The sequence below is a fragment of the Mesoplodon bidens genome (genome assembly GCF_964165515.1).
Source record: "Mesoplodon bidens genome assembly, chromosome: 2".
NCBI lineage: Eukaryota > Metazoa > Chordata > Mammalia > Artiodactyla > Ziphiidae > Mesoplodon > Mesoplodon bidens.
In genome coordinates, this window is record NC_138177.1 from 150,043,182 (window position 1) to 150,184,128 (window position 140,947).

At 49.9% G+C, this 140,947-nt stretch overlaps 3 protein-coding genes and 1 long non-coding RNA gene across 14 annotated transcripts; 2 read left to right on the forward strand and 2 right to left on the reverse strand.

The window, feature by feature from the left end:
- Positions 1–30,622: 30,622 nt before the first annotated feature.
- On the reverse strand, positions 30,623–62,712 carry ARMH1 (armadillo like helical domain containing 1). 2 transcript variants are annotated; one of them, XM_081226337.1, is made up of 8 exons: positions 62,630–62,712; positions 49,003–49,115; positions 47,759–47,986; positions 40,513–40,581; positions 39,402–39,568; positions 38,238–38,434; positions 35,104–35,188; positions 30,623–31,312 (listed from the first exon to the last, which is right to left on the reverse strand). In XM_081226337.1, exons 3-8 carry the CDS (start codon positions 47,962–47,964, stop codon positions 31,107–31,109), a joined length of 930 nt encoding a protein of 309 aa, XP_081082463.1. In that variant the 5' UTR covers positions 47,965–47,986; positions 49,003–49,115; positions 62,630–62,712; the 3' UTR covers positions 30,623–31,106. The 2 variants fall into 2 exon arrangements, with proteins under 2 accessions (XP_081082463.1, XP_081082464.1); XM_081226338.1 differs by lacking the exon at positions 30,623–31,312 and adding an exon at positions 31,316–31,614.
- A 356-nt stretch (positions 62,713–63,068) lies between these two features.
- TMEM53 (transmembrane protein 53) lies at positions 63,069–81,391 on the forward strand. Of its 5 annotated transcripts, XM_081224751.1 has the most exons (4): positions 72,640–72,818; positions 75,146–75,267; positions 75,713–75,813; positions 79,822–81,391. In XM_081224751.1, the coding sequence occupies exons 3-4, from the start codon at positions 75,721–75,723 to the stop codon at positions 80,473–80,475; spliced, it is 747 nt and encodes a 248-aa protein (XP_081080877.1). In that variant the 5' UTR covers positions 72,640–72,818; positions 75,146–75,267; positions 75,713–75,720; the 3' UTR covers positions 80,476–81,391. The 5 variants fall into 5 exon arrangements, with proteins under 5 accessions (XP_081080876.1, XP_081080877.1, XP_081080880.1 ...); XM_081224750.1 differs by lacking the exons at positions 72,640–72,818; positions 75,713–75,813 and adding an exon at positions 63,069–63,263; XM_081224752.1 differs by lacking the exons at positions 72,640–72,818; positions 75,146–75,267 and adding an exon at positions 75,917–76,074 and having other exon boundaries at positions 75,726–75,813.
- A 1,503-nt stretch (positions 81,392–82,894) lies between these two features.
- RNF220 (ring finger protein 220) lies at positions 82,895–114,013 on the reverse strand. 6 transcript variants are annotated; one of them, XM_081220431.1, is made up of 13 exons: positions 113,901–114,013; positions 110,975–111,020; positions 107,340–107,441; positions 102,653–102,695; positions 98,829–98,950; positions 98,331–98,463; positions 89,841–89,937; positions 89,552–89,638; positions 89,357–89,412; positions 89,162–89,240; positions 84,925–85,033; positions 84,703–84,777; positions 82,895–83,951 (listed from the first exon to the last, which is right to left on the reverse strand). In XM_081220431.1, the coding sequence occupies exons 2-13, from the start codon at positions 110,993–110,995 to the stop codon at positions 83,880–83,882; spliced, it is 996 nt and encodes a 331-aa protein (XP_081076557.1). In that variant the 5' UTR covers positions 110,996–111,020; positions 113,901–114,013; the 3' UTR covers positions 82,895–83,879. The 6 variants fall into 6 exon arrangements, with proteins under 6 accessions (XP_081076557.1, XP_081076553.1, XP_081076554.1 ...); XM_081220427.1 differs by having other exon boundaries at positions 98,907–98,950; positions 113,901–113,984; XM_081220428.1 differs by lacking the exons at positions 107,340–107,441; positions 110,975–111,020; positions 113,901–114,013 and adding an exon at positions 102,828–103,025 and having other exon boundaries at positions 98,907–98,950.
- On the forward strand, positions 103,213–109,376 carry LOC308607979. Its single transcript, XR_014014069.1, has 3 exons — positions 103,213–103,621; positions 106,983–107,143; positions 108,190–109,376. It is a non-coding gene; the product is annotated as an uncharacterized lncRNA (long non-coding RNA).
- Positions 114,014–140,947: the final 26,934 nt, after the last annotated feature.

The following is a 140,947-nucleotide window of genomic DNA, read 5'->3' on the forward strand; positions in this document are numbered from 1 at the left end:
TCTGGCGCTCTAGGAGTTAAGGCTCCATGCTTCCACTGGAGAGGGCGCGGGTTCTATCCCTGGTTGGGGAACTGAAACCCAGCAGGCCGTGCGGTGTGGCCCCCCCCCCCAAAAAAAAAAGAAGAGGAAACATGCTCAAGATCATCTGAAGTTTCCAGTTTCTAATGTGGATCAAGACAGCAAGTAATTGCTATAAATTTTAACTTTAGAAGTAAGCTTAGAGCTTTCCTGGTGGTGCAGGGGTTAAGAGTCCGCCTGCCATGGCAGGGGACACGGATTCAAGCGCTGGTCCCGGAAGCTCCCCCATGCCATGGAGCAACTAAGCCCGGGTACCACAACTACTGAGCCTGTATTCTAGAGCCTGCGTGCCACAACTACTGAGCCCGAGTGACACAAGCACTGAAGCCCACGTGCCTAGAGCCCGTGCTCGGCAACAAGAGAAGCCACCGCAGTGAGAAGCCCGCACACCGCAACGAAGAGCAGCCCCCGCTCCACGCAACTAGAGAAAGCCGGCGCGCAGCAACGAAGAGCCAACACAGCCCAAAATAAGTACAATACATAAGTTAGACAGACAAAAAAGCTTATACTGCATGACAATCCTATGCAATACACAAACCTTAACTGGATCCCGAACAAACACCCCAGAACACACCAAGAAAAGGAAGGCAGGAAGAAAGGAGAAGGTACACTTTTGGTACCCTTGTGGAAATTTTAGTATGTACTCTATTTCACGTGACGCTATTCAGTTAATAACTGTATTTGTTTTCTTGCTGCTGTAACAAATTATCACACGCTTAGTGACTTAAAACAACTTCTGGAGGCCAGGAGTGAAGAATTAAGGTGTTGACAGGGCTGCATTCTTTCTAGAGGCTTCAAGGGAGAATCTGTTCCCTTGCCTTTAGAAAGCTGGCTTCATTCCTTGGCCTGTGACGCCTTCCTTGCGCTCCAAATCTCTTGCTCCTGTCGTGTCATCTCCTAACTCTGGATCCTCCTGCCGTAAAAAGACCCTTGTAATTACCTGGGGCCCACCTAGATAATCCAGGAGAATCTCCCCATCTCGAGATCCTTCATCACACCTGCAAAATCCCTTGTACCATGTGAAGTAACATATCTACAGGTTCCTGGGATTAGGATGTGGATGTATGTGGAGGCGATGACTCACACTACCACAATAATGATATAGTAATTATGGAGGAGAACGGCCTTATTCTTAGTAGACACGTAATGTGAAATATTTAGTAGTGAAATGTCATGATATCTGAAACTTTCAAATAGCCCAGTAAAGAGAGAGAGAGAAAGAAAATGGGTCATAGGGACTCACTCTTTCAACTTTTTGTAGTTTTGAACTTTTGGAAATAAAAAGTTGGGGGAAAATATATGTATAGTAATAAATTTCATGTAACGTATATTTCTTTTGGATATTTGTATTATACTTAAGATTTCATTTTTATTTATTTATTTTGAGAAGTATTTATTTGGCTGAGCCAGGTCTTAACTGCGGCATGCATGATCTTTAGCTACGGCATGAGAACACTTAGTTGCAGCATGTGGGATCTAGGTCCCTGACCAGGGATCGAACCTGGACCCCCTGCATTGGGAGCGTGGAGTCTTAGCCCCTGGACCACCAGGGAAGTCCCCTAAGATTTCATGTTTTAAAGTTCCATTGTTATTAAAGTGTTATCGTCTTAGACCAGTGGTTTCCAGATTTTTGGATTTTCCAATTATTAAAATTTCCAAAAAATTTCTGGGGTACTGGATGTTAAAATCATGATTGTACAAAAAGGCCATTCCAAGACTAAAAACAGTAAGAGTGACTTGACACCAAAGGACAGGACACGTCTTTCAAACAGGAAATCCATTTGGCTTTATGGAAAACATACCGATATTTCGTTAGCTTTTCTCTCCTCCCTCTGCCCAAATAGAGGAAAGCTGAGGCTCAAAAATCCCAGTTTGGGGTAAGTTAGGCTGCCTTTGACCAACAAGATCAGGGCCGGTGATGCCCTCTTGTGGCACCCTAGAGAATTACTGCCATCTGACTTCATGGCCTCTGACTTTGAGGGACAGTTCTCTCCCAGTAACTCGGTCGTTCATTCATATGTGCCAGGCATTGTTCTCAGCATTTGGGACATATCAGTAATGAAAACAAATATCCCTGCCCTACTGGAGCTTACATTCAGGTGGGGAGACAGACAATAAATAAATAACACACAAATAAGTGCTATGGACAAAACAGCAGTGGTAGGCGTTGGGGGTCAGAGTATAGGGGTTGGTAGTGTGTGATGTGACTTTAAAAAGGGTAACCGTCCCTGAGAAGATAACTTTGTTTTTTTAAACAATTATTTATTTATTTGGTTGCACCGGGTCTTAGTTGCGGCAGGCGGGCTCCTTAGTTGTGGCTCGCCAGTTCCTTAGTTGTGGCGTGCACGTGGGATCTAGTTCCCTGACCAGGGATCGAACCCTGGCGCCCTGTATTGGGAGCATGGTTTCTTACCCACTGCACCACCAGGTAAGTCCTGAGAAGATACCTTTTGTGTAAAGAGTTGAAAGGAGGTCAAGGAGTGAGCCATGCAGACACCTGGGGTGAGGGTTCTAGGAATAGAACCTCTCTCCCGTGTTCAGCGGAAAAGTCTGCACAAAAGCCCTAAAGCAGGAGCTTGTTTTGTCACCTTCAAGAACCACACAGCCAATGTGTCTGGAGCCCAGTGAAGAAGAGAGAGAGAGAAGTAGGAGAGAGTTCAGAAGTCATGGGAGACTAGATCACCCTGGAGGCCATAACAGTAAGGGCTTGGGCTTTACTCAGTGAAATGGAGAGCCCTGCAAGGTTCTGAGCAGAGTGACAGAATCTGAAGTTTACAAGGAGCACTCTGGCTGCTGCGTTGACAAAGAGAATGGGGCAGAAAGCGGAGTCATCTAGAGGAGAGATGATGGTGGCTTGGACCTGAGTATCAGCAATGGAGGTAGTGAGACATAGTTGGATTCTGGATATATTTGGAAGGTAGAGTCAACAGACAGGATGGATCCAGAGGTTAAAGAGAGACATCAAGGAGAACACCACGATTTTGTTCTGAGAAGCAGGAAGGATGAGTTGCCATCAGTTGAGTTGGGGAAGATGGCACAGGACTGGGAGGTCAGTTTTGGACACTGATGAAATATAAATCCATATTCTAAAGCGAGTCAAAGAAAATTTGAACATAAAAGTTTTTCTCTGCCCTTTGGCCTCCTCTCCTCCCTCTACTGTGCATTGCGTATCTGCACCATGCATCGACCAACCTCCCCATCGGCAGAAATACCTGCTCAACTCTAAAAAGCAACATTCTCTTAGTATCAACGAGATAACTCCTTAGGAGATAACCTTCCTTCTTGATCTTGTAAGGGGCCCTGATGACCCATGACCCATTACTTGCTTTGTAGGTGTCGATCTGGATTGTGTGAATGTCACTGTGTACGTCATTTAAGGTACAAAGCCCTGGATAACTGTGCTTTGACCTCTCACAGGCGGAACAGTTCTTGGAGCTTTCTGAGAGGCTGTTCCCGGCTTATACGCCACAATTTGGCTCAAATAAAATTTTCCTCTGCTTTCTTAGATCAACTGATTAAATTATTTGTCGACCACACAATGAGGTAGAAATGTTTATCTGGAAATAGAAATGTGGGAGTCGTTGCACAGAAGTGGTATTTAAGGCAATGGAATCACCAGGGTGTAAACGTAGGGATGAGGCTCCAGGTCAGAGTCCTGCCTCACTCCACCTTGAAGGAAGCTGGGTTGAAGAGGAGGAACGAGCAAAAGAGAATGAAAGGAAGCAACCGGAGAGGCAGGAGAAAAACCAGGTGGGTGTGGTGTCCTGGATGGGAGAGCGCAGGGGCCAGCAGGGAGCTGAGGTAAGGCCCGCTCCTCAGGCTGTGCCCTTGAATCTTCTACGACGTTGGTGGTCCTTCCCCTCAGACCAGCTTTTATCCTTGGTGAGCAGAGGCACCCCGACCATTCGTCATGACTCTCACTAGATCTCCCTCTGCCCTCCACACACGGACACCAGATAGGTAGCAAGACCGTTTGTTTACTGAACCCTTCCCAGCCAGCTCTCCTTTTCCCCTTCTGGCGGGCAGAACGCCAGCCTCCCACCAAGGGCCAAGAGGAGTCAACCGGAGCTTGGCCCTGGCTCCTTCCTTCTGCCAGGCTTCCCTGCCACACAGCCTCGGCTTCCTGGCTTGCCTTGGAGGCTCTGTTAGTCCTTTGCTTCCACAGCCTCTTTCTGGAAGTGTGTGATGTAGGCCACCTGACCCTGATTACAATGGCCACAGTAAAAGCTCATGGTGCTGTCGGAGAGGCCACTGAGATACAGCTCTGGGGACAGGGAGATGAGCCTGAGTCTGGGTGCCGCCCGCACCTCTGCCCCAGGCCCCCTCACACCCCACTCACCTTTGGTGACATTGACTTTTTTGGTCGCCAAGATGTCCGCCTGAATGCTGTCTATTTTCACCTCTAAGTCCTCGGCGTTGCCCTGAGGACAGGAGCACGGGGAACTGGCCTGGATGCCAGGGCAGCCTGGACTTGGAGTTGGGCGTGGGCAGATGGAGGCTGCAGGCTGCGGTCAGGCTCTGAGGCTGACTGGAAGGGCAGGAAAGGGGACGGAAGGGTGCCAGGTGGAGAAGCCCAAGCCAGGGCAGTCCCTCCCGCCGGCGGCGCCCAGGCCGATCTGTGTGTGGGGTGTACCAGGGGAGGGGCCGAGGTGACAAGTGCTATAAAAGGGGTCGGTGGGCTGTGGGAGAGCCTGGGAAGATGGCAGAGGACTGAATATTTTTGTAAAGAGAAAGGAACCCCAGACAGGCAGAGCTGGAAGCGGGCAGGTAATGTGGTGTGATAGGACAGCGGGTGAACACAAGTGCTTGCTGCATGGAAGACAGGGCTTAGAGATGAGCTGTCCCCCCAGCTGCAGAGTCAAGTGCTTTTGGCCCCTCCACTTCTAGCTCATCTGCATACCAGAATGCAGTGTAGACTACGTGAGAAATATTAACAGTATTATCTGTTTGATAAACAAAAATTAATGTTTTATTTTCTTTAAAAGAAATTTTGAAAAAATCTATTTATTTATTTATGGCCGCGTTGAGTCTTTGTGAGCGTGCACGGGTACTGTTCTCGAGTCGTGGCGAGCAGGGGGGCTACTCTTTGTTGCAGTGCACGGGCTTCCCCTCGCGGTGGTTTCTCTTGTTGTGGCGCACCGGCTCTGGGCGCGGGGGCTTCAGTAGTTGTGGCATTCGGGCTCAGTAATTGTGGCGCACGGGCTTAGTTGCTCGGTGACATGTGGGATCTTCCCGGACCAGGGCTCGAGCCCGTGTCCCCTGCGTTGGCAGGTGGATTCTTAGCCACTACGCCACCAGGGAAGTCCCACCTTTTATTTTCTTGTCAGGAGATTTTACCCAGTAAGAACATGTTTAGGGGTAATTCTCTACAATGGAAGACAGGTTTTTGTTGGTAGGTACAAAGGCACCACAAACGTTGGGGGACCAACGAGTATATGGGAGGATGGGCATGCATGGTACACACATATGCATTTCTCCCCAGTTTAACGAAATCTTTTTTGTCTTGGCAAAGACTTTCGTGGAGACAAACACTTGAGAATTGGTAGTGGAATCTTTGGAGGTTTTACTTTAAATAAGGGTAAGGATGTGGGTTTTCAAAGACAAATGGCTGATGTGTAGAACTATAAAGCGGTTCGTAGTTAAGAAATAGAAGATACAGCCAACTTGTTGTTTTAGAAAACGGTTCCAAGTTTAAGTTGTAGGCTGGGAACTGCGTTCTCTGATTCCCTGCCCCAGTCTGTAAGTGAGGCTCTAGAGAAGTTATATAGCCATCTTACTCGTGAACATAGATGCAAAAATTCTACACAAAATATTGGCAAATTGAGTCTAGCGGTATGTAAAAGGAATAAGGTACCATCTAGCAATGCACATATATAATCTTAATAGAAAGAAAGTTTGAAAAAATTGAATCTCAGTGTGGTAAGAGCTATCTACAAAAGACTATAGCAAAGGTCATACCTAATAGATGAAACCTTGGAAACATTCCCTCTTAGATGAGAAGGCAACCTCCCACACATTCCTCTCCACAAAATCTTTAGTAAAAGGTAAAAGACAAGCGATCTGGGACTTCCCTGGTGGCACAGTGGTTAAGAATCCGCCTGCCAATGTAGGGGACACGGGTTCAAGCCCTGGCCTGGGAAGATCATACATGCCGCGGAGCAACTAACCCGTGCGCCACAACTACTGAGCCTGCGTTCTAGAGCCCGCAAGCCACAACTAGTGAGCCCGCGTGCCTCAACTACTGAGCCAGCGCTGCACAACAAGAGAAGCCACTGCAACGAGAAGCCTGCGCACCACAACGAAGACCCGATGGCAGCCGAAAAGAAAAAAAAAGAACAAGTGATGTGAAGAGAGACCAGAGTCCACTTAGCTACATTTGCCACTCTCTCCTTAACTGACGGTAACTCTCCAAGACTGGTGTCTATTCCTGTGCTATGGCCGCTCCTCCAGAAAACCTGTGAAAGGGATTTTTTGGAAAGATGTACTATCTTTTTCTAATCTCTGGAAGAGTTTAAGACTATAATTTTTTCTTGAATGTTTGATAGAATTCTCTGAAGCTTCTGATCTTATGGAAAAAATTAATTACTGATTCATTTTCTTTAATGGTTAGAGGACAGTGTGGGTTTTCTACTTCTCGAGTATGTTTTGGTAAGCTATAGTTTCTTGCTCTTTTCATCTAAATTTTCAAATATATTGCAAGAAGTTTTCATAATGTCATTAAAAATCATTTTAATGAAGGTACCATGTATAATGATGTCTCCTTTTATAGTCTTCCTATTGATTATATGGGTTTTCTCTTTTTGCATCAGTTCCCTTTTCCCCCAAGTCAAATGGGAGTAACACAGGTGAATGCCTGCTTATGCAATGGATTTTATTACAGAGAGGAACCCTGATTTCAGAGAACCTGAATGTTATATAGCAGTCAGTAAGCATGCCTGCCTTTTGCTCTAAAGGGGAAACTGTCCTTCTTTTCTTGTCTTTTTTTTTTAATTTATGGACCTTTAGTTAGTTAGTTAATTAATTAATTAATTAATTTATTTATGGCTGCATGGGGTCTTCGTTGCTGCTCGCGGGCTTTCTCTAGTTGCGGTGAGCGGGGGCTACTCTTCGTTGCGGTGCACGGGCTTCTCATCGTGGTGGCTTCTCTTGTTGCAGAGCACGGGCTCTAGGCGTGCGGGCTTCAGTAGTGGTGACACGCAGGCTCAGTAGTTGTGGCTCGCAGGCTTTACAGCGCAGGCTCAGCAGTTGTGGCACACAGGCTTAATTGCTCCGTGTCATGTGGGATCTTCCCGGACCAGGGATCAAACCTGTGTCCCCTGCTTTGGCAGTCAGATTCTTAACCACTGCGCCACCAGGGAAGTCCAGAAACTATCTTTATTTTCCAAAGCTGCTTGCTAAACAAACATCCTTGAAAAGATAGTCTGGAAGAAAGAACAGTAAGTATTTCATTTACAAGTTATGCAGAAACGTGAAAGACCTGTAGAGAATTGTCTCCTAGGACTGTTTTTCTTTTGCTAGAAGTAATCCTGTGGCAGACACAGTGGCTCTGTTCCTGAATTTAGGGGGAAAGCATTCAGTCTTTCGTTATTAAGTATAATGTTAGCTGTAGATGTTTTTTTCTGTAGATGTTTTTCATCAAGCTGGGGAAGTTCTTCTCTCAGCCTTTCTTTTTCTCCTTCTTCCCCCCAACCCCCCCACCCCCGTGCCCCTGGCGTGCCACATGGCTTGTGGGATCATAGTTCCCCAACCAGGAATTGAACCCGGGCCCTTGGCAGTGAAAGCGTGGAGTCCTAGCCACTGAAGCACCAGGGAATTCCCAGGGAAGCTCTTCTCTAGTACTGTTTTTCTGAGAATTTTAAAGTACGAATGAGTTTTGAATTTTGTCACATGCATTTTCTGCAATGATTGATATACAATAATGTGATTTTCCTTCTTTAGTCTGCTAATTTGGTAGATAAAATTGGTTGACTTTGGGGTGTTGAACCAGCCTTGCATTCCTGGAATGAACCCCGGTTGGCCTCAGCCTGTTCTTCCCAATCACAGAATCAAAGAGTTACTCTCCCACGAGGAAAATCCTCAAGGATGTGTGGTGCCACCTCTTCCAGTGCTTGGTACTCTGGGGGCAGGCCTCGGACAGCCCCTTTCCTCTGTGGGCCAACCTGAATCAGAAACAGCTGGCCACTGCTTCGGCACTTTCTCTTTCATCCAGGTCTCCTGGGGTAGCCCTCATAATCCCAACTACACCCTACCCCAACCTCTTATTGCTCAGATATGGTTCTAATCTGGAATCACAGAGCCAGCAACCCCGTGGAGGGAAAGGGACCAGGACACTGAGCCTCCCCGTCTTCACGCAAACGCTCTCCCACCTGGATAAAAATGCAGCCTGGGATGCCTCTGGCCACTTGGCAGCTATAGCCTGGTGCCTGCAATCCCCAAGTCTTTCTCCCTTGTTCTTTTATTGTTTGGTTGTGAAACCTTTTCTTCCTTTTTTTTGAATTCGTGCTGCTTGGTTTTGGGGTGTGAGTGGTTGGCTCCTCCTCATATCTGACTATAGGGGCCTGGTCAGATGCAGCACAGCTCTCAGTAGTAGCTGGGCTCTTCCCAGGCACAAGCTGGTGGCACCTTAGTGCCAGGATGCCCTGGAAAAAATGCCAGCCTGTGCCTCAGATAGCTTTTCCTGCAGCAAGAAGTGGCTAGGTGAACATTCAGGGTAAAAATGAATGGATGAGGATATTTTAATGAAATTTCCCTGAGCACCAATGGCATTCTCTGCCCACATGGGACCAAGCTCTCCAGGAGACATCTACCTGGTTCTGCGTCTTCACTTGGCACTAAATGCTTGAGCCTTCACTGATTATGTATCTGCTCCTTGATTATGTATGGGGATCCTTGGTAAAAATGAAGATTTATTCACTGAATCACTTTTGTTTTTTTGGCCGTGCCAGTCGGCTTGTGGGATCTTAGCTCCCCGACCAGGGATCGAACCTGGGCCGCGGCAGTGAAAGCACCGAGTCCTAACTGCTGGACCGCCAGGGAATCCCCCACTAAATCACTTTAAAATAAATAAATAATTTTATGTATTTCCTTTTATTTTTGGCAGCGTTGGGTCTTTGTTGCTGCGCGCGGGCTTTTCTCTAGTTGCGGCGAGCGGGGGCCACTCTTCGTTGAAGTGCGCGCGCTTCTCATTGGGTGGCTTCTTCTGTTGCAGAGCACGGGCTCTAGGCACGCGGGCTTCAGGAGTTGTGGTACTCGGGCTCAGTAGTTGTGGCACACGGGCTGAGTTGCTCCTTGGCATGTGGGAACTTCCCGGGCCAGGGCTCGAACCCGTGTCCCCTGCATTGGCAGGTGGATTCTTAACCACTGTGCCACCAGGGACATCCCGAACCTATGACTCTTTAACACTATGTGAATTACATCCTGCACTGCCTTGTAGCAAATCACCCCCTGTAGCATTTGCATTTCAGAAAAATGGTCGCAGCAGGCCAACAGCCCCGAGACAAACCGACCCAGTTACCGGGCTGCCTGATGCCAGCAGTCACTGTTTAGAAATAATGCAGGAAGAAGACGAACGCAAGACCTTCACTATTTTGATCCTTATCATATATGCCAGACTGCGAGCCCCACATATAATATCTTTTCCGATTCCCGAAGGAGATGGGAGCACAGTTCTTCAGGCGCTAGCCTGCTGTGTGTTCCCTTCTGCCTGGCAGAAAAATAAAGCCATCTCTCTCTTCCTCCAAAATCTCTGTCTCCGTATTTCTGTTCGGCAGTGGTGCACAGGGAAGACTGCTGATATTTCGGCAACACCATCATCCATCTGCTCTTGCTCTTAAGGCCAGTTGAAGATGGTCCCTTGCGGTTTCCCAAGTTAGGTTAGTGATGTGAAATTCTCCTGCCCCTGGCCCTACCTCCTTCCCTGTCCCTAGCCGCGCAGAAGGCAGTTTGCTGGTTGTCTTCCCCGATTCTTCTCCAAGTAGGTTATGTTTACTCCCCAAATCCCTGAGCCAGAGGCGGGGGTGCCTACACTCCCAAACCCTGAGTGTCCACCTTCCCCTGCTGTCTGTAGTCTCTTGTGCTGTGCCTACAGTGGCACCTGGGCTGGGGAGGACGCTGCCCTTGTCTAGGTTTTTCTAAGTGTGTTACTCAAGTTCCAACCTCCAGCTTGTGAACCAACTGTGTCTCTTTTTTGACTTGTAAGCAAATATTAAGCTTTGGGGTTGGGGGATGTAATGTGAAACAACTTTTTGGCTTCCCTCCCCCCACATTGTTGTAAATACCTGTTTTTTGGTTGCTTTTTTTTTTTTTGCGGTACCCGGGCCTCTCACTGCTGTGGCCTCTCCCGTTGCGGAGCACAGGCTCCGGACGCACAGCCTCAGCGGCCATGGCTCACGGGCCCAGCCGCTCCGCGGCATGTGGGATCTTCCCGGACCGGGGCACAAACCCGTGTCCCCTGCATCGGCAGGCGGACTCCCAACTACGGCGCCACCAGGGAAGCCCTGTTGTAAATAACTGTTTCCGGCCAAACCCCAGATTTGTACTTTTTTTTAATCTATGCTAAAACCATTTTTTTCCTCCTGGTCTTACTGTTATTTGGAAAAGGAATAAATGTCGTCCCTTAAAAAAAAAAAGCAAAATAAAACAGATTTTCTGGTTGGGCTCGGCGACTGTATTCCTATCTGGCTTCTGCTCCGCCCCCTGGTGGTGGCTCTAGACCGAGCAGGAAAACTAATAAAGCAAGGCATTTGCCGAAGCGCGAGGTTGGTGACCCTCCTTCATTTACATACCCACAGTGCATGGCATTCGGGATCTGGCCTACTTTCAAAAGGCTCTAGCCTTGTATTTGTTTTGAGTCCCGCCCCCGCTCGAAATCAGGAGATTTTCACAGAATTGTGTGAAATCATTGCAGAACTCACTCGTTGTTTTCGGGTAAATAGTTACCATTGGTGCCTTGGGGCTTCCAGTTAGCCGAGGACTGTGTGAGAGGTTATGATGCTATCTGGTTTCTTTTCAAAACGCATAAATCTTTCGCCTTTTACTAAAGATTTCCGTGGAGATGAAACAATTCCGAGTTTCTACGCAATTTTTTGAGGCCTTGTATTTACAAGGCTAATAAGTTTGTGCAAAACAAAGAATACTTTGCGTTTCGATGTGTTTTTGGTGATAGTGTTCTACACGCTGGAAAAAGTGGCAATGCTGTTTTGAGTTAGTTGTAGATCGTTTTTCTGATGGTGTCTCCGGGTTTGTTTTTTGGTTTGTCGTGTCTCCACGTTGATGGTTGTTGACGGTGTTCTCGCGATGAGAAGCGTGATGTCCGTGTGATTTCGGACGCCTGGTAAGCGCCTGGATTAAAACTGGTTGGCGGAGCGCTGTAATACAGTTGCGAGCCGTGCTTTCGGTTTCTGTTATTCGTAAACAACTGCACTTCTCGATGGGAGTAACGTGTTGTCTCATGTTTCTGTGAGGTTGTTTTTAGGCGGGCTTAGTGTAGATGGCGCAGCTGGTGCTCCCGGAGTCCGTGTGGTGTTCTGGGGTGGCGGTATGGATACTGTTTTGAGGAAGGCGGCGCCGGGAAGAAAAAGAAAAAGGCGCGAGAGAAGCGCCCCGTTTTCTTCGCGCGAGCGGACCCACAGTTTTAAAGAATTGAAATACTTACAGAACTTGAGAACGTACTTTGTTCTTAGGGCTTCGGGTCTGACTTCGCACGTTGGAGACCACCAAGGACAATAAACTCGATCTGCTTATTTTGCCCGGCACGCGGCCTGGCACAGAGCAGGCAGCCGTCCAGTAGCCGGTTGCTCGCTGTAGACTATTCGCTTAACCTAGCTTTGGTTAGGTCTTGAATTCAAGTTCAGACTTGGGCACATCTGTATGCAAAAGTTTTTTCCAGGCAGTATGTGCACACCTCCGGCGAGGCTCGCCTCTGTGGGAGTGTGGTTCTAACTGCTGCACTTGTATAACTTGGCTTTTCCAAAAACTTCAAAAAAATTCAAGTATAGTTGGTTGATTTTTGTATGATATATATTTTATATATACTACTTTATGATGAGGTAGCTTAGCCTTAAAACTAGAACTGTTAAAAATAAGAAATCGTAGGAATTCCCTGGCGGTCCAGTGGTTAGGGCTCCACGTTTCCATGGCAGAGGGCGCAGGTTCCATCCCTGCTTGGGGAACTGAAACCCAGCAGGCCACGCGTCGCGGCCAAAAAAAAAAAAAGAAAAGGAAATGCTCAAGATCATCTGTAGTTTCCAGTTTCTAATGTGCATCAAGACCGCAAATAATTGCTATAAATTTTAATTTTAGAAGTAAGCTTAGGGCTTCCCTGGTGGTACACAGGTTAGGAATCTGCCTCTCACTGCAGGGGACACGGGTTCAAGCCGTGGTCCCGGAAGATCCCCCATGCCGTGAAGCAACTAAGCTCGGGCACCACAACTAATGAGCCCGAGTGCCACAAGCATTGAAGCCCGCGCACCTAGAGCCCGTGCTCCGCAACAAGAGAAGCCACCGCAGTGATAAGCCCGCGCACCGCAACGAAGAGCAGACCCGGCTCCACACAACTAGAGAAAACCCGCGCGCAGCAATGAAGACCTAACACAGCCCCAAATAAGTACAATACATAAGTTAGACAAAATAAAAGCTTATACTGCATGACAATCAAATGCAATATACAAACCTTAACTGGATCCTGAACAAAACGCCATAACAAACCAAGAAAAGGAAGGCAGGAAGAAAGCAGAAGGTACACTTTTGGTACCTTTGTGGAAATTTTAGTATGTACTCTATTTCACATGACATTATCCAATTAATAACCGTATTTGTTTTCTTGTTGCTGTAACAAATTATCACATACTTAGTGACTTAAAACTACTTCTGGAAGTCAGGAGTGAAGAATTAAGGTGTTGACAGGGCTGCATTCTTTCTAGAGGCTTCAAGGGAGAATCTGTTCCCTTGCCTTTAGAAAGCTGGCTTTATTCCTTGGCCTGTGACCCCTTCCTTGCACTCCAAATCTCTTGCTTCTGTCGTGTCATCTCCTAACTAACTCTGGATCCTCCTGCCGTATAAAGAGCCTCGTAATTACCTGGGGCCCACCTAGATAATCCAGGAGAACCTCTCCATCTCAAGATCCATGATCGCACGTGCAAAATCGCTTTTACCATGTGAAGTAACATATCTACAGGTTCCTGGGATTAGGATGTGGATGTATTTGGAAGCTATGACTCACACTATCACAATAATGATATAGTAATTATGCAGGAGAACAGCCTTATTTTTAGTAGACGCATAATGTGAAATATTTAGTAGTGAAATGTCATGATATCTGAAACTTTCAAATAGCCCAGTAAACAGAGAAAAAGAAAATGTGTCATAGGTACTCATTCTTTCAACTTTTTGTAGTTTTGAACTTTTGGAAATAAAAAGTTGGGGGAAAATAAATGTATAGTAATAAATTTCATGTAACGTATATTTTGGATATTTGTATTATACTTAAGATTTCATTTTTATTTATTTTGAAAAATATTTATTTATTTGGCCGAGCCAGATCCTAATTGCGGCACGCATGATCTTTAGCTACAGCATGAGGGATCTAGGTCCCTGACCAGGGATCAAACCTGGGCCCCCTGCATTGGGAGCATGGAGTCTTAGGCCCTGGACCACCAGGGAAGTCCCTTAAGATTTCTCTTTTTTTAAATTTTTTTTGTGGTACGCGGGCCTCTCAATGTTGTGGCCTCTCCTGTTGCGGAACACAGGCTCTGGACCCGCAGGCTCAGCGGCCATGGCTCACGGGACCAGCCGCTCCACAGCATGTGGGATCTTCCCGGACCAGGGCACGAACCCGTGTCCCCTGCATCGGCAGGGGGACTCTCAACGACTGCGCCACCGGAGAAGCCCAAGATTTCATTTTCAAAAGTTTCATTGTTATTAAAGTATTATTGTCTTAGATCAGTGGTTTCCAGAGTTTTGGATTTTCCAATTATTAAAATTTCCAAAAAATTTCTGGGGTACTGGATGTTAAAATCATGATTCTACAAAAAGGCCATTCCAAGACTAAAAACAGTAAGAGTAACTTGACATCAAAGGACAGGGCACGTCTTTCAAACAGGAAATCCATTTAGTTTTATGAAAAACATACCGATATTTCGTTAACTTTTCTCTCCTCCCTCTGCCCAAATAGAGGAAAGCTGAGGCTCAAAATCCCAGTTTGGGGTAAGTTAGGCTGCCTTTGACCAACAAGATCAGGGCCGGTGATGCCCTCTTGTGGCACCCTGGAGAATTACTGCCATCTGACTTCCTAGCCTATGACTTGATGTCCTCTGACTTTGAGGGACAATTCCCTCCCAGTAACTCGGTCGTTCATTCATATGTGCCAGGCATTGTTCTCAGCATTTGGGACATATCAGTAATGAAAACAAATATCATTGCCCTGCTGGAGCTTTCATTCAGGTCGGGAGACAGACAATAAATAAAACCCACATAAGTAAGTGCTATGGAAAAAACAGCAGTGGTAGGCGTTGGGGGTCAGAGTATAGGGGTTGGTAGTGTGGGATGTGACTTAAAAAAGGGTAACCGTCCCTGAGAAGATAACTTTGTTTTTTTAAACAATTATTTATTTATTTGGTTGCACAGGGTCTTAGTTGCGGCAGGCGGGCTCATTAGTGGTGGCTCGCCAGTTCCTTAGTTGTGGCATGCACATGGGATCTAGTTCCCTAACCAGGGTTCGAACCCTGGCCCCCTGTATTGGGAGCACGGAGTCTTATCCACTGCACCACCAAGTAAGTCCTGAGAAGATACCTTTTGTGTAAAGAGTTGAAAGGAGGTCATGGAGTTAGCCATGCAGACACCTGGGGTGAGGGTTCTAGGAATAGAACCTCTCTCACGTGTTCAGCAGAAAAGTCTGCACAAAAGCCCTAAAGCAGGAGCCTGTTTTGTCACCTTCAAGAACCACACAGCCAATGTGTCTGGAGCCCAGTGAAGAAGAGAGAGAGAGAAGTAGGAGAGAGTTCAGAAGTCATGGGAGACTAGATCACCCTGGAGGCCGTAACAGTAAGGGCTTGGGCTTTACTCAGTGAAATGGAGAGCCCTGCAAGATTCTGAGCAGAGTGACAGAATCTGAAGTTTACAAGGACCACTCTGGCTGCTGTGTTGACAAAGAGAATAGAAAGCAGAGTCATCTAGAGGAGAGATGATGGTGGCTTGGACCCGAGTATTAGCAATGGAGTTAGTGAGACACAGCTGGATTCTGGATATATTTGGAAGGTAGAGTCAACAGACAGGATGGATCCAGAGGTTAAAGAGAGACATCAAGGAGAACACCACGATTTTGTTCTGAGAAGCAGGAAGGATGAGTTGCCATCAGTTGAGTTGGGGAAGATGGCGCAGGACTGGGAGTTCAGTTTTGGACACTGATGAAATATAAATCCATATTCTAAAGCGAGTCAAGGAAAATTTGAACATAAAAGTTTTTCTCTGCCCTTTGGCCTCCTCTCCTCCCTCTACTGTGCATTGCGTATCTGCACCATGCATCGACCAACCTCCCCATCGGCAGAAATACCTGCTCAACTCTAAAAAGCAACATTCTCTTAGTATCAACGAGATAACTCCTTAGGAGATAACCTTCCTTCTTGATCTTGTAAGGGGCCCTGATGACCCGTGACCCATTACTTGCTTTGTAGGTGTCCATCTGGATTGTGTGAATGTCACTGTGTACGTCATTTAAGGTACAAAGCCCTGGATAACTGTGCTTTGACCTCTCACAGGCGGAACAGTTCTTGGAGCTTTCTGAGAGGCTGTTCCCGGCTTATACGCCACAATTTGGCTCAAATAAAATTTTCCACTGCTTTCTTAGATCAACTGATTAAATTATTTGTCGACCACACAATGAGGTAGAAATGTTTATCTGGAAATAGAAATGTGGGAGTCGTTGCACAGAAGTGGTATTTAAGGCAATGGAATCACCAGGGTGTAAACGTAGGGATGAGGCTCCAGGTCAGAGTCCTGCCTCACTCCACCTTGAAGGAAGCTGGGTTGAAGAGGAGGAACGAGCAAAAGAGAATGAAAGGAAGCAACCGGAGAGGCAGGAGAAAAACCAGGTGGGTGTGGTGTCCTGGATGGGAGAGCGCAGGGGCCAGCAGGGAGCTGAGGTAAGGCCCGCTCCTCAGGCTGTGCCCTTGAATCTTCTACGACGTTGGTGGTCCTTCCCCTCAGACCAGCTTTTATCCTTGGTGAGCAGAGGCACCCCGACCATTCGTCATGACTCTCACTAGATCTCCCTCTGCCCTCCACACATGGACACCAGATAGGTAGCAAGACCGTTTGTTTACTGAACCCTTCCCAGCCAGCTCTCCTTTTCCCCTTCTGGCGGGCAGAACGCCAGCCTCCCACCAAGGGCCAAGAGGAGTCAACCGGAGCTTGGCCCTGGCTCCTTCCTTCTGCCAGGCTTCCCTGCCACACAGCCTCGGCTTCCTGGCTTGCCTTGGAGGCTCTGTTAGTCCTTTGCTTCCACAGCCTCCTTCTGGAAGTGTGTGATGTAGGCCACCTGACCCTGATTACAATGGCCACAGTAAAAGCTCATGGTGCTGTCGGAGAGGCCACTGAGATACAGCTCTGGGGACAGGGAGATGAGCCTGAGTCTGGGTGCCGCCCGCACCTCTGCCCCAGGCCCCCTCACACCCCACTCACCTTTGGTGACATTGACTTCTTTGGTCGCCAAGACGTCCGCCTGAATGCTGTCTATTTTCACCTCTAAGTCCTCGGCGTTGCCCTGAGGACAGGAGCACGGGGAACTGGCCTGGATGCCAGGGCAGCCCGGACTTGGAGTTGGGCGTGGGCAGATGGAGGCTGCAGGCTGCGGTCAGGCTCTGAGGCTGACTGGAAGGGCAGGAAAGGGGACGGAAGGGTGCCAGGTGGAGAAGCCCAAGCCAGGGCAGTCCCTCCCGCCGGCGGCGCCCAGGCCGATCTGTGTGTGGGGTGTACCAGGGGAGGGGCCGAGGTGACAAGTGCTATAAAAGGGGTCGGTGGGCTGTGGGAGAGCCTGGGAAGATGGCAGAGGACTGAATATTTTTGTAAAGAGAAAGGAACCCCAGACAGGCAGAGCTGGAAGCGGGCAGGTAATGTGGTGTGATAGGACAGCGGGTGAACACAAGTGCTTGCTGCATGGAAGACAGGGCTTAGAGATGAGCTGTCCCCCCAGCTGCAGAGTCAAGTGCTTTTGGCCCCTCCACTTCTAGCTCATCTGCATACCAGAATGCAGTGTAGACTACGTGAGAAATATTAACAGTATTACCTGTTTGAAAAACAAAAATTAATGTTTTATTTACTTAAAAAAATTTTTTTTAATCTATTGATTTATTTATGGCTGCGTTGGGTCTTTGTTACTGTGCACGGGCCTTCTCGAGTTGTGGCGAGCAGGGGGCTACTCTTTGTTGCATTTGTTGCAGTGCGCGGGCTTCTCCTTGCAGTGGCTTATCTTGTTGTGGTGCACCAGCTCTAGGCGCAAGGGCTTCAGTAGTTGTGGCATTCGGGCTCAGTAGTTGTGGCGCACGGGCTTAGTTGCTCGGTGACATGTGGTATCTTCCCGGACCAGCGCTCGATCCCGTGTCCCCTGCGTTGGCAGGTGGATTCTTAACCACTACGCCACTAGGGAAGTTGCACCTTTTATTTTCTTGTCAGGAGCTTTTACCCAGTAAGAACATGTTTAGGGGTAATTCTCTACAATGGAAGAAAGGCTTTTGTTTGTACGTAGAAAGGCACCGCAAATGTTGGGGGACCAACGAGTATATGGGAGGATGGGCATGCATGGTACACACATACACATTTCTCCCCAATTTAATGAAATATTTTGTGTCTTGGCAAAGACTTTCGTGGAGAGAAACACTTGAGAATTGGTAGTGGAATCTTTGGAGGTTTTACTTTAAATAAGGGTAAGGATGTGGGTTCTCAAAGACAAATGGCTGATGTGTAGAAATAAAAAGAGGTTCCTAGTTAAGAAATAGAAGATACAGCCAACTTGTTGTTTTAGAAAGCAGTTCCAAGTTTAAGTTGTAGGCTGGGAACTACGTTCTCTGATTCCCTGCCCCCAGCTGTAAGTGAGGCTCTATTGAAGTTATATAGCAATCTTACTCGTGAATATAGATGCAAAAATTCTACACAAAATATTAGCAAATTGAGTCTAGCAGTATGTGAAAGGAATAATGTGCCGTCTAAAAATGCACATATATAATCTTAATAGAAAGAAAGTTTGAAAAAATTGAATCTCAGTGTGGTAAGAGCTATCTACAAAAAACTATAGCAAAGGTCATACCTAATAGATGAAACCTTGGAAACTTTCCCTCTTAGATGAGACGGCAACCTCCCACACATTCCTCTCCACAAAATCTTTAGTAAAAGGTAAAAGACAAGCAATCTGGGACTTCCCTGGTGGCACAGTGGTTAAGAATCTGCCTGCCAATGTAGGGGACACAGCTTCGAACCCTGGCCTGGGAAGATCCCACATGCCGCGGAGCAACTAAGGCCGTGTGCCACAACTACTGAGCCTGCGTTCTAGAGCCTGCAAGCCACAACTAGTGAGCCCGCGTGCCTCAACTACTGAGCCAGCGCTCCACAAAAAGAGAAGCCACTGCAACGAGAAGCCCGTGCACCACAACGAAGACCCAACGGCAGCCGGAAAAAAAAAAAAAAGAACAAGTGATGTGAAGAGAGACCAGAGTCCACTTAGCTACATTTGCCACTCTCTCCTTAACTGACTGTAACTCTCCAAGACTGGTGTCTATTCCTGTGCTATGGCCGCTCCTCCAGAAAACCTGTGAAAGGGATTTTTGGAAAGGATGTACTATGTTTTTCTAATCTCTGGAAGAGTTTAAGACTAGAATTTTTTCTTGAATGTTTGATAGAATTCTCTGAAGCTCCTGATCTTATGGAAAAAATTAATTACTGATTCATTTTCTTTAATGGTTAGAGGACAGTGTGGGTTTTCTACTTCTCAAGTATGTTTTGGTAAATTATATTTTCTCGCTGTTTTCATCTAAATATTCAAACATATTGCAAGAAGTTTTCATTATGTCATTAAAAAATCATTTTAATGAATGTACCATCTATAATGATGTCTCCTTTTATAGTCTTCCTATTGATTATATGGGTTTTCTCTTTTTGCATCAGTTCCCTTTTCCCCCAAGTCAAATGGGAGTAACACAGGTGAATGCCTGCTTATGCAATGGATTTTATTACAGAGAGGAACCCTGATTTCAGAGAACCTGAATGTTATATAGCAGTCAGTAAGCATGCCTGCCTTTTGCTCTAAAGGGGAAACTGTCTTTCTTTTCTTGTCTTTTTTTTTTAAATTTATGGACCTTTAGTTAATTAATTAATTAATTAATTAATGGCTGCATGGGGTCTTCGTTGCTCATTGCAGTGCACGGGCTTCTCATAGTGGTGGCTTCTCTTGTTGCGGAGAACGGGCTCTAGGTGCGTGGGCTTCAGTAGCTGTAGCACGCATGCTCAACAGTTGTGGCACAGAGGCTTAGTTGCTCTGTGGCATGTGGGATCTTCCTGGACCAGGGATCCAACCTGCGTCTCCTGCATTGGCAGGCAGATTCTTAACCACTGCGCCACCAGGGAAGTCCCAAAACATCTTTATTCTCCAAAGCTGTTTGCTAAACAAACATCCTTGAAAAGATAGTCTGGAAGAAAGAACAGTAAGCATTTCATTTACAAGTTATGCAGAAACGTGAAAGAGCTGTAGAGAATTGTCTCCTAGGATTATTTTTCTTTTGCTAGAAGTAATCCTTTAGCAGACACCATGGCTCTGTTCCTGAACTTAGGGGGGAGGCATTCAGTCTTTCGTTATTAAGTATAATGTTAGCTGTAGAGTTTTCTTTTTGTAGATGCTTTTTATCAAGCTGTGGAAGGTCTTCTCTCAACCTTTCTTTTTTCCTTCTTTTTATTATTTTTTCCCCCCGGCGTGCCGCATGCCTTGTGGGATAGTAGCTCCCCAACCAGGAATTGAACCCGGGCCCTTGGCAGTGAAAGTGTGGAGTCCTAACCACTGAAGTGCCAGGGAATTTCTGGGGAAGCTCTTCTCTAGCCCTATTTTTCTGAGAATTTTAAATTACCAATGAGTTTTGAATTTTGTCACATGCATTTTCTGCAATGATTGATATACAATAATGTGATTTTCCTTCTTTAGTCTGTTAATCTGGTAGATAAAATTGGTTGACTTTGGGGTATTGAACCAGCCTTGCATTCCTGGAATGAACCCCAGTTGGTCTCAGCCTGTTCTTCCCAATCACAGAATCAAAGAGTTACTCACCCACGAGGAAGATCCTCAAGGATGTTTGGTGCCACCCCTTCCAGTGCCTGGTACTCTGGGGGCAGGCCTCTGGGACAGCCCCTTTCCTCTGTGGGCCAACCTGATTCAGAAACAGCTGGCCACTGCTTTGGCACTTTCTTACATCCAGGTCTCCTGGGGTAGCCCTCATAATCCCAACTACACCCTACCCCAACCTCTTATTGCTCAGATATGGTTCTAATCTGGAATCACAGAGCCAGCAACCCTGTGGAGGGAAAGGGACCAGGACACTGAGCCTCCCCGTCTTCACGCAAACGCTCTCCCACCTGGATAAAAATGCAGCCTGGGATGCCTCTGGCCACTTGGCAGCTATAGCCTGGTGCCTGCAATCCCCAAGTCTTTCTCCCTTGTTCTTTTATTGTTTGGTTGTGAAACCTTTTCTTCCTTTTTTTTGAATTCGTGCTGCTTGGTTTTGGGGTGTGAGTGGTTGGCTCCTCCTCATATCTGACTATAGGGGCCTGGTCAGCTGCAGCACAGCTCTCAGTAGTAGCTGGGTTCTTCCCAGGCACAAGCTGGTGGCACCTTAGTGCCAGGATGCCCTGGAAAAAATGCCAGCCTGTGCCTCAGATAGCTTTTCCTGCAGCAAGAAGTGGCTAGGTGAACATTCAGGGTTAAAATGAGTGGATGAGGATATTTTAATGAAATTTCCCTGAGCACCAATGGCATTCTCTGCCCACATGGGACCAAGCTCTCCAAGAGACAACTACCTGGTTCTGCGTCTTCACTTGGCACTAAATGCTTGAGCCTTCACTGATTATGTATCTGCTCCTTGATTATATATGGGGATCCTTGGCAAAATGAAGAGTTATTCACTGAATCATTGTTGGGTTTTTTTTGTTTTTTTGGCTGTGCCAGTCGGCTTGTGGGATCTTAGTTCCCCAACCAGGGATCAAACCCGGGCCGCGGCAGTGAAATCACCGAGTCCTAACTGCTGGACCGCTAGGGAACTCCCAGATGAATCACTTTTTTAAAAAAAAATAAACTTATTTATTTACTTTTATTTTTGGATGTGTTGTGTCTTTGTTTCTGCACATGGGCTTTTCTCTAGTTGTGGTGAGTGGGTGCCATTCTTCGTTGCGGTGCGCGGGTTCCTCATTGGGTGGCTTCTCTTGTTGCAGAGCACGGGCTGTAGGCAGTGGGCTTCAGGAGTTGTGGCCCTCGGGCTCAGTAGTTGTGGCTCACGTGCTCTAGAGCATAGGCTCAGTGGTTGTGGTGCACGGGCTTAGTTGCTCCACGGCATGTGGGATCTTCCCGGACCAGAGATTGAACCTGTGTCCCCTGCATTGGGAGGCAGATTCTTTTTTTTTTTTTTTCTTTTTGCGGTATGCGGGCCTCTCACTGCTGTGGCCTCTCCCGTTGCGGAGCACAGGCTCCGGACGCGCAGGCCCAGCGGCCATGGCTCACGGGCCCAGCCGCTCCGTGGCATATGGGATCCTCCCAGACCGGGGCACGAACCCGTATCCCCTGCATTGGCAGGCGGACTCTCAACCACTGCGCCACCAGGGAGGCCCGGCAGGCAGATTCTTAAACACTGCGCCACCAGGGAAGCCCCCACTGAATCACTTTTGATTGAGTTTTAAATTTCACAGGTGCCACTGTTTACACCCAAAGTGGAAGTGCTAGTCCCTCCCCAGATATCTCCACAAGAACCACAGCCAGTTACAACTCTATACACTGTGCAAATTACTCAGCATAGCGGAGTCATTCAGAAAGCAAAGGGAACAGGAGACTGCTGCCATTGGCAGCTTTGCCTGAAGCCTGTGGTGCTGACAACACCCAACTGTTCTAAATTGAAGCAGCCCCTGATTTATTCATTGGCTGATTCATTCATCTCACAAAATGATTATTGAGCATCTTCTCTGTTCAGGATCCCTGGGCTATGAGGAGGACTAACATACAATCACTGCCCTCAGGGATGACACAGTCCATTGCAGACTACCAGTAAAGAAATTGGCATTTATGATTCGGTGTTAAAAGAGCCATGGGAACACAAAGGAAGCCAGGCTGGTGTGAGGGCCTGTTGAGGTCGTGGGGGATAGAGAATCAGAAGACTTCCCTGGAGAAGGTGGCACATGAACTGGCAAGGCCATGGGGAGAAGAGAAGGACTGGGAGGGAGAATGTGGCAAGTGCCATGTTGGATAGTGTGTGCCACTCTGGTAGCCAGGCAAACAGGGAGGTCTGGCTGGGACACAGCATCGTGGGTCATGGAGTGAGAGCTAAGGCTGTGTAGGCAGGCCAGCCCCAGCTTCTGGAGGCTTTGCATGTGCCAACTACCCTGTAGAGGAGATGTTTTCTCATCTTTCATTTCAGGGAAGACTAAGACTCAGAAAGATTGACAAGCTTGCCCAAGGTCAAACAGCTAATGAGTAGTGAGATAACTCTGTTGGATTCCAAACCTCATATTCTTCACCGTTAAACTAAGCTCCACTGCAACCTCTCTGGTGGGGGACCAGGAAAATAGACTGTGCAGGTACCATGCTGGAGAGATGGAGATCAGTGTAGATGTGAGAAATACAAAGACCTGAATTATAGCAGTGGAGACAGAATGGAGAAGGCAGAACAGATCTGAATGATATTAAGGAATTGGAGTTGACTGGTCTTGTTAGAAGTTGGTTGAAGGTGGGAAGCAGGAAGAGATGACAATTACCCACATGTCTAATCTGGGTGATTGGATGCTTTTTGCTGAGATTGGGACCTCGGAGAATGAAAGGTTTGGAGCAGAAATACCAGGAGTCTAATTTTTTTTAACATCTTTACTGGAGTATAATTGCTTTACAATGTTGTGTTAATTTCTGCTGTATAACAAAGTGAATCAGCTATATGCATACATATATCCCCATATCCCCTCCCTCTTGCGTCTCCCTCCCACCCTCCCTATCCTACCCCTCTAGGTGGTCACAAAGCACCGAGCTGATCTCCCTGTGCTATGAGGCAGCTTCCCACTAGCTATCTATTTTACGTTTGGTAGTGTATATATGTCCATGCCACTCTCTCACTTCGTCCCAGCTTACCCTTCCCCCACCCCGTGTCCTCAAGTCCATTATGTACATCTGCGTCTTTATTCCTGTCCTGCCCCTAGGTTCATCAGAACCTTTTTTTTTTTTACATTCCGTATATATGTATTAGCATACGGTATTTGTTTTTCTCTTTCTGACTTACTTCACTCTGTATGACAGCAGGAGTCTAATTCTGAACATGGTCAGTGACATCCAAGGGGAGATGTCCAGAAGTAAGTGGATATGAGGGTCAGGCTCTCGGGCTCAGGAGAGAGGTCTGAGCTGCACAGTGGTCACTCAGCCACTCTGCACTTCATCCATAAAATAGGAATAACAGTGATATCTGCCTCATCAGCTTGTTGTGAGGACTAAATGAGTAATGAGCTAGAGCAGTACTCAGTATATAGTCAATACTCTATAAAAGTGAGCTATTATTGTTTCTATCATTATAGGTGGTAATTAAAACCATGGGAGTGGATGAGGTACCACAGAATCAAAAGGAAGAGAAGAGAAGAAGACCTGGGATTGATTCCTAGGAGAAAAAGAAACCAACACTTAAGGGACTGGTGGAGGAAAAGGGATGTATGAAGGGCTGAGAAATAGTTTCCTGAGAGATAGGAGGAAGACAGGAAAGTATGGGGTCTGGGGAGGAAGGGATCAGAGTCCTCAGGGAGGAGGGTAAGATCAGGAGCGTTTGTAGTTTGAGAGTTCATGCCCAGTGAGGTTGAGAAGCAGGTCTGCAGGACCTGTGCCCATTCATTGGACAAATAACAGATTGGGTATGTGTCAGCTACATGCAAGGAGCATGCCACCGACACTCGATGGAAACTGGAGTGCAAGGGGAAGGATTCCTCCAATCCAAAGAGGAACCACGGAGCCCACAGCCTGTCAGCGCCAGAAGAAAGCTCTGTGATCACCTGTCTGATAGATTCAGAAACCCAGAACAAAGACTTGCCCAGGGAATTGCAGTGAATGGGAGACAGAGCTGTAGCAGCAGGCTTCGTATTCATGTGGCAGACGTGCCTCAGAAATGGCATGGCACCTGGGAATTGTGGCTCTGTCAGGCAACCGTTGCCAAGGCACTCAGCACTGATGAGGTTGGTTTTACAATTCTTTGCTCCTAGAGCCTGGGAAAACCAGTGCCCCCGTTCTTTGTCCTCACATCCAGACAAGACTGCCACCTGCTGGCCACACTAAAGAAGTGCACCTCAGTGCTATCCATATACAGCTTTGCTGCCTTTTCCAGCAGAGTTGAGGTTATGAATAAGTTGGGCAAATTGCACTGTTGTAAGGAAAAGACCCGTGCCAGGCATCTTCCTGACCAATTACATCCTGTCTTTGATCTCTTTACATTCCGCCACCTCTTTTACCAAATCCTGTTCAAAGCCCAAAGTTGAAACATTAAAAATATATTTTATGCAGTATTTTGTTTTAAAAAGCCAGGCAAGGGACTTCCCTGGTGGCGCAGTGCTTAAGACTCCGCCTGCCAATGCAGGAGACGTGGGATCGAGCCCTGGTCCGGGAAGATCCCACATGCCGCAGAGCAACAAAGCCCGTGTGCCACAACTACTGAGCCTGTGCTCTAGAGCCAGCCAGCCACAACTACGGAGCCCATGTGCCACAACTACTGAAGCCCACGCGCCTAGAGCCCATGCTCCGCAACAAAGAGAAGCCACCGCAGTGAGAAGCCCGCGCACCGCATCGAAGAGTAGCCCCCGCTCGCCGCAACTAGAGAAAGCCCGGGAGCAGCAACGAAGACCCAACGCAACCAAAATAAATAAATAAATAAATAAATAAATAAATAAATAAATAAATAAGGAAAAAAAGCCAAGCAACAAGGTAATTAGTGTTACGTGCTATGGTGGTATACCTGTTGCTGAATCAATAATTACCAAGGTGTGTCTCCCATTGGTATCTGCCCTTCTGGGCCGGTCTCGCCAAGCCCAACCAGCCTGTGTGCTGGTGCTTAGAAGCATCCCTGTCACCCAAGCGGCACACCCCACACCAGGTGCAGGGTGGGGTGAGGGGAGACAGTATCAGGCCCTGGCGGAAACAGTGTTTAGGGCCAGGCCAACTGGGCAATTAGAAACAAGTTTTTCCCAAGGACTCTCTATTTTTTTTAAAATTTTATTTATTTATATATATATATATTTATTTATTTATTTATGGCTGTGTTGGGTCTTTGTTTCTGTGCGTGGGCTTTCTCCAGTTGCGGCGAGCGGGGGCCACTCTTCATCGCGGTGCGCGGGCCTCTCACTATCGTGGCCTCTCCCGTTGCGGAGCACAAGCTCCAGACGCGCAGGCTCAGTAGTTGTGGCTCACGGGCTCTAGAGCTCAGGCTCAGTAGTTGTGGTGCATGGGCCTAGTTGCTCCACGGCATGTGGGATCCTCCCAGACCAGGACTCGAACCCGTGTCCCCTGCATTGGCAGGCAGACTCTCAGTCACTGAGCCACCAGGGAAGCCCAGGACTTTCTATTTTTAAAAAACTCTGGAAGACTGTATAATAAAACTTATAAATGCTAAGTAAAGTGTCACAGTTGAAGGGCTCATGTAATTTTGGAGAAATAATGTATCTTTTAAAAACATTCAGTAGGTTTTTATGTGAAACTGTCCTTTAGTGTCAGAGCCTTGTGACTGTTGTTCATTGAAGTTACACAAGACCTGTGCCTCTTACACAGCAGGAAAGGCTGACACTACTCCCCGTGTCAACTCAGAGGAGGAAACAAAGGCACAAGGTTCTACGGGGCAAAAGCTGTAGTTTTCAAAATGAAATCTTTGGGGCTTCCTTGGTGGCGCAGTGGTTGGGAGTCTGCCTGCCGATGCAGGGGACCCGGGTTTGTGCCCCGGTCCAGGAGGATCCCACATGCCGCAGAGCGGCTGGGCCCGTGAGCCATGGCCGCTGGGCCTGCGCGTCCGGAGCCTGTGCTCCGCAACGGGAGAGGCCACAACAGTGAGAGGCCCGCGTACCGCAAAAAAAAAAAGAAAAAAAAGAAATCTTTTAGTATTTGCTTGACCTTGTGAAGGGCATGAAGCTGAGACACATAATTTTTAAAAATATGTTTTATTGTAATAATAATGATGTTGTCTATCCTCAGGTTTTGTGTGCTGCTCGAAACTGGTAAAAACAAAGAAGAAAGTCTTGTTCTCATAACACTGGGGAGACAAGAGAGTGTGGTGGTGAGGAGATGGGTGCAGGAGTCAGACTGTCTGGGTGTGACCCACAGCTTTCCTGCTTAACATCTTTGAGACTTTGGACAGGCTATTTAATTGCTCTGTGCCTCAGTTTCCTCACCTGTAAACCGGGGATGATAGTACTACGTACTCCTCAGAATTATCCTGAGCGCCACTGGAGATGATGAAAGAGCTAGAACAGTGCCTGGCACATAGTCATCCTCAGTCACTGGTAGTGATCACCAGTTATTATTACTATGATTATTGCTTCTGTAACAAAGTTCTAGGACAGCAGGGACTTTGTTTCATTTGTCACTATATACACAGTGCCCAGCCCAGTGCCTGCTCTTGTTGAATAAGTACATTATTTAAAAGTAAACCAACAAAGTACATTATCAAAAAAGTGAAAAGATAACAACAGAATGGGAGAAACCATTCTAGTATCCAGAATATATAAAGAACTCTTACAATTCAACAGCAAAAAGACAACCCAAGTTTTAAAATGGGCATAGGACTTGAATAGATAGTTCTTCAAGGAAGAAACATAAACATCAACAAGCACACGAAAAGATGTTCAACATCTTTAGTCATTAAGTAAATGCAAATCAAAACTGCAATGAGGTTCCACCACTCCACATCCACTAGGATAGCTATATATATATATTTGGACAATAACAAGTGTGGGCAAGGATATGGAGAAATTGGAACACTCAAACATTGCTGGTGGGAATGTAAAATGGTTCAGTTGCTGTGGAAAACAGTTTGACGGTTCCTCAAAAGGTTAAATGGAATTACCATATGACCTGGCAAATCCACTCCTAGGTGTATACCCAAAAGAACTGCAAGCAGGCGCTCAAACAAATACATGTGCATGTATGTTCATAGAAGCTCTATTCACAATAGCCAAAAGGTGGAAACAGCCCAAATGTCCATCAGCAGATGAATGGAGAGACAAATTGTGGTATATCCATACAATGGAATATTATTCAGCCATAATAAAGAACAAAGTACTGGGATTCCCTGGTGGTCCAGTGGTTAGGACTCAGTGCTTTCACTGTGGTGGCCTGGGTTCAATCCCTGGTCGGGGAACTAAGATCCTGCAAGCCACGCAGTGCAACCGAAAAAGAAAAGAAAAGTACTGATACATGCTACCACATAGATGAACCTCGAAAACAGTATGCTAAGCAAAAGGAGCCTGATAAAAAGTTCATATATTGTATGATTCCACTTTTATGAAATATCTGGAATAGGTGAATCCATAGAGACAAGATTGATGGTTTCCAGGGGGTGAGGGGAGGGGTGGTGGTCAGGGTAGGTCCCTGACTAGGAATCAAAGCCCGGCCCTCTGCATTGGGAGTGTGGAGTCTTAGCCACTGGACCGCCAGGGAAGTCCCAATCATACTTCTTAGTATTAGGAATCTACATAACTTCACAGAACAAAGAACCTCAGGAAAATTAACAATGATGTTCTTGCCCATCGCCAGTCTCTCCAGGTCTCTGGAGGACAGGGGAAGAGATGTTACACATTTGAAGACTTGTCTGTGTCTGTCCTGTTTGGTCACTTAGGGCCACTGTTTCCCTGCACTAGCATTTCTAGAGGAGTCCACTGTGTCAGTGAATGCAGTTTGCTTAGCCATGAATCCTGCTGTTGTACTTTGTGGATGATAAGCCACACTTCCAACTTCACTATAGGAAACAGGATCATTTTATGAGCATGTCAAGTTAATCGTAGGTTGTAGGTCAATTAGAAAAAAAAATTATTCTCCAAATGACCATTTTTGCAAATTTGCAAACATTTCCATTTTACCATAAACTTGTTTCTTATAGCTATTTGTTAAATTTTCAGCAATTTTTATCAGATGGTACAGTGGTTTTAAAATATGTCCACAAAGTTTTTAGTATGTTTCCTTTCAAGAGGTGGAGCCCAATTCTTCTCCCCTTGAGTGTGGGCTCAACTTAGTGACTGGCTTCCAATGAATAGAGTGAAACAGAAGTGACATGTGCAACTTCTGAGATTAGATTATGAAAGATATTGGGGCTTCCTCTTTGCTCTCTCTTGGATCACTCGCTCTGGGAGAAGCCAGCTGACATGTCAGGACACTCAAGCAGCCCTATAGCGAGGTCCACATGGTGAAGAACGGAGGCTTCCTGCCAACAACCAGCACTAACTTGCCAGGCGTGTAAGTGAGCCACCCTGGAAGCCTGTCCTCCAGACCTGATCATGCCTTCGGATGACTACAGCCCCAGCTGACCGCCTGACTGCAGTCTCATGACACACCCTGAGCCACAATCATTCATTTAAGCTGCTCCCAGATTCCTGACTCACAAAAACTGTGGGAGAAAATAAATGTTTATTTTTTTTACTCACTGGGTTTTAGGGTAATTTGTTATATAGCAATAGGTAATGAATATAGATGGACTGATTTAACAGCTTTTGCGGCTTTCTGCAAAGTTTGAATATAATGCCTTTCATGTGGCCTTCATAGCAGCATTTTAAGGAATCTTCATTTGTCTCTGCCCAAGCTCTCTGTAGCTGCAGTGGCAGGGAGTAGGGGCAAGGAGGGGGAACCTGGTGAGGAAACTTGCTGGAGGTCACCATGCTACATGGCCTAGACTGCCCATCCTTGGGAGAAGAGGGGATGGGGAGGGGGTGGGGCAGAGAAAGGGAGGGCAAGGGTCAGAGAAGGGGACCAACCAAGGGCAGAAAGTGGTACTGAGGGGCAGAGAGAGGCTTAGACCCCTGAGAACTCAGAAGTTCCGGCTTCTCCAAGCTCTCTTAGGCCCTACCAATATAACCAAGAGGAACTGCTATACACTTTAAATATTTTAAACATTTAAAGTAAACATTTTCAGTAAATTGGTAATTTGGTGAATTGGGGACTCAGCAAATTGGTCATCTGGCCAGTTGATTTTTGGGTAAGCATACACTTGGCAAATTAATTTACAATGAGTTGTCTGTTTCTAATTAAGTCATACATAGTAATTTTTATGTTCCTAAGGTAATAATTTATTTTTAACAGATACTAATGTATGTACACACACAAATATATATTTCAAATTCCCAACAGAATTAATTTCTCCTTCCAAAAAATTTTGTGACTTTGACATTCCTCTTCTCCAGGGAGGGAGACCAGTGAGTGAATACTTCTGTGGCTTTAGACTGCTCATCATGATTAAGTCCCTGCCTGCCACTAATTCCTGGAATAGCAACCCTCCTTGGAAGGAAACTGCCATTTTTCACTTCACAGCCATTATAAATGGAGATAAATTCCAGGCAGGACCACTTTGGAGAAGTCCTCCCTTAATTTTAATTTTGACTCTTTTAGACTGAAGGGGATCATCATTAAAAGAAATTCTGAAGTCTTAATTCTGTGAAAAAAAACCAAAAACAAACCATCCTCAGAAATTAGCAGATGTAAGTGTCAGAACCCTTTCCCTGGTTATTTCTACTTCAAAGTGAAGAACAGACAAGAATGGGCAATCAGAATCTGCTGCAGTGGGGACCAGAAAGCCATTACTTGGTCCCAGGTTTCCTCTTCCACTCTTTTGTAGGAACCTGGAAGGGCAGGGCTTTCCCTACGACCTTCAACATGGGGCTCCCTGACCCACCCCTCCTCCAGGGGCCCCTGCATGGGTATGCAGGAGATGTAACGTTACAAAACCCAGCTTGGCCAGACAAACATATTTCAGGAAACTGCATGAAAATATGGAGAAAGGGGAGAAAAAGGAAGAAAGAGAAGCTTATCCCACCTAGACAGACATGGAGCCACCACAACATATGTGCCCCAGCTGCCACGCGGCCCACTGCAGTGGTTTTAAAACTTGGCCACAAAATCATTTGACCCCCCCTCCCATCAAGATGTGGGATCTACTTGCTTCCTTTGAATCTGGCCGGGAAATGATGCTATGTGACTTAAGAAGCTAGGTTGGGCTTCCCTGGTGGCACAGTGGTTAAGAATCCGCCTGCCCATGCAGGGGACACAGGTTCGATCCCTGGTCCAGGAAGATCCCACATGCCGCGGAATAACTAAGCCCCTGCACCACAACTACTGAGCCTGCGCTCTAGAGCCCACGAGCCACAACTACTGAGCCCGCGTGCCTAGAGCCTGTGCTCCGCAACAAGAGAAGCCACTGCAATGAGAAGCCTGCACACCGCAACGAAGAGTAGCCCCCGCTCGCTGCAACTAGAGGAAGCCTGCACACAGCGACGAGGACCTAACACAGCCAAAAATAAAATAAATAAATTTATTTTTTTAAAAAAGCTAGGTCAGGAAAGGCTATGCAGCTTCGGTCTGGAATATCTTGGAAGCTCACTCAGGATTCCTCTTAGAATCCGGCCACCAAGCTGAGAGAAGCCTAAGCTACGGGGAGAGGCCACATGTAGGTGCTGCAGTGCACAGTCCCAGCTCTGAGTCCCACCTTCAAGACCCAGAAGATCCCAGCCTCCTTGTGCTGCTCAAGGCTTGGTCTTGGGTGAGGCAAGTGAAGCATTTGCCTCTGATGCAAAATTTAAGGGAGAGATCAAAATCCAGTAATCAAGGGCTTCCCTGGTGGCGCAGTGGTTGAGAGTCCGCCTGCCAATGCGGGGGAAACGGGTTCGTGCCCCGGTCCGGGAAGATCCCACATGCCGCGGAGTGGCTGGGCCTGTGAGCCATGGCCACTGGGCCTGCGTGTCTGGAGCCTGTGCTCCGCAATGGGAGAGGCCACAGAGGTGAGAGGCCTGTGTACTGCAAAAAAAAAAAAAAAAAAAAAAAAATCCAGTAATCAAGATAGATACTTTTTAATGCAATTAAAAAAATCAATGCAAAAAAATGAATGAAGAACGACCTATCAAAATGTTAAATAAAAACAGTAAGAGTGCCACATGGAGCCATATTGGAGCCCAAGACAAAAGGAAAAATCAGTAAGAGTGATCCTCATCAGCCTCACTCGAGTTCCTGCTGTGGTCCCAGCTGTCTTCCAACTGAGGCCCCGGGAATCATGGAGCAAAGATAATCCATCTCTGCTGTGTCATGTTCAAATTCCTGACCTACATAATATGTGAGAATAAAATAGTGATAGTTTTACAACACTAAAACTGGGGTGACTTGTTATAAGAAATAGGTAGCCAGAATACCCCCCCACCTCTGCTCAAGAGCCTTATCATCTCCTACCTTCCTTCTCCTTTTCCTCCTCCGAACCTTGTGCCTTGGCCCTAAGAACTCTCAGAAAGTAAAGAGTCACTTAAGACGCACAGCTTCCACTTAGCCATCTGGGCTGAAAAAACTAGGTATTTCAAATTTTATTCCCAACATGATGGAAGAAAATGGAAAAATGAGGAGCTGGAGGGGAACTTGGGGTCAAGGAGGTGGCCTGTGACGGGAGTAGGGACACTCTGTTGTAATGGGAAAGAGAGTAGAGGAGGTGGGTGACAGGCCAGTAAGGTTGGTAGGTTTGGAGCGGGGAAGGTCTCAGTGGAAAAGGAGGTGGGGTCGTCTCCTGGCTCCTCCATCACAGACGCCCACTGCGAGAGAAAGGGTCACCAGGCCCACCGAACCTCTCCACCTCCTGTTTTCACGGGACTCCCCCTGAGAATCCACTTTCCCTGGAGCCTTCTCAGGGAAGGATGTCGTCCCCCGCCCCATGCAGCACACAGGGTAGAGAGCACGGCCTCGGTAACTTCCTCCTTCCAAACCATTCCTTTTTCTCCTCAAATACAAACAAACACAGACAAAACCCTAGTACTTGGCATAGCACTTGGCACACCACAGATGTTCAATTAATACTTGTTTTTAGAAAACAAGCCCTTATAAAGCTTAGTCCCTTCAGCTATATCACTGGCTCCCCCTGATGTTGCCACCATCCTGGGGGGGCTCCACCTTGGTCTTGCAATTTGGTGTCCTCAAACTCAGAGAAATTCATCTCTGATCCCCTCCGGTCATCAATGTTAGGCCCCACCTAAGACCTGTCAGACTTTCCCTCTCCTGCCTTTGGAGGAGTTGCCGTGAAAACTGAGAACCATATTTTTGCCCTTAACTTCCACTCCACCAATCGTGTGAAATAGTTCCCCCTGGTGGACGATCAATGCACATGCATGCTCTATATTCCCAGGGACACGAAGGCTATTTTGAAGTGCCCGGTAAAAAAGAATAATTCTTTCATTCAACAGACATTTCTTGTACCCCTGTTACGAGTCTGGCTTATCCGAAATTATTTTGAGGTGCACAGTTTCACACCAGCAGACATCAAACCAAAAAGGCAGTGACAATTCATGCTCCAGAGTCAGTTGTTACGTAATAAACGCAGCAGGACTCTAGATTGGGCCTGATATGGGAAGAAGCTGGGCCAGTTCAACTCTGGAGGACTTCATCAGCGAAACTGAAGCAAAGCCATTTTTTCATAAATTTATTCAACAAACTTCTACTGCACACCACCCTTTATATGCCAGGCCCTGAGCTGGAAAAAGAGATGAATCAGACCCTGTCCCTGCCCTGAAGCTGCTCAGAGGGGAAGGCATTTAGGCAAGTAGTCACTAATACAGTGTGCATGTGCAGGACTCCCTCCCTCCCTCATGCACTCAACAAACACCTACTGAGGACCTAACATACGCTGGGGACTGTGCTGGGGGTATAAGGACAAAAACTATGAGAGCTGCACGGAAACTGTGCACAGTCTATGTAAAGGGCAGTTACCATTCTGGAGATAACTGCTTCAATGGAGGCAGGTGCTGGTGGGGAGGAGGGAGCAAGATGGTAAAAAGGAAGGAGGCTGACATTTGGGCAGGGGTGAAGGCAGGTCAGGGAAGCCCTCAGAGAAGAAATGCTTAAGGGGGGAAGTGGCGGAATGGTCACTTTGCCATGTGGAAGTTGGGTGAGGGGAGGGAGGTCACAGCGCCATCCAATCTAGTCTCCTCGGGGTTGTTTGATTAAGCCTCCTGACATGATTCCACCGCCAGCTCACCCCCTTGCTCCAATGCCAGCAACAACTCTCTGCTGCTGGGCCTGACCTTGACTTAGGTGCCTCTACCACTCCACCTGGCAACTCCTCCCCAGCTAAGAGGCTCTGCTCCAGCTGGTAACCAATTCCAACATAGCATTACTTCCCAACACAGGAGTCCATGCACCCCCACAGGGGTCAAACAAATACAAAGTTGACAGTGCTGCTGAAGGAAAGATAAGGTGGGCATTCAATCTCAACACTGCCTCCAGAAAACAATCTAGGCTGGGAGTAAGCGCCAGGCCTTTGCTGATCCCCAGGGTCTCACTTGTATACCTTAACCCTGGTACCGGCCTCCTCCCTCTGACCCTCCTAGGCTTCCTGGACCTGGGGCTCAGCCTGTCATCCTGGGCACAGAAGTCCTGATATGTAGTGCCACCCAGACCCTTCCTGCCTTATGGGTCTCCTTGCCCTGGCCTCCTCGGCTAGGCCCATTCCCCCTTCATGTGCCATCCCACTCTCCACACCCAGGCGCTCCCCAGTCCTGTCCTTCCTCTCTCTTCCTGGGGCCTCTCTATCCTGCTAGATCAGCACATTCCATTTTGTTGTCTGAACAACTCCAGCCTAAAGTCTCCCTGTGGCTCTGGCCTGCTATTCCATCTGACATTCAAGGTGCTCCATGATCTGGTCCTGGCCTACCTTCCTAGGTCTTCCTAGACCGAGACTGCTACCAAACCTCCACCAAATGATCTCCATACCACTCCCCAGACACATCTTGTACTTCCCTGTGTCTGGGCCTTCCTTTGCACCATTCCCCTTTCCAGAATGCCCTTCTCTGCTTTCTACCTTCCCATTTTTCAAGGCTCAGCTCAAATACCACCTTCCCAGAGAACGCTTCCTTGATCTCTCCTGTTGAAAACAGAATCTCCCTTCTCTGAACCATCGTAAGAGCAGGGAAGGAAATAACATCCTGGAAACACCTGCCATGTGCTGCATGTTAAAAGCATAGGCTTTGCAGTCAGACAGATCTGGTTTGAATCTGGTCAGCTGTGTAACTTTGGGAAGCATACTTAATCTCTCTGTGCTTCAGTGCTTTAGCTTGAAAAACATAAAAATGCCAACCCCCACCATTCATTCATTTGAACATTTGAATATCTAATATGTACCAGAATCTATACTCTTGTGGTTATTTTGAGAATTAAATGGAGCAATGCATGGAAAGTGGCTGGCACATAGGCATACTCAATAAATGAAAACGTATTAATACTACCATTACCCAATCTAGTTTCTTAGAAGAACAGTCCTCAGGGTGATTTTTGTTTGGAGGGGAAGTGCCACATAAGTCTGGGAACCAGAGCCAGCTCTGGACCCAGGCACATTCTGACAACTGCTAGAGCACATGGCTGATTCCAGGCACAGAATGTGACTGTCGTTTTCTGAATAACTTGCCCATCGTCACAGAGCCAGCACCTTCCGTCTGCCGAGGCTGTCTAGGACACTCAATAAGGCTCTTTGTGAATAGGAGAAAACGTCTCAGAGCAAAGCTGCCTAGTTCTCATGGCGACCCTGTGCCATCTGGAGCAGACCCGGCCGCCTCCCCTACCTTCATACTGGACTTCCAGGTGCATAGTGCGCAGCACGCTCAGCACGCAGTCCACAATGCCAGGGTGTGTCGTCCCGATGATCGACTGGCAAGAAAGACAGCAGGACAAGGTGGTTACTCTTTCCTTTCCGTCTAGTCCACCTGGGAGAAGTGAAAAGCTGACTTCAAACAGCCGGGCAGCCTTAGCTGAATGGGGAGAGGGGGGCAGCAGTGAGTCACTGGGCCCTGGCCCTGCACCCGAGAGGTTAATTTCTTTTTTTTTTTTTAACATTATACTCAATTTTTTGCATACTAGTAAGGAGGGAGAGCTCTCTCTCTCTTTTTAAAAATTAATTAATTAATTATTTTGCCTGTGTTGGGTCTTCGTTGCTGCACGTGGGCCCTCTCTAGTTGTGGTGAGCGGGGGCCACTCCTCGCCGTGGTGCGCGGGCCTGCCACCGCGGTGGCCTCCCCAGCTACGGAGCACGGGCTCCAGGCGCACAGGCCCAGCAGTTGTGGCACGCGGGATCCTCCAGGACCAGGGATCGAACCCGTGTCCCCTGCATTTGGCAGGCGGATTCCCAACCACTGCGCCAGCAGGGAAGTCCGAAGTTAATTTCTTCTGGAGAGGAGGGGCGGAGATGGGCAGCCAGGAATCTCCAGAGACTCTGCCGAGGTTGCCACTGAACCCTCTGGCTCAGGAGGCACTCAGTGGAGGCTAGCTGGCCACTGCTAGAGGTGCAGGGACAAGTCGGCTATCTTGGCTGCAGGAAAGACAGGCACAGGCTGGAGAGAGTGGAACTCATCCAAAATCCTAAATCTTCTCTCTCTCAGGATCTCACCTAATCAGGCAACCCTCCTGTCTGTGTCTTCTACCCGTGCACTGGCTCCTGTCTTTTGGCATTAAACATTCTCAAGATCACCCAGATTGAAAGCAACTGTCCTTCAACTCTGTCTCCTCTTGCTACTGCTCTTTCCCCCTTTACACCTAAGCTTCCCAGGGGAAGCTACTTCTTCATCCTCCATGCATCCTTTGACAGGTGGCTGTAATTTAATTTTTCCTGCCATTGGACAGTCCCCTAATTCACCAAAACTTTTCCTGCTGAGCTCAGCTTTCTGTTCTACCTGCACTGAATCTCTCTGCTGTATTTGAGCCAACTGATCATGTCCTTCTTCTTTTATTTTTTCAAAATTAATTAATTAATTAATTTTTGGCTGTGTTGGGTCTTCGTTGCTGTGCATGGGCTTTCTCAAGTGGTGGAGAGCGGGGCCTACTCATTGTGGTGGCTTCTCTTGTTGGGGAGCACAGGCTCTAGGTGCCAGGGCTTCAGTAGTTGTGGTGCAAGGGCTTAGTTGCTCCTCGGCATGTGGGATCTTCCCGGACCAGGGATCGAACCCGTGTTCCCTGCATTGGCAGGTGGATTCTTAACCACTGCATCACCAGGGAAGTCCATGTCCTTCTTCTTGAAACTCTTTTCCCTTATTTTTCACAGCCCTGTGTTTTCCTCTTCTTCTTTTATGGCTTATCATTCTTTTTCTTTTTTAATGTTTATTTTTTATTTACTTACTTTTTCTTATTAGTCATCCATTTTATACACATCAGTGTATACATGTCAATCCCAATCTCCCAGTTCATCCCACCCCCACGCCCACCCCCCGCCATCATTCTTTTTCAAGGAGGCAGAGTGGTATATGGAAAGAATAAGGACTTTGGAGTTAGAGTTGGATTTTAATGTTCACTTGGTATATATCTTCTACTTAGTGTGTGGCCTTGAATAAGTCACCGAACACCCTCCTAAGGCTCGTTAGCATCACTTTTAAAATGGGGATGATAATACCTGTCTCCATCAGCCACTGTGAAGACTAAAAGAAACAGTGTAAGCAAGCCCTGAGCACAGTGCCTGGCATGTAGGAGGCACTTAATAAATGGAAACTGGAAACAATAATGATAATCAGATGTTTTGCTGATCTTCTTCCTCAGCTCATCTCTTAAATGTTGGCAGTGTTCCTTCTCTTTGTACTTGGTGTATTCTACCTGGGGGATCTTATTGACTTCTACTCTTTTGGATATCACTTCTCTGTTCATGAACTCCAAACTGCCATCTTCATCTCGGATCTCTCTCTGGAGCCTCAGACTTTTATTTTCTACTGTCCTGTGGGCATCTCTACTAGATGTCCCGAGCAGTGATTCCTCAATTGAGCTAGGAATCAGAATTGCCTGGGGGAACTTAAAGGCCACCCAAATCTGTCAGATTCTACAGGAGGGGAGCTCAGTGTTCAGTATTTTTTGCACAAGTCATCCATCTACATCTTCTGCAACCAGCTTGGCCTTCTCCTGAGATGGGCACTTGGGAGCCACCAAGGCTCATCAAGTTTATTGGGTCAAAACCTAAATCAGATACGTTTTTCCTGTTCTCTTCGTGGCACACAACTCACCCCGTGGTCTAAGTCCAAAGCTGGTGTCTTCTTGACTCCTTTTCTTTTACTGCCCCAAGTCCCATACACTCTGCCTCCCAAATGTCTGTCCAACCTGGTCACCTCGATTCCTCCTGCCATGGTTCAGGCCGTATCATCTCTTTGGTCTCTTAACTGCCTCCCTGCCTCCAGCCCTTCCTGGAGCTGTACTACTGAGAGCTTTTGATGGTTCATCTCAAAACCTCTCTTGGAGCCTCTGTTCCCTCCTTACATGGTGTCTTCGTGTGGTCGCCATGCCCCAAAGCTGACTTTGCTGCAGTCTAGGGCACCGAGAGGAAGGCAGAAGACAATGAGAGAAATGGAGCTTTCCCAAGCACCGGAGATCTGGCTTCTTTCTTCACTTAAATGCTGCCTACAAATGCACCATGATTCTTTCCCTACCAAACTGACTCCGTTAATCTTTTCTACGGTCCTTTCATCATCCTTGCTGCTTGTCTCAACCACTTTTAAGTCTGCCAACATCTTTCTGATCCTTAAGTAAACAGGACAAATCACTCTGCTTGGAGACACGAACTCTCTGCCCTGCCCCGGCCTTCTGGAAGTAACGCTGATGGAACAGCAGACATGCAGTGGGAGGTTGAGCTCTGTTTCTCATGCCTGCATGGAGTGCAACTGTGGAAGGTAATTGTCAGATTACTGAGTTGGAATCAGAACCACCAGAGCATGCAGCCTGGGCTCACCTGGGCAGTCCTGAGAGTCTGCAGGGACAGCTGCTGAGCTTTCGGGGACGCACAGGGCAGCAAAGCTATTAGACCTTTGTACACTTGATTCTGGTACTTGGGATTACTGTGGATCAAAGAATCCAACAGAACATGCACTTCTTCCTGGGTCTCTTCTGACTTAGACTTTGCCAAAAATTCTGCTATGGATCGTACACCTGAGCAAAGGAGAGAGGAAATGCTAAATTGGAAGGGGTTTATGAAAATAATCCTTACTCAAGGTTACATAATATGAAGTAATAGGATTAAGATGTATTTAACAAGGCCTGTCCAGTCAAAGCAAAATCGAGGCTCTGTTCTCATGTTGCATCGCTACTGTTTTCACCTCGTGCCTAGGTGGCTGGGGGATTTTGTTTCAACACAGGCATGTTAACTTGTCAAAATCTGTTTTAAAATTTAAAATGGCTCTGCAAAATGCACAAATAAAACTTGCACTTTTGATTGCTGTATGATAACTAACACATAGATAGCGCTCAGCACTAAATGTTTTTTGACAAATAGTGCCTTATTTAGCCCTGGAAACTACACTGAAAGGGAGGTGTTGGTCCCTTTTTAGGATAAATACACCAAGGCTCAGAGAGGCCATGGGGGAGAAATGAGGAAAGAGCAGTGAGGGAAGTGCTTTAAAGAGGGATGCGTGGGGGATGGCATCTCCTGTGCACACCTCAAGCAGACCACTTGGTGGGACATACTGAAATTACCGGGTTATTTCCTTTTCTCATGGCACTGTAAGCTCTTTGAGGACGAGGACTGTATTTTATTCATCTTTGTGTTCCCAGCACCTTAGCATATACCTAGCACACATATTCAACGATTTTAGGTCAATCTTATTTCTAGAATTATTCATAAATGGCTCAACAAATCTTTGTTGAATGGATGCACAAAAGAGGATATATTTGAAATGAAGTATTTCCAAAACCACCATGGAAAGATTTGAGCAAATGATAAATCAAGAAAATCGTAACTCTGGGTCTGCCGGTGGTGATCCGGACAGGAGCTAAGTGAGTCCACTCTACAGAATGCTTCCTGTGCAACCAGGTCCGTGATGCGTTTTCCTCTAGCAGTGCTGGGGGCGGCCCCCAGGGAGACAGGAGAAGTGACACCCTTGTTCTACACGGTACCCACCATAGCTTTCACAGATGAGCTCCTTGTACTTCCTGCCAGAGTTTGCGATAACCTGAAGTAGCTTGATGGATTCCTTCTTGTCCTCCTCCTCGATCTTCTTCAGTGCAAGTATTTCCAAGAGTGTTAGGGCCCCTCCGACCTCAAGAAATTCTGTAAGATATCGATTACTGTCCAGAGGGATAGAAAAGTAGAAATAAGACATTGTCAAGTTCCTTGACACTAACCTTTCTAAGGGATCTCAAGGACCTTTCTTCATATGCTCCTCCTACCCAGGAAGTGTTCGTGGGTAAAGTGACATAATAGTTTGGAAATTCTTCCTTCCAGAAGGAAATGCAGAAGTTAAATACAACGGCCATTTCCTGTGCTTGGATTTCCAGCATCTGTGTCTCTTCTTCTTGAAAGGGCACCTCAGCTGTCCCATGGGAGATCACCCCTCCACCACTCATGAGCCATGTGGTTTTGGGAGGGTGAGAAGGTGAAGGTGTGTCATCCTTCTGGCTGCAGTAATTGGTTTGGGGCCAGGCATGTGACCTAAGTTGGTCCAGTGAGGCTCAAAACCTGGGACTTTCTTGGGAACGCTTGGGAAAGACGTGTTCTCTTTTTGGTGTGACTGAGCTAGAAGGATGCATGTCTGGAGTACTGAGGACCTCAACACATGGAGGCCTATGAATATAGAGGAAAACAGAGCTGAGAAATGGAGAAAAAGCGGTATAGACCAAATACTGAGAAATGGAAAAAAAGAGGGAGAGACCAAGTACTGATGACATTTTTTGAGCCCCTGGATATAGTCAGGCCTGAAATATGGATTTCCACTCTCTGGACATTTCAGTTAAGTAGTCTAATAATTTCTACTTTTTCCTGGTCCAGTATGAGTCGATTTTCTGTAATTCACAACCAAGAGGGTGCTGACTAGCAAAGTATCAATGGAGAACATGGGATGGAGGAGCAACTAGACCAGGACCACAGCTGCCACCACCTCTGGGTCCATCCTGAGGGCTACTAGGTACCCACTGATAACTAGAAGCTAAGGTCCCATGTGGTGTGAATGTCAAGGATACCACAAGCCCGGTAGGCAACTGAGACCCCAGAATTTCTCTAGAACAGAACTCACCTGCTTACAGCTGATAAGAAGATGCCGATGGACCTGAGCAGCTTATCTAAACGTGAGCCAGTCATGTAGCTGTATGACAAGTTAAAGAGTGAATTTCAGGGTGGTTTTCCATCCCGTGTCTGATCCCTGATACCACCTATGGCCCAGGATGAACAACAGCTGAATTGTATCCTTTATCTGAGAGGGGCCACTAGGTTGAAGGGGTAGGGGCATGGGGGGTAGTGGCAGGCAGGTTCATGGTTCTCCAGGAAACTCTTCTGGGGTAGTTCAGCCACTTTGGCTCTGACATGCTCTCTAGAGAGTAAGAGGCGCTGATGAATGCAGGGTGCATGCAGAAAGCTGGGGGTCAATTTCCAAAGCTTCTCTGTGCCATGACCATTGCACCCTTGGGCTTAGCCCAGTTCATTACTTTATGCCTCATTCTTGGACTTCTCTAAAAATAATCAGCTTCATCATTAATTCTCAATTTTGTACTTGCTCAAAGCTTTATAATGGAGGTCACTATCTTTATGAAGAATTGTGTGTCTTCCTAATAAGAACAACAGGAGATGGTAGAAAAATTAAACTCTGATTTAAAACAACCCCAGTACTTAATGTTATTTTTTAATGTGAGCTTTTGCAAAAAGCTTCGTTGTAATAAAGCACCCAGAGCACGCATCAGCTCGGATACAAGGTATGAAATCAAGCCACAACAGAAAAGGAACCAATCAACAATTACTAGGCTTATAACACATCCCAGGCTCTTAGAACACTTAAGAAATTAGCTGAAATTATTGCAGCTCATGGAGGATGACTGAGAGCTTCCAAGACTGATAAAGGCTAATGTAATGGGTTGGAGGTAATGGTGCTTTGTTGGGGAGGGAGGGTGCATGAGGCAAATTATCTCAGCTGCACCCTGGTTCCCAGGATGCCAATAGAAGTAGAGATAGATTGGCTCATTAGAAAAGGCTCTTTACTGCAAAAACAGTGTTTGCTCTGGAGCCAGGCTCCTCTGCCTGTTGCCATTTTAGCTGGGGGCCAGGCTATCAGCCCACCACCCAGCTCCTCTGAAACCCCAGCCCCCATTTCTGCCTCCATGCCTTCTCAGTGCCTCTTTTCTTCAGCTAGCAGTGAGGCTGACCGACTTTCGTCACCTTCTTTTTCCTCTGTCCCAGGCTAGCCTTATTTTCATAACCACTTCATTATACATATTTCTGGCCCATTATTTCCAGCAATTAGTTCCAGAAGTTTGCCACGATATCAGCAGTAGTTAACAAGTACTAAGCATTTATTGTGTGCCAGGCACTGTGCTAACTGCTTCGCTGGCATTGTCTCATTTAATCCTCAGCGCACCCTGCAGTGGGTGCTATCAGTATTTCCACTTCCTTCATGAGGAAACAATCTCAGACAGTTTAAGGACCTGATCATGGTCCCAAAGTTAACTGATGGAACTGGGATTTGAACCTAGGCAGCCTAACTCAGAGTCCGGGTTCTTACTGTCAGCCCTTCCTGCCTATAGACAAACAGAGGGAGGGAGTGGGCTATTGACACAGATGGTGTTGTAGGTGGGACTGTGGCAGGGATACACTGAAGTCGCCTGGATGGTGTATGGGCTTTGGAGCCAGACCACCCATTTTAATCCTTATCTCTGCCACCTGCTAGTAAATTATTCAACCTTTTCAAGGCTCATCTTTCTAACCTATAAAATGGGATCATACTGAATTCCCTGGTGGTCCAGTGGTTGGGAGTCCGTGCTTCCACTGCAGGGGCCGCAGGTTCGATCCTTGGTCAGGGAACTAAGATCCCACATGCCTCGCGGTGAGGCCAAAAAAAAAAAAAAGTGGTGGTTGGGGGAATGATACCAATACCTATTAGGCTTGGTGTTAGGCCCAAATGAGATATTTGTGCGGTACACAGAGTTCAGTGCCTAGAGCATAAAAAGACTCAATACATGGTAACTAATAATTTTTGTTATTATAATATATAAATCTTTAGTTTTACTGATTGGTTCTAGAAGTTCAAGTTTAAAAAAGGGGTTTGAAGCTAATGTGGGATTAGGTGGCAGTCAATTTTACAAAACATAATGATGCTATATTGATTTGTTTTCCTTCAAAATCCACCGCAACTGGAGGAGTGGGGAGAAGTGGGGGGGGGGGCACTGATTCAAAATGCTATGTCTCTTCAGCCAGTCTCTTTTCTCTCCGGTATGATAAGGTCACAAAAAGTTAGGAAATTATGAATAATTCCAGGTGTAGAAACTGAATATACAGCTGTATATTAAAAGCGTGGTTTGGGAGTTCTCTAGTGGCCTAATGGTTAGGATTCTGGGCTTTCACTGCTGTGGCCTGGGTTCAATTTCTGGTCGGGAACTGAGATCCCACGAGCTGCGCAGCGTGGCCAAAAAAAAAAAAAGCGTGGTTTATTTAATAAACATTGGCTGAGTGTCCACTAAATGTTGGGTGCTCTGATTAGCACTTAGGACATGGAGGAGAATGATACAATGCCTCGGTTAACAAGTGCAATAATTGAGTAAGAAAAGAAGAGGGCTTGGGCTTCCCTGGTAGTGCAGTGGTTACGAATCCGCCTGCCAATGCAGGGGACACGGGTTCGAGCCCTGGTCCGGGAAGATCCCACGTGCCGCAGAGCAACTAAGCCCGTGCGCCACAACTACTGAGCCCTCGTGCCCTAGAGCCTGTGCTCCGCAACGAGAGAAGCCACTGCAGTGAGAAGCCCTCACACCGCAACGAAGAGTAGCCCCCAGCTCACCGCAACTAGAGAAAGCCTGCGCACAGCAACGAAGACCCAATGCAGCCAAAAATAAATAAATAAATAAAATTAAAAAAAACAAAGAAGAGGGCTGAACACAGAATTCTTAGAAACACTAATATTTAAGGGGTGGTAGGAAAGACCCTGCAACAGTGACTGAGAAACGGTGATGGGAGAAGGGAGAGAAGAAGAGAGCTTTATTTATTATTTTTAAATTAATTAATTTTTTTTGGCTGCGCTGGGTCTTAGTTGCGGCACATGGGATCTTTGTTGCGGCGTGTGGGATCTTTAGTTGCTGCACGTGGGATCTTTTTAGTTGTGGCGTGTGGACTTCTTGGTTGTGGCAGGCGGACTCTTAGTTGCAGCATGGATACAGGATCTAGTTCCCAGACCAGGGGTCAAACCTGGGCCCCCTGCATTGGAAGTGTGGAGTCTCAACCAATGGACCACCAGGAAAGTCCAGAGAGGAGAGCTTTAGAAAGGGCAGTGGTCAAGCAGGGCTGGGACTAGGGTGTGAGGCGAGTGACTCACTTGTTTCAGGTATGAAATTTTTTTTTTTTTGGTTGCGTAGCTTGTGGGATCTCAGTTCCCTGACCTGGGATTGAACCCGGGTCCTTGGCAGTGAAAGCGAGGAGTCCTAACCACTGGACTGTCAGGGAATTCCCTCAGGTATGAAATTAAAGGGGGCATCAAAATCTCAGTAACTGGGCTTCCTTGGTGGTGAGGTGGTTGAGAGTCCGCCTGCCGACGCAGGGGACACGGGTTTGTGCCCTGGTCTGGGAAGATCCCACATGCCACAGAGAGGCTGGGCCCGTGAGCCATGGCCACTGAGCCTGCGCATCCGGAGCCTGTGCTCTGCAACGGGAGAGGTCACAACAGTGAGAGGCCCGCATACCCAAAAAAACAAAACAAAACAAAACAAAAAACTCAGTAACTAAATAATATTTCCTGCATTATTAAAAAAAGAAAAAAATATATAAAAATACATGATGAATAAAATATCTAAGTTTTAAATAAAGCTAGGATCTGACACTGCCTCACTCACATCACCCTTTGGTTGAGTGGAAAATGTTGTCAAGTTAGTGACAACATTTTGGTGAGGTTAGCGTCATGAGTTACGGGGACAAAGCCAGATTGTAGATCCTGATGTTTTTCAAAGCACCATTTGTAGACCACTGGCATCAGAGTCAACCCAGGGCTCTTTTGAAAACTAAAGAGTCCTGACATACAGATGGCCAAGAGGCACATGAAAAGATACTCAACATCACTAATTATTAGAGAAATGCAAATCAAAACTACAATGAGGTATCACCTCACACTGGTCAGAATGGCCATCATCAAAATCTACAAACAATAAATGCTGGAGAGGGTGTGGAGAAAAGGGAATCCTTTTGCACTGTTGGTGGGAATCTATATTGATACAGCCACTATGGAGAACAGTATGGACGTTCCTTAAAAAACTAAAAATAGAACTACCATATGATCCAGCAATCCCACTACTGGGTGTATATATACCCTGAGAAAACCATAATTCAAAAGGACACATGTACCCCAATGTTCATTGCAGCACTATTTACAATAGCCAGGACATGGAAACAACCTAAGTGTCCAATGATAGATGAATGGATAAAGAAGATGTGGTACATATATACAATGGAATATTACTCAGCCATAAAAAGGAACAAGATTGGGTCATTTGTAGAGATGTGGATGGACCTAGAGTCTGTCATACAGAGTGAAGTAAGTCAGAAAGAGAAAAACAAATACCGTATATTAACGCATATATGTGGAATTTGGAAAAATGGTACAGATGAACCTATTTGTAGGGCAGGAGGAGAGACATAGATATAGAGAACGGATATGCGGACACAGAGGTGGGAGGGGAGGGTGGGACGAATAGGAAGATTAGGTTTGACATCAATACACTACCATGTGTAAAACAGATAGCTAGGGCTTCCCTGGTGGCACAGTGGTTAAGAATCCGCCTGCCAATGCATGGGACATGGGTTCGAGCCCTGGTCTGAGAAGATCCCACATGCTGTGGAGCAACTAAGCCAGTGTGCCACAATTACTGAGCCTGCACTCTAGAGCCTATGAGCCACAACTACTGAGCCTGCGTGCCGCAACTACTGAGCCCGCACGCCTAGAGCCTGTGCTCCGCAGCAGGAGAAGCCACCGCAAGAAGTCTGCACACCGCAATGAAGAGTAGCCCTGCTCGCCGCAACTAGAGAAAGCCCGTGCGCAGCAACGAAGACCCAATGCAGCCAAAACAAAACAAACAAAAGCCCAGATAGCTAGTGGGAACCTGCTGTACAGCACAGGGAGCTCAGCTCAGTGCTCTGTGATGACCTAGATGGGTGGGATGGGGGGGGCTTGGGAGGGAGGTCCAAGAGAGAGGGGATATAGCTATACATATAGCTGATTCACTTCATTGTTCAGCAGAAACTAACACAACATTGTAAAGCAATTTTATTCCAATAAAAAAACAATAAAATAAATAAATTAATTTAAAAAAAAGAAAAGAAAAATAAAAGAGTCCAGGGACCCACCCTTAATCTACTAAATCAAAACCTGGTGGTGGGGTGGGGAGGCAGGCTGGTTATCTGCATTTTAAACCTCTTTTATGCACACTAATGTCTAAGAATATTGGGGTTAATGTAGAGATGTATTCAGTGGATTCCCATCAGACTGTGTCCAAGGCCTGAGTCTAATTAATAATTTTATCAATGATTAACTATAAGAAGAGAGAGCTGTGTTTACCTAAGCCTTTCGTTCTGCTTAGCTTCAGAGTCTCTGGTTCATTCATTCCCTTGTTCAACAAACATGTATGAAGTACCCATTATGTGCCAGGCACGTGTTAGGTGTTAGAAATACAGAGAGGAGTAGAACAGGTGTAATTCCTGCCCTTGTAGAGCTTACAGTCCAGTGGGGGAAGAGAGATATTAAGCAGGTAATAACAAGATGTTATGACTATTAAAACAGAGGAAGTGCCATGAGTATATTTAACAGGGGAACCTAAACTAGTCTGGGGCTCTGAAAAGGGCTTCCTGAGAAAGTGATGCTTGGATTGAGACCTGAATAATGGAGTAGAAATTAGTTAAATAAAGAGGAGGTTTAGGGAAGGGGAGAGGGTTCAGACAACGAGAAAAATACATAAGGGTCTGAGATGAATCCATGGAGTGCTACGGGCATATGGAGCAGGAATATCCTGAAATCCACCCACGACTCAAACTATCACCATCATGGGGACCAAATCTGTCTTCAGCCCCAAGTCTGCTTCTGGGGCTCCTGAGCACAGGCATCTCAAACACAACATGTCCCAAATCAAACTTATCTACCCCCAGACTCACTCCTTTCCTTGTATTCTCTTCCCACGTAATGATGTCCCATTCGCCTAGTTTCCCAAGCCAGAAACGTGAGAGTCTGTGGGAGACAAGTGGAGGTGGCAGCTGGGTTAACAGGTATGGAACTCAGATTCCAGAGAAATGTGGGCAGGGTACACATCTGAGAGTCCTCAAACTGAGGTGGTGTTGACATCCTGACAGTGGCTAGATCACTTAGGGAGAAGCTGAGAGCAAGCAGAAAAGAGGGCTGTGGCTGGAGTCTGGCAAACACCAACATTTAAGGCATGGCTGAAGAGGAGTAGGATGGACAGAAAGAAAGGAGAAAACCAAGAGAGCTGCTATCAGAAACCACAGGAAGTGTGTGAGAGTGTGTGTGTGTGTGAGTGTGTGTGTGTGTGTGTGGTGATATGGTCTATATGTGCTTCTTTTTGCTTTCCTTCTCTCTCTCTTTTTTTTATTGAGGTAAAATTGACATAAACATTACATTAGTTTCAGGGAAGAATGTTTTGAGAAGTGGGAATGGTTGGCTGACAAATGCCACTGAGAGGTCCTGTATAAGGTCTGAGGATGTGGTCACTGGGCTTCACAATTAGAAAAGCATTGGTAACCTTGGCAAGACCTGCGTCAGTGGAGTGGAGGGGACAGAAGTCAGGCTGCAGTGGGTGTAGGAGAAAGGGAGGCGGGGAAGGTCAACAGCCTTTTCAACAGGCTTCCGCACGAAGGGCAGAAGCAAGGTGGAATATAGGTTCCAGACAAGGACTGAATTAAAATTTTAAGGTGGAAGAGATTTGAGCATACATACATGCTGATGAAAAAGCTAGTAATGAGGCCAAAGTGTAGGCTGTAGGAGAGAACGAATAAAGTCCTTGGGGAGATGGGAGGGGATTCAAGCGCAACACAGAGTATTAGTCCTAGACAAGGAACACCCACTTCAGCTCTGATGGGAGCAAGAGAGGTTAGCAGTGAGAATGAGGATATATTTATAGATTGGGAAGACAGGATGTTGAGGGAGTTCTTGACTTCAGGGATGGTATTTTGATCACAGATGTCCTGTTCTAAAATCTGAGAGAGAATCAGGAGAAGAGCTCCCTCGACTATCTTTGTTCCTTTTCTCTTTTGAAGGTTGCCTATTTGTTTTCCTGTTCAGCAAAGGATACGTGAGTCTAAGCCAGGTGGTCAAGCGGACCAGGAACAAGCTGGCTCCCTGGGAAAACTCCTGTTCCAGCTCAGGGGCAGTCTTGCCTTGGTTGGTTTCAATGAAATTGTTGAGGATGTGACTCTTTGCGACTTTGCCAGCATTGTCCCAATCCTGTAAAAAACTCAAGAGCCGGCTAATTGCTGCCTGCTGCTTTACAGAAGTCATGATCAGTGAGTCCTCAAGTTGGCTACAGAGGAGGGAAAACAGACAGGTTACCAAAGTATTCAGAACCATGCAAGGCCTGTAGTTACCCTGTGAGTTTTGCTTTTCCAGCAATCATCTGGAGGCAGGGTGAGCCTCTGTCACCCTCATGGATGTAGTGATGTTCAAAATACACCTCTAGGGCTGGTCATCTGCTACTTGAACAGGGAGGATCCAGCTGTGTTGTCATGGAATTAAGAATATACAATATAAATCTTTAGCTCTTTGGCTTCTCTGCTGGTGCCCACAACTAAAAGGACCACAGGCTCCAGGTGATATGCAGATGCTGCCTAAAACCATGGCCTCTCTCAGTCCTCACCTCACACAACATCAGAGACTGGGCCTTTAGAGACCCAGGCCCCTCTTACGCCAATCAGCCAAGGTAAAATGCTCCTTAATCTTGTACCTGTGGCCTTTAGAATAACTCTTAAAAACAACTTTTAAACAAAGTGGGAAGAAAAAGTTCTCATTCCATAGTTAAATTAATGGGCTGTGGTTTGTAGGAGTCTGTGTCCTTGGGAGAGTGTTTTCAGTGGGGGAGGGAAGGTTTAAAATAAACCAGCTTTCCAAAAATAGTTGTGATTGAAAGTGTTATTATCCATAACAAATGTTAGTGTTGATGGGAGAGAGGCATGTGTGATTCTTTTGTCTAACAGACAAGTGAAAGTCATATTTCGCATTATCATGGGGTTTTCTGTGCTTTACGGAATATTTGTGAAACATTATTTGCAGGGCCATAATTGATATGGAGAAAACAGCTTGTGTGTAGGGGAGATGTGTATTTCACGAAGACTGTTCAACATGAAATTTACAGTCCCATAAAGTGCTTCTACATCTTCACCAGAGATATAGTTAAAAGGACTTTACAGTCTGAAACATCTTAAAATTGATTCTAAATTAACGTTTCCTCACATGTATTTGAGATACTGATGGGGCCCAACTCTCAGAATTTTATCAGGAAGCAATTGAGGCATGCTAAGACAGACAGACATACACACCAACCTCCACTGCTCCCCAGAGGACACCGGGTATGTGCTCCTGGGAAGGGCATCCACATAGCCTCAGGGATGGAGCCAACTACAATGTCCTGTCAGCCTTAACAGCCAGGTGAATAACTGTGGATCAACCGAAACATAAAAATGACCAAAACCCCTCATGGGATCAGGTATCAATCATTGTGAATGACGTTACAGCCCTAAGTCTGAGAATAACTTACAGGGGCCATGGCCACTTTTAACAGCCAAACTGGACTCAAGAAAATGGGGATGAGTGGCTGTTCTAGACCCCAGGAAGGAGGGGTTGATACACCACCAACAGCAGGAAAGCAGCCTGTGCCCCTCCCCTGCCGTGGATGGACCGTTTCTAGGATCAAAACTCAAAGTGCTATCAGAGATGCACCCAACGATTCTAGAACACCAAGGGTGGGAAACTTTCAGCTGGATGCTCCATATTATGGCCCCTCGAGGTTTCCTTGGATCTGTCTTCCCCATCAGCATTTTTTTTTAAACAAGAAAAGAAAACTGACAAATGGCAGCTTTAAAGTCATAGTGATACAGCTGTAAGTCATACATATGTAGTAAAGCACTGTGCAAGGTGCTGAGGGAGGTGTGAAGAGGCGCACCGCACTGCCCTGGCCTGGAGGAGCTCCAAATCTCGTAGTAGTGGGGAAGAACATGAGATTTAGAGTCAGGCTGGGTTCAAGGCCCCACTGCCCACCTGACAAAGTAAAAGAGTAATAGTGTCTGCTTCCCCCTTTTCCATCCTCCAGTCTCACTCCAGAGGCAACCACTTTCAACTCTTTTGGCTATTTCTTCTGGTGTTACTTCTATTTGTCCAAATAATGAGTTTATACTACTTGCTATGGGCTGAATTCAACAAATCCATATGTTCAAGCCCTAATCCCCAGGGCCTCAGAATGTGACTCTATTTAGAGATAGGGTCTTTAAAGAGGTAATTAAGTTAAAATGAAGTCATCAGGGTGGGCCCTAATCCAACATAACTGGTATCCTTATAAATGGAGATTAGGACACAGACACATAAAGAGGGAAGGCCATCTGAAGACACCAGAAGGCAGCCATCTGCAAGCAAAGGAGAGAGGCCTCAGAAGAAACCAATCCTGTGACACCTTGATCTTGGACACATTTATCAGAGGTACAGAATGGTGAGATAATAAATTTCTGTTGTTTAAGCCATCTGGTCTGTGCCACTTTGTCATGGCAGCCCTAGCAAACTAATACGTTACTATTATTTGATTTGTCAATTTTAGGCACTGTTTATTTCTAATTCTGAGGAATTAGCTCTCTTGCACCCTCTAACCCCCATTTTTCTCCCCTCATTCTCACAATATAGTTTTCCACAATTTATAGTTAAATCAATAGTTAGTGTTTACATTATTGACCAAGTAAATAAACACTGTTCATTCAAGCTGTAAACTACTATTACATTTTCCTTCTCTTACAAGTTGGTTTTACCTGGAGTTAATAATTGTTTCTTTTTTCAATTGTTTAATTTTCTAAGTACTAGAGCTGTTTTCTTCCAAATATTCCAAACACATAGCAATGATCTTTCTGAATGTTCAACCCCTAACTGATCAGTCCCATCTTCTCCCTGGAGAACTCTGTCCCAAGGACCTCTATCTTTCTGCTCCAGTTTGGACTGGCTGCTTGCTAAGCTTGGCGTACAAATGTTGTCCTGGGATTTCCTTTTGCCTGTCTTAGCTGTTGCCCTATTTCTTGGATCCACCTCGTCTTCCTTGGTTTACTCTCTCATTTTGTTGAAGCACGTTCTCCAGTAGCTTCCTAAGAAATGAATTTTTTTCTGTGTCCTTGAAAATCTGAAAGTATTCTGACCTCATGTCAGATTGGTTGGGTGTGTAATTCCAGGTTAGAACAAGCTTCCCTCGATTGAGCATCCCAGGGTTGCTGTTGAGAAATCTGACATCATTCTGATTTCTGTGCCTTTGTCTGTGGCTTGTTTATTCACTCTTGATGCTTTGAAAACCTTTTCTGAAATTGTATGATGATATGCCTTGGTGCAGGTCTTTTTCAGTTATTATACTAAGCCTTCCATGCTGTGTCCTTCAGTTTTTGAAAATTTCTTTAACAGGCAACAACTAGACTTTTCATTGAGAAACTCACAAATGTCAGTCAGTGGAGGTTTTTTGTTTTTCTTTTTTCCCCACCTGGGGTTCTCAGGGCCTCTGGAGAAGAGTTTTCTACTTTCCCAGGGAGGATGAGAGGGTAGGGGTGCTAAGTGCCTGGCTGCTGGCATCCTGGGGGTGGGGTGGGGGAGGGACGAGGGCTGCCACCATGTAGTGTGTAAATCTTCCCTCCATCCCTCGGTTTTCCACCCTGTATCTCATCCCTGCCCTTCAAACCCTGCCTGAAGTCCCTGAGTATGGAGGCCTCCAGAGTTCCTCCTTATGCAGCAGGAGAGTTTAGAGTCGTCGTTTGGCTTTTGAGAGCGGAGCTCTGGGGCCGCAGCAAAGTGCTCTGCACACAGACTCCAGCCACGCCCCCATGTTTAGCCCTGTACCTCATGGCTGACCTTCTGGAGTAACTCATGCTTCCAAGGCATTAAGCGTCTTGGAGATTAAACTGGGTGAGCTGATTTGCTTCTTGTTGGTAATCCCCCCTGGTTGGCAGCTGGTTTGTAACTTCTTAGGATGTTTCAAGCCAGGTAACACTCCCCCCACCTGCCTTCTACTTCCATATATCTGTTGACTTTCATCTGCTGTTGCTTCCTTCTCTGAGCTTTTGTAACTTAATACCTTTTATATTTCTTTAGTGTTAAGTCAGCAAGGTTTTGAGAGGTAGGGGGAAATACAGGGGCGTGGCCATGTTTAATCAAGAGACTACAGCCACATATTTATTTTAATCTCAACTTTTCTTCAAAATAAGATTTGATGATGATTGGGAAAAAAAAAAAACCCTAAAACCGAATAAGTACAGTTTTAAAAAGAATTAAAGAAAGAAAACTGGGAAAGGGGAGAAACGTAGCACTTTCAAGAGTTCATATTACATTTGTAGGCTTTATGACTCCCAAATCCATATTTTCAGCCTGGACCTCCCTCCCAGGCTGAGAATATGATTAAATGGCCACAGACATCTTCCTTGGTAGGTTTCACACACTCTTCAAATCCATAAGTCCCAAACTGAACTCATCAAGCCCTCACCCCTGCTCCTTTCCCTATGTTGGTCCTATTTCAGTCAACGTTGCCACTCTCCTAGTCACTCAAGAGCTATGTTGATGTATTCCTCTCCCTTGCCCTCCTCATCCAATCTGCTGCCAGGTTCTGCCAATTACACCACCTAAATCTCCCTCAGATCAGTCTACTTAGCTTCATCTTCACTGCCACTGTTGTAGTTTACCCCCATCCCTCACGTGGATCGCTGCAACAGCCTCCTAACTGATCTTCGGGTTTACCCCAACCTAATCTCCACAGTGATACGACAGTCTTCTTTTTATATCATTAAAATAAAATGCGCTTTATTTTCTATACGATTTTTAAAGGATACACTCCATTTACAGTTCTTACAAAATATTGGCTATATTCTCCAGGTAGTGATGTGAGATTCTTTAAAAAATGCAAATCGTGCATATTTCCCAGCTTAAAACTCTCCAGTTGTTCCCCATTACCCTTCTTCATTCAGGCCGAAGAACGTCTTCCATCAAAGTTGTGCCGCACCTTAAATATGAGTCTGTCCCCCCTACCCAGCCCCCCATGTCACTGCTTCCAGTAGGAACTAAGGGGAGGCTGCCAGCTTCCCCATGCTTCACACACCATTCTCTAAAGTTCTCATACCGCTGGGACTTCCCTGGTGGCGCAGTGGTTAAGAATCCGCCTACCAATGCCGGGGACACGGATTCGAGCCCTGGTCCGGGAAGATCCCACGTGTCACGGAGCAACTAAGCCCGTGCGCCACAACTACTGAGCCTGTGCTCTAGAGCCCTCGAGCCACAACTACTGAAGCCCGCGCACCTAGAGTCCGTGCTCTACAACAAGAGAAGCCACCACAATGAGAAGCCCGTGCACCTCAACGAAGAGTAGCCCCTGCTCGCCACAACTAGAGAAAGCCCGCGCACAGCAACAAAGACTCAACACAGCCAAAAATAAATAAATTCATAAAAAATAATAAAGGCCTCATACTGTTTCTCAATCATTTCTTTTCCTCTGAGGTCAGGCGTCCTGTCCTTCCCTGTCTCCCTTGCCCCAGTGCTGATTTACTTGCCATACCCTCTTGCACCCAAGTCCTCCTGTTTACCCATGAGCTGCTAGGCAATTTCAGCATCAACCTGTTCCATCTTCGTAATTTTGGCCAGCATCGTCCCTGGCACATCATGGATATTCAACAAGTGTTATTTAAATTGACATCCAACACACTGCGCTCATAATGAGCATTTTAATTTCCTTAACCCCACACAGTAATTAATTAAACAGATGTCCTGGGTGCCACTCCTAGCCAAGCACTGGGACTGGCATTGGTCAATATAACAAACATATTTTTTGCCCTCAAGGTGCTTACAACCCTGAAAAAACCATAATTCAAAAAGAGTCATGTAGCACAATGTTCATTGCAGCTCTATTTACAATAGCCAGGACATGGAAGCAACCTAAGTGTCCATCGACAGATGACAGAATAAAGAAGATGTGGCACATATATACTCAGCTGTAAAAAGAAACGAGTTATTTGTAGTGAGGTGGATGGACCTAGAGACTGTCACACAGAGTGAAGTAAGTCAGAAAGAGAAAAACAAATACCATATGCTAACACATATATATGAAATCTAAAGGAAAAAAATGGTTATGAAGAACCCAGGGGCAGGACAGGAATAATGACACATACATAGAGAATGGACTTGAGGACACAGGGAGGGGGAATGGTAAGCAGGGATGAAGTGAGAGAGTGGCATGGACATGTATACACTACCAAACGTAAAATAGATAGCTAGTGGGAATCAGCCACATAGCACAGGGAGATCAGCTCGGTGCTTTGTGTCCACCTAGAGGGGTGGGATAGGGAGGGTGGGAGGGAAACGCAAGAGGGAGGAGATATGGGAACATATGTATATGTATAGCTGATTCACTTTGTTATAAAGCAGAAACTAACACACCATTGTAAAGCAATTATACTCCAATAAAGATGTTTAAAAAAAAAAGGTGCTTACAAACTGGTGGGGTAGAGAGAAAGGGAACCAGATGATTTTACTGAAGAGTGTAAGTGCTCTCATGGGGGTAAATCCCAGGGTCTGCTGGGGCTTGTAGGAGAGGCACGAAATCTGGACTCTGGTGACCTCCATCCAATCCAGCATCCACACTCATGGTCCACAGCCTAAACTTTGTGAATAGCCTGGGAAGTCTATAATTCCAAGCTCCTTACCCTCCCACCTCTTCCACCTGTTCTCAGGAGATCTACTCTTGGGCTTCACAAAAAAGTTATAGGCCATTAGGCAAAAACGTCCTCACAGTCTCTTCATTCTTCCCATGTTATGGTATCCATGCCCATCCTTCTCTTTTCCTTCTTTACCCCTTTACCAGAGCTCTACACTCACCCATCCTGCCTCTTTAGAGCCCCCACTCCATCCACTACTCCCTCTTCCCCTGGATCCTCAACTGCTCTCTTTAATTAGGCATTTTTTCTTGTTAACTCACTTAATTCTTGCCTATCCTAAAACAAAAATCAGCAAAAATGAAAACAAAAACCACTTACCTCACCCTCTTGTCCCCCTGCACTCACCTCTCTGGTTTTTGCCCTTGATAGAAAAGCTTCTTAAAAACAGTCTACACACTCTTTTCTGATCCTCCACGGACCAGTCTCTCCTCAACCCACTGCAATTCTGCTTCTCTGCACTCCCCCTTCACTTGCTTGCACATTCAGCCATGTCTCTGATAACCTCCTAATTGTCCAGGTCAATGAGGACATCTTAGTCCTTTGTTTACTTGTTCTGTTGCTGCAACAACTAACATCACTGACCATCCCTCCTGCTCAAAAGGCTTTCTTCCCTGATGCCTCTCCACCCTGACATCTTCTCTTGGACAGCCTGCATCCCTGGCTGCTGCCTCCTGCCATCCCATCTTTCAGTTTCCAGTGCCTGTCACATTGTACGTAAATCCTCAGTAAATTGTCTCAGATGTGACTAGGAGTCCCTCTGCCCCACTGCCAACCTTACTATCAGCAATTCCATTCAACGTGAAAGTCAACAAATACTGAGAGACAAGTGTGTCCCATCCTTGGGTTTGGCCTCTAGGGATAATTGTGAGAAAAAAACAGTTCCTTCGCTCAAGGGGTATGCAGTTTGGGGGTGGCATAGAGACCTGTAAATAAACCATTTTAAGTCCAATAGTGTGGTAAGCGCTAGGATGGGGCAAGCACAGGATACTTTGGGAATGTGAGCGAGGGACACCTAACCCAGCCTTAGTTGGGGTGTGGGCTGTTATGGAAAATTTCCAGAGGAGATGCCATCCAGGCTGAAAGGCACCTGCAGCTAGCCAGGTGAAGAGGTGAGGAAGCTGTACTCCAGGTAGAGGGAATAAAATATGCGGAGGCTCAGAAGCGTGCGAGTGTAAGGTATATTTAAAGAATTGCGAGTGGAACGCAGTGTGTCGTAATGGTTAGGAACACACACTGGAGTTGGATGATCTTCCACCTCCCGGCTGTGTGACCTTACGCAAATTGCTTAACCTCTCCAGGCTTCAGTTCTCTTACCTGAGAAGAGGGGATAATAATACCTCATAAGGTATTATGAGGTATTATGACGCTCATAAGGGTCAACAAACTGCCTAACATATAGGAAACCCTCAATAAAGCTTAGTTCTTATTTTCATTGCTGAGATTGTTCAGAGTGGCTGGAGCACAGTATGAGGATGGAAGCGGCAAGAGACGAGGCTGGGAAAATGGGTGGAGGCCAGAGAACAAGGGGCCCTTGATGCTCGGCTGCAGGGTCAGCACTCTACCCTGAGGGCAACGTGAGGATTTTAAGTCAAGGGCTTTAAGTCAAGAGTGACAAGAAAAGACTTTGTTCTAGGAATAGCATCTTGACTCTAGTGTAGAAAGGTGATCAGAAAGGGGCAAGACTGGAGGCAGGGCACCAGTTAGGAAGCTGTTCCCATAATCTCGGCAAAAGATGCTGATGACACTAGGGTTGGAGAGAAGTAGAAACGCCACATAGGAAGGAGCGACAGGACCTGGTGACTGTGTGACTGTGGAGGATGAAAGGGGGAGGAATCAGGGAGGACGCCCAGATAACCTTGCTTCCTACTTCACAGAGAAAACAGGGCCCATCAGGAGCAAATCCCTTCTCTCCCTCCATTTTTTTTGGGGGGGGGGCTGTGCCACGTGGTTTGTGGGATCTCAGTTCCCCAACCAGGGATTGAACCCGGGCCACGGCAGTGAAAGCCTGGAATCCTAACCACTAGGCCACCAGGGAACTCCTTCTCCCTCTATTCTTTTTTTTTTTTTTTTTTTTTTTTAGCTATGTTAGGTCTTCGTTGCTGTGCACGGGCTTCCATCGTTGCTGTGCACGGGCTTCTCATTGCTGTGGCTTCTCTTGTTGCGGAGCACTGGCTCTAGGCATGGGGGCTTCAGTAGTTGTGGCATGCAGGCTTCAGCAGTTGTGGCTCACGGGCTCTAGAGCGCAGGCTCAGTAGTTGTGGCGCATGGGCTTAGTTGCTCCACGGCATGTGGGATCTTCCTGGACCAGGGCTCGATTCCGTGTCCCCTGCATTGGCAGGCGGATTCTTAACCACTGTGCCACCAGGGAAGTCCTCTCCCTTTATTCTTAACCTCACCACATGGGCACGCAGCCTTTCTGTGTGTGCTAGATTCTGCCCCTCTATCTTCAATCTCTCCATCTCCTCTGACTCCTCTTAAACTTGCTCGATCTCTGTCAACCCCAACAAATACATGAACAAAGCCTCTCCCTCAAGCTTCTACACTTCCTCCCTTCTTCACCCCCAAATTTCTCCTTCTGGCCTACAGGATGAAGTCTGAACTCAATGTGGCATACAAGATCCTTCAAAACTTGACCCCAGCCTAGCCTCATCTGCAGTCACTTCCACGTTGCAGCAGACACCAACTTCTCAACTCCCCAGGCCCTTCCAGGGCCCACTTCTATCTCAACCCTGCTCTGCCATCAGGAATGGCCAGCCTCCTTTTTGCCCTTTGGCTAATTCCCCAAGACAGCTAAGGGTTCTCAGGTCTGTGGTCCCACTTATGCCACCTCTTCTCCTGCTATGCTGTAAAACTTCACCGTCCCTCCCACTAGAGTGTGAGTTGCTCAAGGGCAGGGGTTGGTCCTCCCTGTCTCTATGTCCCCAGGGCCTGCCTAATGCCTGGCACAAAACAGCTGTTTAATAAATGCTCGCTGGTGAATGAGTAAAGAAATCAGCCAGCTCCCGTTTAGATGGTTATATCTGAATGTTCATGATATGTAGGTCCATAAAACTACCAACTTCCCAAAGCTGCCATGTGTAGAGTGGCAGAATCTCCATCCAAGAAGGCCAGTGCATAGTCTATGAGGCATTTTACAGCTGACAGGAAATAGCAATGTCAGCAGCGGTGTCATCTTTGGACACTAAGGACAGGGATTCAGTGCCATGAACGGTCAGTTAAATTGTAATTGGAGTGAACTGTTCCTCTGCAAACCATAATGTTCTTTAGCTGCAGCCAAATGGCATTCAAGGAGAGAAAATTTTTTGAAATGTCAAAGAAATCATTTCCAATTTGGTGCTCACAACCAGAGACTCTAATGATCAGTGGAAATGAGAAGCAAACAAATTAGCACTAATGGATAATGGCTTTTGGAAAAGAGGATTTAATTTATAGTCAACTGATCATGGCATGCAGCATGCAGTAAAAGTCAGTTTCACCAGCTTGATCATAAGAACCAGAGCACACCCAGAATGCCAGAGAAAAATATACGTGTGCCATCATGCTTATTGGAAACTCTCTGTAAGTGGCAGCCAATTAAAATGGTCATTATTTTACCTTGGAGAGAAAATGGTCTGAAAAAATCAAAGCACATGAAATTAAAATCTGGATTAGGAACCTCGGTCCAAATTGGTTTGTTTGTGGCCTTCTAACCTTGGCAAGGTCTTCTGCAAGGACGACAAACCGACTCTGTCTTCAGCCCAGAGTGGACTCTTTGTTTTTAATTTCCTCTCCATCTTCAGAGGTGATTAATAAATCTGGACTCATCCATAAATCATTTCTATAGCAGCCAAATGGTTCTTCTTCGTGCCAGGAAACGAAAATCACAGAAATCTCAAAACCCTCAGTTCTTGTACTAAGCCAAAGGTCCTTAGCAACAAGTGAGAAGAGGTATTAAAAATCAGGGCTTCCCTGGTGGTGCAGTGGTTGAGAGTCCGCCTGCTGATGCAGGGGACACGGGTTCGTGCCCCAGTCCAGGAAGATCCCACATGCCACGGAGTGGCTGGGCCCGTGAGCCATGGCCGCTGAGCCTGCACGTCCGGAGCCTGTGCTCCGCAACAGGAGAGGCCACAACAGTGAGAGGCCCGCATACGGCAAAAAAAAAAAAAAAAAAAAATCAAAAGGTCACTAGGTTTCGTTTCTAAATAAAATTTCCCAGAGGGCTTTTTTCCTCCTAAATCAGAAGACACATTTCTAAAAGCAAGAAGCCTCCAGGGCATAGGCTGCCAGCCTGGCTCCTTGTCCCCACATGGCCTCGGAGATAAGGCAGTCACTGTCTCCTGTTCCTTCGGGTTCCACCTGCACAATGGGACAGAGGCCTTCTCCCAACCCGACGCTTCACTCTCAGCTCCTCATTCAGAGAGAGAGGGAGAAGAGATAGAGACAGACACAGAAACATTCTCCTTTCAACTTCAGGCCAGCCAAAGAGGGTGTCCTGGCCTTTACTTCCACCTCAGGGCCAAATGCAACACAATTTGTCACTTTCTTCTCATAGACGCCCTTCCTTCTGCTCCCCACTCATACCCTCTTCACAGACTCCATCTGCCCCATCTCTTCCCCACAGCCAGCCACCATTCCCTCCATCCTGTTTCCATAGACCATTTTCCCCATCTCCTTCCTGCAAAACCTACTGCCGTCACCAGCTTCCCAGACCTACCCTCATTCTCTACCCATGGACCCCCTTTTCCTCTCCCCAGACTCACTTCTGCCCCCAGCTCCACTCCACAGGCCTGGCTTCATGCCCTCCCCACAAAATGTAACTCTCTAGGTCAACCAGAGTCTCTCTGCCCACGTTCTCCTCACCCCTTCATTGCTCTATGCTTCATCTTCCTTGACCTGATTTCCTGTCCTTCCTTCCCTTCCCAACCTTCTTACTCTTCCCTGGAAAACTTTTGTTTCTGATCAGCAAAGTCTCCTCCACACTTAGCGGCTCCACACTCGCTCTGCTCACCTCCAGCCTGCCCCGGAAGCTGGCTCTTCCTCAGGGCGCCACTTCTGCATAGCCGACCCTGGAGGAAGCTAGCTGCTTATACTCTTAAACCCAAGGGATCTCAGGACTGGGAGAGGAGCTAATGTCTCCCCACCAAAGTCCAATTCAGTTCCTATTCTACCTGCTCTTTGTAAAAACCCTTGCTACTTTAGGGTCATGCCATTCAGCTGTATTGACCTTTGCCCCTCCTCTTGCTGTCATCTACACACTCCAGAACAACCTGCTTTACTGGTACCTGGCTCACAAGCATCCTCTTCCCTTTTCCTTCCTCAGGTCCTGCCATCATCCGGGGGGATTTCAATGGCCATGTCAACATCTTGGCTGTCTTCTGTACTCCACTTTGGCCACCTGCTACCATGGCCATACTCTGGGCCCTGTCATCACTTGAAACTACTCAAACTTCATCACTCCACTTTCTCATCATAACTCTCTCATTCAACTGTTTCCAAGATATGGGTTCTCTGACTTCATTGGGATCTCCAGCCCATAACACTTTTACTCTCTCCTATGCGGTTTAGGGTCTAAGATCCACCATCTCAACCACTCTTTTGCCAGGATCCTCAACTTCCTTGTCCTTTGTTTTTCCATTTCATCCACCTGATAAAATTCAAACCTGGATCAACTCAATTCACCTCTCTGCAGCCACCAGTAGATGGCTGAATATTGTTGGGGGAAAAATACATAGCACACAGCCATGCAGACTGCTGCTGCTACAAAATAATAATGGTCACCAACCTCAATAGGGCTCTAACTTCCCAGAAAGCTGTATGCTACCTCGGTCATCTTGCTCCCATTCTCCACTGCAGCTATTTCAATCCTTCTCTGCTGGTCTCAAATCTTGCAAATCATCTCCAATCCCTTTCTCCCTGGCTGATACCATGTCCCTATTCCATAGAAAAAATAGGAACCACCATACAAGAATTCTCTCAAGTTCCTGCCACCAAATCTACTAATGTACTAATCTCACATGCCTCCTTTCTGTCACAGTGCAAATGTCCCTCTAAGTGAACTTCTCCACTAATGTTTTGGATCCCCTACTCAGGAATCCCCAGCCCCCGGGGCCGTGGGTGGGTAGCAGTCTGTGGCCTGTTAGGAACTGGGCTGCACAGCAGGAGGTGAGCGGCGGGCAACGGAGCGAATCTTCACCTGCTGCTCCCCATCGCTCCCCACCGCTCGCCTTACCGCCTGAACCATCCCCTCCTCTGCCTCATCCATGGAAAAATTGTCTTCCACCAAACCGGTCCCTGATGCCAAAAAGGTTGGGGACTGCTGCCCTACCTTATTCTTTTTCTGGGGGCCCCACTCTCTGTTATCTCTTTTTCCCTATAATATCATCTTTTTCTCTTTGCTGGATCCATGCCACCAGCATTTCTCCCATCTGAATAAAAACCTGCCTCTCCTTCCAGCTATTTTCTTCTCTCTTTTTGCCTCTTAAAGAGCCAAACTTCTTAAAAGTGTAGTCTTCACTTCCTCACCTTCCCACCCACTTCTCAACTCACTGTAATTCGACCTCAGCTCCCACGACTCCACTGAAACTGCCTTTACAACCACTTCCTTGTTTCTAAAGCCAGTGGATTTTTTTTAGAGCTTATTTTACTTGATTAGTCATCAGCCTTCAACACTTTCCTCCCCTGGTTTCTGGGAAACCGTGTTCTACTACAGATTAATTAACCACTGTGGACACTTCATCTCAATTACCTTTGCAGAACCTCAAATGTAGGTACTTCTCAGGGCTCTGTCCTAGGCCCTCTTCTCTTCTTACTCTACACATACTCCCTGGGCAAGCCCAACAAATCAATCCACTCGTGTGGCTGCCATATAAGGCACAGCAGACTGCGCATTTTAATTTCCAGTTTAGACTTATCTTGCAAACTCCAGTCAGGCATACTCAACTGCCTCTTGGACACCTCCACTTGGATGTCCCACTGGCACCTCAAACTCACCATGCCCAGAACTGACCTTCTCCTAAGAACTCTCCTTTCTGTTTGCCCAAGGCAGGAATTTAGAAGTCATTCTTCATTTTTCCTACTTACCCCATGTCCAACCAGTCACCAAGTCCAGTTCTTTTAAACTCGTGTCTAAGGAATCCATCCCCTTTCTTCAATCCTGTTACCTCTCCATGTTTCAGGCCACCATAATCCTTCCTCATTACTAAAACAACTTCCAAAACTGGTCTCCCTCCTTCTCCGAGTCCCCAATCCATTCTCTTCATTGATCTTTCTAAAACACAAATCTGATTGTTACTCTTCCACTTAAAGCCCTGCAGTCTCCCCATTGTCCTTAGGATAAAGTCTAAGCTCTTGTGCTCATGGGTGTAAAATGCATTGGAAATTTTTTCCATCAGTAAGATCTACCCATAAGTTCAGAGCTGAGTGTGGTATCAAAGATCCAGAATCTGAGCCTACCTGTTCCTCCAAGGTTGCTCTCCCATTAGTCTCTTCTCTGGCCAGGAAATGCTCATAATTCCTGGCACTGACCCCTCACTTTCCTCTCTTTTTATAAATTTATTTATTTCTGCTTGCGTTGGGCCTTTGTTGCTGCATGCGGGCTTTCTCTAGCTGTGGCGAGCGGGGGTTACTCTTCGTTGCAGTGTGTGGGCTTCTCATTGGGTGGCTTCTCTTGTTGTGGAGCACAGGCTCTAGGCACGCGGGCTTCAGTAGTTGTGGCTCACGAGCTCTAGAGCGCAGGCTCAGTAGTTGTGGATCATGGGCTTTGTTGCTCTGCGGCATGTGGGATCTTCCCCGACCAGGGCTCGAACCCGTGTCCCCTGCATTGGCAGGCGGATTCTTAACCACTGCGCCACCAGGGAAGCCCTCACTTCCCTCTCTTTGAGCCCTGTAAGGTCTCATGTCTCCAAAAGTCTTTCAAAGCCCAGCTCAAGAGCCATCAGCACTGCCATAAATGCCCCTTCTAATTCTGAGCTCCTAAAATCCTTAGGGCCTACTCTTCTTGTAGTACTTATCCCTTGCACAGTATTGCAGTTGGCTCATGCATGATTTCCTTCCCTCTCCTTTTAAGACTTACGGAAGTCAGAGCCAAAAACTTAATCCTCACTAGAGTCCATCTATGTAACAGGTGGTCAGTAAATATTTTTTAAGCGCGTGGATAAATTTAAGAAAACTGTATCCCCTAGCCCCTTTATGTCCCGCACGAACAGGGCATTCTCTAAAGTATTCGCTAGAAAATAGCACCTCCTTTGCATCCTACCCACCTCACCAGTCAGAATATTCCTCGACCAGCTGGGTGGAGGATGGGCTGGCACGCATTCCTGTGGCCGTTTTGTACGGTTTTCTACCTCCAGCCCTCGGAGCTGCGGCTGGTAGAGGATAGTAGAGATAGCTAGATGATGTAAGTCAAAGGGCAATGCTGTCCACCCGGTACGATAAGACACGGTTTAGGAAAGAAGACCCTCCCCAACCCCAGAACACAGCAACTCTCCCGCAGACCCTCTTACCTACACAGGAGGGTGGGGACTCTTCCTGACCGGCGTCCTGGCTGGCCAATACCTGATCCAAATCAAGCGAGTCAGCCAATAGCTGAGGGCCAGGGATAGAGCGGGGCGGGGCATGGTTGCTAGGGCCGAGCTGGCAGGGTGCTGCGAGAGGCCCCGAGAGAGACTCGGTGGTTGCTAAGGCGGGAGGTCACAGAGCGCGGCTCAGGGATTGGGTAGCGTCGAGGGAGGTGGGTGGTGATTGGGCGGTGCCCAGGAGGCCCCCGGGTGAGGTGCGGGAACGTGAGCGAGAGTTCCGGCCGGAGGCCCGAGCTGAGGGCCGGCGCCTTCATCATGGCCTCGGCCCAGCTGGACTACACCATCGAGATCCCGGATCATCCCTGCCGGAGCCAGGGTATGGAACGAGGGTTGCGTCCAGTCGTGGGGAGGTGACCTAAGGAGACTGTGGGTCTCAAGCGCAGCTGTGGTCCCGCCCCTCTTGCGGCCCGGTCCTCTCGCGGCTCAACCCCTCACCGGGGGGGTTCCCCTCACCGCAGGTCCTAGACTTGGTCGGGTCCAGAGAGCCCCGCCCCCTAGTAAGCCCCGCCCCCAGAGTGCTCTTGGTGTCCGAGCCCCGCCCCTTCCCGGCGTTTACCCGACCCCTAACCCCGCAGATTGGGGCCCTTCTTTCTGTCTCTTTAGTCGGAGTTCCCAAGCCCGTACCTTCGCTTCTCTCCTGGTAGCTGAAGGCCCTCCTGATTCCTTTGCTTGGGGTCGGGCTTCCCACTGCTAGCCTTTCTTCGGCAGTTGTGGTTAGGGGTCCCACCCATTATATTTCATACACTATTTTCCTCGGGGTCCATGCAAAAGCCCAGGACAAAGAACCTTCATCCCTCCCTCCTCTGCACTCTCCTTGGCAGTGGTTACAGAGCCGTCTCTGCCATGAAATAGAAGTCTGCTCAAATCCTGACTCCTCCCTTTAGTAGCTGGATGATCTTTGGCAGGCTTCCAGCTCTGAACTTCGGTTTCCTCATCTGCACAGCTGGGGTACCAATAGTAATCTCCCTCCTAGGGTTGTTGGTTGCACAACTGATATTATTTGTGTAAAGGACCCAGCATAATGCTTGGCACCGAGTGAGCTTAATGATTAGCTTTGTTTTCCTCTCTACAGTCATATCATTACAGAAAGATGTGTGGGAGCCTCCACAAAATTAGTAGCCTGTAGAGCAGGTCTGGATGCCTGGCAATGTGAGTCGGATTGGGGGCCCAGAGAATGGAAAGTTTGGCCCTGATTGGGAATCATGGTAGAGGAGCCTTGACATACACCCCAGCCTGAGCTGCATGTCTTGTCTGCGTTACTCCACATCGTCTTCACACCTCCAGCTGCAGCTCAGCCTCTTCTGTTGCTACCACAACCACCTTCCCAGTGCAAAGCTTTGATCTTATCACTGTTCTACATAAAACCCTTCAGTGGCTCCTTATTGCCCTCAGGATAAATCAAATCCAGATTCCTTAGCATGGTATTCAAAGTCCTCCATAATTTAGCAGACCCTGCTTACCTCTTTGATCACTGTGTCCTTCCACTGTTCAACTTGAGTTTTATGTTCTAGCAACCCCAAACTGCTTGTGATTCTCCACACACTTCTTGCTTCCCTGCCTGTGCTCCCTCCATTTCTTCTGTCTGGAATGCCCTTTCCCTCTGCTGCCCCACACTGCCCCCTCGCTTGCCTAGTTCATTATTTAAGGCTTCGCTCAGGTGTTACCTCTTTCAGGAGAGCCTTCCCAGACCCCTCCCATTGCATCTTGTGTTCCTTGGGTGGGGTCTAGGAGGGGAGTGCAACCGCTAGGCTCCCCCAGAACAGATGGCTCCAGACCAGCTGTATTTCCCTAGAGCCCTCTGTCGGCCGAGGGCTCTTAGGCTTATAGATGTAAAAATGCTTTTGACAAGTTTTGACATCAGTGGGAGATAAAGCCAGTTAATAATATTGCCCTTGGAGAACCTTCAGCTGCAAAGAGCTGGAGCTGCCTTCTGCATGGCCAGGAGGGCAGAAGTTCTGCTTCATCCCACGTGGGCACCCTGGCTGTCTTGGTTTGCATTTCAGTTCTACCTCCTGCTGTTCTATGGCTTTGGCAAGTTATTGAACCTCTCTGAGCCTCAGATTCCCTATTGTGAGGGTTAACAAGGTAGTGACTGGATGTGTGTGCCTGGCATGGAGCAGGTGCTCCGTTGGTATATTTCCTCCCCTTGTGGGTCCCCTCCCTGCTTCAGGGGGCTGGGTCCTAGAATTGGAAGAAATCTCAGGGGGCCACTTTGTCCTGCATCCTTCTCCTGGCATGAGAGCATGCTGTTGCCACCAGACCCTTCCCTGACAAGATGCTTCCTCCCAAATATCCTGGCCTGTTGGAGGCAACTGGGATTGTTAGAAAGCACTTATCTTTCTTGAGCCACAGTAGGCCTTCCTGTCCTTTCTGCTTTCAGTTCAGCATTTGCTGTGTCCTGGCGATGGGTTAGTTGCTGGTGCCTCAGAAGTGACTCACACACAGACTCCTTCAAGGAGCTGTGGTTCTGGGGAGGGCTGAGGGCTTAGTAGCAGGTGGTTTCACAAAGACGTGGTAACTGCAGGGCTAGGAGGTCGTGGTGGGTGCAACACAGAGCAAGGTAGTCTCTCTTCCTCTCTTTTCAAGAGGACAGCTCATCTCTCTTCTCCAAGAGAAATACCTTCAGGGCCTTCAGTTGTTCCTCCTCTGGTGTGGTTCTAATAGCCTCCTCCTTCTGATTGCTCCTCTGTATTGGCTTTGTTTTCTCATTCCTTTCCCTCCCAAAGTGCATAGCCCAGAGCTGAACTCAAGGCGGTGTGGCCCTCAGAAGGGAGTGACGGCACTGTGATCCCCTGAATCTGCTTTCTTCCTGTCTGCAGAGAGCTCCCCTCCAGGCTGACAGGGCTTCACAGACAATCTTTGGGGGTCCAGAGATGGTCTCTCGTTTGCAATCACTGTTTAATGGTGAAGAAGTGTGTAGGACAGTCATATTTGGTTTCTGGAATTGCTTTTCCCCCATAATTGAGCATCAGAGCCACAGAGCCCAGCACTGCTGTGAGCTGATAGAGAGGCGAGCAGTTTCTGCTGGTACATCAGTTAGCTGGAAGGCAGCTACAGGTCTGGGGTCGTTCAGAGCCCAGGGTCCTTCTGCTGGGAGCCCCACCAGCAAATATCCGTGGCTGTCTGGGCCGAATGAGGGTCGTCTGCCTGGTCCTTTGCTGAAGCTGATCCCTTGACCTAGCATTTCCCCCCATCCCACCCACTCCTCTTTGACCAGTGATCCCCTCACCCTCCTAAGTGAGAATCGGGTATTCTCATCTCATTTCCTTGGGGAAGGTTCTGTTCTCAGGGCTCCCACAGCAGGGATCCCTGTCGTGTTGTTGGAGGGTTTTGCTCAGTGTTGCCAGAGCCTGGCAAGGGTGAAGTGCCAAATGAGCTGAAGGGAGTCGTTTGGCAGCACTTGGGCCCTGCCCAAGTGGCTCTGCCATCCCAGGCCAGGGCTGTGCTGCCCCTCCTCCCAGCCAGAGAATGGTCAGCCAAGTCCTGCCCTGGGGCCCCTCTGCGGCTCACTGGCAGGCTAGCAGGCCTTCTTAAAGGCACCCTGTTGCTTTCATGTTCAGTAAACATGTTTTAGAAATAATTGATTCACAGAATTAATGAGGCTGGGACAAGGGGCTCACTCTTAGAGTACAAAGAAAGCCTTCCGGGGGTGGGGGGTGGGGGTCACAGAGAAGGGAAGTGATAGGTTTATTGTAGGCCCAGGCTTAACTGTCAGTCTGCTCTTCTGCTGAGCGCCTGCCGGGGTCAAAGAAATGTAGACCTTGTCTTGACCCCCAGGAAGTTTTCCCTGGCACCGGGGAAACAGTCTGGGGTGGACCACAGTCCGGACCACCATGGTGGGCCCCAGGGGTCGGCTGCCTTCCTGGAGTAGAGTGGCCCAAGCTGGACCTGGAGCTGCGGGAGGGCTGACAGGTAGATGGGGAGCAGCAGGAAGTGCAGAACTAGGGGCGCTGGGGGGACTGAGAGTGGCCCGAGAGAGCAGGGCCCTGGCGGCAGGCCGCCGGGTGCTTTCAGGAGCCGGAGAGAAAATCTCAAGAGCTGACATAACAGAGAGGCCTCAAAGGCCCGGGTGAAGGGTTGGGACTAGACCCTCTTGTCTGTGGGGACCCCATAGGTACTTTTCTTTTTTAAACAGGGGAGTTTTGTTTATTTTTTTAATCACGGTATCTTTTCTTTCATGCTTTAATAAAAACCCTTCCTAATTTGTCTGCTTTATACCAGGCACCATGCTAGGCCCTGGATCTGAGCTCCAGACCTGAAGGACCCTTTGCTGGCCTCCTTTGCCTGAGGTCTCCGTGGTTTCTGTTGCACTTACATTGTTGACCATGCCTGGCTCACATGCCAGGCCTGCCAGGAACCCCTCTTATAATTTTATTACTTCTCACGACCACCTTGTGAAGTAGGGAGTACTCTTATCCCGTCTTACAGATGAGGAACAGAAGCTCAGGGGAGGTGAAGCATCTTGCCCCAAGTTATCCCAGATTCCAACTTGGGAGCCTCACTCCAAAGCCTGTGTATGCAGATTTCAGTTGCCATCAGGAAGTACTGCCTGCATGCACTTCCATTTCTAGGAAACAATTAAGGCCATGCAGGAAGAAAGAGGTGTCCATTAAAGTATTTTTATAACAGCAAAAGATTGGAAACAACATTATGTCCAATAATGGGAGCTTGGTCACCATAAATTATGAAATATTCTATAGCTGCTCTGCAGCCACTAAAAAGAATGGTGTAGAGATATGTAAACCGACAGGGAGAGATGTTCAAAATATATTGCTAAATTGAAGAAAGCAGATTACAAAAGCAGTATGGTTCCAATTTTATGAGATATTCATTTTCTGCTTTTTCTACAGTGAGCATGCATTCCTCATGAAGTAATAATAATTTCAATTCATTGAACTCTTTCTTTGTGCCAGGGTAACATGCTAAGCCCTCAGTAGTCACTATCTTATTCAGTCCTATGTATTATTATCCCCATTTCACAGATAAGGAAATTGAAACTTAGAGAACTAGCTCAAGGTCTGTTTCATAGTTATTGGTGGCAGAACCAGAGATTTGAACCCAGGTATGGTTTTATACAGTATGCACTCCTAGATACCATGCTACTCTCCTATGCTGTTACTCCAAAAAAAAAAAAAAGTAAATTTAAAATGAAGTAATTTGGTTTAAATATAGGAACTGTGAGACTCTAGAAAGTATTTCTTGGGAGTAGAGGAAACTGAGGATCCTTTTATTCCTTGTATTTTAAGAAGAAAACATAGGTTCTTTGTATTTTCGTTCTGGCTTGCAGAAGAAAAGCACATATTATTCCACAGATTCTTATGCCTTGTCAGCCCTTTCCTTTGTCTTCCCCATATGCCCCTGGGATATACACAGTCCGATTTATGCTTTAGTTTTATGACTTGAACTGTTGTACAATATAGTATGTATCTGTAATTCTTGTATTATTGGTGTCAGTGTTGTTTGTTGAGAAAAGTCCAGAGGACAGAGAGCCTGTGGGATTAAATTGTTTTGTGGGGTACTCAGGAAGTGCCAGGGTTAAAAAGAATACTTCTGCCTCACCAAGGGGCTTCTGGGTATCCGTGATCTCTTTGACTTCTCAAGTGCTGTTGACTCTGCAGGACACCTCCCCCCACCCTTTTAAAAAAAATAATATTTTAACTCTCATTGCAAAAGTGATACATAGGAATTTTAGAAAGTGAGTAGAAAAAAAAATCATGAAGGAGAAGTTGCCTCTGATCCCAGAAATAATTGCTATTAATATTTGATGTATTTTTTCTATGCATAAGTATGTGTAGGTATGTGTGTATGTATGTATATAGGTATTCTGTTGTACATACTTCTTTGCAGCTTGCTTTTTCGCTTAATGTGTTACTGTTAATTCTTAAAATAATAACATTATTGAGATACAATTCACGTACCATAAAATTCACCCTTTTAAAATGTGCAATTCATTGGTTTTTAATATATTTACAAAATTGTGCAACTGTCACCACTGTCTAATTTCAGAGCATTTTCATCACCTCCAAAAGAAGCCCTGAACCATTAGCAGTCTCTCCCCATTTCCCCCTCCCTCCAGCTCCTGGCAGCCACTAATCTACTTTCTACTGTGTGGATTTGCCTGTTCTGGACATTTCATATAAATGGAATCATGCAATATATGGTCTTTGTGTTTGACTTCTTTAACTTAGCATATGTTTTCAAGGTTCATCCATGTTGTAGCAGTGCTTCATTCCTTTTTATGACCAAATAATATTTCATTGAGTGGATATACCACATTTTATTCATCCATTTACAGGTGATAGGCATTTGGATTGTTTCTACTTTTTGGCTATCGTGAATAATGCTGCAGTGAACATTCATGCACAGGTTTTTGTGTGGACATATGTTTTCAGTTCTCTTGGGTATATACCTAGGAGTGGAAGTGCTGGGTCATATGGAAACTCAATGTTTAATTTTTTTTGAGGAACTGCCAAACTGCTTTCTAAAGTAGATGCACCTTTTTTGCATTCTCACCAGCAGTGTATGAGGGTTCTGAATGCTCCATATCCTCATCAACACTTGGTATTACCTGACTTTTTATTATAGCCATCCTAGTGGGTATAATGTGCTGTCTCCTGGTTTTGATTTTCATTTCCCTAATGACTGTGATGTTGAGCACCTTTTCATATTCTTATTGGCCATTTGTACATCTTATTTGGAGAAATGTCTTCAAATCCTTTGCCCATTTTAAAGTTGGGTTATTTGTCTTTTATTTTTGAATTGTGAGAGTTTTTTAATGTATCCTGGATACAAACCCCTTATCAGATATATGATTTGCAAAAATTATCTCCCATTCCATGGGTTTCTTCATTTAAAATATTTATTTATTTATTTATTTATTTTGGCTGCATTGGGTCTTTGTTGCTGCACGTGGGCTTTCTCTAGTTGTGGTGAGTGGAGGCTACTCTTCATTGGGGTGCGTGGGCTTCTCATTGCGGTGGCTTCTCTTGTTGCGGAGCATGGGCTCTAGGTGCGTGGGCTTCAGTAGTTGTGGCACGTGGGCTCTAGAGAGCAGGCTTAGTAATTGTGGCACACGGGCTTAGTTGCTCCGCGGCATGTGTGACCTTCCCGTACCAGGGCTCGAACCTGTGTCCTCTGCATTGGCAGGTGGAGTCTTAATCACTGCGCTACCAGGGAAGTCCGGTTTCTTCACTTTTTGATGGTGTCCTTTGATGTTCAAAAGTTTTCACTTCTGATGAAGTCTAGTTTTTCTTTTATTCCTTGTACTTTTAGTCATGTCTAAGAAACCATTCCCTAATCCAAGGTCACAAAGATTTCCTCTTACATTTTCTTCTAAGAGTTTTATAGTTTTAGCTCTTACATTTATGTCTATGATCTGCTTAATGTATTACAGACTATTTCCATATGATTAAACATTTTTCTTTCATAGAAGTAGAATTACTAAGTCAAAGAGTGCATGTTTTTTGAGGCTTTTAATACATGTTCCAAAATTGTTGTGATTCTCTTCTCCCTATCATTTCCTTCCCCCTTCCTACCTGTCCCCCACTGCTCTGGTTCAGGCTTTTGCCAACTCTTGCCTTGCGTGTTACAGTAGTAACATGCGTGTTACAGTAGTAACACGACCTGTTCTTAACGGGCCCTTTCAGTGCAGTGGATAAGCACAGTGGCATGGTGATGGTGGTGCTGTGACAATACAGAGGAGGGGCATCTAACCCAGTCTAGTGATGAAGGGGCTGGGGAGGGCATCAAGGGGGGCTTCTTGGATGTCAACAGTGAGCTGACTCAGCAAGTGGCGTGGGCATTAGCAAAGCATAACATGGAGCATCAGCCTCCAGGGCTGGGGAGTGAGGAACATGTGCAAGGTCCTGGAGGCGGGGGGTAGTGTGACATGGTGGTCCAGAGATGGATGCTGGCTGTGCCACTTCCTGGCTGTGTGTTTTTTGGGAAAAAGACTTACCCGCTCTGTGTTTTAGTTTTCTTATCTGTAAAATGGGGATAGCAATAGTAGCTAACTCCTAGGGTGGTCGAGGGACCAAATGAGGCAGCGTATGTTGAGGTTCTGACTGCGATGGCCAGTCCCTGAGGAGGAGCAGGTGGAAGAGGTTGGTGTTGGATCTGTTGATATACAGGGGCAGCCATGTGTACAGGTTTGGAGCTGAGTGGAAAGAGATTTGGTTAAGACTTGTTTTTTTTACCCAGGGGGCCTCCTGGGGTAGTGGTGATGAGCTGGTCTCTGAGTCAGACCACCTGGGTTTGGATTCCAGCTTCACTGCTTATTAGTTGTGTAACCTTGAGCAATTATTTACTATCTCTGTGGCTTAGTTTTTAATCAGTAAAATGAGACTAGTAACAGTACCTTGTTCGTACGATTGTTGTGAGGATTAAATGAGTTGATATATAAAGTGCTTCGAATAGTGCCTGCCACAACTCTCTTTTTGCTGTTATCGTTATTGTTTTTCTTGGTGATGGCAAAGAGGGGGAGGTAGAAGCTAAAGGAGATGTGGAATTCAGAGAGGTATGTGATGGTTTGGGACCAAGGTGGGTTTGATTGCCTGTGCAGGGCTGTGGTAAGTCCTGGTGTAGAAGTGGGAGACAGAGCCAGTGCCCGAGTCTTCAGTGCCTGCAGGGCAGTGGCCAGAGGCCAGGAGATGTCAGCAGTGGGAGGGGGAGAGAGGGATGACCAGTGGAAGGAGCATAAAAGGAGCGGGGGCTTTTACAGAGAATGGAGGAATCATGATCCAGATGTGGCAATAAATAACAATAGCCATAGCTATTACTTTTATTACTCTGGAAAGGGCAATGGGTAACAAGAAGAATGCCAGCTCTTGCTCCTTGGATCTATCCTTCAGTTTGCAGCCACGTGTTCATTCATTCAGCATGTTTCTGCTGAGTGCCTAGACAGGCCAGCTACAGTGCTGGGCACCGGGGATGTGGCGCTGAATGCAACAAACCCAGTTCCTGCCTTCACAGAGCCTACTGGCTGAGGGGAGACGGGCATTATACGAGTAATTGTGCGAGTCATTAATCAGTACAGACTGGATCATGCCACTCCCCCAGTTCCAGAATCTTCATTCACTCTCCACTGCTCCGGATAAAATCCTGACTCCTAAGCATGGCTTGGGGGCCTTGCAGGATCGGGCCCCAGTCCCACTCTTGGCAGCTCTCCTGCCCACTTCTGCTCCCTCTTCCAGGCTTCTAGCCTCCTAGGACTGCTTGCTGTGCCCCAGAACAACTGTAACATCTCCATCGTCCCCTGCCCCTGCTCATGCCCTTTCTCCACCTGGCATGCTCCTACGGTCCGTCAAGGCCAGCACAGCAAGCGTGTCTTCCTGTGGGAGGCCTTTCCCGGTCACGATCACTCTCTCAGCCATGTTCCCGGAGCATCTTGGACTTTTCTGGTTTATAGTGCTCCATGTCTAGAATCAGAATGGGCAGCGTGGCTCCAGTGGGAGGAGGTCATGACAAAGGCTCTGAGTTAGGAATGGGCATGGAGAGGGGGCCCTGGGAAGAGACTGTGTCAGGGGCGTGGGAGAGGCCTGTGGGTAGGAGGAGCACCTTGTGGTTCAGGGGGGCGGCCTCAAATGCCTGGCTGGAGTAGAAAGACAAATTCTCTCCTTTTAGGAATGTTATGGAAAGCTTGGGCTCTGGGAAGAGGCAGTGTGTCCAGGGTGTCCGTATTCTGAGTTTCTTCATGGAGTTGTGTATCTGGTGAAGAGTCATTTCTGCCTGAGTTGGTGAAGCCAAGGGTGCCGGCAAAACCTTCAGTGGAGCAAAGTGGAGTTATAGAGCCCAGCTGTGGGGTGAGGGGCAGCTCAGAGGCCCGGCAGAAGTGTCTGAACCTTCCTGGACTGGGAATGCCCCACCACTGCTGGTAAGAGCGGCCACCAGGGGATGTGACCGCCCCTGGCTGCCTTCTCTCTTTTTGAGATAAACCCCCAAACCCTTTGCTGGTGTCTTGGTGGTGGTACCTGGAGGGGAGCCCCATAGGCTGGGGGAGGGGAGCCCATGCTCAGACAGCTGCACAGAGGTTAAGGAGCCTCCCTGGAGCAAGTCTCAGAAATCCAGCTGCTGGACCTCAGAGGGTCAAAGGCAGATCCAAACTGTAGCTATTGATTACCACACGTGAGGCTGCTGCAGCCTGAGCTTTACGGGTAGTCATTGCCAGCAAGGTTGGGCCAGGGCCCCAGTGAGGCCCAGATAGAGCCTCTCCACCAGAAAGGCCAGTGCAGGCGAAGAGCTGCCCTGGCCAAGGACAGGAGGCCATCAGGCCAAGAAAGGTGGTGAGAATATGTAGAGTGGCCTGGTTAGAGCTGTGGGACCATCTCTCCTATCAGAGGCTGAGGCCAGTGTCAGGGGAGCCTGGGACGGCTGGCAGGGGTCAGCAAGGGACTGAGGTGCTGGGAGCTCCTGGTCCAGGCTGAGTTGCAACTCAGTCTGGCATCCCCATGGGTGCAGGCAGTTAATCTCCAAAGGCTGGAGTTGCCACTGCTGGAGAGCAGGAACACTGAACTTTTCAATCACATTAATTTCCACAGGAAATTGTTGTCTTCCTTTTGTCCAAAGGTTAGTGATTTATATTTACCATCCTCTTAACTAGCCTTGAAATTTACTGTTGCCAGGTCACCACCAGCATCCATAAATCTTAGGGTGGCAGCTGAGCATAGCCAAGTGGCTTGATCCTTGGAAGAGTACACCCCGGTCCTTTCAGAAGGGCAGATAACTAGCAACAGACAGTCCGTGCACAGAAGTCGCCCCAAGGAGGGTGGGTACTCACTTGGCAGGGGAAATGAGATGAGGTCTGACTGACAAGGTTGCAGGGAGGCCTTCAGAAGCAGCCGTGGAGGAGGCAGGTGGCTTGTGCCTTGGCACGTCACCGAAGGAGATGAGCTTCTAGTTATGGACGGGGCTGGTGGCACAGAAGGTCTCAAGTGACTTAGCAAGGATGGGGAGCAGGGACCAGATTCCCAGCTCTACACTTCCTGTGTGACCTTAGGCAAGTAACTTAACCACTCTGTGCCTCAGTTTCCTCATCTGTAATAATATTACTCGTATTGTTGTTGTGAGGGTTAAACCTCAGTAAATACCGGCTGTTATTCTTCTCTGTCAGGACAGGGTGGGTGGTTTGGTAGTGGCCGCCAGAGTCTGTCTGCTTCACTTCCCTGCTTATACTGCCCTATCCATTTCTCCTTTTTTTTTTTTTTTAATAATTATTTTATTTATTTATTTTTGGCTGCGCTGGGTCTTCGTTGCTGTGCGCGGGCTTTCTCTAGTTGCGGCGAATGGGGGCTACTCTCTTGCGGTGCGTGGGCTTCTCATTGCGGTGGCTTCTCGTTGCAGAGCGTGGGCTCTATGCATGCGGGCTTCAGTAGTTGTGGTGCACAGGCTCAGTTGATCCGTGGCATGTGGGATCTTCCCGGATCAGGGCTCGAACCCGTGTCCCCTGCATTGGCAGGCGGATTCTTAACCACTGCGCCACCAGGGAAGTCCCCCATTTCTCCTTTTAAAGCCTTCTTCTTCCGTCTGCTCATGGAATTAGGACAGCAACTGGCAAACTTTTTCTGTAAAGGGCGGTACCTTAGGCTTTGTGAACTGCGTGGTCTCTGTTGCAGCTACTCAACTCTGCTGTTTAGCTTGAACGCAGCCATAGACATTATGTAAATGAATGAGCTGGGCTGTGTTTCAATAAAACTTTATTTGTGGACACTGAAATTTAAATTTCATATGATTTTCACATCACAAAATCTTCTTTTGATTTTTTTTAAAAAAGCATTTTAAAATGTAAAAAACATTTTTAGTTTTAGTTCGAAAGTCATATGAAAACAGATCATGGGTCGAATTTGGCCCATGGCTTGTAGTTTGCAGATCCCTGGATTAGAAGGTGAAATTGCATGGCGGAAGTATTTTTTTTCACTTTTCTCACCTGGGCTATGTCTTTGAGTCACTAAAGAAAGGGGCTGTCAAGTGGGTTTTTCCAGTTACCCTGCAGTGCCTCCTGAGAAGCCTAAAAGCCAGTTGAAGTGAAGGACAGAGGAAGGAGCCCCCTGGGAACCCGAGGCACAGTTACCGGCAGGATGCCTGGGCCTGGCCCCTGGCGCTCCCCTGCCAGCAGCCCGAGTAGCGCTGGCTCTGGATTGGCCAGTCACCCCCACCCCAAACCCTAGCTCCAGGGATTACAGTCTCACTCTGCTTGTGTTTCAGAGAACAGCCCCAACCAAGGCGGGAAGGAGGCGGGGACTCGACAGCCTTTGGTGATTCTCTTGGGCTGGGGTGGCTGCACAGACAAGAACCTGGCCAAATACAGCGCCATCTACCACAAAAGGGTGAGTACTGCAGGTGTGCGGACGCCCAGTGCGCTGGGGCTGCTCTGCGGGGCTCTCCCAGCTTTGGCTGCCCTCATCTCCGGGCTGCAGTGGAGGCTGACCACCAGTCAGCCCAGGCAGGCCTGGGAATGGCACCAAGAATAGCCTGTGAGGGAGACGCTGGGCCCGTGGGGACTTGGGCAGGATTATCCACCCTTTGCAGCCAGCTCTGTGGCCTGGTCTGTCCCCTTCAGCCCCCTGACCTGCTCCCCCTTCCTTCCTCCCCAAGCCCCACAGTGGACAGCCCATCCCAGATGTGCTCCCAGCTGCGGAGTCAGCCCAGACCTCAAGTCTCTATTGGCTAGTGCTGCCTCTCTGGGCAGCAGGAACCTGGGCCGGGTGTGCTGGGCATAGTCTGGACTCCTGGGGCTTTCTCCTTTTCTGACCAGGTGAGTTTCTGTCTTAGGGCTGACCATGAACCCTCACGTTTCCAGAGTAGAAGGGCCTCTTGGAAGAGAGATTCAGGACTACAGTTTCCTTGCTTCATCTCAGGATGCACCGAGAGTTGTATGTAGAGGCTGTGGTTATTGGAGAGCCTTGGGAGGGCCTGGTTATATCTGGGAAGCCCCTTTCACAGTTTTGGCCGCTGGCCTGACCCTGCCCTCCTCAGCCCAGACCTCCCAAAGCAGGGAGGCATCAGTACAGACCCCAAGCCACCAGCTGGAAGCCCTGCACTGAGGAGGAATGGCAGTCACCTGGGAGAAGGGCCAGCTGGGGCCCCCTCCTCTCAGCCTCCCTCCACTGACCCACGTCTGTGCTGTGCCCCAGGTGCGTGGTGGCCCTGGAATGGGAGAGGGGTTGGAGGAAAGATGTAGTTCTGAGCTTGAGGCCTCCCCTCAACCAACAAGCCTGGTCCTCTGGCATTGCCTTATTCCTCAAGAAGTTTCAGCTGCTTCTGAATTCTACTTACTGGGCGAGGCTAGTTTGGTTTCTCCATTAGACTAAGATCCTTGAGGGCAGGCAGAGGACTGGGAATAGGTGAGTGTGGCCAGGACAGAGGACAAAAGAAAGGGCAAGTGCGAAGAGATGAGGCTGGGAGGGTCCTCAGGGGACTTAAACAGGGGTGTGATGTTAGACTTGTGCTTCTGAGAGTCCCTCACTGCCGAGTGGGGAAAGGATTGTGGGGGCCAGGACCAGAGGCTGGGAAGTGAGTTTGTTGAGGTGGCCAGGACCTTGGGGCTGGTGGTGCTGGTGGAGGGAAGTTGATGGATCAAGGATCTTGTTAGGAGGTAGAGTGGTCAGTGGATGAGAGATTGTGTGTGGGCACAGGGATAGGGAGGGGTCTGGGTAATGCCAGGTTTCTGGCTGCAGCAGATCCTGGGTTCTTTGAAACAAGGAGCACTAGAAGAGAAGCCGTGGGCTCTGGGGTGGATGAAATTTCCCCCAGGGAGTGTGTAGAGGGCAAGGAGAAGAGGCCCAGGACAGAACCCAAGCTTAAAGGAGCAGAAGACGAAGAGGGTCCCACGTGGAAAGGAGGAGTGGCTACAGATGGACAAGAAAACTCAGGGGAATGTGATGGAATCCACAGGAAGAGAGTCTTAGGGAAATGGACCACTGTCGAGGGAGAGAGGAAAGATGTTCTTGGGGCAGACGGCATGGGAGGAAGTGATGGAGTGGAGGGAGGAAGTGATCCCAGGGAAGGCAGAGGGGTTGAGGTGGCAGCGCTCGTTGGCAGGGGGTTGTCTGGGAAAGGAGTGGGTGCCTTTACCCCCTGGTCAGGAGGATAAGATGGGGGTAGAGAAAAAGATTTTCCAACCCCAAACTCCTGATACTATATTATTTAAAAGAATATAAAAACATCATGGTCTGTCCCCTAGAGATCACCTCTGTTTAGCCTTAGTATATATCCTTTCAGCTTTTTTTCTGTTTGTGCATCTTTTCTTTACCTAAATAAGATCTCTTGAATACACTATTTTATATCCTGCTTTTTTTCGGACCATGATCTCCACCGTCCCATATTAATACATTTTAATCTCATCGAGTTTCCAGTCCATATTCAGATTCTCTGATAGTCACCAAAGTGTCCTTTACAGCTGATTTTCCCGAACCAGGGTCCAATCCAGGATTGCCCATTGCATCTAGTTATTTCGTTCCTTAAGTCTCTTATAAGTCTAGAATAGTCCATTTTTTTCTGTTTCTGTCTTATTGAAGAGCCAGGGCTACCAGAGAGTGTTTCGAAGAGCTCGTAATCCCAAATGCTGCTGGAAGGAAAGTACGGTGGGGACCGAAAGGTGTCATGGGATTTAGCCATTCGGGAGAACGTGGGCGACCATGGTAAGAGCAGTGCAGCTGTCAGAGTGGAGTCGGTGGGAGGGGACCAGGTGGAGAGGGTGGGTGTCAAAGTTTGGGAAGGTGAAGAGAGGGTGGGACAGAGTTAGAGGGGAACATGGTGGGAAGGCAGAGGCTTTCATTTTTTTTAAATGAGATCGGTTTGAGCAGGAACCTGGAACGAGGAAGAGACTTGAAAATACAGGAGAGTGAGGTGAGGGCAGATGGATCAGGCTGGGACCGAGCGTGTGTGGAGATGGAGAGATGGTTGGCTTCAGGGGAGAGAGGAGAGACTGGGATCGGACAACCAGTGAGAGCCCGGTCCTTGGTGCAGGGCGGGTTCTAGGAGCATCTGACTCGGGAGGTGGCGGCAGAGATGGAAACCTCAGAGCGAGGCCCAGGGAAGCTTGGTGTATGTGCCCTTCCTTCACAGGGGGTGTTGGGCGTTCACAAGGCAAGCTCTGTGCATGCACTCACGGGTGACGTGGAAGTGGAGGGCACATGCGCCCTCAGAGACGGTGAGTTCCCAGGACTTGCTGCTGAGTTTATGCCTGTATCAGCAGGTAGTGCTGCATGGGAATGCTTCTGGGGAGAAGCGTGTGTGGGCGTGTGTGCACACATGTGTGTGGGCTCCTGAAGGTAGTACCTACAGTGGTGTGTGCGCTGTGGGCGTGCGTTGGTGGCTGTGCTTTTTTGTGTACTTCACAGGTGGTGCAGTGGGTGGGTGTCTGCATCTGTGGGGTGTGAGGTGGACAAGGCTGTGTTTAGTCCCAAGGGTCGTGTGTGTGTGTGTGGTGGTGTGGAGTATGTTTGCGTTCATGGGCGATGCTGTGTGTAAGTTGAGGGTGGGTGGAAAGCACCCTCTGGGGAGTTGGAGCAGAAGAGCTCTTTGTGAAATCTTCCAGATCTGTGGGGCCATGTAGCATCCGTGACCCCCGCTGCAGAGTCTTGGGAGGGGTGCTTAGGTACGCTAGGGTCTTGGTGAGAGCAGAGCCAGGAGGAGTTGGAGCACATGTGATCACAGTCAGCGGGAGGGGACAAGGTCAGGAGGCTGATGGCAGGGTTACCTCAGCTGACCATCTCTCTCTGGCTCTGGGTCATTCGAGTACTGTGCGCATGTAATTTTCTCCTTGTTATTACTCCTACCACCACTAATGACTGCTGTTCTTAGCTGAGGACTTTGTGCCAAGTGCTGTTTTGGGCACTCGAGGTACGTTTTTTCATTTCATTTTCCCCACAATCCCAGGAGATGGATGTCATCCCAACTTACAGTTGGGAATGCAGACTCAGAAAGATGAAGTAAATTGCTGTCCATCCATACTGTTAATAAGTGCTGGTCCCAGGAATTGAGCCCAGAACCGTCTGACCCCAGAGCCTGCCCAACTCAGATTCCCCCGACAAAGGGCCCTTTGTCTCTGGCACATGTTAATGAGAGAGGATTAGGACTCAGGGTGGCTTTGGCTGCCTGTTCTAACTGGCCTAGAAGGGGATCTGTGTGGAGACCTTGAGGTGTACTTGACCCAGGCATTGAGGGGTACAGAGGCCTAGAGAGAGTTTAGCTAAAGATTTTAGAATTTGAGGAACAACGGAGTTTACTGTATTTGGAATTTCAGGGAGAGTGAGGAGTGATCCCAGGCCTTGGAACCAGACATTTGGGAGTATGGCCTCTGTTCTCAGGGCCCTGCGGGAAGGTGGCAGTGGCCACAGACTGACGCCGTGTGGGCCTGGCTCACGGGTGGCCTCTGGTGGTCAAGGCTGGGCCTGCAGGCTGTCTCAGGTGTTGGGTCTTGTGGGGATACCTGTTTGTCCCTGGGAAGTAGGGACAGGCAAGAGCAGAGTCGCTGTAGCAGGGTGTAGCCAAGCAGTGAGGCCTTAAATGTGCCAGAGTTGAGCAGATGAGGGTGCAGGGTCAGGGGTGGGAGGGAGACAGGGAGCGGACCAGAGTGAGGAGGCTTCCTTCTGGTCAGCCCAGATGTTTCCAAAGTGAGCTCTGGGCTCCAGGCCTCGCATACCATCCCAGGCTGAGGGGGCTTGGCCAGCATGAAGCGCTTATTCCACAAATGGGCCTGGAGTGGACCTTCCTGCGTCTAGGAGAGGTGAGCTGTTGCCCAGACTGCAGCAGGGCCTGGAGCACTGCCAGCTTATGGGCCTGTGGAAATTGGAGCTGCTGGACCCCTCTGACCTTAGCTGGTCCCCACCTCCCCACCCCATCCCCGAGGATGGACAGGGCCTCTCTCCTCTCCTCAGGGCTGCATCGTGATCCGATACACAGCCCCCTGGCACATGGTCTTCTTCTCCGAGTCCCTGGGCATCCCTTCACTTCGTGTCTTGGCCCAGAAGCTGCTTGAGCTGCTCTTTGATTACGAGGTTGAGAAGGAGCCCCTGCTCTTCCACGTCTTCAGCAACGCCGGCGTCATGCTGTACCGATACGTGCTGGAGCTCCTGCAGACCCACCGGCGCTTCTGCCACCTGCGTGTGGTGGGCACCATCTTTGACAGCGGTCCTGGCGACAGCAACCTGCTGGGGGCTCTGAGGGCACTGGCAGCCATCCTGGAGTCCCGGCCTGCCGCGCTGCGCCTGCTGCTCCTGATGGCCTTTGCCCTGGTGGCAGTCGTGTTCCACGTCCTGCTGGCGCCACTCACCTCCCTCTTCCACACCCACTTCTATGACAGGCTGCTCGATGCAGCCTCTCGCTGGCCCGAGCTCTACCTCTACTCCAGGGCCGACGAGGTGGTCCTGGCCAGGGACGTGGAGCGCATGGTGGAGGCACGCCTGGCGCACCGGGTCCTGGTGCACTCTGTGGACTTCGAGTCATCTGCACACGTCAGCCATCTCCGCGACTACCCTACTTACTACACGAGCCTCTGTGTCAACTTCATGCGCAGCTGCGTCCAGTGCTGAGGTCCTTGCCCTACCCACCTCACCTCTGCTCCAGAAATAAATGCCTGACACCTCCCCATAACCTACATCCGTGGGTGGGGTCCTCTTCTGGTTCAACTCCCTGCAGCCCTCTGGGACTTTATGGTTCTCCAGGTAGAGAATTTCCATGGGCCTCTGTCCTGGGGACTGTGGTGGTTTGCTTATCCCAGGATTCTAGGGGCAGGAGTGGCTGCGCAGGTCTCTGCAGAAGCCTAGCAGTGGTTGTGTTTGGATAAGTGCAACAGTCAGGCTGCTGACTCCTGTGGCATTTAGGCCGTGAAGGGTTAATAAAGCTGGGGGTGGGGGGTAGGGGTGAGGACGAGCCCCAGCATTGATCTCTGATTCCTTGAATAGAAGGTGAGCTTCACAGGGAGGTGCCAGAGGGTAGGGGCAGGCTGGGGCAGGGGCTGTGATCTGTGCTCCCAGGTCCCGGAAGGGCAGAGCCCCACAGCATGGAGTGCCGTCCCTGTGGGTCCCATTTGGCAGTTCACTCAGGCTTCTCACTGCCAGGGAGTTTGATGTGGAAGCCAGATGGGGAGCTGAGGATACACAGGTGGGGGGGCCTGTCCAGGTGTACCACACTTTGCCAGGAAGCCGCTAGATCCAGAAAAGTTGCAAGATGTGTGTGTAATGGGCAGATGGAGTGGGGAGCAGGAAGACAGCAGCACCAGATGGGAGCTGGGACAAGCTGAGTCAGGAGCCCTAAAGACCAGAACCAGAACCAGAACCACTGGCCTGAAAAAAACTCCTTCATCTCCTTGAGGGAGACCCACTTGGATCCTCTGTAGGCAGAAGCAGTGGCTTCAGCCTTAGAGTCCTGTATCATCTATCATTCTACAAGTCACTGCTGCACAATGCTGGCACATAGCTGGCATTCAATAAATATTTGTTGATTTAATGAGCTTACTGTGGTGATCGAGGGACTTGGGGGGCAGGGATGGGCTTTGAAAGTTTGACCGGCAGTGAAGGAGATGGCTGGAAAAGCTCTGGGTGGGATCTGACCCCTGATAGTCTCAGGGCTGATGGACCCTCTGTCTCCAGAGCCAAGCTCTCCCTACATCGCCTCAGCCCTCTGGGACTCCCCCACTACTGTGGCAGCCAGTTCCTATGGCTGCATTCCTAGCCGTGGCCAACAGGTGGCAGTGCTGCACGCGACAGTGCTCAAGGATCCCACAGCAGGGCGGGTTTCATGCCCTCACTCTGGGCTAACGTCTCCTGTTAGAGAGCATATGGTCCCCAGGGTGGAAGTAACCAGCCATCAAGGACCCACTGACGTGAGTCTAGGGCAGGGAGAGGGGAGTAGAGAGCCGAAAGGAGCCAGCCGGTGGGGATTGGGCATTGCCCACTTCTCTTGCAAACCCTCAGCCGTCACTGGGGCTGCTCAACGGGCCACATACATTCCCTAGAATCTTGGGCCCCAGGATCCTTGCTTTCAGAATATTTGGTGTCATCAAGCTGGGCCTGGGCCTGTGAAGGGCCTTCGCTGGACTCCAACCAGGGTGATTTGTCATCTGGGTGCAGAGAGGGACAGGAGCTGCCAACTGGACCTGATTCTATAATATTCACTGTGGGCATCCCAGAGGAGACAGGTGTGTCTGAGATTTGGGAAGATGGAGGGTGGGCCTGCTGTGTGAGAATGTGTGAAGGAGAGGAGTCTGGAGTCATAAAGATACTCTGAGGTCTTGAATTTTAGCAGAATCTTGTTTTGTCAAAACAGCTTTCTGTGGTAGACAGGGGCTCATCTTTAGCTTTGAGCCCCTGCCCAAGTACCCAGAATGCTGCTCACCCACTGGCACTGGGCAGCCGTGGGGATAACGGTTTGACAAAGCTCCATCTCCAGTGCTGGCTGCCCAGCCTCAGTTCCCTGACTTGAAGGTCCACTTTGGTTAAAGGGGGTTCCTACTGTTTGTTTGATCTGGGCAGTTAACTATACCAGGCTGTTGGTCACTAGGATGGAGAACAGAAGCCACGGGGGACTGAGATGGTGGTTCCATTTTTGGTCCCTGGCTCACTTCAAGGGACTAGAAAGGGACAGAGGTTTGGGGCTTACGTTTTCACCCAAGCTTATAGCTGTTCCAGCCCTAGACTGGGGGATAGAGCCTGCAACCCTTCTGTAGCCCCAAGCTCTGACCTCTTCTGTGATTAATGAGCTGACGATTCTGCATCGATAAGGAATTAACCTGGAGCTCCTACCCATCAATAGTCAGGAGTCCAGGTCCCGGCCTCACCTCCACCCGACAGTGCTCCAGGGCCCCTGAGCAGACCAACCCCACACTGCTTTACAAACCCGTAGCCAAGTCCTTTTCCGCACTGCGGCCAGGAATTAACCCCTTAACTGCCTCTGTTCATACCACCCCATCATCCACCACCCCTCCCTATACACATGCACAGAAGCAGCAGCTGTTTATACTGGTTTAATTCATGTCAAATGTAGTTTACAAAGGGAAAGGACAAGTACCTTTGTATAGAATATACAGACACAGCATCACACCATGGGGCCCACAAGAAGGGCAGGGGAGACAACACTTTTCCCTGGGAACAGCAGTCTAATCCCAGGAAAGGTTCTCTGCAGAAGGCTGGGTAGCCAGGAGCACCCTCATCCAGCCCCAATCTCAACCCCTGCTTCAGCTCGGTTCCCATTTCCTGTGCCTCCCCCCTCCCCCAACTCCTCATGAGGAGCCCCAGGAGCTAAGACTAAGGAGAGGATCATGTCCCTTGGGGCACGTGCCCCACGTCTGGGAGAAGAAATATACACCACTGAACACCGAGCACATGGGAGAGGGAAGAGAACCATGGGAGAGGGAAGAGAACCACGGGAGAGGGAGAGGGAGAGAGAGAGGCAGGCACCCCAAGAGGTGGATGGGCCGAGCCCCCAGCCAGCCCTGAATGAGGCACTGCTTCCAGGTGTTCTTAACAAAAGAAGAAAATCATACAACCAAAGGGCAGGGGATGGGGTAGAGGGTGAGGAGTTGTCCCATTTATACACAACATTGTAAACATACACGGTCTATATTACATGTGCTTCAGTCTGGTGTTTGCATGTCTGTCTGTCCGTCTGTCAGTTGGGGGGGGGGGGCTGGATCTCAGGAGCCTTGCCTGGCTACTCCCCCTACCCCCACCTCCCTGCCCCACCCTGGAAACGGAACCTGGAACAGGTATGGTCCCCAATCTCAGTGGGAGCCAGCAGGCAGGGCCTGGGCCTCAGCCTCCACTCTGGCTCGAGTCCTGTGTGTGCGCGTGTGTGCGCGCGTTCATGTGTGTGCGCGCATTCATGTGTGTGCATGTATGTACACGGGGAACCTGTGTGTAAATATGTACAAGGGGGGGTCACGTCACAGGCGGGGCAGGTGGGGCACTCGAGGCAAGGCCTGCCTGGGGTGGCTAGCTCACAAGTAGATTCTCCGCAGGTCTCCGGGCGCTGTGATGGTGTTGCACTGAGGGCAGAGCTTCTTGGCACCCTGCAGGGAGAACAGGGAGGGCTCTGGTTATACCCTGTGCCGCACATTTGCTCGTGAGCCCCTGGGCCTGCAGCTGCATCTCCCCGAACCAGCTGTGTGCTGGGACCTTGGATCGGTCCTGCCCGCCTGCGCTGGGGAGGCATGGGCGGCCTCTGTGAGCAGGCAGGCACGCTCCTGTGTTGGGGAGACGCCAGGATCAAACCGGCTGGCCAGGCCCGCAGCGGGAGCCCCAGTAATGAGAACAAGGCTGGGTCCAGCTGTGGCTGCCGCGGCCCTAACGAGATTACACGCGGCCTTTGATCAGGACACAGAGCCCACGTCCGGGCCTTTTATTGCTGTCTCCGGGCGACATTTTAATGGCTGCTCCCGAGCGAAGAACAGGGGCAGGAGCAGAAGGAGCTTAGTAATGGGAGGGGGAGGGGCTGAGGCCCTGGTCCTGCTTACCCACACCCAGCCTCCTCCTGACCCGGGATCTCACTGCTATGCGTCACACGTGGGCCTGCTGGGGTGGGGGGATGGGGGAAGGGAGAAAGCAAGAGAACCCACGGGTGGGGAGAATTTAATAAACCTGGGCTGGGGGAGGAGAGAGGGTAGTGAGCTTGGGGGTGAACATCCTGGCTTCGGGCTGTGGTCTATGCTTCTGCTCCCCGGCTCCTCGCTCCTCCTCCCCCGAAGCAGGCTCAAGCACGAGCATGGACATCTGGGCAGTGCCCCAAATGGCCACCCACTCCCGACCCCCATGCCACTTCACCAGGGTCCGCAGCCAGCACTCCTCACAGTGCACATGCCAACACTGGATGGACGTTAGGGGCATCGAGTATGAGTCCTAGGGAGAAAATGGGCAGAGAAGGGAGGGGTCACTCGGAGGCTGTCCCACCCTCTGAAGGGCCCAGATCACAGGGCAGAGACCCTCTCCAACCCCCAGGGAGCACTGAAGCCTGAGCAAGGGCGCCCAAGGTTCCCTTCCTCTCACCATGCAGATGAGGCATTTGTAACGGTCCCCACGGGATAGCTGCCGCTCAAGTTCCCTGACCCGAGCCTTCAGGGCCTCAAACGTGGTCACAGCTGAATCTTCGGTGATTCTGCAAAGAGGATGGCATACCTGGGCAGGCAGCAGGCTGGCATCCCTAACCTGAACCTCCAGCCTACAACTCCCTTGAATTCCAGAATCGCATATATAGCTGTCTGTTAGACGCCCCACCCATATCCTCGATCCGCAAACTCCACATTCCAGAACTGCACTCCTCACCCTCCTTGCTCCTCCACCTCCGTCCTGGTGAATTTCTAAACCAGACACCCGGGAACCATTCTCAAACCACTTCTTCCCAGTCACTCCTCACATCCAAAATCTGTCATCTAGCTCCTAATATCTCTGGCATCTCCACTTCTTTCCATAGCTACCACCCCTAGTCCAGGTGCTCATGATTTCCTCTGTGGATTGTGCCACCAACCTGAATGGCCTCTCAGACTCCAGTCCCCTCATTCCATTCTGTTCTCCTAGCACCTAGAATTCTGCAAACCTGACTACTTCTAACATTTTAGTGTCTACCTCAGAATAAAGCTCCACCAAACTCTCCACAAGCTTACAACGGCCTCCTTGGGCCGGTCCCCGCCAGCCACATCCCTCAGTGCCCTGCCACGTACTTTATGCTCCATCCATGCCAAACTCCCGAGTTTCCCCACACACCCCACCATTTTTCACTCCACTGGCCTCTCAGCACTTTCTGCTGCTTCTGGATCACCCCAACCTCCTAACTCACTAGTCCCATCTCATCATTCAGGCCTAGTTCCCACCTCCTCCCAGAAGCCTTTTCCAAGCCCCCAGCCAGTACCCCAGTGGTGGCTGCCCCTTCTGTGCTCTTCCAGCCCCTGTACTGGACTTCACCACAGCAGTATAACCACAAATGTCTGTCACTGCTAGACTTACTTCCCTGAGGGCAAGCTGCTCACTACACCACTACACTCTGAACATTAGCCCCATACTAGGCACGTGAGTATGAATAAACATCTGCTGAAGAAATAGCTGGTCTAACCCCCAGGGAGAGTGAAGAAGGTGGGGACTGATGAGGCCCCTAGGCTACAGTCCTAGCCTACCTCAAGGGCTCCTGGTTGCTTCTTCCTAGGCATGTCAGATGTCCTGTTGGTCCTCACCCCTAGTCCAAGCCCTGCACAAGGTCCCTACAACTTCCTGAAGACTCTCTGAGCTGCAGTACTGAACAGGGAATAGCTAGGACTATTCTAAAGAGTGATCCCTCCCACCTCTCCTAAAACAAGTCAACATGGAGAGGCTCAGAGGACGAAGAATGCTTCCTGGAGGTGTAGAAAAGATGGCACTGGAGACAGGCTTTAGGGAATAATAATGACAATAATACAAATAAAAGAGCTAAAATTTATTAAGCATTTACTAAATGTCAGGGATTGTACTCAGGGATTAAAAGTAATTATCTTATTTACACCTCACAAAAAACCCATGAGGAGATCCTAATACTCCTATTAAGAAACTAAAGCACAGAAACATTAAGTACTGTCCAAGGTTCACAGAGTGGGGAAGATGGGATTCAAACCCTGGCAGACTGATTCTGTGACCAACAAGTAACTGTGTAAGTAACCACTACCCTACACTGGCTACACCCAGGAGGAGACAGGCCTCCAGGCTGAGGGAACAGTGGGAACCAAGGCCTAGAGGCCCTAGAGCCCCATCTGGCTGGAAGGCTCACTTCTGAGTAAGCAGAAGGTGCTACACTGGGAAAGGAGACTGTGTCCAAGAAGACCCCGGATGCCGCAATCAGAAAGGAAAGTTTATCTTACCGGCAATTTACAGGAAGTTGTTGAGAATTTGGAAGAGGGCTATAAAGGGTAAGAGCTGAGGTTTAAAGGGTGTATTCAATGAGCTGAGGTAGAGGACCATCTCCTAGGGTGGCCTGTCTTGCCAGCTTAGGGGAGACAGTTGGCCCAGAAAGCCTGAAAGCTTACAGGTAGTCTGTCCCTCCTGGGTGTAAGAGGTAATGGGGGGGCATGGGTAGGATGATGGGAAACATTTCATGGGCAGCAATGAACTTTGATCTCTGACCTTTCTCTTTTAGGGCACTAGCAGTGACACAGAATGTGACTTCCTGATGGCTGTGTCCCTATGTCAGGGATGCTCTAGATCCATCACTCCATGGGTCCATGATTCTTTCTGCCTTGCCTCTCTCCAGGGAAGCTGAGAAAGGCTCTGACCACAACTCCTCCTGGCATTGGCGGATTTCCTGGGAGCATCCATTCAACTTTCCAGCTCTGGAAAGCTTTTACCATCCCCTCCTTCCTCACAAGCGCTTGCACAGCTGGCTCCTCCCCCAGGCACTTTGCCCAATGCTCTATGTGCCATCCCCACCTGGACTGTTGGTAAGTTCCTGACAAGAAGACAAGGATGGGTAGCTGTGTTCCCTTCCTCTCCAAGGACCAGGCTGATCCTATGAGGTTATTTCAAAGATTGGGAAACCAAGGCCTGGAGCTGGGGGCAGCCTACCCCCGAGCAGAAAACTAACTGTCAAGCCCCAAACCAGAGAATGATTTAGAGCTGGGAAGGCAAAAAGGATGGGGTCAGGAGAGAATGAAGCCATTTCCCACTTCCATCTCCAAAGGCTCCAAGGCCACATCCAATTCCAGAGCCCACCCTATCTTGGATTTGCTCAGCACATAACTGGCCTCTATTCTTTGCTCTGGTGAAATACCCAATCCTCCAGGCCCCTGACCCAGGTAGGTTGTGAGCTATTCCTGAGCCCCTCTAGGGTATGGGGTGGAGAATTTCTTGGAGGAAGCCATGTCTTCCTGCCTTTCTCCTTCCCTAGGTTGTGAAAAAGATCTAGGATGGGAACCCATGATGTGTACGGGGAAGAGAGACATCATGGGGACTGAAGGGCCCTAATCTTGGCAAATCCAGACCCAATGGAGATCTCTGCACATGACTGAGCCAGTCCCCAGCTCATCCCAGACAGCCCTGCCCACTGGTGCCTGTGCTCACACAGGTGGGACAGTCCCCAGCTCCCCCAGCCCTCAGCGGGTAGGACCTTCATGGATAGCCACTGGTTCTGGCCCCCACCTCCCCCTGGGCGCCATCCCTGATTAATGATCTTGTCTTTCTGATTTATGAGCAGCCCCTCCAGATGAGGGTGGGTGCCCCTTACGGCCCCGCCCGCCCCGCTCAGCTGGAGTAGGAGAGAATTATTAAATAAACATCCATACGTCATTCCTCCCCCCCACCCCAAGCTGGTTGCGCCGAACCCGTGCGGCCCGCTCTGGCGCTGACATGGAGCAGCTGCGGTGATTCATGGGCAGCTGGGCCCTGCGCTGCGGCCCATACATCATGCCAGCAGCACTCACGGCCCTGGCCGAGATAAACTGATCAACCACAACGGGCTGGAATGAATTTATGACAACACAAAATGGAGGGAAACAAATGGGAGGTGACCCTGGGCCACCGACCCGGCCCTGCACCGGCCTGCAATCCACTCTCCTGGCAGAAGGCAAGATGGAACACTGGCCCTGGAATGAAGAGGCTGCCTTTTAACCCTGGGCAACCTAGCCTCGAGAGGAGGGAGGGGCGGTTGTGAGGAGTTAGGCAATGGCCAATGGCAGCAGCCCAGGCAGCCAGAACTGGACAATGCCACCTCCTGGGGCCAGAACTAGCCTTGCCTGGGCTTCTGGAAAGGCAGAAAGGTGCCCTGCTGATTTCAAATCCTGGTGGCTCCTGAGGATCCAGGCCAGGGGGTTGCCCAACCCTGGGAGAAGTGCTAACGGATCCCCTTTTCCCCTGCCTGAGAACACAGGCCAAAAATTCCTACCAAAAGTGATGAGACCCAATACTCCTGCCTAAAACCCACTGCAAGCGCCACCCGGGACAAGAAAAATGAAACCAATTTAGCTCCCGATTAAGAAACAGAAACTGGAGATGAATCAAGTGTGCTGGCTGGGCTGGGCAGCCATACATCACATTCCCGGGGCGGAGGCCTCTGCAGTGGGCAGGCAGGCAGGCAGGCTGACTGCTCCTCCTTCCACCAAGGCTCCCAGGGCCTGGGCCCAGCGATCAGTTCACAGAGGCATGCTCAGCACCAGCTGGGCCCCACCGTCGGCTGTGTGCCCAAGGCAGCAGGCCTTCCTGGTAGCAAAGGGCCCCTCGCCCTCCAACTGAGCTGTGGTTCCCTGGGCCTCCCTCCTGGCCAAACACTCACTTCTCGATGTCACTGTTCTTGCAGGTCTTCTGCATGGCCTCCTGCTTGCTGCTCTCACCGTTGCTGGTAGATGGCATCTCTGCTGGGACAGAGAGGCAACTCACACTCTGGCCAGACTGAGCAGCACAGGTGAGGGGTTGGGCTTGAGGCAGTCACTACCACCCCCCATCACTCCTAACCTGCGTCAGGACTTACCGTCACTGGCCCATTTAGAGAACTCAGGTGTGATGCGTGTGCTGGGAGGGCCACCACTAGAGGAAAGGAAGGAAGAAGAACGAAGTGAGCCCTGAAGGCAGGCAGGATAACCCTGAGGGCGGGTACTGGGTTGACACCCACCTCAGGGCTTCCCATCCCTCTAACCCACCCGCCCAAGCCTGTGCCCACACTTGCTTTAGGACTGCGCCCCGGAGTGCCTCTCTCTCCTTGGCTTCACCGGGCTCCTCGCCTGTGCAGGGGATGACGTCGGCCTCCGTGTATCTGGCATGGTGGTCAAGGACAATGGATCCTAGTTTGCGGTGGGCCATGAGGGTTGAATCCTCAGGAGGGCTCCCCCGGCCCAAGCTGAGACACTGACCCTCGGGCGTGGTGTGGATGAGTGACCAGAGGTGCTCGCTACTTTTCTTATTCCCTTTGGACTGTCCCACCAGCCCCACCTTGTCCCGCAGTGCCCCAAGGATACTGTGGTTTCCCATACTCCAGAGTGTCATCTCCATCCACATCCAAGTCAGCATCACTGTCTGGATTCTCTTTGCCGCTGCACATGACGAAGCCAGAGCCTGTGGGAAGCAGGATATGAGGAGGGCCTGGAGCCAGCAAGACGAGTCCAAGGGCACCCCTTCTGTTTCCCTAGGTACGGCTCAGGTTTGGGGCTAGGTAAGGCCAATCAGAAACGTGGGCTTGGGATATAGAGAGCCAAGAAACTTGGGTGCTCTTGACTCTGACATTTCAGGCCTTTTCACTCTGCGTACCTCAGCCATCTCTGCACTGCCATCTGCTCCAAGTGGTCTCTGCTTATAAACTAGCCCATTCATACACTAGGTCAGGTCCTCAGGAGACACCTAGTCTAGGCATGCTGAACACCTGTCTTCCAGGTCTAAGAGCAGGAAGAAGACAGAGACACTCAGGTCTACAAGGCCACCCCCACCCAGGACCTGGGCATCCCGTGTCCTATGGTCCAGCCTGACAAGTCTACCAGAAGGGAGAGTAGGCTGGCAAAGGCCCATCAGAGCCATAAAGCGGGACCCCCAGCCAACGTCCTGGTTTTGGCCGTCAGGTCCTTGCCAGCAAAAACACCAGGCAGCTGTTCAAATATTTGGTGTCTGAAGTGCCTGACATTAATTATTCATCCCAACCTCACTCAGCCCAGATTCCTGGACAAGTGCAGTTATAAAGGGATTAAGAAGGGATGGCTGAAGGAGGACAAGCATGCACACCTGCTTCTCAAAGCAGTCCATGGAGGCAAGCAGGTGGGCAGAGGCAGGGCCAAGGGCCGGGCAGGTAGCTGACCTCACGGAGGTGCATGTGGCACAGCCACAGGCACTCTCGGCCAGTGGTGGCGGTGGTGATGTAAGGCACTGAGTTGCTGAAGCTACTCCAGGCCCGCTCACCTGCCATGTGGTCTGACTCCCAGGACCACCCTTCCTGATGGCCCAGGGCCAGTGACCACAAAGCTGCTTCTCCCTCCCTGCCCATGTCTTCTCCCAGTGGTCCCTGTCTCGGACCACATCTCATGAGCCAGTGGAACAGCCCTGCCGGGGACAAAAGGGGCTGAAAGCGATGGGATCTGGGTTGAGTGGAATCAGAGGTGTGAAGCAGTTCAGGGCTCTGCCCGATGATCTCAGAAATTTCTTGTTCATTCTTCCCTCTTCCAGGGTCTTAACACGCTCATCAGGGCAACAGACATGTAACGGGTTGTCATGCCTCTCGCCTGTTCCTTCACCCTGTCACCTTAGAGCTCCGACCCTTCTTTTCCCTGCTCCAGCAGTGTCTGCAGCTCCCCTCTGCACGCACGACCAAGTCCCAGCTCCTCAGTTAGACCCGCTAAGCTCTGGATGCCCCCACTTCTCCACCTTCCCTCTTTCTCTCATTTCACTCCATAAGCTCCACATATACGGATAGACTACTTACTGCACCACAAACGTCACCGTGTCCTGCTCATGCTCTCCCCTCCATGTGGAATGTTCTCCACCTTTCAAGCCCATTTCGAAAGCACTTTCTTCCTGATCCTTCTCCCTCCTACACCTCTGGTCTCTGGTCTCACAAAGGTTCCACCCATCCCAGAGGTAAGCAGCACCAGGGAAAGAGAGAGGCCAGGCACTGCCCAGGCTCCACCCCTCCCTGCCAGTCCTCATCTGCCTCCACAATGAGGCACCAACAAACTCGAGGCAGCAGGCAGGTCAGCAGTGGGGCCATTAAGCTGAGAAAACACCAAGTTACAGCTCTGTCTACTGTTCACAGCCAAGTGTCCTGACAAGCAATTCCCGCCTTGTGGGTGAATGGCACCTCTATAAACCCTCTGACAGTATGGGAGACAAACTCCGCCATCAATCAGAATGTAGCCGTCAGGTTCACTTACAACCTGCGCCTCCCGAGCTCTGCCAACCTCCCTCCCCCAAGTACACGCAGCTCAGCAGTCAGCCTCACATCCTTGGCTTAGCCAGGGCCTGCCCGGTCCTGCCCAGCCCTGCCTTTTGGGTGGGCGAGAAGCAAAGCCGAGAATCCTGGCACCACTCCTCAGCCCAGTATGGCTCCCTTGGCAAAGCTGAGAAAACGGGACACCGCCAAACTGCTAGTTAAAGTCCTAGCTTCTCAACACATAAAGCAGCCCAGTGGCCGAAGTCCTTATCTCTGCAGTCTCATTGCCTACCAGGCCTGGACCAGGTCTCGTACTCGAGTGGAACATAGCTATTGTGGTTTCCCAAGTCCTGCATGTTTTCTCATGCCCCCATGCCTTTGTACTTCCTGTTATCTCTGCCTAGAAACATCTCCCTCTTGGTCTACAGAACAAATTCCTGCTCGCTCTGCGAGTCTGACTCTTCTCGATCATGCCTTCTATTCATAGTGCCTACACATGGTAGTTGCTCTATAAATACTTCCTGAATGAACTCACCTCAACATTCTCTCAGCCTTTATCGAACTCACCCTCTGCCTGGCTTGACACTGAGGACAGTGTTTCCAGATCTGATTCCTATCCTCAAGGTGCTGAGTGTGGACGAGACGTCCCCAGACATTTCTACATAGGGGTCCCTTCCGTGGCGTCCATCCAGGCTCCTGTGCAACTCCAAAATCGTATTTATTACCATGTATTGTCACTGTCCCTTACCAGAATGAAAGCCCAAGTCTGTGATCTCAGCATCATCCAGCACAGAGCTGGCCAGGCTCACAGCAGGTGCCATACAACACACCCAAGCAGTAATGGCTTAATGCCAACAATGCTGTTCTATTAGGTCCTGGGAGCCCTGTGCCAGAAGGAAGGCCAAGGCCTGATTAGCTGGTGGCCTGGAGAAACCTCTCAGGCCACAACCCTCCCTCTCAGACCCCAGCTCTCAGGTGAGCCGCGACCTTCTGCTCCCTTGACCAACCTGGCAGGATGGAGAGCACAACACACCGTTTGCCAAGGAAAAGGCCTATCTCTGGTCTGAGCAGTTTCCTCTGACCCTGACGCCAACCCCCAGCAGAGACAGATGTTGGGAACCTCTCCCTACCCCCACAGGTGTTCACAACAGGCTGCCGCCACCAATTTCACTCTTGTGCTGCCCCAGCCAGCTCCAACCTCCTTCCCAGCACATTAAACTTTATTTTCTTAATGAAATGTCACTTGCTAACTTCTGGCAGAATTATAATAAAAAGAAACGGCCATAAAGCCACTTTATGCAGACAGCGCCCCTGCCAGCTTGCGCCCCCCACCCTGCTTTGAGAAGAAGGCTCCACAGTCATTTTATGTTCTCAGCTGCTGGAACATCCCAAGCCAGTACTCAGAGGCAGGATGGCACAGAGTACTCCTTTGCAAGCCTCTGGCTCCTGTTCTGTGTAGCTCCGGGGATAACAGGCAAGCTGCCACTCCTGATGCTACTATCCAGGGAAGGGACTCTGCCCCTGGGACCTGCAAGATGACCCAGAGTATCCTTTAGTCAGCAGGGAGGCCACCTTGCTGAGGCTCAGCCCCACTGTATTGTGGCACAAAGGGCTGGGCTGCTGCCCACAGGCAGACTAAGCCTGAGAGTCAGTGATGCTCAGCAGTGGGGGCCTGGTCCTGGGAGGACGGGTGGTGCAAAAAACCTCTTCCCTCCAACTGGACACTAGCAATAGAAAGGGAGAGGGTTAAGTGCATATATGATAAGCAAAGCCTAAATTTTATAAAAACGACCCCCCTCGCATAAACTCCTTTTTTCTTAGGTCAAAGAGAGAGAGAGAGAAAAATCAGCGTTAATTTGATCAATTGATCAGATAATCGATTGAGAAACTGGAGATGCCCGCTTACTGGGACATGAAACCACAAAAAAAGGAGCCATCAATTTCCTCACCTGCTGCTCCCAACAAAACCAGAGCCCAGGGAGAAAGGAGTCCTGGGGTCTCTGGAGGCCTGTGCTCTCCAAAGGTGTGGTTTGGGGGTGGAGGTGCAGAGCAGCAGCTTCCGGAGAGTTTTACACTGGAATTAGTTACACATGCAGTTACGGTGTCTTGTGTAAACGCCATCGATTGGGGAGCTGACAGTCTGGGGAGCTGCGATGCGGGACAATCAATCGGCCTGCAGTGTCACCTGCCACCTCGCTCAACAGTTGACAATGCAATTATCCAGTGTGGAGGCAGGGAGTTGGCGTGTGTCAAACGCACTTAGCCACTTTCCGGGCCTCCTCGATAACGTGTTTCACTGCCTCACGTCAGGAGAGACGCAGAGAGACAGACGCCGTTTAAAACCATTGATACTTCCTCCTTCTGCCTGTACTCCCCGTCCCAGCTTAACAATTGGGTTCCAAAAGGCGATTAAATCCCGTCAGTTGCCACAGAAGGTGCTCTGCTCCTTGCCACCTCTCCTCGCCCCTCCCAGCAGGCAACAGTTATAACTAAAGGTGTTAAGGAGGTAGAAGGCGGCAGCCCTAACGCTCTCCATTCCAACACTGCCCGCAGCAGTCGGCTGTTCCAACACCTGTCACTGACTGCACCCGGCAGCAGGGCTGTGCTGGGGGACATTTTTAGCATCTGGGGCTCCCATCTTTTGGAAACCAACACGGCAAAGGAGGCAGCAGCTACGGCCAGGCCAATTTCTCCATGCCCCTGGGCTCAGAACACTTCTCAACCCCTTGACCCGTAATCTGGAGCTGAAGTTTTATCAAGCAACAGCCAGTTTAAAAGACCTGTGCCAGGGCTTCCCTGGTGGCGCAGTGGTTGGGAGTCCGCCTGCCGATGCAGGGGACGTGGGTTCGTGCCCCAGTCCGGGAGGATCCCACATGCCGCGGAGCGGCTGGGCCCGTGAGCCATGGCCGCTGAGCCTGCACGTCCAGAGCCTGTGCTCCGCAACAGGAGAGGCCACAACAGTGAGAGGCCCGCGTACCACAAAAAAAAAAAAAAAAAAAAAAGACCTGTGCCACAGCTGCCCTGTCCTCTCCATGGCATCTCATCCCAGGCCACATGGAAACAGCCTAAAACCTAGGCAAGAACTCGAGAAAGATGCAGTCGCTAGGCCAGGATTGGGGCAGGGCAGAGGCCCTGGACAGTGGGTTCTCTTAGTATCACCCCTGTCCAACACCTGTTTGATTCAAAGGGGCTCAGTGCTGGATTCCAGGGATGCATTTCCCTCCAGGGCTCAAAGATGGGAGTTCCAGCACCTTCCACTTCCTGTGCCCCCTCCTGGGAAATCCCTCCATCTCGCCACTCATGTGCCCACCACATCACTGTGACCTTATCTGAGGCCAACCATTCCATATTCTCTCTCCAGCCTGTCCATTCCGATATGATGAGCTCCAGGCTCCCCCAATCCAGCTGGGTGAACTTTCACTGGCAACCAAAACAGGAGGGACCAAAGCTCCCACCACAAGTCTCTTCTCCGGGACCCAGGAGCTGGTGACAGGCAATGAGGAGAGCTGGGGCTCATTCATCACGTACCTCCTTTGACTATAGGCAGGAGCGGGTTTGTCCCCAAGGGCTATATAATTAGGTTTCCGCTGTGGCCCAGCCTAGAGGTCCCTTGCTCTGCCCAGGGCTGGCACAGGGCACCAGAAGAGCGTCTTTCTTCCCTGTTGAGCTCTTTTAGGGGAATGTTGGTGCAGTACTAGGGTCCATGTGCTGCCCTTTATGCAATTATTAACTCTGGGTGGGGAGAAACAGCACTAGCAGGTTAGCAAACCTAAGGTTCAGAGAGGACAATCAACAGCTTAGGCACGCAGCCCAGGGTGTCTGCAAGAACTGAGAAGGCCAGAGCGTTTCCTAGTCACCGGAAGTTTCTTCCAAACTACTCTCTTGAAAACTTTATCTCTTCCTTCAGACTCTTAAAGATCCACTTCCAGCTGGACCTATCTCAGTGCTTACCTGTTCTGTCTGGTCCTTCGCTTTGTCCTAAGATACCAATTCCAAGTACTCCCAGGCCTAAGCAATCTGGGCCTCACCCTCAGTAACCACAGGCCCCATCTCCAAGGCCCATTCCCCTCAGCCAAGTGTCCCACCAAAACCTCTTGCTTGTTCACTGGTTCCACGGCAGAATACATTCAAGGAAACCGATTTGCTCCACCAGACCAGCTCCCAGTGGGCCTGGTGGGAAGCTGTGCTGAGGATGATGAAGGGGTCCTGGTCTGGGAGGAGGGATAGGGGGTGATCGCATACAGGAACTTATCTGCAATTCTTTCATATCTAACAAGGACAGCAATCTCTGTTCTGTCAGCATGCACGGCTCGGCTTAAATGGGCCTCACCACTCGCCTGCTCATCCTGCCTCTGCTCCCTCTCTCTGAAGTTGGCTGGGCAGCTTCTTCAGCCAGCGTTATCACTCCCTCTAACCGGTCTTGGCAGGCAATCTAATTCCTCCTGAAAAGGTCACCGCCATTTTAACTGCCTTTCAATCACATTAAGCACGCGCTGCCCGGCTTGCGGCCCAGCCCGCCCGGCGGGCGATCAATGCGCTACACTGACACCAGCCCGCCTGGCGGGGCCACACCCAACCCCCCAAGAGTTGGGGCCTATCGGTCCTGGCCAAGGAGGGTAGACTGACAGATGGCCAGCTCCTGCAGACAGGGTTTCGGGGGCAGAGGCGGTCAGGATCAGACAGGGCCTCCTTTGATAGCACCCCCCACCGAGGAGCCTCAGCCTCCTCCGCTCCACTGCGCCCTGCTCTCTGCCTCGTGGCCCCTGCTGATCTCGCTGTAAAACAGCCTTTCAAGTCTGCCTGTCTTTTGACTGCACTAAGCTGTTTAAGAGGCGGCAGCAGCTTCTATCAGGAAAGCCGGAGCAATTCTCTGCAGATAAAGGCACCTCCGGCCCCCGTTCCCTCTTCAAGTCTCACTCTCATTCTCGCTCTCCAAATCGCTCAAAGAAAAGCCCCCTTTGAACTCCTCTCAGGAATTCTTGAAAAGAACAACCTCACAGTGTAAACACTCAGGGAAAACTGACACCCGCCCATAGGGCTGAAGAGGCCCTCATACCCGCTCTGCAAGTGCGTCCCAGCGCCTGGGAAATACTTGGTTGTAGCAGCAGGTCCCATGCCGCTTCATCCCCCTAAGCCCTGTCTGGTGCCCAGAAGCCACCAGGTCCAGTTCTGTGCCAAGAAACCTGACTAAAAACTTGCCGCAGTAATGGAAGATACGAAAATCTGTAGCCACCCAACAGAGCGAACCCAGAGCGGCATCCTGGAACTGCCCCTGAAGAGACACCTGTGTGTACAAGTCACTGGACGTTGGGCTTTGCTGCTCATCTTCCCTGGGTCTCAGACACTCGGAAACTCCAGGATAGGACCAGAGTGAAATGGCAAACGGACATCCTCCCAGCTCAGCGCTCAGGCTCAGGAAACGGTCTGGCCTGATTAACCTTCCTGATTTACACTTTGGCTTGTCCCAAACGCTTGGGCAATATGAGAGAAGCCCAGAAGCATAACGCCACACCTGGGCTCGTGGCCCCTTCATGTAGCCAGTCTGCCCTGGATGGCACTGTGGGGACCGCTCCTCAGCACCAGCCCGAGAAGCACTGCTCCAGTGAGGCAGAGACCCTCCTCCTAGCTGCTGTGAGATTCCCCAGGGACCAGACACAGCAATACTCCCAAGGGTGTTGCCCAGAGAACTGGAGGCAGATGGGAAGCAGACTGGCTCACTTAATGACCACAAGCTGCAGTGCCAGCTGTGTCTGTGCACAGAAAGACAGAAGAGCTGGAGGCTGACAGCTCCCCCTTTGCCCTGCCCAAGGCAAAAGGCTTTGACAAGAGGACACCGACCCTGGGCACCTACCAGTCTGCTATTTGACCTGGTGGGGGTGGGGGACTTCCACTGGGCCAAGCTATGTCTCTCCAAGCAGCCAAGTAGGAGTGGGGCTGGGCAGGGTCCTGCAGAGTCCTCTGCAGCAGCGGGGGAGAGTCCCAGGGAAGCAGGGAGCAGCTGGGCACAGGCCCCTTGCTTCAGGGTAGAGGGCGCCCAGGGAGAAGAGATGGGATCAGAGCTAAAATTAGATTCACCAGTGAAGCTCATGGGAGGTCAAATTTTGCCATAACTCACTCTCTCCTCTGTAACTGATTTCCCTGACATGGGGCCGAGGAGGAGGAGCGGGGCGGGGGTGAATCCAATGTGTTTGCCTGGAAGCCCTCGGGGCCCCCAGTGCTGGAGGTGTACAGCAGGTTGCTGGATTCTCATTTATCAGCCTTAAGAGGGATGGAGTGATAAATGCATAACCGTCCCTTTAATATTTTATGCAGGTGCTAACGTGGCTTGGCTGTCACCTTCAATGCATCACCCGAGGCTGAGAGACCCCCTCGTCACTCCTAGCTTGCAGCCTCACAGTTCCATTTCCCCAAATACATCCATTTTAATATGCACATCACAGGCAGGCAGCACGGTCACAAAGGAGCCCCACCAGCAGCAGCTCGCACGTGGTGGAATGACCAGCCACCAGCCCTGGCCTCTTGGCTCCCAACAGATGGATACCCAGCAGAGGCCTGGCCACCAGAGTGCCACTGCTTATGTGTCAGCTGCTTGTACCTCGGAAACCACCTTCCAGGAGAGTGGTGGCCCGTATCCGCTTCTGCCCGCACCACTCATACTCCTCAAAGCGGTTGCTGTTCTCATGCTCGATGTCCACGGCATCATCCTCAGCCATGCAGGAGCCTTCCCTCTGTGAAGAGCAGAGCAGGATCATGCGGGTCCCACGCCATCCCTACCTGCTCCCCAGGGCCTGCAAGGAAGGCACAGCCCTAGCCCCAAGCTGCAGTGTGCCCCACAGGCCGCCAGCTCTAGGGCTCCTTTGAAGTAAACCAATCTAGAGGTCAAAGACCTGGGCTTTTCCCCAATAGTTTTCCACTGGAGCCCCAGGGGAGGAGTGGGAGAGCAAAAGCAAAGGAAGAGAGCAAAGAACAGAGAGTAAGAAGCTGCTGAGACCACAGGGAGACCCCAACAGCCCACAGATCTGGAGGCAGTCAGCAGCTAGTGTCAGGGGAAGGAGGGGAGGGGAGGGGAGGTAGGTGGTGATGGCCCCTCTACCTTAGAAAGGCAATGCTCCACATGCCTACTCATCTCCTGCTCCGATCCTGCCAGGGGGCGGCTGCACAGGGGACATACCTGCCCTTCATCTTGCTTCCTCCGTTTCATTTTCCCAATCCGAGCTGCATGGAGAAACCGAAAACAAAGCATAGAACAGGCAGACGGTCACTGTAGTTCCCAAGGTCCCAGTGGAGCTGACACATCCTGACCTCCTGCCAGCCATTAGCCCTTTTGTTCAGTGCCTCATCTGGCCCACATCATGCAGCACCTTCGGCTCCTTTGGGGACTGGACCTTGCCAAGAGCACCTGGGGAGGAGATTGGTGCTAGGCCAGCGAAGTGTCCACTCTTTGGCCACAGCTGGCTCAAGCTCAACCCTTACCTTCCTACCTGCAGTGCTCAATGAATCCAGTGAGCAAAGATGCTCTCCTTGGCACTTGCTATGTGTCTCCCCAGAAGGCCAAGACCATAGGCTCTTCTAGAGTCAAGAAGCATAACTTTAGAGAACATTTCTTGGCTAGAATCCAAGGTCCCTCCAGGGGCCTGATTTGGCCTGCTGTTAATTTATCAGTTAAAACCCCTTTGTTCCTGGGCCAAGAGCCCTGAGGTACAGACCTTAGTGTCCTATGTAGAATTACCCCAGTGAGAATTTCTCTCATGTCCACTGGTCCCATTTTACAGAAGAGGAGACTGAGGCCCAGTCATAAAGGTATAGAGGATCTGAGTCAGACAGCCCAGATACCTTGAGAGGGTAGCCCTTACTGTGCCTACCCAAACCTGTTCCATCATTTCTAATCAGTGCAGAGGGCTCCCTGCCATGCTGTCCCGCAGGGGGCTCAATTCCAAAGTGCACGCTGCAAGCCCACAGCACTGCTAATTAATGCCGAGAGATACAATCATTTCTAATTAGCTCACTAATCCCTCTCTGCAGCCCTCCTGTCACTGAAGCAGGAAGGGGTCAAAACAAGGGACTCTGTTTCCTCTATCCCCTCCTGTGATGCAACAGTAGAAGTAGAGCTAGCCACTCTGAGACCAGACTGACTGGGGTGGGGGTAGGGGTGGAGCCAGCCAAGGAGGGAAGGGTTCCCCACTGCAAGGCCAGAAAGAACTTCCTGTGGATACTGACCCTGGTGGAAAGCTCATCAATGCAGTTTAGGGAGCGAGACACAGGTGAAAGGTGATGCAGGTGAGAGTCGGTAAGTTACAGTTTAGAGCTTCAATTGTGTGTAAGGTTCAGAGCCAAATACCTTATACAAGGTAGCTCATTTTATTCTGTCAAGAAACTAGGTTGTATTATCCATTTTAACAGAAAAAGATAGTCAAGGCAGTTGTCCAGGTAGCTAAAAAGTGGCAAAGGCAGCATAGGAAACCAGGCCTGACTCCATAGCTTAGAAGGCTCTCCTGTCCCAAGAGTGCCCCCAACTGATCAGCATCAACAAAGATTGATCCTGTGAGTGTGCTAGGTCAGCAAGAATATGCACTTGGGGCTCCTGCCTGTTGAGGGTCTGAGGCAAGGAGCTACTCCAACCCTAAAACAGAGTAGCCCTAGAAAGCCAAATCAACAAGAAAGCCACCATCCCACCAGGACTGAGCATGGAGTCTGAGAAACCGTGGTCTGCAGCCTGGCCTGTCTCTTCAATTTCCTGTGCTCTCACTATAGGAGATGTGACTATGTTCTGGTGCCCCGCTTGGTTTTGTGGACAAAGATCTAGACTCCTTCACCTTGACTTCCCTAACCCTTGGACTCTCAGGCTTGGGCCATCTTGACACTCTAGAGCAGGGGTCCCGAACCCCCAAGCCAAGGACCAGTACCAGTCCATGGCCTGTTAGGAACCGGGCCACACAGCAGGAAGTGAGCGGTGGGTGAGCGAGGGAGGCTTCATCTGTATTTACAGCCGCTCCCCATTGGTCGAATTATGGCTTGAGCTCCGCCTCCTGTCAGATCAGCGGCAGTACTAGATTCTCACAGAAGCGCAAACCCTACTGTGAACTGCGCATGCGAGGGATCTAGGTTGCGCGCTCCTTATGAGAATCTAATGTCTATGAACTGAGGTGGAGCTGAGGTGGTCCCATCACTCCCAGATGGGACCATCTAGTTGCAGGAAAACAAGCTCAGAGCTCCCACTGATTCTGCATTATGGTGAGTTGTGTAATTACTTCATTATATGTTACAATGTAATAGTAATAGAAATAAAGTGCACAGTAAATGTAAGGCGCTTGAATCATCCTGAAACCATCCTTCCCCCCCACCCCCGACCCCCGCCCCAGTCTGTGGAAAAATCGTCTTTCACAAAACCAGTCCCTGGTGTCAAAAAGGTTGGGGACCACTGCTCTAGAGCCAGGGCTAGGATGGAGAAGGGATGCTAGATATCAGAAAGGCATTGAGCAAGGTACCCTGAGACTTCTAGAAGCCTGTATGGAGCAGTGTGCCAGTACAAAGGTTCCTCCCCTACCCGGCCTAAAGCTCAAGGGAGTGCCTCTCTGGTAAGAAGGAGACTATGACAGACACTGATAATTGAATAAAGGAATGAATCTCATAGGACTGCCAAGGAAGGCATGATACTGGATGCTCTCCTTGCCCAGGCCACCCATGCCAGAAAATTCCTTGTAGTCCCAGGAAAGTCCCTGATGGATTGGACATCACCTGGAAATTCTCAGATAAGCAATTCAGGTTTGATTATTTTCTTGCCATTCATCTTCTAAGTCCTGAACTAAGCTTACTAAAACATGATAGGGAAAGTTTGCTCCCTACCTAGAGGCTTCCACTGAGTAGGACAAGTCAAAGTATTGCCAAGGAGGTAGCATGGCATGGTCCAAGAAGCACAGGCTCTGGAGGTAAACAAACCAGTTCAAACCATGGCTCAGTTACAACCCAGCTGTGTGGTTCTAAACAAATCACCTTCACCTCTCCCAGCCTCAGTTTCCTCATCTACAAAATGTGTGTTAACACTCCCTCTCTGTTATGATTAAGGTGCTTGACATGGTGCCGGCTCATGATAAATGCTCTCCTTTTCCCAGTCTGGGGCTCAGCCTCCCAGCAGAAACCAAGTGGCAGGAACTGGGGATCTTGAACATCCATGGCCTCACTCACCAGTTGGCCTAGAGACCCCCAAGGCCCTTACAGACAACCCCCATATATACCACACCCTAGCCAGCACAAAAAACTAGATCATTCAATTGTGTTCAGCAAATAGGAATGTTCCAGAGGTTTGAATCCAAAAGGGGCGCGGGGCGGGGGGGCGGATGGTGGCCTGCCAGGTAGTACATACACGGAGTGCTTTCAGAGAAGGCCTCTAAGAGCTGTCGAGCCCACGCTGATCACCTTTGTGAAATGTGGGCCGACTGATAACTCAAAAAGCCCTGGGATGAGTTAGTTCCTGTTGCCGTGGGAACTCCAGATCTCACTGCATTGTCAAGTCTCAGCAGAGAGGCTGTATTCACACTACTGGGCACTGATTAAAAACTGGAAGAAAAACATTCTCAGCGCCCTGCCGGCTTGTACAGTGAGGTCCCAGCAGTTTGCAAATTCAAAACTGAGCTCCCGCGTGGAATTGTGTGGCTTGTTTCTCATTCTCTGGCACTTACTGACCCCCAGGGTTCTTCAAGGCCTAGAGAGGCTCACGCAAGAGCTGGGGACCATAACCTCCACTAGACAGATGGAGAAACTGAGGGCAGCCGCCTTGGTCAGCATATACTCAGGCGCTGTGACTGTGAAGAAGCCAGTGGGCCCTAATATCGAAGAGACCCAGGGAAGTCAAGAACTGCAGGCAGTGAGGGAGGGAGGAGGCCGGGGGTGGGGCGGAGGGAGGGGCCGCGCAAGACTCACCATTCAGTCGGGTCTGCCGGTTGGCTCGCACTCGCAAGAAGGTCTGGGAAAAGATCCCGGGCAAATGCAAAAAAGAGAAGAGAGCGTCAGCGCGGCCTGGAGTCCCGACCCCTGCCCCAGCTCCAGCCCCCGGTCCACACCTGCCCCGCCCCAAACAGCCCGTAAACAAACCTACTTCCTCCCTCCCGCCGGCCCCCCTGCTCCGCCGGCCGCTCCGGGCCTTCGGCATAGCCGCCGGAGGCTGCTCTAGCGGGACCCCGTGGCCGCCGCGCGGTGCCGCCCCAGCCCCGGCCTCCGGCGCTCCGGGCCCCGCGGCCGCCCGGCCGGCGAGGGCGGCGATGCGGGCGGATTCCCCCCGGCTGCCCGGCGGCGGCGGCACTTCAGCTCCCAGCGGCGGCGGCGGCCATGTTGGCCTTGATCACGTGACTCGCTGCCGTCGCGCGCCGGGGGTGAAAGTTCAAGAAGTGGTGGGGGCTGCCGGACCGGGACCAGGAAACAGCGGTTCGCACTCCGGCCGCAACAGGCTGAGGCCGCCCTGGGGTCCCTCCCACCGGCCGCAAAGCCAACCCGCCCGGGTTTTAGTGGCTGCGAGGTCCTCCCACCCTACTCCACGGCCCCTCCTAGCGCGGGGCTCCTTCCGCCCCGGAACCCCGCCTGGGTCCCGCCTCCCGCGCGGCTACCCTTTTGCTGGGGAGATGGCGTAGGACTTCCCGATCGCTGCGGCCAGTCTCGCCGCGAGTCCCAACTGTCTCTTCCCCAGTCCCCAGCCTTTCAGCAGTCCCGATATTAGAGGATTCCCAACATTTCAGCTGTCTTCTGGACAACCTTTGGAGCTGCCACTGGCAGCGCACAGCCACGCGGCCAAAGTGGAACCCAGCATCCCTCAAACAAGTGCCTTCTTCCAGGATTCTCAGTTTTCTAACGGGATACCACCATCCACTCTGGCGTGCCCACACCAGATAGTTGAGAGTGAGTCGTCCTTGACCCCACCCTCCTTCAATTCCTCACACTCAAGCCTTCTTTCATCTCAGAGTCTACCTTTAAAGGTCTCCTACATCTTTTTATCTTCCCTTCTGTGTATCTCCTTCTCGCCCTTCCAGGCCTAACCGAAAAATATCATTTCCTCTCTACTTCCATCTCTACTCTCAATATGGCTTGTACAAATTGTTGTCGGTGGGCTGACCACTCCAGGGATGGGGCCGTGTGTGAGTCCTGGGTGAAGCCAGAGCCCGGCACAGCGCTGGGCACAGGCCAGCCATCCCTGCGTGTTTCTTCGGTGACTACACCTATCTTGGATGTCCTTGCTCTAGTTCATAATCTTAGGAGCTCTCTGAATTTGCGGTTGTCTCCCATCTGGCCTTCTCATCTCCAGCTTTTCTCCCTGTAGCCCATCCTCCACCGTACATGCAGTGTGATCTTTGTATCATGCAAAATTGACCCTCTTTCTTCCTCCCCTTTAAATCCTTTAGTGGTTCTCCACTGAGATCTGCACCGTCGCATACAGGTCGTCTCTGATGTGCTCTGCCTATTTCTCCAGACTCTTCTTCTGCCACTCCTGCTCTCTCCTTTTCCCCTCCTGACACTACCTGTAGCTCTTTGAGCACCCCATACTCTGGACTTTGGGCTATATTATTCTCCATGCACCCATATTCCCTGCTTGGTTAACTGTTTGTTGTCCATCCTACAGGACTCTGGGATGACTTCGCTTTTCCCCCAGTTTTGGGTTAGTTGCTTCCTCTGAGTTTTCACCGTCCCTTGGCTTTCCTTTGAACTTGGATATTTTGACTGTTTACAGACCTGTCCCTTCTACTTGGGAGGTCATCTCCATCCAGTAACAGGGTCTGGCATGCAGGAGAAATCCGTGGGGTGGAGAGGAGGATATTTATGAGGGAAGCCCCTAAGCCCAGTGCAGGGCTGAGAAACAATCTAGGATTCAGGGCCAGACAAACTCAAGTTCAAATCCTGACTTGGTTACTTATAATATATGTGCTCTTAGAAAAGTCACTTTTCCTCTCTAGGCCTGTTTCCTTAGCTATAAATTGGGGGCAATGAATCCTAGCTTACACAGTTGCTATGAGGGTTAAGTGAGGTAATGGTTAAAGGGTTAGGTAACCCAGCAGGGGCTAAGGAAATGGGAATCCAAACCAGAAACCAGTACCTCCTGATTTCAGGGCCAAGTTTGATGATTTTTTAAAAACAGCCCAACGTAATTGAACAACTACTACATGCCAGGTGTTGTGTAAAGATCAGGGGATTCCAGCTTCACCTTCTACCAGTTCCCCTTGTGTTTTACATTCTAACAAAACTGAACTGCTAGTGGGTCCCCAAATACATCATTCTGTGTTACACCTCTCTGCCTTTTGCACATACATAGTGTTGCCTTGATCTGGAATATCTTTTCTTCCTTGTCCACCAAAGTGAACTCCTACTCATCCTGTTCAGTCATTACCTCCTCTGTGAATCTTACTCTGATTTTCTCTTTCATAGCACTTAAAACACTGGGCTGTAATTATCTATTTGCACATCTAACCCCGTGAAGGCAAAGACCCTGGGCTGAGCATGAGTGAGTACTAGATAAGTGAGTAAAGGAAGGGAGTAAAGAAGGGGCCTTGGCGAGCCCGTCAGTCTAGTGCAAGGGTCAGGCTCATCATGATAGATTAAGTATGTTCATAATTCTTTGCAGCTCCTCCTATCAAAGAGCTGCATTTCCTCATCCCTTGATTGTGTTAGCTTTGTAAGTTCCAGAGCCTAGGCCTCAAGAGGCCTTTCAGCTTTGGCCTTCGCCCTCTTGGCATGACCCTGTCCTGAGACTGCCAAGTAAGGAAGCCAATCTAACCTCCTGGAGGATGATAGGCCGTATGGAAGAAAATCAAGGCCCCTAATTTCCCAGACATGTGGTGAGGCCATTTTGGACTTTCTAGGCCAGCTAGTCCTCCAGCTGAATGAGCTTAATGAATGAGGAAAGGCCTACTCAGCCGACAGAATCATGAGAAATCATGAGAGATTATAAGTTGTATTAAGCCACTAAGTTTTGGGATGGTTTGTTATATACTAGAAGATGATGGAAACATACTTAAATGGGTGTTGATATAAGATGATCAGGGCAATAACATGGGCATGAAGGGGTCATGAGAAGAGAAAGCTAATCCAGAAAGGCTTCCCGGAGCAGAGGGAAGTTGGGCAGGTTGTTGAGGGATAAATAGAAATTTGATGGGGTGGGGTAAAATAACCCGGTTAAAAGCAGCACGTGTAAAAGCAGAGAGGCAAGAAAGGAGTGGCACAGCCAACGAGTGGTTAGCATTAATGTGGCGAGCACAGCCCACAGGATTCACGGAAGGCAGTGTTAGGAATGGAAGCTGGAAAGGTTGACTCTAAATCACAGAGGCCTTGGTGCCATCCCTTAGCACGCCTAGCCTATGCCTAGCATGCCATGCCTATGCCTGATGGTTACTTTTTCCCTAGTTCAACAAATAGTGGAGCTGAATGCTGTGGCTAAAATAGAGAGGATCCGCCTCTGAAGGCAGGGCTCTGTCTCCCTTTGGGATAGAATTCTCTGGGATGGAGCCTTGTCTCCCTATCCCAGAATCCCCTAGAGTTGGGTCATTTCTCCATCTTGAATCAGGATTGTTTGGGTGAGGACTGACTGCCTCTCTCAAACCAGGGCTCACAAGAGCAGGGATCCCTCCCCAGGGCTGGCACTCTGGGCTCTGCAGTTTGAGTCCCAGACAAGGGCATCCAGCAGAGGAGGTGCTAGTTGAATCTGGTGTACAGCCCACACTCCACATTCCACTCACCAGACTCTGCACCCTGACGCCAGGCTGTGTCAGCTGGGAGGAAAAAGTGCCCAGAGAGAATACCTCGAATTCCAAGAAAGGCTTCCTGTGTACCAGCAGTGGCCCTGGTCCTCTACCCCAGATGACAGGTCCCTGCTGCCTTGTCTCTTTGCATTAGTCAGGGCTGTGTTTCCCTTTTCACATAAGGGCTCCCTGAGAAGCCGTGCTGCCGTTTAGACAGCATGTTCCTTGGAGCAGGCCCTGTTTTCTGCCCTCTGACTGCGGCTCCTGAAGGCAGGGCTCTGTCTCTCCTCAGAAGCTTCTGGAGGAAGATCCTTCTCCTTCCTACCACAAATAAGGTCTGTATAAGCTGGGAAATTACCCTTAGGTCCCCCTCCTGCTCTGCTGTTTTAGGATTGTGTAGTTATTCCCTTCCTGTTTGCCCAAGGCACTTACAGGCAATCTGTCTCTCTCTCTCTCTCTCTCTCTCTCTCTCTCTCTCTCTCTCTCTCTCTCTCTCTCTCTCTCTCTCTCTCTCTCTCTCTGCCTGACACCAGTGTTTGGCAGGATTGATGGTTATTTGCTCAGGGGATCCTGGTTTTGAAGTGTGAAGTCTTCCGGTGATTCTGGGCTATGTCCCTGGGTCCCTGATGAAACTGAACCCTAGAGGAGACCTCCAGATGGCTGGGATGCTTCAGAAGAGCCCACCTGAGCCCAGGTGACCTTGGCATCTCTCCCTAAAATCCATCTATTTATGGCACATTCCCTGACACCTGTGCCTTTTGGTTCAGTTAGAGGCACTAGACACAGAGGGAACCAAACACAGTTCAGGCCTTTCCCCTTGTATCCTGAGGATGGGAGGAGTTAGCCCCAGGCCTGCCCTATAAGGTAGGGCCCAGCCCACCCCTCCTCACCTGGTATCTGTCTGAGTGGTGCAGGTCGTCGGTGGCAGACGAGTGTGGTGATGCTGTCGGAGACTCTCCTTCCCTCTTGATGGAAGCAGACAACAAGAGGGACTGGAAGAAGAAAAAGGACACGTGGCCTCAGGCTGAATGAGACCTACAGTCAGTCCCCTAGAGTGTCCGGTCCTATGGAGCTTTTGGGATAGAGGCAGAGAAAAAGAGGGCAGAGGGGTAGAGACCGCTTGAGATTCTGAAGGCATGTGGTCAGGCCCCCCAGAGTCTGGTTGTGGGAAAGGATAGCTTGATCCCAGGGATGGGTGGAGACCCCTGGAGAGGGTCCAACCTCTTCCACCCCAGCTAATCTCTGTCCCAGTGGGGCAGGCCTCCCAGTGGGCTGAGACTATATATAGGCTTTGTTCTCCCATAGTGAGCAGAGACTCTGGGACCCCTCTGAAGGGTTGGGGGTAAAGCCACATCCCTGCTGCCCTGCCTGCCCCTAATACAGGCTGGTGGCAGCCCCGCTATGGAGACAGTAAATTAAATAGTGTGTAAGAGTTGCCTTTGTGCAGCTGGGGATGTACACTGGCTCCACTTATCCCCATGCTGTGGCGATGACCCCAGCAAAAATCCCAGCAAAACTAATCCCCCCCATGTCCATCCTGCATGGCCTCTTCTACATATGCCTGCAGTTTAGATTAATAAACTGTCTGCTTTAAATTGTATACGAGCACCACAATTCTAAATACCACATGGCACGTTCAGCCTGCTCTTGCTGCCTCTTGCCAAGGCCTGTTCAACTGCAAACTGGGGGCCTGGAGGCCTGAAAGCAATCCATACTTCCTCCCCCACCCACCTTTTCCAGCCTGCACAGCCCAGAGCCGGAAGCATACAATTCCCTAGGAGGCCTCCCCAGCTTAGAAAACCATGCCAAATCGCCACTGACAGCCCAAAGAAAGCAATTTGGGAAAGATGGAGCAGCCATTTATCCTTCATCTCCGACTGAGCCTTAGGATGTGACCTGCATGCGGTGGCCACGCTGCACATCCTCAGGCAAGGGCCCTGGGAAGGGGGGGCAGCTGCTGGTCTGGCAGGGTTCCCTGACTCGGCCTCATCCCAAGAGCAGGAGGAGGGAAGAAGCCAGGCAGGGACAGGGGTGGCATTCCCTGCAACTTGGAGCCCCTTCCTCACCTACCCAGGCCCAGTGGGAGGCCTAGTGGGTGCCTTGGCCCACAGCTCGGAAAAGAGGTGGGCTTTCAGGCAATGTCCTTTTCCTTCTCTGGTCCCAAGGAGGATGCTGAGGAGGGGAAGCATCGTGGGGCCCCTACCCCACCATCATGAGAAAGTTCACGCTTGTGTGCTCTCTCTTATTCTCTCTAGGTTAGAAGCCCTGAGAGGCCTCAGCATTACACCTGGGGCAAGCGGAATAAAAAAAGGTCACTGGCGCTTTTTAAACATGGACCAAAAAGCAGTAAAATGTGTTTTGAAAAAAAAATCCCGACATTAAATCATGACTTTTTGCCTGGCTCTTTGCCTCATTAAAAGTGGCCTTTTGGAAGGTAAAATTATCATTGTAAGCGATAAGATCTTTAAGAAAATAATTCACGGCTTCTTCACCCTTTAATATGATAGCCGCCACCGGCTAATTTTTTTCTTAATGGCAACGAGGCCATCAATCTTGTCTGAGGCCCCCTCGCCCTCTCCTCCTCCTCCCTCCCTCCTCCTCCCTGTCCTCTCAGTCTCTTGCTTGAACCTTCTACCTCGTGCCTCTTCTACCCATGACCTGCTTCCCTAAAGCCCCATTCCAGGCCGAGGACAGATCCTGAGACAGGCAGCTTTGGGGGCGTGAGCCTATATCTAGAAGTGGGTGAGCAGCGGCCCTTGCCTCTGAGTCTGATTATCAATGAGCCCGCGTTGGTGGTTGCAGGAATCTGCACGTTTAAGACTTGCTGTATGAGTATTCTGACGGGGCCAGGCGGGTGTGCATCTGTGTATGTGGGGAACCAGGTGTGGACGTGGATTGTATCTGTGTGTGTGCTTTGAACACAGACCTCACTGGGGTCCAGTCCCCAGCCTGCCAGCCCTGCTGAGGTGTCAGCGGTCAGTGTTTATGGCTGACCTGGCAGCACGTCCGTCTGCCTTAACCATAGCCACTGGGGACTGCAGCCTGGGCCAAGCTCCGCCAGTGTGGCCCCCTCTTCTCCCCCAACGCGTTTTCTCTTTAGGGCTGGGAGGGCTTTGCTTCCTTGGCCAGGGCCTGCATCAGTCCAGGGCTGCGCTAGGTTCCCTGCCCCTCCTCTGTCCAGCTTGCTGTGTTGAGTGATTTCCTGAATGAAGGCGCGGGGTCCACTCCCACCTTTTTGAAGGGGCTGCAGGGGAGACAGGCCAACCCCCTGGAAGTAAGATAGTCACTCTGGCTCCTTTTCCCAAAACTGCTCTCTCAGAGGTCACCAGTGCTTTTAAGACTTCTAAATACAATGGCCTCCTTCTCCAGCCTTTTTCTGCTTGACTGCTGACCACCCCAGACATTCTGGCATTTTTTTCTCTCGGGGTCCTGGGACACCATGCTCTCCTGTGCCCCTCCTCACTCGTCACTGTTCCTCTTCTCCTTCCCCGGCTCTGGGACCTTCTCTTGACCCCCAGCACAGGAGTCCCAGACTCTTCTTGGCTTCTGCTCTGATCTCTCCACACGCACACTCCCTTACTGACTTCATCCATTCTGGGGAATTCCCTGGTGGTCCAGTGGTTAGGACTCTGCACTTTTACTGCCAAGGGTTCGACCAATGCCTTGTTGGGGAGCTAAGATCCTGCAAGCCACGTGGCGCGGCCAAAAAAAAAATGTATCCATTCAGCACTCATTCCTCACTCCCTGTAGAAAGGCCTGAGGATTTCTGCCTTTACAAGTCATTGTGAGAACTTATAAGACAGGATGCCACCTTACTGAGGGGTGGGGGAGAGGACACTCAGTGAGTGAGTGTTTAGTCCTCCAACCCCAGGTCCCCACTCCCTCAAAACATCACCTTGGGGGATGCAGTACCATCTACCTATGTGGCCACCTATGGGAGTCCTTGGTACAAGTCATGTCATCCTGCTGAGGCCTCTGGCCCTTCCTTTGAGCCACTTGTCCTTCACTCTTCCTTTCTCCATCTGATGCTTTCAAGCTTCCCTTCCATAGTGTCTGTTCAGAGGGTCAGATTGTCTCCCCAAAAGAGCCCAGCATCCTCTCTGGCCCCTGTTGCCCTCAGGACAAAGCACATGCACACACCCCATGGTCTGGCTTCTAAGGCCCTGCACCACCTGTCTTGACCTGCACTTCTATATTTTTCTTTACCTGCTACAGCTCACCTTCCTCCTTTGAGTCTCCCCAGACTTAGTGTCTGGGTCCCCCACACCCCCAGGTCATTCTTGGCTTTGACCCCATCCTGACTAGAAAAAGTCAAGTGAGCATACTGTGACTCACACTCAGACTATACACACATGTGTGTATAGTGCAGGGCAGCCCGAGGTGGGCAGGGCAGCCCGAGGCCTCAGGCTGACGATCAAACCCTGAAAACAGCTGGGGATCCAAGAAGAGCTCCTTTTTCTCAAGAACCAGTTCTGAGTGGGCTTAGGTTAGGATGGGCAGGAGGAAAACACAATTGTCCACCTACCTTGGGGGTGCCTGGAGCCATGGCATCCTTCAGAAGGGAATTCTTGCTGCCAAGAAAGAAGAGAACAGGGTGACCATTCCACTTGCTGCCCAGGGCACGTAAGAGTAGAATAGGAAGAAGATCCCAAGGAGGGAAGACATAGCCAGCCTAGCCCAGCCCCCCTCAGCCAAGCTCCACCCAGCCCATTCAGCCCCAGCTGGCCCTGCCTCACTCAGCCTCCATCAGGGGCCAGGGGCCAGAGTGGGCTCCTGGGCAGGGGTACTGACACTAGGCATGGTAGGCTGTCTCGTGGATCTGAGGAAAGGGGCTTTACCTGACTGCTCCTATCAGCCCTGAGGATTCTTCCTGTCCTGCCCCCTTCCTTCCAACCTCAGCCTGCTCTTAGCTCCTATGGGATTGGGGTGATAGAACTGACATGGCTCTTGTCAATTCTCCCTCCAACATGCTGCAAACTGCGTTAGGCCAGGAATGATCTCCCCCTGATTCAATTTGTCAGCCCCAGGCCCTCCGGCATCAGGCGCGGCAGGCACGGCAGTCGGGCGGTAGCTGGGCCCTGAAATACGGTGGGCGGCTCAGAGTGGGGGGAGCAGGGGTGGGAGGTGATGGATGGGCTGTGGGGGAGGCGAGGACTGTGTTTAATAACAAAATTGGTATGCAAGGCCAAATCCTGCGCTAAGCATGAGTGATCCAGAGCCACAAAGTATTACAAATCCCCGCTAAACAGATGCTGACAATGGAACAAGACGTATCAAATCAGCTCCACTTCAGAAACATTAATATCCCTGTTCCTGGCCCTCCCTCCCTGCCTCCCCGACTGTGCTCACCACATCTGTGCTCACACGTTCACTTACGTGCTATCATGCGCACAGAAACATTACATACACACAGAGGCACTGGCTGATACACACAGAAGTCAGATACAGCCAATTCACATAGGGTCCCCACACAGGTGCACATACAAGGTGTACAGGTAGAGCACACCCAAGAGATCCACACAGCACAAAAGATGCACCCCCAGGGCAGATAAAACACGGGGCACACACGCGTGGTGTATACACAGGGAACACCCACTGGGTCAGGCATAGACACACCCAATATGTGAGCAAAGGCATAGGCAGATTCAGATAAAGTAAGAGTTCTCACCCAGGGCTATTTTGCCCCCCAGGGGACAATTGGCAACATGTGGAGACATTTTTTTTTTTTTTTTTTTGCGGAACACGGGCCTCTCACTGTTGTGGTCTCTCCCGTTGCGGAGCACAGGCTCCGGACGCGCAGGCTCAGCGGCCATGGCTCACGGGCCCAGCCGCTCTGCGGCATGTGGGATCTTCCCGGACCGGGGCACGAACCCGTGTCCCCTGCATCGGCAGGTGGACTCTCAACCACTGCGCCACCAGGGAAGCCCCATGTGGAGAAGCTTTTGATTGTCACAAGTGGGGGTGGGGAGTTTTCTACTGGCATGGAGTGGGTAGAGGGGATTAACCATCCTGCAGGGTACTGGATAGACCCTCACAACAAAAAATTATCCAGCTCCAAATGTCAGTAGTGCTGAGGTTGAGAAACCCTGGTATAAAGGCAGATACACACATATCCATTGTCTCTATAATTCTGTCAACATGTGGTCACACCTGGAGGCTCAGACATGCACGAAGAGGTGCAGGCACACAGAGTCCTGTTCCCAGAGATGTGCCCTTAAAGACACATTCACAACTGTCACCCAGGCCTGGATGGAGAGCTGTGCCCACGTCCACACAAGCATGCACAGACACCCACGTGCGCCAACACACACCTGACACTCGTGCACCCACAAATGTAGACACACATGGATACACACCCACACAAGCAGACACGTACATCACAGTGCAGGGGCCAGAAGGCTTGGCAGCAGCAGGCTGAGGCTAAGATCTGAGTGTAAAAACAGCTGTCTGGGGACTTCCCTGGTAGTCCAGTGGTTAAGATTCGAGCTTCCACTTCAGGGGGCGCAGGTTCAATCCCTGGTCGGGGAACTAAGGTCCCACACGCCACGGGACATGGCCAAAATGTTGAAAAAACAAACAACAACAAAAAACAGCCGTCTGCCTGTTTGATCACACAGTGGGGGCGTCACAGGCAGGAGAGGACCACCAGCCTGGGTTCCAGTCAGTGCCATTTTGTTCATAAATTGTCCCCATGTTCCTGCTCCTGATCCAGGCACCAGGAATACAGAGAGGAAACTGAGCTGCTTTTGAGGAACTGCTAGGTGCAAGTTTGTTACTTTTATCTTTCCTTCACTCAGTCAACAAGTGCTGACGTCGCTGTTGTGCCAGCCCCATTCCTGGACTTGACGGGTGCAGAACTGAGGTATCTACTGTATGACAGTGTTCTCGCCAGACCCCTGGACTGAAGTCTGAGTGTTATCCGAGCAAGATCAGGGTGAAACAGAAGAGGAAAGAATGAACAATTATTGTGTACCCACCACACGTGACAGGCATGGGCTAGGAACTTTATATGTGTCATCTCTTTAAACCTTCACAAAAACTTTACAAAGTTGACTAGCAGGCTACGTGACACCTCCCTGCTCACACAGCCCATGCAGGGTTTGGGATTTGAGTTCATGTCTGACGGAGTCCAAAGTGCTACTTTTCGGTTGGCCACACAGCCTCCTAAAGACACTCAGGGGTTAGGATGGAGGGCTGAGCTCTGAGTTCTTTTTCTCTCTTCATTTTGGGGAGTGTACTTCTGACTCTGGGCTTTAGTTTACTGCGCTGGTGAATAGAAATGGAGACGTTTAGGGCCAGGATGTCCAGCCTCCCCCTTTGCTAGTCCTCTGGATCTTTTCCTGGCAATCTTCTTCCCCTTCCCTCGAGTTGGACTGGTACTACGCCAGACTTCTTCCCTCTCCCTGAGCAAGCGCCCCACGGGTCTACCTTTCCTCCAACAACCTGCTTACCTCCAAGTGTGCTTGGTTCCCCCAGACACAGGAGACTGGCGAAGGGCCCACCTTGGAGAGGAGAGTCCGAGCCCTGAGCCGCTGGCAGCCGGGCTCCCGCCCAGCCCATCCGCTCTGCTCTGCCTTCGTCCCTCCCTGTTTCCACAGCCCGCCCCCAACGATTTCCTCCCTTCTTAGTCACTCGCTGCCTAGTGATCCATGGGTTTTAAATTATAACTGGGACCCAGGAAACGCGTTCCTAAGTACAATATTCATGGGCTGGGCTGACACTTTTAATTAAGGTGATTTACACTGAATTATCCTTGGAAATAAAGAAATGGTGTGCTGCCCGGGAATAAACCATCATCACCAGCCGCCTTTGTAAGTTACACTTCGTTTTAATCTATTTGGGGAATTGTTTATCTAGTTCATTACCCAACCAAACACCGAGGCCGGCCTTAAATAAAGCTTAAGTGGGGGTGGGGGCACTGCCATCTCCACACCCCGCCTCCCCTCTAGAGTCACCCAGCCTCCCTCTGGCTCCTTCCAGCCCCTTTAAAGCACTGACCAGAGATCCTGCTTCCCAGCCTACAGGCCAGAGTGGCTGTGGAAGCCTCCTGGAAAAGGTCTCTGAGCTCAGGCCCCACCAAGCCAAGCCCTCCTTTCAGCTCTGCGATCTTTCCGCATCCAAGGCTCTTTCCTCTCTCTGGGTGGAAACTCCTGTTTGAGGGCCACAGAGAAGACTGGGGGCCACTCCCCGACCTGCCCTTCAACCTTCAGCCCCCATCTATTTTCCTGCCTCTCTGTCTGTACACATCGTCTCCACCCCATCACCATCCTAGAGAAAGCTTAGCGTGCCCAGAGCTCTGTCCACTGTCCCCTTCTTCCTTCAGATATCTGCTTCTCTGCCATCATCACTCTTCCCGTGACCCAAGTCAGAAAGCTCTTCCTAGTAAGCACCCCACAAGTAATCAGCTAAGTTCTCTTGCTTCTCCCCACCACCAGTCTCTCATCATTCCTTCTTCTCTTCCCACTGCCACTGCCATTGTCCTAGATCAGCTTCACCACCTGTACCCTGGACCCTGCCTAACCTCCTCACTTGCTTCCCTGCTTCTACCCCCAAATCATGTCCCACACTGGTCTCCAGAGTGATTCTCCTACAGCTCAGCTCTCTGATAGGCTTCTCCAGCTCACCGATGTTCTAATTCCCCCATTACCTCCAAGACCACCCTCCAGCATCGAAGGCCCTCCACTGTCTGTCCTCAGTCTAACTTTGCCCTTCTCGTACTAGGTAGCCAAGTCCGGGGGCCTATTGGAGTGCCTGTGCAGGACTGAGAGGGGGAATGGTAGAAGATGGAGTGAGGGAGGGTGTGTGGGCACAACCTCTGATCTCTAATGGAGAAGTGCTTTGAAGAGTGTAAGTGCTTTGCCAATGGGAGTTCTGACTCTTCTCCTGTGTCTGTGTGCCCGTATACCTGTGGGAATGAGCATATGTGGGAAGTGGTTCTTTAAGGGGGTAGGTGTGAGCACATCTATGTGTGTTGGAATGGGGCTGTGTGCGTGTTCCTGTATGTTGTGGACAGACATTTGCGCCTGTGTCTGTAAAAACCAGCCAGCCCTAGTTTGGGAGCTGGAAGGTCCCTGCTCCTCTGTGTGAGCCCTTGGGTGTGTCTAAAATAGCAGCCTGCTCTGTGCTGTTCGGCAGAAGGGGGCAGAGAGCACAAACCAGGCCCACCCAGAAGAGCTCCTCTGGGACCAACCATGTGGGAGGGTGATGGAGAGGCACCCTGGCAGCAGCATCCACAGACTCAGGAGCTGGCTAGGCTGAGGGAAGGGAAGGAGGGCAAAGGAGGCAAAGGCAGGGTAAGAGAGGGGAGGGGACAATTGGAGAGAAGAGGAAAGAAAAGAAAGGGAGGGGAGCAGAGAGAAGGGAACAGAAAGGGAGGATTGGAGAGCTGGGGAAGAAGCTGCTGGCCACATGCCGTGGATGGGGATGCCCTCATCTGGGCTCTGACCAGAACTTTCTGAGTGATGCACACACAAGCTCTGCCTTCCTGCAGGACTCGGTTTCCCCATCTGTGAAATACCTGCTTAAAGCTCGGCGCTGATGGCGGGAAGAGGAGGAGGGAAGGGTCTCGGGAGCCCGGGTGCCACATCTTCTCCCAACCTCCACTTCTCCCCTCCTGCCTCCTAGAGAGTGGGCAGGGGCGGGGCAAGGGCATCCAAGGCTGGGTCCCTCCCCGAGCTACCCAGGCGCCACGGCCCTCAGCCCGGAGGGAGCTGACACGCTCCTTGGGAATTTATCACGCACCCAATTACAATGTTAATTGGCAAGTTCCTGAAATCAATTAATTCGCAAATTTTTTCCAATTAAAAATCCAGATAAATCACAAGGGCGGCGGCGGACCGGTCCAGCCTGCAGTCCGGTGGGCGCAGCGGCTGCAGGGAGGTGGCGGGGGTTGGGGGGGGTGCGGGAGAGAAGAGGGGAGGGGGCGGAGGGCGCGGCTGCCCTTGAACGCCTTTGCCGGCCGGTCGGACTGTCAGCGCGCCGGGCGCGCGAGGCCGAGACAGATAAAACCATCGACCCGTCGCCGCCAGCGCTTCGGCTTTATCGATCCGACGGGAATTTCACTTGCTGTGCAGATCCCGCTGTCCGGCTGTCAGACACCGGGTTGAGGAGGGGGGACGTGCCAAGGGTTAGGGGGTGCTGGGCTGGGCCTGGACGAGAGGGGCACAGAAGTGGGGCACGCAAGACATGGCGGTGAGGGGCGGGGCAGATGTGAAGGCTCCGGGTGAGGAAATGGACGTGGGCCGAAGGGTGTGGACGTAGGGGATGCTTTGAGAGGACGTGAGGGAGGAGGGATTGGTCCAGGGCCACGGGTGGGGGTGGAACACTTCTGTGGGCAGAAGTGGATGCCCTGGGCAGTGCAGGGATGGGGCCACAGGGACTAGGCTGTAGCGTGGCCCCCAATGAAGAGGCAGAAAGAGAGCTTTGGCCCTCATTCTCCAGACCCTTAGGGGTGCACTGCGATTACAAGGCTCTGCGGGTCCCTCCATCTCTGCCTCTATTCTTAGTTCCTGTTGAGAAGTCCTCCACTGGGAGCAAATTACCCAGAAACACTCCTGGATAGCCAAGGTATGGAACTCAATTGCAGAAGGGTGTTTCTTTCACTCCCTGCCTGTTCTAGGCTGGTCCTGCGTGTGTGTGTGTGTGTGTGTGTGTGTGCGCGCACGTGAGGGAGGTGGGAGTGCTTAAAAGCATGGGCTCTAGAGTCAGATTGATTGGGTTTGAATCTTTACCACTTCACAGGCTGTGTAACTTTAGATAAGTCACTTAACCTCTCTGACCTCAGTTTCCTCATCTGTAAAATGGAGTTAATAATTATTACCTAGCCCAGTGGTTGTTGTGAAGATTAAATAAGTTGACACAATATAAAGTTCTTGGCACACGGTGTTCACCAGGATTATTATTATCATCATTAGTATAGTCTTCTGTGGTAGTTTTAAGTATTCCCACAAATTCTTTGGTGCTCTCTCCTTCAAGAGCTTATAGTGTTTAATTCTCTGTTGAGTGTGGGCTGGACTTGGTGACCTGCTTCTAGTGAGTAGAATAGAATACATTAGAAGCCATAGTGTATGACTTCCCAGACTAGATCATAAAAGGCATTGTGGCTTCCTCTCTAGCCTCTCTCTTGGATCACTTCCTCCGTGGGAAGTCAACTGCCATGTCACAGGGAAACTCAAGCGGCCCTGTGGAGAGACCTGCATGTTGAGGAACTGAGGCCTCCTGCCAACAGCCATGCGACTGAGCCATCCTGGGAATGGATGCTGCAGACCCCGTCAAACCTTCAGATGACTGCAGCCTTGGCTGACATCCTGGCTGCAGCGTCATGAGAGACTGAGCCAGAAGCCACAACTACCCCCAACTACCCACAATTACCCAACTAAGCTGTGTCTGAATTGGTGACCCACAGAAACGGAAATATTAAGTGTTTGTTGTTTTAAGCCATGGATTTTTGGAGGAATTTGTAACACAGTAACTAGTATTTTGGCCTTCAAAATTCAGCCCAGGCCTCACCTCCCTTAGGAGGCCTTCTCTGCTCTGAGCTGGGTTTGCTGCCTCCTTGATGCTCCCACAGCTCCTGTTCTTCCTGTAGAGCAGTCTCTACCCCTCAGGATTTCTAGTGCTTGGCTCTCCTTACTCGGCTATTATGAGCTCCTGAGGGTGGGGCCATTTCTTTCTTTCTTCTTTTTTTAAATGGAAGTGTAGTTGATTTACAATGCTGTGCCAATCTCCGCTGTACAGCAGAGTGACTCAGTTATACACACAGAGACATGCTTTTTTATATTCTTTTCCATTATGGTTTATCCCAGGAGATTGGGTATAGTTCCCTGTGTAGTAGGACCTTGTTGTTTATCCATTCTAAATGTAATAGTATGCATCTACCAACCCCAAACTCCCAGTCCATCCCTCTCCCTCCCCCACTCCCCCCCCCACTCCCCCTTGGCAACCAAAAGTCTGATCTCTATGTCTGTGAGTCTGTTTCTGTTTTGTAGATAGGTTCATTTGTGCCATTTTTTAGATTCCACATATAAGTGATATCATATGGTATTTGTCTTTCTTTTCCTGACTTCACTTAGTATGATAGTCTCTAGGTCCATCCATGTTGCTGCAAACAGCATTATTTCGTTTTTTATGGCTGAGTAGTATTCCTTTGTATATATGTACCACATCTTCTTTATCCATTCATCTGTTGATGGACATTTAGGTTGTTTCCATGTTTTGGCTATTGTGAATAGTTCCACTGTGAACATAGGGGTGCATGTATCTTTTTGAATTACACTTTTGTCTGGGTATATGCCCAGGAGTGGGATTGCTGGATCATATGGTAGCTCTATTTTTAGTTTTCTGAGGAACCTCCGTACTGTTTTCCATAGTGGCTGCACCAACTTACATGGGACCATTTCTGATTCACCTTTGGTCTCCTACACCCTGGACGGGGGATTAGGTGAGAGGGTAGAGGAAGGAAGATCAGTCAATTCTGGTGACTTGAATTGAACAAGGGCTGGGATTGGGAGTAGTGGAACAGACTGTGTTCCCCTTTTCCCCAAAGATGGCTATGACCATGTCTCCCATCCCACATGCTCTTCTGTAATAGGAGCTTGCCACTTCTCCATCAAAAGGTGGGGTGCATGTCCTTGCCCCTAAAATCTGGGTGGGCTAATACTGCCTCAACCAAGAGAGGACAGCAGAAGTGATGTTAAGTGATTTCTGAGGCTAGGTTATAAATGGTGGTCCAGATTCCATCTCGTTGACTGGAACATTTGCTTTCGAGCCCTAAGCTGCCATGCTATGAGGAAGCACAGGCCACAAGGAGAAGCCACGTGTAGGTGCTTTGGTTACGGCCCCAGCTGAAGTCCTAGCTGACAGCCAACATCAACCACCAGACGTGTGAATGAAGCAGCCAGGTGATCCCAGCTTCCAGCCACCATGTCTTCCCAGCTGGGGCCCCAGATATCATGAAGCAGACACAAGCCACCCCCTCTGTGCTCTGTCTGAATTCCTGACCCCACAGATTCCACAAGCATCATGAAATGGTTGCTTTAAACCGCTAAGCTTTGGGGTATTTTGCTACACACCTCCTCTGCTGCCTTTAACAACCATGGCTCCTCCACAAGGCCCGGGAGGAGGCTCCGCACAGTCCTTCAGGCAGGGACAAGGGAGGTGGGGTGGAGCAGGGGGGACACGCCTGAGCATGATCTCAAAATTGTCACCTTTCAGACCTTGAGATTCATAGAGAAGGTGGATGGCAACCCCAGGCTGCACTTTTGGGGGAGCTGCCAGGCCCGGGCCCTGCTGCCGTTACCCTGCCCTGAGGCTCCTCCCCTTTCCAGCTCCTCTTGTGCCCTTTTGAGGCTGAGGCTCACTCTCCTCACATCTCCAAAAACAGAGGAAGAAGAGAAAGGCAGCACCATTCAGCTGGTGGAGCTGAGGATTGAAAGCAGAGTGGAGAATGGCAGCAGGGCCTTGCCTTCTGCCAAAAGGCTGGGACCTGTTGGCCAGAACCCCGAGTGGAGGCCTCCGGCGGGCAGGCTCCCCATCAGGTGGCTTACCTGGCAGGCAGCTGCGCCAGCTGTTCCAGTTCTTGTTCCATATGCTCCTGCAGCTCGCTGGGCCTCAGCAGGACCTGGCAGATGGGGCAAATAGGGGCCTGGCTGTCAAACAGTGCTGCTGCCTTTTTCTTACCTGGTAAGGGAAGAAGAGACAGACATATAAGCCGGGCTATATGTGGAGGGAAATGCCTTGTCCCAGTCCTCCACCCCAAGCCGGCTGCTACCTCCTAGGGCTTCTTGGCCTAGAGGAAGCGTGAGCCTGAGGGTCTCAGAGCCCATGAACATCACTCAGCTTTGCAGTTCCAGAGGCTGTGGCTGTGCACAGCACCTCCCCAGCCAGCTGCCCCTCTCGGAAATCTATCAGGACGCAATCAATGCTCTGTGCAATCAAACCTTGATCACTTCATTTCACACGTTAGTGAAGCAGCTCTTGTTTAATCACACCATCACCCAGAGTATCCAGGGCCCTCTCTGTCTCTACCTTAGCCTCACTGCTTTCACACTCCCCAAAGTGGGAGAAGGAAGAAAAGAGGGAGAAAGGGGATTCTTTCCTGCAGTCATTCAACAAACATTGATGTCTTCACTGAACCAGGCCTAGTGCAGAGTGGTGGGGACACAGAATATAATCAGATCTAGTCCCTGAACCTGAGGCGCTCACAGTTGAGTGGGAAAGACAGAAGAGGACCTGGGTGACTGCCAGGGTGGCATCCTCTCCCAGTTCCTCACTTTTCCCCATGCTTCTTTCCATGGCCTCTCCTCTCCTCCCTCTGCATTTGGGATGATCTTGTTCATTCTTATGGCCATCACTCCCACCTGTGCCCTGCCGACTCCAGAATCCATTTCTCTATGCCAGATCCCTCCCGTGTTCTTCAGTCCCCTATATCCAAATGCCTAATGGACATAAATGCCTGAATGTCCCACAAAAATCTGAAACTCAACAATCCAGAATTGAGTACTTCAGCTTCTTCACTTTCCCCTCCCCGCCCTCTTCAGCAGTGCTCTTCTCAGTGAAAGACACCTGCATTCACCTGGTCACCCAAGCCAGTAACCTTCGCCTCGCCCTCGGCCCCCTCCCTGGCCTTACTCCCCTTCCCACATTCATTTAACCACCAAGTCCTCTCCATTCTGCTTCAATATTCCTGGAATCTACATTCTCCCAGTTCAGGTCTCACTCCCTCTCACTTGGATAACCTCATTGGCCTCTGTGAGTATAACAGATTCTGAGCTCTTCCCCTCCAAAATGCCCTTCAAATTGTGTACCCCCGATACACAACCACACGTGGGTTTAGCACTGGCTGTGCTGACTTGGGGGCCCGCTGGGAGCCTGAACTCTGTACCCACTCTGTCCCTGATGGTAACCAGAGCACACGGTGCTAGGAAGGGGCCTGAAGGTTGCCTAGTGCACCCATTGGGATACCTAAACTCCCTCCCTTGCCACTCTCCCCAGCCAATGCTCCCCTGGCCTCTGCTAACAGGCACAGTGTTGAGGAGCCCTATTCATCTAGAAACATCCCTGTCTATCCATGTAAACTCTGATTGTAGGAAGGACTTCTTTAGCTTAAGGCCACATCTTTCTCCCTGTTTCTTCTTTCCTCTGGTGCTTAGGGAGGGTCAAATTAGCTTTTAGAGACATAAAGGGCTATGCCAGTGATGACTTAGATGGTTGCTTCAGTAGGGTTGCCAGATAAAATACAAGATGCCCAGCTGAATTTCACATCAATAATGAATAATTTTTTAGTATAAATATGTCTCAACTATCGCACAGGATATACTTAGGTTAAAACTTATTCATCGATTTTCTAGAATTCAAATTTACCGGGACGTCCTGTATTTTTATTTGCTAAGTCTAGTAACCCTATGCCTGAGGGAATTCCCAGTTCAGGCTGAACACAAGAACCCACCTCCTTTTGACACAAGACTGAGGATGATCACGGCTCTCCTGGATGCCCAGACTAGGTCATCTGAGAGCTCAGAGGAGAGAGGGATTCATTCTGGGTGTGTGTTTTGAGGAGTGGAAAAAGAGAAGGTTTAACCAAAGAAATGAAATTTGAGATGTGCCTTAGAAGAGTTCCAGGCAGAGAATGGGAGCAAAGGAATGAATGAATGAATGATTGAGTTGTGAGTTTCTTGTGGGTGGGGACCATTTCTTAACCATCTTTTAATCTATAGACAATAGAAAAAAGACCTGGCATAGATTAGATGTGCAACGATGAAATGAGACAGTGGAGAAGAGGAAGGGAAGGAGGGGAGGTAGGAATGAAGAGCTAACTGTCCCAGAAGCAAGATGACCTTTGCAGAGCTGGGATGTCAGCTGGGGAGGCTCTGTGTGTGCCGGGGTCAGGTTGGGATGGCTCTAGTTGGTGTGGCTAGGTCTGTGAGGAAGGGAAGGGACACTACTGATCATGTGCCCTGGTGGCTGTGCCTCAGATGCTCAGGGGACGGCTGGAAGGCAGCTTTGAGTAAAAGAAGCAGATGTGGTCCTGGTCTGCGAGTGGGGAGATGAGGAGTCTAAGCTCATTCTAACTTCATTCAGCCAGAAAATCTCAGAGGTGAGTGAGGACCTAGAAATTCTGCAGGCCATTATCTTTATTTTACAGATGGGGAAACTGAGGCTCAGAACTAGACAGGGGCCTCTGTACTTGGCTCTTGATCTCATTGCTTCATTTATTTATTCATTCAGCAAACATTTATCAAACAATTATTCTACATCCCGTATTATTCTATGAGAAGCTGAGATATCTTTATCTCTTTCTCCGAGATAAAGATAACACACTCCTGGCCTCAAGGAGATCACAAACTAGTGGGAAAGCTGAAAAAGAAAATCACTGATTGCAGTCAGTGCAGCCCTGGTCAGGGCTGAGGGAGGCATGAATGGGTGCTTGTAGGGGTGGGCAGGAAGGGGCCAGAGGAGGGTGGTAGGACCCAGCCGGGGGGGGGGGGTTGGGGGGTGGGCATTGCTTGATGGCAGGCATGAAGGATGAATAAGGGAGAGTTGACAAGGCTGTTGAAACCAAGCACTGAGGAAGGATCTGGGCATAAGAGGGGAAATGGTAAGAGAGAAGAATGGAGAAAGAGTAGGGTCTAGGGCATGGGCTAGGAGCTGAGGTGGAAATATCAGGATTTCAGCCTCTCTCAGCCTGGGATACCAAGTACGGCTCTTAGGGCTTCCTAGAAGTCCAGGTTCCTCCCTCTACACCTGGGAGCAGGCACCAGCATTCCCATATACCTGTCCTCAGTTCATCTGCTTTGTTGACAGGGATCTTCTACTTTTCTGAGGTTGGCCTCAGTTTCCCTTTTGGGACGATGGGTCCTCTTCCTGGCTCCCAGCTTCAGGAATAGCACTCACAGGGACCAGTGGAGAGACCCTGCAGCCTATGCCCTCCATCCCACCCCCATTTTCTCAGGGGCTGGAATGGCAGGTGTCGGCATGGCTGTGGGCCCCCTGCTTCCCCTCCCCCGCTGTGTTCCCTATAATTTTATATTGAGACCTGTGGTCATGACGTGGGTTTTACTGCACTAACGACATGGCCTGCCCAGGTTTAATGACAAAATCCATACTCTGGCCCTGGGCCTGCTCCTCGTTTGCATAATTCCCAGAATACAGCTCCCTGAAGCTTTTGACCTGGGCCATTACAGTGGCCATAAAACGGGCCATAAAACCGCTGGGGATGGCCAAAAGGAAGGGGCTGTGGTCTTGCCGGGGTGGGAAGAAAGTCTTCAACCCCCTACTCTTCCTAGGTATCCTTTGGCTCTTCCCTTCCACAGTTCCCAGTATCTGGGAGTCCATCTCAGGCTGGAGAGGCCTCCAGAAATCCTTAGTCCAGCTGCCCATCTAATGCAGGAATCCCTTCTCCAACACCGCTGCCAGCATCGCAGGTAGGCAGACCGAAAGCATCTTCTCCTTGAGCATTCCTCATTCCTGACCCCGCCCCCCCACCCCACAGCTGGCCAAGCCTCGGCCACAGGTGGGTCTAGGTCCGAGGGGCCTAGGTTGAATCCCATCCCTCTTCAGGGGGCCTAGCTCTCCAGGGAGGTCAGGAGCCAGGCTGAGCAGCATCGTGGGGAGACGCGGGAAGCATGAGGGGATGGGGACAGGGACTGGGACGGGCTGTCACTGCTAAAGATGATGAATGGGGGAGGTGAGGCAGGAGGCCCGGTGTTATCGGCAGTGGATGGCGGTGCGGGCGGGCGCTCGCCGCTTCTGCTAATCCCCGCGCGCTGCCTCAGCCCTTGCACTGATAACGAGGAAATGGGACTGACAACAATTTTTAGCTGAGAGATTCTTCACCAAAATGCCAGGCGGCCGGAGGTCTGACAGCGCCTGATTGAGTGTGTGAGTGTGTGGGGGGAAGGCGCGCGGCCCCCTCCCCTCCCCTCCCACGCAAAGATGGATCGCTCATTCCGCCTCCCGTCCACATTCATTACCGCACCTCCCTCCCGCCGCCCCGCCGCCGGCTCCGCCGCTCCTGCCACCTCCGCCTCTCGGCCTGCCGCAGGTGTCCCCCAAGGAGGAGAGCAGGGAGCAGAGCGGCCTGACCCTACCCCCGGCCTCACACGGGGCACCGCCAGCTCAGAGAGCAGAGAGTCAGGGCTGAGTCAGGCCCTGCCTGGAGGCTCCTTAGTTGTGGGACCTCCAGAGGGTCCCTTCCCCTTTCTGAGCTGCTGGGATACCTCCCCACCAGAAAACAGCCAGGCTCCACCAGGAAGTGACTGCCTGCGGTTGTAAGCAGCGGGGGACAGGCCTGCTGAGGAGGGGCATCGCAGCCAAGTAGCTTTTCCCTGGCCTGGGCCAGGCTCCAGCTAGTCCGGCCCTCAAGCCTTGGATCAAGGCCGCAGGTACCTGGGGTCCAGGATCAGCCCTCTGTTGTGCCCCTCTGTTGGAAACTGCTGACCACTGGCAGCTCAAGGGCCGGCACAGCTGCTCCTTCTTTGCCATCTTCCATAGTGAGGCCTGGTGCAGAACTGGGCCCTGGAGGATGAGGGTCTCATTCAAAGTGAAAACCCTCCCTTCCTAGACCACTAACCCACATCCAGCCCTGCAACTCCCAAACATGTGATTCCCTCTCCAGCTTGGCCTGTTTGGGTTTGTCCCAGTTCTGCCTGTGGGTTCCATTCTTGCCTCTCTGTTTATTCAAGCAGCAAACCCCAAGTTCATTATCTTTTTTCCACGGACCACAAAAGGCAGAGCTTGACTGACTGGTGTCTGACTTAAGAATGGGGAGGGTTAAAATGAGGGGGAGGGTAACTCTAATGACAACTGGCAGTGGAGGCTGGGACTTTCAAGAGTATGTATGTGTGTATACATGTGTGTTTATGTGTACATATGTGTGTGCTCCACCCTTTTCCTCCTGCAATCCCGACGGAAGGGCTTCCATTTCCTGGTGACCGAGAGCCTTCAAGCAACGTTCAACAGAGTTGCCTCTTACTAGCTGTGAGACATTAGGCAAATCATTTAACACGTCTGAGCTTTAGTTTCTTCTTGTCTGAAACAGGGATAATAACAACTAACTCTCAGGACTTTTGTGAGGATCTGGTTAAATCAGGGCTGTGTGCTGAGTCACTATTATCTCTAGTAGGACACTAGCACAGTTTGCTGTTTGTGCCTGGATCTACCCCATCCTGACACCAGCCTGGCCTTGCCTGTATCCAGCCTTCTTCCCTCCTATGATCAAGATTGTGTACCACTCAGTAGGTACCCTGGCCCTTTTGGCTTCCATAGAGTTCCTTCTTCCTATACATCCATACCCATATAACTATTTACTGGTTTGTTTGTCGATATATCCATCCATCCACTTAAACATTATCTGCCCATTAATAATAATAACAGTTTATTGAGTGCTAGTATATGTTAGGCTGTAGGTTTAATGCTGCACGTATGTAATCTCATTTAATCCTTACAACAGTCCAATGAGGTAGGTATAATTAATCTGTCTTTATCGCACTAATGAGGAAAACGGAGCTCAGAACAATGAAATGACAGAGCTGGAAGGTTCAGAGCAGAGATTTAAATCCATATCTGTCTGACTCCAAAGCCAGTGCTCTTAACCACTGCATAATACCCAGCTACCTACCTACCTATCCACCCACCTCGGTAATGATTCAATAATCATTGACAAATGTCAATTGAGTTCCAAAGAGGGGTCTGCTACAGTATGGATGCCATGCAGTAATGAACAGACAGACACACTCTCTGCCCTCAGGGAGCTTAAGAACTAACTGTGGATAGAGACATTCAACACACATCCCCAGTGTGGTCTTAGAACAAGGGAAGTACGTGGAACTATGGGAGTATATCATCTGGTCTGGGAGGTGAAATAAGTGACATTTAAGCAAAGGCTTGAAGAATGACTGGGAACCAGTCAAGCAATGATGGTGAAGTAGTGTTTCTAGATAGAAAACAGCATGCTTGAAGGTACAGAGGGGAGAAAGCCTAAGTGAAGAATTGAAAAGGGTCCAGTATGGCTGGAGCAGAGAGTGAGGGGCCGAGCACTGAGAGCTGATGAAAGAGAGGCCGGATCCTGGAAGACTTTTCAACTATGTTAATGATTTTGGCTTATTCTTATTATTTTTTAACATACAGTGAGAAGCCATTGAAGAATTTTAAGCAGGGGAGTGACATATCAGACTTGCATCTTTTTTTAAAAATTTGATTTATTTTTGGCTGCATTGGGTCTTTGTTGCTGTGCGCGGGCTTTCTCTAGTTGTGACGAGTGGGGGCTACTCTTTGTTGCGGTGCGCGGGCTTCAGTAGTTGTGGCACGCAGGCTCAGTAGTTGTGGCTCGCAGGCTCTAGAGCGCCGGCTCAGTAGTTGTGGCGCGTGGGCTTAGTTGCTCCGCGGCACATGGGATCTTCCCGGACTGGGGCTCAAACCCGTGTCCCCTACATTGGTAGGCGGATTCCTAACCACTGTGCCACCTGGGAAGTCCCAGACTTACATCTTAAAAGGATCATTCTAACTGAAAAGCGGAGAATGGTCTAAGGGGACAAGATCAAGTGCAGGAAGGCCATCTAGGAGGTTATCGACTAACTCAGGTGAGACATGAAGGTGACCTGCTCTAGTGAGATGATGTGGATGATGATGGAGATGAACAGAAGCGGGTGGATTGGACATGGGGGTTCAAGGACAGAGAGGAGTCAAGGATGACTCCAAGCTGCCTGACTTGAGCAACTGCTAGGTGTTAGACCATTTACTGACTTGTGGAACAGGAGGAAGAGCAGTAGGCTTGGTAAGGAAGAAAATGAGTTCAGTTTTGGATAAACTTACTTTGAGGAACTGTTAAGGCAACCCTATGAAAATGCTGAGTAGGCACGATGTGTGAGCCAGAGCTAGAATTATAGAACTGGAGACGCTGATGAGATAAAGACTGAAATTCACCACTGCATGTTCTGTGTCTAGAACAATGTCTTGCATATGGTAAATACTCAACAAAAGTTAAGAGTAGGTGAGATCACCTAGGGCCAGAGTGTACAGTAAGAAGAGGCTGGAACAGAACCCTGAGTAACTCCAACAGGTGGAGGAAGTTTAAGTCATTGAAGACTAAGAAGGAACAGCCAAGAGGAGGATGAAAACAAGGTGATGTCATCAAAGCCAAGAAGGGAAGAGTTTCAAGGAGCGTCATCGATAGGGTCGCATGCTGCTGAGAGGTTAAGAACACAAGGCATGAAAAGTGCCCCTTCCAGCCATCATGTCCACAGTACACCCATCTACCCCACCACACCCATCCAAGCCACCACTCTGCCCTCTCACTCATTCCCCTCTTCCTTCTCGTCTCTCCAGAAAACCGTGATTGGTGCCTCTGCTGAGCGTGGGACGGGAAGAGTTAACATGCTGACAGATGGCATTTTTTACCTTCAGTCAATACGAACAAGGCCCCAAGACTATGATTCCAAACATCTGGATTTCATCAATATGTGATCTGTCATCGTATATTGGCATTCCCCAGTCCCCGCGCCAGAGCAACGCGGCTGGTTTTATTAATACGTCAAATACATTATCCGTGTAATACACTTGTCTGGCTGGGGCCTCCCGCTGGGGCGGGGCGGTGGATTTGAATGTATGATGAATCAGTTTGCATTACATGTTCGTAAGTCATCATTTGTCAGGATTAATAGGCATCCCTGATCGAGGAGGTGGGGGTGGGGCGGGCAGAGGAGAGACGTGTATTTAGCTATGGCCCATCCTTATCCGCCAGTGCCCAGGGGTGCCCTGAAAACAGCTGTGCACCCTCCTGCCCAGACCCCAGGCCAGTGGCTGGTGGTCTGGTGACACTTTTAGCAGTTCCAGAGTCACTTGGAACCAAAGAGGCCTATCTGTCTCTGCTTTGGGCTTGCCAAGCAACCAAAAAGGATATGGCAGGGACCATTTGCACAGGCTGGCTAAATCTTACTCATCCTTTAAGGCTCTGAATTCTTTCTTCCAGGGAGCCTTTCCCGACTCCTCCTGACTGCACTAAGTGCCTCCTCTGCGTTCCCACAGCTTCTTGTGCTACCTCTGGTCACACAGTGTTATAATTGCCTATCATGTGTCTATTGCTCTCTTTAGACTGTACATTTCTTGAGGTCAGGGAGTAACTTGTTTACTGCTATAGCCCCAGTGTCTAGCAGAGGGCATAGCCCAAAGTAAGAGGATAGTAGTAGTAAAAGTAGGAACCAAAAGATATTCCTTGAATGAATGAATAAGTGATCACTGACCTTGCTAAACCCCCAGAAGATGCAGATGCTGGCTGGGAGACGTTGAGGGGGTTTTCTCTGGTTCCTTGCCCCTACCTCGCCCCTGGTCTGGTCTGGTCTGGTCATCTATCCTACTGTATATGCTCTTCTTCCCTTGCTCCTCTTCCTTGCATAAGGAGGATCCCCTCACACAGCACTGGCTCCCTGACACGTGACATATACACTCAGGTAGAATTCATAGGGGTGACATGTTCATGCCCACATGCCCTTGCCATCTTCCCTTCTCCTTCTACTCTCCTGGCAGAAACTCAGATTGGCATTGCCCATTCCACATGGCCTCCTGCCAGCTCCAGTTTCTTGTGAAACAGGAGCTGGGCTGGTGCCCTGACCCCTATTGTGATGGATTCCATTTACTGTCTCTAGCAATAGAGGGGGCCTGGATTGAGCCAGACCTGGCTCTTGGGTGGCCAATGGCAAACATCTGCAAGACAGCCAGGAAGAGGTCAGCCTGTGGGTAGTCTAGGCTCACACTTGGGCTCTAGCTGGAATCAAGGGCTCTGGGCCAAGGCATAATCAAGCTCACTGAGTCTTGGGCATGGCCCTAAATGCTTGGCCCCATGAGCATTTGCTCCAGCCAAGTGCACTAGCCAGACTGTTGAGAGGCTGGTGGGGCTTCAGGGGTCACAGCTATTTCACACCATTGACCTTGGTTGCCCCAAACACAACTGCAGCCTCTCTCCTCTTAGCTAAGTTCCCCTCCTCGCTTAGCTAATGACTTCCAGACAGTGCCCTGTGCTGGGCCAGGCCAGTGGTGGGTAGGGTGGATGGGCTTCCCAGAGTTCCTTGGGATTAGGCTTTATTATGAACTGCAGAAAAAGGCCCAGTTCAGGACAATATCCACATATAGACATGCACACATGTCCTCTCAAATGTCTGGACACACACACGCACATGTGGGCACTGGCACACACACGTGCTCAGACAAGTGTGGGTATTTGTTCCCATCTAGTTGAACACATGTGAGCACACGTATATATGCAAGTGTAGACTGAGTACACCCGGACACTCTCCCCACACACTTCATTCTCCCCCAGTGTCTTCCTTGCTGTGGAGCCAAAATGCTAGGACTGGGCTGTGTAAAGCAAATCCAAGTGTGCTTTACCCCCTGCTGGCTCTGACTATGGGCTTATAAAAATGAAGTGGGAACCTCCAGCAGCTGTGGGCAGTAAATCCTGAAGCGCCGAGGAGGGCAGCGTTACCTGCCTTCTAAGCTCATGGGGAGAAGTTGGGGCACTGATTACAAGTGTCTGCAGGGCTGGATGGGCAGTGGGCCAGCTTCTTGGCTTTGGGCACTGCCTTCTAGCCTAGCCCCGGCCAGCTGTCTCCCACAGACCTCTGGGGTCCAGAGACCCAGAGCCCAGGGGAGGTGTGCAAGGACCAGGAGAGGAGGAGAGAGAAATGGAGGGCTGGGGGTGTGCAAGGGCTGGGGTGGTCAGAGTGAGCAAGACAGCCACATGCTGCTAAGGCTGAGGGGAGCCCTCGCATCTGGAGATCAATTAGCATCAATTACTGACTTCATTTAATTGTCGTCCAAGACGAATTTGTCATTTTTAGCTGAGAATTAATGGGAGACCTTCACCTCTCCCTGGCACCAGCCGCGGAGTCAACAGCGGTCACCTCAGCCCGCTAGGAGCCCTGAATCCTGCTTGGGGATGGGGCCAGGCAGGGGCAGGCAGCTAGTGGGGCTTCTGCTCTCTGGGCAAGCTCTGGCCTGCCCCAGGCCCAGCCAGCCTGGCCCACTGTAGCCCAGGGCCAAGGTGGGGGCCGTGAGTCCTGCGGAGCAGTTCTTTGTAGCCTCTGGCTTCAGCCAGAAATTAATTTGCTGGGCTGAGCATGTTTACCTTTTCCCAGCAAAGCCGAGACAGTAAACAGCGGACCGGCGGCTGAAATTGAATTGATAACTGCATCAACGTGCCAGATAACGCCTAAAATAATACACCGATAAGGAAATTCGATTTGATTTGCTGCTGCGCATCAGATTGGCCCCATCTGTAGCTGCCTGTAATCATTTTCAATTGCGTTGGGAAGGCTTATTTGTCCTTAAATATTTCTGTCATTTTTCATTGCTGGCGACAGATCCTTGGGCAGGTGGCAGGGGTGCGCTGCCTCTGTGGGCGCGGGGCGGCGGCCCGAGGAGGAGGGGCGGCGGGCACTTGCGGGGAAGGAGGCAGGGAGCAGGCAGCCGGGCGGTGACAGCTGTTCCTCCAATCAATCACGCTGTCGACAGGGAGGGACGACTGGCCGGCAGAAATTGAGTTTGCCTCACAGGGGACGATTGAGCAAATTAATAGCCCATTAGCCAAGCAGTGACCTGAGAAATGAAGGTGCAGGGGTTCCTGCTCACTCAGGCCGGCTGGGGTGGGGCAGGGCAGGAAGAGGGTTTGGGGAGGAGAGAACTGGGGAGGAGGTGTGGGAAGAGGAGGGAGGGACGTGAGGATGGGATGGGGAACATGCGTGTGGGAGGTGGGCTGGGGAGTAGATGGTACAGGAGGAGCGATGTCAAGTGGGGGAGGTGGGCTAGAGATGCAGACAGTCCTAGGAGAGATGCTGGGAAAGGAGGGGTGGAGGGGGCTCTTGACCATCTTCCCATCACGCCCTCTGGGACTGAGTACCATGCCAATAAAATCCTCTCCATCCTGCTCCCTAGATACTCCCTTTACTTCCTCTCTTCACTTTCCCGGAAACCTGGTATATTCCCCAGAGACACCACTTCCCGGCAGTCCTCTCCAGTGCTGGCTGTTTTTCTTCCAACTCCAGGTTCCTGGCCAGGAGGTGGGGTCAGTGTCTTCCTTAGTGCTCACTGCCGCTTTCAGACCACTGCTTCTCCACTCTTTGGGCTCTGAGCGCAAGTACCACGCTGCATCCCTCATCACTGTTATCCCCCTTCTCCACATCTGCCAAGGACTTTGACACTCACCTGTCACCCCGAGCCCTGTCACTGCCCTGACCTCCTCAGCTCCTGTTATTTTGTCCTGTATTCCACTTCCCCCTGGAGAACCTTGTCAACAACCTAAATTGCTCTGTGAAAGAACTCCCTCTCCCCCAGCCCTCTCATGGCCTTGTACCCATCACACTTGCTTCTCTCTCTCTACCCTCCTCCCACCTCCTGAGACCACTTACTCATGAATTCTAGCCTGGACCCCAGGGCGCATCACTGCAACACCCTCTTGTCAACATATTCAACCTCTTTACTTCGTTTGCCTTCTCCACAACCCAGCTATTCTCCTTTTTGTCTCAGACACACAGGCGGCTCAGCGCAGCTGGGGAAAATCACAAAGCCACGCAGAGATGTGCCAATAAAAATTCATAGTTTCCAATCTCAGCACTACTAAGCAATCCTCTTCCATGCCCTTGGTCAGCTCTGTCTCCCCTTCCCACAGAGACAATCCAATAATATTTTACTGTCTCGAGTCCCCCTCCCCATCTTCTGTCCCTCTCTCTCTTTCTAGGTGGCATCCCTGCCTACTTCACTCAGAAATGTGAAGTCCTTAGGCATAACTTCCCTCAGCTTCCAGACCCAAACTCACTTCCTTGTTTCCTCTTCCAGTTTCAGGGCAAGAGGTTTTCACCATCCTGTTTTAGGTTAATCCCTTCTCCTGGACTCGGAATCCCATTCCTGCCCACATTCCTCGGGAAGCTGTCCTGTTCTCCCCTCTCTCCTGCGTCCTCCCCTTTCCCTCCTCATGCTTCCCTCCATCAGCACATACATTCTCCAGTCTCCTCCGTTACAACAGTACCAACAATGCATCCCTCTCTTTCTTATGGCATTAGCATTGTAGCTAATGCCCTTTCCTTCTGCTTCCCTTTTCACCTAAGATGCTCCAAGGAGTCTTGCCTGCTGTCCATACTCCTTCATCTCCCAAGCACTTATAAACTCATTGCAGTCTGATTTTCATCCCCCTCACCCTACCCTCAATCAATCTGCTCTCAGTCAGATCCTTGATGGTCATCATTTGCCAAATATGATGGAACTGCAGCTATATTCATTTAGTAATTCGATAAATAGGTATGGGGTGTTTTCCACGTGTGAAGCACTACACCAAGGTCTAAAGATACCACGAAATCTGTGTCCTTATGGAGCCTGCAAAGCAGTGAGGAAGCATGCAATAAAATAATTTTACAAATAATTGTAACGTTGCAGTTGTGTCAAAGAGAGGTGAACAGGGTTATGGGAGCCTATAATATGGAGATTTTCCCTGCTCAGAGGAATCCAGAAAGGCTTCACTGAGGAAGAGACACAAGCTGAGATGTGATGGATAAGTAGGAGTTGAACAGATGAGGAGGAAGGGAAGTGATAACATTGATCAAATGCTTACCGTGTGCCAGGCATTGTGCCATTCCTCACCACCCCCTTCATTTTATAAACGAGGACACAGAGGCATAAGAAGTTCTGTAACTTTCCATGGTTGCCCGGTAAGTGGTGTTGCTGGACTTTCCACCCAGGCAGTGCTATAGTGGAGCCCATGCTCTCAAGCACTCTCCTTCCTCTGATGTTAGTTGTCATCCTCGCCATCATCCACTCCCCTCTCTGCACACTCTCAGCATGATCTCTACTCTGGTTTCATTTCCTCAATTTGTACCTCCAGTCCTGAACCATATGTATCACTGTACACCAGATTCTCTACGTGGATGTCCCACAGGCCCTTCAAGCTCAACGTGCCTGAAACAAGACTTAGCTTCCTCTAGACCTGCCCTCCTCCTGTTTTTCGATTTCAGTGGCTGGTACCAGCACCTACAGAATTCCCTAAATCAGCAATCTGGACTCTTACTCTCGACTCAGGCCCCTACGTGCAGTAAATCAACATCGTAGCTGTTTTTACCTCCCAAGTACCCCGGAACCATCTTCTTTTCTGCAGTGCCCTTGTTTGGGCATCATCATCTCCAGTATTTACTCTTAAGTTTCCTAATGCATGTCTCTCTCCCCTCTAATCCATTTCTATCTCTACAGCTAGAAGGATATTCCAAAAACACAAATCGGATCCTATCGTTCAGCTACTTAAGACCCTTCCTTGGCTCCCAAAGCCCACAGCATAAATCCTGAACTCCTTATCAGACAGTCTCTCTCCTGTCTCATATTCCTTCCAGCAATGCTGTGTGCTATGTATGGCTGGACAAGACCTAGCTGTTCACTTATAATTCTCACTGCCAATAATGCCCATGACATCCATCTCCCCATGGGCAACTTGTAACTCCTATTTATTCTTTAAGACCACACTCAGACAATACTTCCTCTCTGAAGCTTTCCCTGATAGGGAATTCCTCTTTTTCATGTTATATTTCTTATATGTCTACACCTCGGTTATTGCACACATCGGATAATATTGCAGTTATTTCTTTATTCATCTGTCTCTCCTGGTAGACTCTGAGCTCCTTGAGGGCAGGGAAATTATCTGACCCATCCTGGTACACCCAGGACCCTGAAGGAGGTCTGGCACAGAGTGGTAGTGACTGTTGGATGATTCAGTGACCCAGTTAATGGGAGGAGGACTTAAAGGGACAGAAGCAGAATGTCCAGTAGGGGAGGGAAAGATAGGGTGGCTGGGGGTGAGAGAGGTGGGAAGAGGGGAAGGAAAGCAATTGAGGTGATGTTGAAAATTCCTTTTGCTTAAATGAAGCCTGGCTTTCATGGTCAGTGAGAGGCAGAGGCCGCAAGGGTTTCAAAAGGCAGAGGCTCTCAGAAGACAGAAGCTCCATAACTGCTGTCCCAGAAAAATACCAAGTGTCCATAGACTTGGTGGGAAGAGAGTGGGCAGTGGCCACCAGACAATAAAATCCCACGTCTGCAAACACTGACAAACAGACATACCCACCAGGACAGGCAGATACCCACGTGCTCAGGGAGGGTCCCCAGCAGCCTCCCCTGTCACAGGGCCCTCTGCGGCCTCTGTGCTGGCCTGCCACCCCACCTGGAACCCCTGGTTGCTCTTTCTCAGCAATTTCCCTACCCGAGAAAGCTCTAAGGGTTTCAATTACTGGCGCGTGGGATTTAGTGCCCTGGGCTTCTCTGACTGGAGGAGATTTATTTGAAGGTTTAGTGTCGTGGAGAATTCACGTCTTCACTCCCAGGAGCCCAGCTTCCGTCCTGAGCCCCTAAATCAGGAACCAAGATGGGCTATTGTCACTTACCGCATTAGCCTCGTTAGCGGACCAGGAGGGGTGATTAATAGCAATGCACACACAGCCATCCTGCTCGCTGGCTCTGCCGCTGCGCCTGACCTGGGGAGGGGGTGGGGAGAGGCTGAGCCTGCTCCAGGATAAGTAAGGAGACAGGGCTAGAGCCCCCGCCCCTGCCAGGCAGGGCAGTCCCTGTGGCCCTTCCAGATCTGGGGACAGTTCAAAGATTAGCAAGCCTAGCCAGAGACAGCCCAGCTGGAGGCCTCTGGGCCTGACTCGTGGAGGGGTCAAGAGAGTGGGTGTGTGCGGGAAGGCGGGAGGAAAGGGTGGGTGTGTTTATTTCAATTCCCAAGTGCTCTCTGAGTGCTTACTTACTATAGAGGCCAGTGTGCATGGGACACAAGGGCACACGGAGAGAGGGAAGTATGGGGGGAGGGGTGAATGATGGAGGTTTCTCTAAGAGAGAGAGAAAGAGGGAGAGAGAGAGAGAGGTGTATCTCTGTGATGAGGCAGAGAGGAATATGTGTGGGAGAGGAGTGCATATATAAGGAGAGAGATGGTGGGAGAGAGAAGAGTGGTTGTGTGTTTTCTCTTTTTTCCTTTGTCTCTGCAAATTCTTCCCTCCATAATCCTTTTCCCCCAAACTTTTTGGAGTCAGGCTAACCTGGGTTTGGCTTTCAGTTTTGGGTACTTCATGCTTTTATTTATCTGTTCATTTACCAAGTTGTTACTGAGCATCTACTGGCTTTTACCTTTCTGTGCCTCATTCTTCTTACCTGTAACACGGAGATTAATAGGGTGGTTATGATAACTCAGTGATGTAATTTATTAAAAATTCTTGTGAGCGCACAGAATCAGGAGCCAGATGTGCCCTGGCACTAGGGGGGACATCAGGACCAGAGGGGGGTCAGGAAATGGTAGTTAAAGAGCTAGGGCTCCTCTGCCAATCCTCTCTCCCTCTTCTCTTTCCATCTATCTTCTCTCTCTCCATCACCCTCTCTCAATCACAGCTGAGCCATAGTATTAATTATTAGAACCAATTGACTGTTTAGACTCTGATGTTTTAACTAATCACCACTAATGCAGACACTGGTGGGCAATCACAATCATTTAGTTCTCAGGCAAACCCCTCCTCAGAGCTGAGAGCAGACTAGAGGGTCATCCAGCAATAACTGAGATTTGGGAATGATGGGAGGGGGGATGACTGCTGCCCAGAAGGAGGCCCCTCTCCTGATCCTGGTGGCCCTGGCCCGGCAGCCTGGCACCCAGGGGGCCCTCTGGACCAGCCCGGTCCCCTGGGGCGAGTCCCTTGAGCCCTGTCCTTGAGGTGGGCTGGCTTCCTTCCCCATCCTCTTACTCCTCTGCCCTTTGGCCTTAGCCTCCTGCTTTAACTTAGAATTCTGTCGTGGGAGTCTCCTCCAGCAGCCACCACCCTGGACCAGAAATAGTCCAGCAACTCCCCTTCCCTGAGTTGCTTTTCAATTGTTGTAGCTCCTAAAAGCCTGCTTCCAGGAAGAGTTGTTTAGACAAAGGTTCAAGTCCCACTGGGGCATCTGCTGGATGCTGATTGGGATGGGAAGCTGCACCCTGGCCATTTTGGCTGAGGACCTAAGAGAAGAGTGCAAACATGCGTTCTGTGCTGTTGAGTGTGGAGAGAACGCCAGGGCTGTGATGTGACCTGAGTTCTACGTGCCTGAGGACACCTGCTCACCTGTCCTGCCTTCTTCACACGGAGGCCCCAGAGCCTCAGCCTGCACATAGCCCTGCTCCACCCTGAGGCCCTGGCCCATCCTACAGCTGCTCCAGCATTTCTGGGGAAGCCAGAGCCCCAGAACTCCGGAATGCCAGCTTCAGGTTGGAGGCCAGGCAGAGCAGGACCATAGGGTCCAGATGTCCTGGAGGGGGCAGCCTAGATGCCCGTGGCCAGTAGGTGTCGCTGTGGCTCCAGCACTTGGAGGGGTTGTCAGGCAGGGGGCCCTGGAGCAGGTGGAGGGGCTGGGTGTCCTTTGGCCTCTCCCACCCCTACCTCGGGCCTTCCTGCTAGGAAAGCTTCCCCAGTGCTTCTCAAACTGGAAATGTCTGTGGAACACTTGGGAGTTCACGTTAAAATGTAAATTCTCATTCCACAGCTCTGGAGCCCATCCCAGGGTTTTGCATTTCTACAGAGCTCCTGGGTGAAGCTGACGCTGCTGGTCTGTGGACCACCCTCTGAGGATCGAGAACCTAACCTCTATGGCTCCCTCGTCGGGGGACACTGACTCTGCTCCCTTCCAAAGCCAACGCTCACCCTCACTCCTATTTCCTCAGTAAAGCTCCCAGAGCAGAGGCCAAGGGTAACTATTAGGGTCCCTTTTTTTGGAGATGGGCTCAGCTGGATTGCATGAAGTGGGCAGTTTCTAGGGAAACCCTGAAGCAAAACCTAACCCCAGCCCTCTGAGTCAACTCAGCCCTACCTCCTAGCTCAAATCCTAAACTTCAATCTAAACTCGAGTCAATCCTAATTCCCCCTAATAATCCCAGCTACCATCTTCAGAGCTATATCTCGATGCCAACCTCAGCCCAGTTCTTGTGACCTTAAGTCCAGCTTGTGCTACTCGTTGCTTCATTTCTATCCCAAGACTGAATGTCCTCTCTGATAACATCCAGTTCCTCTGCTATCCTTTCTTCTAGATACCAGCCTGAGCCAGGACAGGGGGGCAGTAGGATCAGTGGACATATGCCTCCAACGAGCTCATCCAGACCTCAGCAATGTTCAGGCATTTGCCCCCAGGCAGAGAGAAAAAGCAATTCAGCAGTCCAGTTGAGAATAGGCACCCCACACTCTTCCTGAAAGGCCCCTTGCTGTTGGGGAAACATGTCTTACCCCATGTTTTCTGTTCTAAGGGCTCCATTTCCTGGATGTGGGGTAGGCGGGGAGGAAGTATGTACACTAGCCCAACCCTGATTGCAGGTGAACAGGGAGGATGTGTGTACGTGTGTGTGTGTGGGGGGGGGGTGAAGTGAAGAGAACGGTGAGTGGTGGGGTGGGGTAAGGCAGGCAAAGCACTCTCCAGGGCTTCTCTTCTAAATCAAATTTTCTCTAAGGAGGTTTCTTCTTTCCCAGCCCCGTCTACTCTTGGGCCCTCCTGGGCACAGCAGAAGCTGATTCTTGCAGGGGTGATAGTTATGTGACCTGGACTATAAGGATTTACCCCTTCCAAGTCTGATAGGTTGTGAATTTTTAAGTAGGAATGCAGTTTTAAATAGGAGCAATCTGGCCTTGCCCTGGTGGGCTACCCACCATGACCCACTCCCCAAGTCTGGAGTAGAGAAGATGGGTCCAATCAGAGAAGAACCATCTCTCACACTGAGGCGTCGTGTAATAAAAAAAAAATACTCCTGCATGTACCAAAAAAAGCACCCCCCCCCGCTAACTTACAAATATCTCTATTTAGGAAAATGGTCTCCGCATTTATAAAGTACTTCTACATTTACAAAATATCTCTATAGTTTCGTAAGTCACTTTCTCATCAACCATTTAAGTAAAAAAGATCCTTTGAATACCTTGGGAAAGTTACTTAACTTCTCTGTACCTTAATTTTCTCATCTGTAAAATGGAAAGACTAAAAGTACTTATTTCACAAGGCTACGCTTAAGTAATTTGAATAGTGCCTGGCACATATAAGCCCTCTTAGTCAAGTGTTTGCTATTATTATTATTAATATCCTGGGATATTAAGCACCTTAGATAGGGACAGTTTCTTTAGATAGGGAAAGGTAAAAGTACTTGTCTGTTGCTAGTAAGCTTAAAAGTGAAACTTTTGGCTCCTATAGTCCAGTGCTGTGTTCTGTCGACTACACTAAAAACATCTGGCCAGGGCTTCCCTGGTGGTGCAGTGGGTGAGAGCCCGCCTGCCAATGCAGGGGACACGGGTTTGTGCCCTGGTCTGGGAAGATCCCACATGCCGCGGAGCGGCTGAGCCCGTGGGCCATGGCCGCTGAGCCTGCGCGTCCGGAGCCTGTGCTCCGCAACGGGAGAGGCCACAACAGTGAGAGGCCCGCGTACCGCAAAAAACCAAAAAAACAACATCTGGCCAAAGTAATCCATATCAGGAAGCAAAGACTGACTGGGTAAGACTGTAGGTCCAACGGTCTCCTGCCCACTGCTAAGTCTAGTGCATGGGAGGGAACAGGCGGTGGTGGTGGGGTCTCATCTCCCTTTGTTGAATTGTGGGAATTAATGGGGGTCTGTGTAGGGGGAGGAGACTGGGTAGGATCTGTTCCTGGATCTGTTCTGTGGGTGCCTACTGGGCTTTCATGACCCAGAGGAGACACTTAACCACGGCAGCTCTGGACCCAGTGCCCCCACCAGAAACATCTCTTCTCCCCTCAAGCTTGTGGCCTCCTCATCTCTTTCCACGTTGGCATCCCCTCCACCTGCATTCTGTCCTGGTGGCTCAGTCATAGGCAGAATCCCGGGGCCAGGGCTGAGCTGAAGGTAGGGAGTGGGAGTTAGGGAGGAGCCTGGGAAGGTGGCACATGAGTTCTGGGGTCAGACAGACCTGGTCTTGAAACCCAACTTTGCACTAGTAGCCACGTACCCTTTGGTACCTTGATCTAGCTGAGTCTTCATTTCCTCATCCCTAGAGACTGAGGATGATAATACTGGCACCCAGGTTGCTTTACCAAGTGAATGAGAAGAGTGTGCAGAACCTGAAGCCCAGAGACTTGCACAGAGTAGGTCTTAGCATGTCTTCCTGACCTGCTGGGGAGCATCTGTGGGCCTGGGAGTGCAGGGGGACCAGGAGCCTTGGGAGGCTCTGCCCAGAGGCTCTAGAATCCCTCCTTCCGGGCGGGCCTAGCCCTCTCCCAGGCATAGCGGTCAGCGGTCATCAGGACAACACAGGCCAGTGTCATGAGGAAGGCAGCTGCGTGGGGGGTTGGGTTGGAGGTTATGTGCAAAGAGGGCCAGAGACAGCGGGGCAGCCGGGAGGCCTGGCCAGGCACAGCCTGGTACCAGCTGCGCCATGGGCCTCTGAGCCCAGCCTCAACCAGCAGGCCCTGGCTGAAAGCCATGGCCCCAGGCTCCCGTGTCCTAGTTCTCAGTTCTAATTGTGGAGCGGGGCTGAGGGAGGATCTGGGTGAAGACTACCATGGCTCAGGCTGGAATGCTCAAGGGAGACTCTGCCCTCTCTCCTTCTGTCCATTGGTCTGTCCCTTCCTTTCTCTTTCTCCCATTTTTATCATGAGCAGTTCCAAACTTAGTCCCAGAACACCCTCAAAGTTTGGGAGCCAGTGTTCTGGGGGTTGTGGAGAAAAGTGCAGCCCAGGCTCCAAAGCTCTCAGGCTGGGCACAGCAGATGCCACTACGAGGCTGAAGTGAGAAGGGCTAAGGGGGACAGTGAGGTTGCAACGCACAGGAGTGGAGGGCTTCCTGGAGGAGGGGGCGCCGGAAGTCTGGAGTGTAGGATGGCAAGAGAAGGAAGGGTGGAGCCATGACCAAGACAGAGGCTGAGAGATGGCCCAGCAGGGCCAGTGTGTGGCTGGAATAGGAGGAGGATGGAGGGAATACTGGAGTCTGGGAGATAAAGTTTGCTGGGGGCTCCCCTGGTCCTTTGTTCTGTAGGCATCACGGGCCCAGGGTGTGCTGTGAGGCAGGGATAACACGGCCTTGGCATGTCAGAGCCGGGAGGACTCATAGACCCCCTCCATGTTATTGAGCCCTCTCAGCATTTAGACAGGGAACTGAGGCTGGTGACTAGAATAGCCCTTTGTGGAAGGGCATGTCTTGGCCATGTCTGTAACCACACCCTAAAAGCCGGTCCTGGCCCAGCACAAAGCGGCTTGAGGCTTGTGCTTGGTGAGGGAGCTGGAATTATTACCCCCATTTCACTGAGCGGGGAACCCAGACTTAGAGGAGTCAAGCGAGATACGGGAAGTCCCACCACCAGCACATCATGGTGCAGGGACCTGAAGGACCCGGTTCCTCAGCAAGGCCTGTGGGGCGCTCCCGTGGAGACCACTGCGTGCCCGGCCAGCCGCCTCCCTCACTGCTTCTCGCCCTCACACCGATGCTCTGGTCACACAGAGTTCCTTCGGTTTCTCAACCGGGCCATTTCCTCTCACCTTTGG

What these genes read in the sequence shown, in the direction of transcription:
- TMEM53 (XM_081224750.1), top strand. Translation starts at nt 63,203, where the DNA reads ATGGCCTCGGCCCAGCTGGACTACACCATCGAGATCCCGGATCATCCC. An exon ending in TCATCCCTGCCGGAGCCAGG is followed by an intron (nt 63,264 to 75,145) that starts GTATGGAACGAG and finishes CTTGTGTTTCAG; the next exon opens with AGAACAGCCCCAACCAAGGC. An exon ending in GCGCCATCTACCACAAAAGG is followed by an intron (nt 75,268 to 79,821) that starts GTGAGTACTGCA and finishes TCCTCTCCTCAG; the next exon opens with GGCTGCATCGTGATCCGATA.
- RNF220 (XM_081220431.1), bottom strand. Translation starts at nt 110,995, where the DNA reads ATGGCTCCAGGCACCCCCAAG. An exon ending in CTCTAAATGGGCCAGTGACG is followed by an intron (nt 89,241 to 89,356) that starts GTAAGTCCTGAC and finishes CTGTCCCAGCAG; the next exon opens with AGATGCCATCTACCAGCAAC. An exon ending in AGTGCTGGCTGCGGACCCTG is followed by an intron (nt 83,952 to 84,702) that starts GTGAAGTGGCAT and finishes TTCTCCCTGCAG; the next exon opens with GGTGCCAAGAAGCTCTGCCC.
- ARMH1 (XM_081226337.1), bottom strand. Translation starts at nt 47,964, where the DNA reads ATGACTTCTGTAAAGCAGCAGGCAGCAATTAGCCGGCTCTTGAGTTTT. An exon ending in ACCACCTGGCTTAGACTCAC is followed by an intron (nt 40,582 to 47,758) that starts GTATCCTTTGCT and finishes CTTGTCATACAG; the next exon opens with CTACATGACTGGCTCACGTT. An exon ending in TTCTTATCAGCTGTAAGCAG is followed by an intron (nt 39,569 to 40,512) that starts GTGAGTTCTGTT and finishes CCCTCTGGACAG; the next exon opens with TAATCGATATCTTACAGAAT.